At 42.7% G+C, this 142,755-nt stretch overlaps 7 protein-coding genes and 1 long non-coding RNA gene across 10 annotated transcripts in view; 2 read left to right on the forward strand and 6 right to left on the reverse strand.

Annotated features, from left to right (window-relative positions):
- The first annotated feature begins 8,715 nt into the window (after positions 1 to 8,715).
- Positions 8,716 to 22,197, forward strand: cd63 (CD63 molecule). 2 transcript variants are annotated; one of them, XM_066670500.1, is made up of 8 exons: positions 8,716 to 8,884; positions 11,224 to 11,305; positions 17,341 to 17,529; positions 18,360 to 18,434; positions 18,962 to 19,060; positions 20,572 to 20,715; positions 21,288 to 21,371; positions 21,704 to 22,197. In XM_066670500.1, the coding sequence occupies exons 2-8, from the start codon at positions 11,240 to 11,242 to the stop codon at positions 21,767 to 21,769; spliced, it is 723 nt and encodes a 240-aa protein (XP_066526597.1). In that variant the 5' UTR covers positions 8,716 to 8,884; positions 11,224 to 11,239; the 3' UTR covers positions 21,770 to 22,197. The 2 variants fall into 2 exon arrangements, with proteins under 2 accessions (XP_066526597.1, XP_066526596.1); XM_066670499.1 differs by having other exon boundaries at positions 8,717 to 8,888; positions 11,227 to 11,305.
- Positions 22,198 to 22,281: 84 nt separating this feature from the next.
- letmd1 (LETM1 domain containing 1) lies at positions 22,282 to 29,350 on the reverse strand. Its single transcript, XM_066670498.1, has 9 exons — positions 29,203 to 29,350; positions 28,425 to 28,579; positions 27,980 to 28,095; positions 27,668 to 27,750; positions 25,976 to 26,162; positions 25,609 to 25,710; positions 25,352 to 25,504; positions 24,103 to 24,199; positions 22,282 to 23,869 (listed from the first exon to the last, which is right to left on the reverse strand). The coding sequence occupies exons 1-9, from the start codon at positions 29,310 to 29,312 to the stop codon at positions 23,796 to 23,798; spliced, it is 1,077 nt and encodes a 358-aa protein (XP_066526595.1). The 5' UTR covers positions 29,313 to 29,350; the 3' UTR covers positions 22,282 to 23,795.
- Positions 29,351 to 33,077: 3,727 nt separating this feature from the next.
- Positions 33,078 to 38,232, forward strand: zgc:56699 (uncharacterized protein LOC405758 homolog). The gene is made up of 8 exons (XM_066670501.1): positions 33,078 to 33,178; positions 33,400 to 33,500; positions 35,049 to 35,158; positions 36,457 to 36,583; positions 36,686 to 36,769; positions 36,867 to 36,930; positions 37,132 to 37,202; positions 37,804 to 38,232. Coding segments are annotated over exons 1-8 (606 nt in total). The 5' UTR covers positions 33,078 to 33,131; the 3' UTR covers positions 37,806 to 38,232.
- Positions 38,233 to 54,231: 15,999 nt separating this feature from the next.
- On the reverse strand, positions 54,232 to 56,181 carry rprm3 (reprimo, TP53 dependent G2 arrest mediator homolog 3). Its single transcript, XM_066673379.1, has 2 exons — positions 55,744 to 56,181; positions 54,232 to 54,395 (listed from the first exon to the last, which is right to left on the reverse strand). Exon 1 carries the CDS (start codon positions 56,128 to 56,130, stop codon positions 55,882 to 55,884), a length of 249 nt encoding a protein of 82 aa, XP_066529476.1. The 5' UTR covers positions 56,131 to 56,181; the 3' UTR covers positions 54,232 to 54,395; positions 55,744 to 55,881.
- A 24,871-nt stretch (positions 56,182 to 81,052) lies between these two features.
- On the reverse strand, positions 81,053 to 86,638 carry nr4a1 (nuclear receptor subfamily 4, group A, member 1). 2 transcript variants are annotated; one of them, XM_066672251.1, is made up of 7 exons: positions 86,429 to 86,638; positions 83,888 to 84,657; positions 83,651 to 83,780; positions 83,393 to 83,556; positions 83,072 to 83,274; positions 82,784 to 82,962; positions 81,053 to 82,600 (listed from the first exon to the last, which is right to left on the reverse strand). In XM_066672251.1, the coding sequence occupies exons 2-7, from the start codon at positions 84,653 to 84,655 to the stop codon at positions 82,332 to 82,334; spliced, it is 1,713 nt and encodes a 570-aa protein (XP_066528348.1). In that variant the 5' UTR covers positions 84,656 to 84,657; positions 86,429 to 86,638; the 3' UTR covers positions 81,053 to 82,331. The 2 variants fall into 2 exon arrangements, with proteins under 2 accessions (XP_066528348.1, XP_066528349.1); XM_066672252.1 differs by having other exon boundaries at positions 83,888 to 84,566; positions 86,429 to 86,637.
- Positions 86,639 to 92,559: 5,921 nt separating this feature from the next.
- On the reverse strand, positions 92,560 to 97,606 carry LOC136696169 (uncharacterized). The gene is made up of 3 exons (XR_010802581.1): positions 97,507 to 97,606; positions 93,243 to 93,359; positions 92,560 to 92,931 (listed from the first exon to the last, which is right to left on the reverse strand). It is a non-coding gene; the product is annotated as an uncharacterized lncRNA (long non-coding RNA).
- Positions 97,607 to 117,075: 19,469 nt separating this feature from the next.
- tamalin (trafficking regulator and scaffold protein tamalin) lies at positions 117,076 to 135,302 on the reverse strand. Its single transcript, XM_066673389.1, has 8 exons — positions 134,914 to 135,302; positions 130,314 to 130,366; positions 129,157 to 129,211; positions 125,611 to 125,713; positions 122,315 to 122,408; positions 120,141 to 120,207; positions 119,182 to 119,248; positions 117,076 to 118,600 (listed from the first exon to the last, which is right to left on the reverse strand). The coding sequence occupies exons 1-8, from the start codon at positions 135,109 to 135,111 to the stop codon at positions 118,065 to 118,067; spliced, it is 1,173 nt and encodes a 390-aa protein (XP_066529486.1). The 5' UTR covers positions 135,112 to 135,302; the 3' UTR covers positions 117,076 to 118,064.
- Positions 135,303 to 136,810: 1,508 nt separating this feature from the next.
- The window catches only part of dgkaa (diacylglycerol kinase, alpha a), a 13,281-nt gene continuing 7,336 nt past the window's right edge, over positions 136,811 to 142,755 (reverse strand). The window contains exons 9-14 of the mRNA XM_066671800.1: positions 141,340 to 141,404; positions 140,281 to 140,371; positions 139,919 to 140,096; positions 139,606 to 139,723; positions 138,701 to 138,761; positions 136,811 to 137,811 (exon numbers count right to left, since the gene is read on the reverse strand). Coding sequence (XP_066527897.1) covers positions 137,731 to 137,811; positions 138,701 to 138,761; positions 139,606 to 139,723; positions 139,919 to 140,096; positions 140,281 to 140,371; positions 141,340 to 141,404 — 594 coding nt within the window. The 3' untranslated portion in view covers positions 136,811 to 137,730. The remainder of the gene's footprint in view (positions 137,812 to 138,700; positions 138,762 to 139,605; positions 139,724 to 139,918; positions 140,097 to 140,280; positions 140,372 to 141,339; positions 141,405 to 142,755) is intronic.

Raw genomic sequence — 142,755 nt, forward strand, 5'->3', positions numbered from 1 at the left:
GGGTTCGGTTAAACCTTTCTGTATTGCCATTCCCCATAGGGTGATATGGTGAGGTACGTGACTTATCAACCCCCGACAACTTCAGGAGCTCGACAATAAGCTTGCTTTCAAAGCTCGCTCCTTGATCAGAGTGCAAGCGCTGGGGAAAGCCGTAAACGCAAAAGAAATTGTCCCACAGCTTCTTGGCAACCTTTTTGGCAGTCTGGTCCCGACAGGGAAAGGCATGAGCAAGCTTGGTAAAATGGTCCATGACGACCAGAACATCCACTGACCTGTTGTTACAGTCCTCCGCAGACCAAAAGTCCACACACACAAGTTCCAAAGGAGCAGAGGTCTTGATGTTTTCCAGTGGGGCTCTGGCAGAAGGTTCAGGAGTTTTACTGAGGACACATCTTTGACAATTCTTCACATGGTCTCGCACATCTTTCTCCATACCAGACCAGAAGAAGCGCTGACGAGTCAGAGAGAGTGTGCGGGGCTGACCTTGATGACCAGCATGATCATGAACACCGGAAAGTGCATCGGCCTTCAGAGACTCAGGCACGACAAACTGAAACCTCCTGTGCTTGGTTAAAGGGTCCTTTTTGACCCGGTAGAGAATCCCACTCATAAGTGTCAACCTGTCCCACTGCTTCAGGATCCTCAGGGTCGTCTGACTCTCATTATAGCGCTCCCGTCTGGAGGGTCTGCGCTTCCTCTCAACATAATGAGCAACTCTGGAGATTACTGGATCTTTCTGCTGGCATGACTGAAGATCAGTGAGCGACAAAAAGGGCCACATATCCTGACCAGCAGGCTCCAAGGAGGTGAGATGGTCAGCAAGGTAGGCTGCCCGTTGTCTCGAAGCTGTGTCCCACTCTTCGAATGAGGAGAGAAGGGAGGAGACATCCTCCTCAGATAGTGAGCTGTCAACTGCAGCAGAGGTAGAGGGGTCCTCCATTGACTGTGGCTGGCAAGTCAAACGGAAAGTGTCCTGCACTTGTCCGTCACTAATATCCTGAGCCTGTTTTAACAGCTCAGAGTAAGGGACGCACAACAGCCGTCCCTGCAGAGGTTTTACAAAGGGGTCCCTGCTGAGAGCATCTGCCACCACATTCAGACGACCAGGAATGTGTTTGATCTCAAAGCAGTAAGGGGCCAGTTTGGAGACCCACCGCTGCTCACAAGCATCAAGTTTGGGTTTTGTTAGGATGTATGTCAAAGGGTTATTATCAGACCATACAGTGAACCTGTGACCCTTGAGCCAGTGACTGAATTTGTCACAGACAGCCCACTTAAGGGCTAAGAACTCTAGCCTGTGAGCAGGATAATTTGCTTGGCTTCGGGAGAGAGATTTGCTGGCAAAAGCAATTGGCCTTGCTCTGTCCTCACCAGCAGGCACCTGGGACAGGACAGCACCCAGACCATCCAGGGAAGCATCGGTGGAAAGGATGAAAGGCCTGTCAAAATCTGGGTGTGCCAACACCACACTGTGGAGGAGGGCACTTTTGAGAGCCTCAAATGCTTCCTCACAGGCAGGGGTCCAGTCCTGAGGAGACAGCTCCCGAAAGGTACCAGCTCTCCGCCGTCCGGGTGAGCCCTTAACCTTCCTCTTTTGTCCAGCGGTCAGAGCATAAAGCGGCTTTGCAATGGAAGAACAGCCTGGGATGAAATGTTGATAATACAACACCATCCCAAGGAAAGATTTGACTTTCCTCTGAGATGGCGTGAGCCCATCAGAGTCCATGAGGTCCTGTTTTCTGAAGGCTGAGATGACCTTAACTTTCTCCTGGTCAACTGAGACACCACTGCTATCCACCATATGGCCAAGAAATGTTACGGACCTGCGAAGAAAGTGACACTTCTTCTGTGACAGCTTCAGATTGTTTGCTCTGAGCCGCGAAAAGACCATGTCCAGACGTTTCAAAGCCTCCTCCTCAGAAGGGGCAAAGACGAGCAGATCATCAAGGTAGCAGAGGAGACTTGAAAAGTTCAAGTCACCAAAAACACTGATCATCATTCTCATAAAGGATGCCGGACTGTTGCACAGACCCTGGGGGAGCCTGTTGTATTCGTACAGGCCCAAAGGTGTTGTGAAGGCCGTGTACCGTCTGTCAGACTCATGGAGGGGGATGTTGTAAAACCCCGATGTGAGATCCATGGTGCTGAAAAAGGCGTTCCCACCAAGGGCAGCAAGGCAATCAGCCTGGTGGGGCAATGGGTGGGCATCTTTGACTGTTTTGGCATTGAGCCAGCGAAAGTCAGTGCAGATCCTTAAGTCACCTGACTTCTTCCAGACAAGGACCAATGGTGAAGCATATTCACTTACTGACTTACTGATGATGCCTTTTGTTTCCATCTCAGAAAGAACCTCTCTCAGCTTGTGATAATGTGCTGGAGGCACACGACGATAAGGAAGCCGAAAGGGGCGGTCATCGGTGAGGTGAATGCGGTGGACAAAGCCCTTGGCTTCTCCACAGTCCAACTTGTCTTTAGAGAAGACATCCTGGTAAGTAAGTATGACATCGACCAGCTTCTGTGTCCACTCCTCTGACACCTCACATCCCTCCAGATCAATATCTGCCAAACCACATTCCTTAAGCCGTTGAGATGGGTTTGAGGTCCGTTCTGAATTTGTGACAGGTTCAGTAGTCGAATTGGTCTGAGGTCTACAGACACCCTGAGAAATGGGCAGGTCTTCCACAGCAAGACATGGAAAGACATCTGCCACCTTCGCATTGCGCCGCAGTGTCACAGGAGTCTTTGTTGGGTTCAAGATTTTCATTGGTACCCAGCGATCACCCCACATGGGTGTCACTACCCGTCCAACAATTATGTCTCTAGGGGCTGAACGGGAGGAGGTGGGCTCCACGATGACAGTGCTCCCAGGTGATAGATGGGCATTGCTGGGCAACTTCCCCCACACAAGATACTCCTGTTGTGGTGCAAGGGTGATAGACTGCCTTAACTTAACTGTACCAACCTTGTCAGGCATGACAGACCCAGACCAACGGGTCATGCAACACAGCAAATCAAGAAATTGCTTGCACTCAGGATTGGAGGAACTGGAGCATACAAGCTTCCAGTATTTTACATCAGACCTCATCATTTGGATCAAGGGTCTAATAACGTTGCTTCCAATAATCAGCTCATCTCTCTGCCCTGGAACAAGGAACGTAGGGACGGTGAACTTGGAGCCATGAATCTCAATGTCAAGATCATAAATACATTTGGGTTTTGTCATAAGGCCACCACAGCCAACAAGGACCACCTTTTCAGGCACAGGTTTAGGAACAGTGAGGACACCTGCTGCTCTTAGTTTGGACTCCCCTTCTTCACTAAGCGTGCATGACATGCTTCCTGAATCAAGCATCCCTCTCAGAGCACACTGATCACTGACTTTCACTGAAGCATAAAACAGGTCACTTGCTTCTTCTACTCTGTGTGAGCCTACAATGATCACCTTTGTGTCATCTGGGAGAGAGCTACAACAGTTCGCATAAGTTGACTGCAAATCATGTTTGTTGTTGAGGGTGTCTCTGGCATCGCCCATGTTAACCCTCTCATCACATGGGCAGGCTAGTTTAAATCAGCACCGGAGGGAGGAATAGTAGGTCCGGCCCCATGACGGGGGGAACGTGAACACTCAGTCCTAACATGGCCGGGACTGAAGCAGTTATGGCATAACCTATAGAGCCTGCAGTGTGCATGTGTTGAGTGATCCTTTGAACCACAGACTCTACAAGGCTCTGGGAACTGTTTGTTGCCAGGATAGGCAGGCTGGCGTCGGGTAGGCTGGCGGTTGCTTGGTCTCACACTGGCAGTAAGAGAAGCATTGCATAGAGACAGAACCTTGTCAAACATGGTTACAACTTGTTTAAGATCATTTTCAGCAGCTGTTGGAGTTACTGCTACAGGAGGCACATCGTGGACAGCAGGGGGCATAGACAAGCGAGCAGACTGGTTCTGACCCACCACAACATCATCAGAGTCAGACTGACTGCAGACCAGAGCGACTGCAGGTGGAGGGTTACAAGGGGTCTTTGGCTGAATTGCTGCTAGAACAGCCTGAGAATCACAAGGGTGAAAAGAATCAGCCACAGTGCTCTGGCTTAAAGCTGACAACCCCACTGAGGTCTGAGACTGTGAAGCAGTCCTCCTCTTGTTCCTCATATGATGATCTAGGCGCTCCTGAACCTCAGCTGCAGTCCACTGCTCAGGTGGCTTCAGCTGGAAAGACAAGCCAAGAGTGGGATCAGGACAGTGGTTAATAAACATCATGACCACTTCAGCACTCGGGTCCTCCACAGATTTGCCTCGCCTCTGGAGACACTCATCAGCAGCATCAATGGATTTGTTAAGTCGAATCCAGTAATCAAGAGCACTCTCCTGTGCCCGGGGCAGGGTTCCATAAAAGTCTTTCATGGGCAAATTAGAATATGCCAGCTCACTGAAGTTCCTCTTTAATATCTCAAACACTGCTGTGGGTAGATCAGATGTACACAGCTCAGGTCGACTGCGGAGAGATACTTTAACCACATCTCTAGCTCTGCCTGTCAGTCTTGACATAATCAAGTCATACATTTCAGTATACGTCTCACACTTAACCCTCTTCAGGTAAGTTTTCATCATATCTTCCCATTCATGAACAGAAAATGCGTCAGTGTGATCACCCCTGAAATAAGGTGGAGCTCTGGCATCAGATTGTACAACAACCTTAAGCTGTGATGCATCAATGGAAGACTGACACAGTGTAGGCTGAGACTGAACAGTACTAGACTGATAAATGGAATTAAGGCTTGCTGATATGCTGTCCCCTATTTGTTTAGCAAAATTACTAAACAGACTACCAAGGGCCTCAACAGGAATCACCTGGGCAGGCTCAGGATTTGGCTGGGAAATGGGCGTGGAGCTAGCAGTGGGGATCAGAGGTGAGTTGATAAAAGACTGATCAGCTGCATAGTTAGGGACACCAGGGGACACAGGCCCACCCCTACCAAAACACAGTGAAGGCATTTGTTTGCCACTTCCCTCTCCTAAGGTGACACCACGCCCATAACCTGCCATAAACTGAACCTTGAAAGGGTCCCCACTTGACATCATAAATAAAAAAATGGCAGAAGAGGAAAAAAATAAATAAAATAAAATAAAAAAATATATATATATACTTTTAAAGGAAACAACCAGATATGCAGCAAAATGTAAATAAAAACACAAAACCCTTCAAATTTTCAAATCAATATACAGAACCAAAATGTTTATATTTTTCCAATTAGAAGTTCAATAATCACTTTTAAAAAACACATCCCTTATTCACGTTTATCCCCAAAAAGGAAAAAGAGGGTCGTATTGATGGGAATGACCCTTAGAGTGTCTATGGTGACGACACACCTTGACAGCCAGCGGAGGGCGCACGCGGGTCGCGCCGCCACGAAGCCAGCAGTGGGGGGGGAGGAGACGGGGGTGACTGCAGCTACACCCGGAGATCAGACGAGCGCTGATCGGCGATGCAACGGGTCTCACGGCACCAAGTGTAACCGGTGGCTTCTTCTTATTTTCTCTGCGTTGTGTTGGTTAATAATGACCGGACCACCGACGTGTTTTGAAGTGCATCTCCATTTATTGGATGAGAAAACTGACAAAACAATGATCAAAATATCACACTCCGGTTAGCGGTCACTCATTCTAAGCCCCGCTCCCGCCAAATGCCACAGAGAAAAAGGGGGCGGATACAGTGCGCACAGTAATGTACTGAATACTGCAACTGATTATATAAAACATACCTGACAAAACAATGATCAAAATATCACACTCCGGTTAGCGGTCACTCATTCTAAGCCCCTACACAAACCAAACAAAGATATTATTGTTTATTACAGATGGTTTAAAAATTACTCAACTTCCCAAACTTTCACTCACCGCTCCCGCCAAATGCCACAGAGAAAAAGGGGGCGGATGAGCGCGAAACTACACCTTATATAGGGGCTGTCCCCAGAAACCAAACGTAGGGGTACCAAAAAATCAAAAGAAAGGTTCCACACACACTAACTGGAGTTACACAGACACGTCAGGTGAATTACATAAACAAATAAATTTTGTGAAATTATACATAAATAAACATGAAAATAACATATAAAGACAGACTTTAACTGAACACTATTAACAAGGAATTGGCATTGTTACATTTGTGTCTGTTATGAAGAAAAAAAGAAAAAGCAAATACAACTATTTGTATTTTTAATCATATTAATATTATTACAACTATGTGCATAACCTATAAAACTAAAGCCTCTGAGCTATGGATCACAACAGGCCACAAAACAACGCTAGGGTTGTCTTTAAAAGGGAACAAGTGGTCAAAGGAGGGTCAATTATGACATTTTTTCCTACAAATTAGTGGAAAACTAATTGTCTTAAGAATTAAAAATGTTTCACATGATAAACTATATTAAAAATCATTATAATGAGGCTTACTGGCTTGGTTGTATCATATTTTAAACATGGCTGCCCCAAAATATGAGTGACGTAAAGAATGAACTCAGGAACCCAGGACACTGGACCTGTGTGGCATTGAGAATACAGTGAGTGATCACTGGATTAGGAACACCTGCCTTGTATCTACACTCATTGTCCATTGTATCAGCTCATCTGACCAGACAGGATCACTGTAGTTCTACAATTACAGTGTAATCCATCTGTTTCTCTACATACAGTCAAGATTAAGCACCCAGGCATTGACATTTTGTGTCCCTGTTTACCATCAATTATATCATATGACCCAACATTTCCCAATAAATGTTACATCGGTTACTAACCAGTCTCGGTAAAAGTTACACTGCATCCGTGTGAAACAGAATGACTCATGTTTCTCCAGAACTCCCCCTACATTCCTCTCTGAAATCCCCTCCCACCGATACTTCTCCTGTCGAGCCTCCCACCACTACCTCGGTAGACCGAGGGAGACTTTTAAAAAAGCACATTTAAGTGAAGTGAATTCATGATAGCCATTTTGTACTTTATTGGATCCTTGTGTGTGCTTTTGAAATAATCTACTGTCCATTGGCAAAAGTTTGTAGACCTCTGCTAAACCAATGAGTCTTCAGAAACAATAGGTATCAGTAGGAGGTTTTATCCCTGGTTCACTACAGCAGCAGTCTCTCTCAGTATTTCAACAAATTGCTGTAAGTATATGATTGCAATCTGCCACAAGATCATGAACACTAAATAGAATTCCATCCATTGGACCTTTTTATGAATAAGAAATGGGGAATCGTGACCTAAAATTTAGAGTAGCTTTAGATCAAAAGGTCACTGATTTGTCCCTTGGACCTGGGGGCATTGGGATTGAATGAACAGTGCTTTTATTTATCTCATCATCCATGGCTGGATTGCCCTGGAGTGTGTTTGTGTTTGTGTGTGTGTGAGAGAGAGAGAGAGAGAGAGAGAGAGAGAGAGATCTTTGCTCATATATAGCTGGGTTAAATATGAAATCTCAATTTCACAGAGGAGAATAATACAACATCTTTAAAGGAGCACTAGACGAGATTTGATGTTTTAGTTCCTGGGCTCCTCTACAGTTGCGGAGGGTATCTAATTCACTTTTAAAGCACTGTCCTAAAATCAAAGAGTAGGGGGCGTTGGGTGTGGGGATTCCTACCCTTCTCCATAAAGTACAGCCAGGAGTAGCAGCAATAGAGCTTCACATTGATTTATAAGATGTAATTCTAAGGTAAAAATTACTTCTTTAAAGAAGCAATCAACTATTTTCCTCAGTGGTTCTTCTTCATGAGTTGAAATCATTGTACTGACACCTAGTGGCCTGTTGGTTTAGCGGTTTTCTGAAATGTACTATTGTAAACATGATAAATGCCATATATGGTGGACCCACTCTGTGAAGAATAAACTGGTTCACTCAGAGAACATAAAGCTATTGGATCTCATGTGTTAGGTTGCAGGTTGTTTAGTGTGACCAGACGTTCTCTTTTACCCGGACATGTCCTCTTTTTTAGACTTAAAAAAATGTCCGGGCGGAATTTCACAAACGTCCGGCATTTTGTTTTTCTAGAGCTTACATAGAACTTCGAGAAGTTTCGTTCACAAACTAATCCCGCCCTCCCCTACTCCGATTGGTTCGCTTGAGCGAGAAGGGGGCGTGGTGAAGTAGCCTAAAATCTTCTGATTGGACGGTCTGACCGTTATTGGTCGATAACCTTCTCTGTAAACATTTAATTGGTCAGTCTGCACGTCAGTAGTCCTTGTTTACGTCATGTACCTACCCTCATCTCGAGCAGCTATGCCGAAACGTAAATGTAAGTTCTCAGATTAATTAAAAAAGAAACTCCCATGTTCTGTGTAGCAAATAAAGGTGTAAAGGACATAAAAGCACACATAGGTTCAGCTAAGAATACAACACCATCTCAGATCTGTTCACCCTAAGGTTGTAGAACAAAATGTGGAAATCACAATCACTAATCTACCGGAGAAAATAACTGATTGTTACTCTTTGATTATTTTGCCTGTTTGGGGTGGTTGGGCCCCTCAAAATCCTGCATATCATTCATGAGCTAAATAATGTCAGACATGAAATACCAAACTGTAATTTTTTAGGGACACAACGTGGGAAAAACTTAGCCTGCTTCGCAGTTTATAACTAATCACTAAAGCAAACAGTGGGATGACGCCATGATCACATGGCTGGTGAGGTGTGTGTGTGTGTGTGTGTGCTTAAACTGGAGGAGGAGCGGTTTCAGAGAAAGAGGGAGAGGGGTGGAGTGAATCTGAAGACAATACACTTTAACGATCACTGTTTGAGCTGCGGACTTGGACCTGTAAACAGCCTCAGCCTAGAGTTCATCCATTTGTGGCAGTTTTGCGCACATTCAGCTGTTCATACCGGCTAAAAAAAACAGGTAAGGAACCAGCGTTGTTTTGTCGCCCTTTCAGCAGCGAAAAATGATTTTAAATAGTAAATTTAAAATATAAGCAACAAGAGCTGTTTCCGTTATAAAGGACACGGCATAATAACGTTCAGAAGGAATTATAATGTTGTAAAGTAGCCTTTTAATACGCATTTAGACAAGTTTAATCGACAAGGGGTAATTTCTTGTTGGAGTAGGTCTTGTGAACGTTTGAGGGTGGGGGACTCTTAACGGTTATCGTTAATGTTAGCTATCACTAACTGTTCGCTAAAAAAACAAGCCGCGACACAAACAAAAGTGGCGTTATTATCCAAACACGTCGTATCTTCCTCTAAATCAAGGTTTTGATAATATATTAGTCTAACTTCGTTAAGAGGTTATGGAAATTTACAGAGCACTAATTTGGTTTCGTGAACTGTGTGGTGGCATTGTTTTTTCTGGCCAAGTTGAGGAAGCTTTACGAGACTAAACTACAGTTTAACGCCGTAATCCAATATACGAAATTTGTTCTTGTCTTTTGTATGTGTTTTTTTTTTGGTAATACGTTGGTGGTTGTAGGAAATACACACGAAATGTTGTAATGGCAGACGCCCACGGTTTGGGTCTGTTTTTAACATCTGTGTCAGTGGAAAACAGGGGCTTTAGCTACAGATTATCATCATAAAACAACGCCTTTCTAATCCTGACTGTTCTTAAAAACACTTTAAAAAAAAAAAACTATCACTTAAAACACTAGCTCGTATGCTTCTGGAAAGTCCCTTGGAAAACGTGTCCTGTTTTATAAATAGCTAATTGTGGCAGGCATATGGGTTTGATTCAGTAAACACTTTCCACTGTGGTAGAAGTTGAGTGAAAATAAAACGAACTGCAGTGCTCCTGAAATGCCTACTTCGTCATATGAACTATTAGTTTGACTCCAGTCTTCTCTTTTTTGGATCCCGTTGAGAGAGAGAGAGACACAGATGTGAGCAACAGCAACTCAGTAGATACATGTGGTCAACCAACACAACAGATTGAACTTTAGACCTGAAAAGGGAATTAGGAAGTGAGAGACAACAATGAGTAAAAGGTTAGACTCCCTTCCTTAGAAATGGATGTAGATGTAAGATGATGGCATTTCTTTAAGCAGACATGACAATGCTGATTAAACTACTCTGTGTAGGAGTTGATAAATCATCCAACTGTAAAACAGGCTTTCACAGTAAGCTTAGCCTCAAACTTAAGCTTAAAGCTGAGGATTGTCCAAAGGGGAAGGTAATTTATCTGGATAAACTGTGAAATCCTTTGTGGAATAGCCTCCTTGTCATGGCAGTCCAGCCTTTTCCACGAGAAGAAATGAGGTCCATCAGAATTGAACTCATTGAACTTTTTTTACATTAATTTATTTACATTGTTGTTTTTATTAACGTGACGTGTACGTGGCTCTGGTCTTAGGGATAAAGCCAGACATATGCTGTTAGTTCTTACTTGGGGTCACCTTGTGATTACATATTCATAGTTTGATTGTGCTCTGTTATTAATTAACCACAGTCTTTCTAAGTTTGACTTGACCCCATTATATTTTCTATTCTCCTTTTTCTCACTGAGAATTATTTGAGAGCTCTTCATAAATCACTTTAAGCTTTTAATGTAATTGTTAAACAAACATCTTGACTCGTTAACTGTTAATTCAAGTTTCTTTGGTTAAGATACAGAGCACGTTTCTCTTTAAAACTCTAACCTACTTTTCCCAACCAGTCGTGGCTGTGTTGTTGGTCTTATGATCTTTTTCTAATTAACCTAGTATCACCTGGATATTCAGGAAATATTTTTATAACCCTTTGCCAAAGATTATAAATTGCGTAATCAAACAACGACAAACCAAACAACTTTTCAAAGATAAATTGCCAATAAAACGTTGGGGAAAAAAACAAGGAAGTATTTAAAACTTATTCTTACATATACTGTGTGACCAATAGTTCACTTTAAGCTTAATAAATCCATAAAGAAGATAACTTTTATCCATGTGGGATGATGGTCACCTTTCTGATGTTAAACGTTTTTATATTGAATTTGTTTGAGACTTCAGGTAAAATGTGATAAATCACAGTACATTGGCCACAGCCCACAACGCATGAATGTTTATGACCAACTATGTGATTATTTAAAAAGATACACACGTTTTACTGAACAGGGCACAATATCTTACTGAATAAAAGCATGTTTTAAATTGATGGTGTTCCCTGGATCCAAATTTTGAGCAAATCTGGGACAAACCAAAATCCTGATACCTGAAATTAAGACTTTGTAGTAACGAAGGTGTCTAACATGATTTAACGTTTATTTCCAGACTCCAAAACAACATGGCTGTGGAGGGTGGAATGAAATGTGTGAAGTTTCTACTATTTTTCTTCAACTTTATTTTCTGGGTAAGTCTTCAGCTTTGCCGTCTTTTGGCGTGAGTTGTCGCAAGTCACTTCTGACCCAGTACTGGTCATCGATGCATTAAAAATAACCACTTCCTTTGACTTTTCACAGTCATTCACATATTGCATGTCTTTTAGCTTTATTGTGAAAGGCTTTGTCTTGAGCAATTCAATGAACTCCTGATAGTTACGGAAAATGATAGTTGCTCCTGGAGAAGTTCTACAATATGTCTTTCAAGCTGAATATCATGAATGAAAAATTACTCCTCCTTACTGTGATGGTGATAGGGACCACGGTGCATCTAAACTGCTTGTAATAGGTTGAGTAGTTTTTGGTTTAACAGTCCAAAACCACCAGACAATAGTGTTATATATTACCTTTTTATGAAAATATTTTGTTGCCTTTGGCCTCTGAAGCTATGAATGTTACCCAGAATGCTGTCTTTTCTACTCTTTAAAATGAATCCATTGAGTGTGACCTTCTTAAATTGTGTTTGTACACAAATAAAACAAGAATTCCTCTTTCCCCTGATAGAGCTCATGTAAACACTGCAAAATTCACTCATTCCTGATACAGATTAGAGGTGCCCTGTTGTTTTTTCCTGTCTCATTATGTCTGTTTTGCTCTTGGAGTGTTTACACTTTTGGCCTAGTCTCTCAGCAGACTGCCTCACTCTTTCCAGCCTGGCCAAGGCCCAAGTTTCCAGAGAGCACACTCTTACTTGCGAAATGTAGAAATCCTCAGATGACATCATGAATGAGTAAAGTTCACATTTTGCTTGTGATAGCCGTTTGTATGGACTTAAGTCAGCTGACATGCGTAAAACCGCATGCACACACACCCACTTAGGCCCCAACTGCGAAATATCCTGTGGATTATGTGGTCAGATGTTCTTTTTCCGAAGACTCTTGATTCAGTGAACTTTATACTGAATTTGAGGTTCTAACCTTAGTTTATTTGATATGAACCTTTGACAACTTAATGACAAACTTTATATTCACTGCTTGCAATCAGTACAGAGTCACTGATGACCTTATAGTAGGTTTCTGCCGTTATATTTAGTTACTAATAGTGAATAAGAGTTTATTTGTGTGTCTAGCAGTTATCGATTGTGTTAACAATCATACACTTTCTCACTCAAAGTTAAAGGCACGTGAAACCACATTAAAAGACAGTCAGTAACACAGAGGAAGCAGGTAGGTAAGTTATGTTGAGGTGTGATAGAGCAGGAAATGCATCTTTTCTATTGGTGTATAGTATAGCAAGGATCGAGATGGGTACAAAAAATACATATTTCAATTTTGGACACAGACATAATGCGCAAGTAGTGCCACATTTTATATAAAAGAAAAAACAAAACACTTCCATTAGACAGAGTACAGTATTATGTAAAGTTTCAAATAGTGCTGTCAATCTATTTAAACATGGCCCTAATCAAACTCTGTATGAAGCCAGCTATTGGTTGGTGATTAAAAAACAAACAAATTGTGTAGTGTGTAAAACCTCTATTATTAATTATAATTTATTAATTATGCCATTTCGTTCAGAGTACAGTACAATTTCACATGGAGAAGTTTACTAAAAGTGGTAAACGCTAATAAGAACACTTAGTATACTGTGATACAGTAATCCCTCGTTACTTCGCGGTTCATCTTTCGCAGATTCGCTACTTCGCGGGGTTTTTTAAGGGAGCTAATATCTCGGATGTTGAGGGAAATTCTAGGAAACCCGTGAAAGATGAATAGCCAAAATATTTAATTAAATCCAAATAAATATTTCATTTACAAGTGTTTCTTACGTACAGTACATGTATTGTTCATGTCCACATCCGAGTGAAATTTACTGACGCTAAATCACAGCTTAGGAATGACTCTATTAAAGAAACTGGTGGGATATCACATGTAGTTCCAGCTGAAAAACATTATAGAATGACTGTTTAATGCAAAGGGCGGGTTGTTAACAGCACAGGGAAGGTTTTAAAAATCCAAATACTTGTTAAAAAATATGCTTTTGTGATTATGATCTGGTAATTGTCAGATCATGCGCTGCCCAGCTGCCTGTTTTAGTTACAAACAATTATTTCTCCGCTTATTGTTTTAGTTAGTGGTTTTTAAATGTGAGACCACTATGGCATTCTGTTGTTGCCACTTTAAACCAAATATTGTGATCCAATAACTCTTGTATTGCTATGTTAAATGAAACTGTTATGAAACATAACCACAAATCCTAGCATGCTACAGCCTTTATTAGTATTCCTTCCTTCATACTTTTATTGTGGCACCGTTCTGTTTTGAGTTGCTGAGGATGTGGCGAGGGGGGAAAAGCCAGGCATTGAATGTGATCAGAGGAAATGTCTGTCTTTCCTACTGAATGTGCATGGAAGTGTGTGTCCGGTAAACTCGTGACTGAGTTTCCTAAGGTGTGATATAGCGTCATGTGATTTTGTCATGTGAGGATCAACATTTTTCCTCAGGGCTCTGTTTAGTAATAAAGGAAACAAAACAAAACAAAAAAAGCCATAAGGCTTTAACTTGGCGAGAGAAACTCTAATCCTTGCAGCTATTCTGTGAGCCCTGTAAAGTGCAGTGGGCTTTATTCTGAAAGCTCTTCCTCCTCTTTAAGCCCAGCTGTATCTTTCTCCTCTGTCACACCCTTTTTCTCTTGGTTTCCATGCTGGTACCTGCTGTCACTAATTCATCTCAAATATTTACACTGGTGTTGCCTTGTATAAGGGGCTCAGACAAGGACATGAAGAAGTAAATGTAGTGGCACAGACATCATGATCACTTATTTGTCTTCTAGATCAGTAAGGGTGTATTTCTACTGTTGGTAAAATTGTTTTCTGTTCAATGTTTCATTTGATGATGTGATTAGGGATGTTTCCCAGTACCCGTTATAACTGAGTGAAACTGATTAATATCAGATCATATCCAGCCATATTTCCATCCATCATATCCAAGATTTTTCTTATTTACATTTCCAGAAGTCATGCTCAGTGACTTTTTTAACTGGTATATTGTGGAATGCTTACGTAGGCAGGGAATTGAACCCTGGTTGGATGCCCTACACCAATCCAAATTTTTATTATGTTGTTATATTATTAATATAAACAATTTAAATTCTTGTTTTTTTGCATTATAACAAACTGAACAGCACAACCGAATACGAAGTTTGTCTTCTGCTTCTGGTCAAAACATGCTACAACAAAAATAGCATTTATTAAGATGCTTTAACTCTCATACACTTCTTCTTGTAACAGTCAACAGTGCCAGTGTAAGGTGTGTCTGACAGTTCTGTCCACATCCTTTAGGTGGTGTGTATATTTACCTGTTCAGGACAGGAATATAACTCACAACACCTTTGGCAAATAAGTAAGTAGGAAATGCAGTAAGAATGTGGCACTAAGTGGTTCTGGTTTGTGTCTGCTAGAAAAGCTGAATTTAATAAGGGATTGGACTTTGGCAGACGTTGGCCAAAAAGCAAAACTGATATTTAGCTGTTGTAGCTTCTGTATAATCTGTTTCTGCTTTTCTAAATTTGCAGCATTTACCAAAAGCGGAGCAACTCTCAATTCTAATCATGCTATCGATATAGGCAGCTGCTGTGTTACACGTCTTTCCCAAGTACTCTGCACTGATGTCAGCAATAAGGAGGATAGATTACGCAAATATTTATAACATGATCACTCATTGAACTTGGAAAATCATGCATTTATTGAACTTGAAATAAAAGCTTGTATTTTGGCAGTGCCCTAGATGGTAGAGAGCGTCACTGTGGAACAGTATGCAGCGCAATAATAATAATATTTATGTTTTCATAATTGTTGGAAGCCAAACTTATAACTGAATGTAAAATATGATTAACCACCCAGCCCAAGGCAGTGGTGTTAAACGACAGTGGCACTCAATATAAGACACCAGCTTTGCAGTGCAGTAGCACAGTACAGCAGCCTGAGGTAAATACACCATTTTAGCTTTAATTTATTTATTTTGTTCCTTGTAGAAGAGTTGAAGGGACATGATGCAGCATGCACAATCCAGTGAGTTTCAGATGTACATATAAAGTGCACACTGATATTTAGTTTTGCTTTGCCTCAGAAATGAACAACAATGACTCAGTGAACTTAAGCACATGTTTTGAAATGCTAAGTATGGCCTACGCTACCTGAAGCTCTGGACTGTAAGATGGCAGATTTGGTTCTCTGCCAAGATGCGTGTGGAATATGTGTGTGTTTAAGTGTCACAGTCTTTGGTGAAGGCAAATAGGGTGCTGTTTGATAAACAAATGACTGGGCAGTGCACTGTTTTACCACACCAAGCCCTATCCCAGATCCTCTTTACAATTAAAAAGCAACTTGGTTTCTTTTGCTTTCTATTTGTATTTTTAAGAAGTACAAAACAGACAAGACTTCATTCATTAAGTCTTTATTTTACATTTGTATTTGTATATTTGTATTCCCTTAATGATGTAATGATGTAAAAATCAGCAAAGACGCTTAAATGGTTAAACATCTTGGCAAACTATAAATATGAATATGTAAATAGTCCACACCTCTCTCTCTCTCTCTCTCTCTCTCTCTCTCTCTCTCTCTCCACTTACTCCTCCACCACTTGCCTGCAGCTTGTGCTTATTTGGAAAGCTTTACCCCACATTTTGATGCTATTGGTTCCATAGGTTTGTGATGTAATAAACCCTGGCTGTTGGAATTCACCGTCTTTGCTACTCTGTATTTTCAAAGCAGAAATCCTCAGTCATGGTGCTGACTACTTCTCTCATTCCGGATATGTCTTCTAGTGCACAAAGAACGCCACACACAATACTACCCGTGCATGTTAATGTAGAAAGTTTAATTTTAGTTAGATGTCTTTTAAAGGAACACTACGTAATATTTGCACGTTTAAATGACATATTCAAAATAATTGTGAAGCTTCACTGACCTATTAATAGGGAGGCTCTGTCATCTGCTACTTCAGGTTCAGCACTAGGAAACCACCTCCACCACCATTTTTTTACGTTAACCCATAAAAGCCCAGACTCGGTTCACCATAAATCCAAATTAAGAGGAAATGGAACACATTTTTTCACATTTCTTGCCATATAGTATAATTATTTTGGAGTTAAAAACCAAGTGTAACAACCATTTATTTATTTATACTAAACTTTTATTTCAATATTTTGTTCCTGAAATGGGAGCAGAGTGTGTCATATTTAACACAGGGAAGGTGAACCTTTAAAAATGTTGGAATACACCTTGTTAGAAAAAAAAATACTATAAGCATTTCTGTCTTCATGATGCACATCATACTGTAAATAAGGTCAGACGCACACACATTCACAAACTGTCATGTGACTACATCCAGGATGTTCTGTAAATGTCTCGTAATTTAAGGTGAAGAATAAAGCTGTGTAGGGAACTTTGCAGACACTATAGTGTTTGTGACACACATGTCACCATGGGCTCTTATGGGTTAATTGACAGGTAGTCCAGGGGTAAATGAAAAACTTTAACCTGGTGTTACTTTAAGGTAGGATACTGGGGTAAAATTGGATGTTTATGCTCCTATGCCTCTCCCTAGTCATTCATTTTTACAGCAGTGTAGTGAAGTTAATGTGGAGGTGGTACTGTCCTCCAGAAGTTACATAGTGCAGAGTTTTCATGTGCTCTGAGTAGCAATGACAGAGACCCTATTACAGATCAGTGAAGGATCACAAATACTGCCTAGTGTTCCTTTAATTTTGCTATACTATGTGTTTTTCCCTCTAAGGGTGAGTGGGTCAGGAATGACTATTTTTGACAATCCTAATGTATTTGTTTTGAACACTGCTGCTTTTAATGTTCACGTTGCTATAATAAGAACAGTGAACAGTAATAGTTCTGGAGACTGTAAGAGGTTCAATACAAATCCTGTAAATCCTCAGGTGGGATAACGTCAATGAGTGCTTTGAAATTTGATTTGAATTATATTGTAACAACTATAATAAAATAATGCTGTAAAATTATATTCAAACACATTTATCTCTCTTTTTTTAAATAAAGCTATGTGGCTTGGCCCTGATTGTGCTGGGAGTGTTGGTGCAGGTGGCTCTACACAACACGCCGGTGATTAAAGGGGCGTCGGGTTCTGCAGCTCCCCTCGTGCTCATCATCATCGGAGTCGTCATCTTCTTCATCGCCTTCTTTGGCTGCTGTGGAGCCTGGAAGGAGAACTACTGCATGGTCACCATGGTAACCCCGGATACATTAATTTACATGCGCATGTCACATGCAAGCTCTGTCCCTGAATGTATTTTTTTTTTCATAACAACTTTTGCAAGTTTGAACAAGCTGTTACAGAATCTCCTTCAACCCAGTGATTATTCATATTTACTTCAAATTGCAGTTTTATAGACGACTATGCTGCCAATTTGGATTAATTTGTTTCAGCTAGAGCCTGACCATGTTTGAAGCAAGGAAATGTAATCTAGTTAGAGAACTTGTCTGGCACAATACATTCAGTGTTCATGCCTCAATTGAGATGTGTCTGTTTCCCTGAGGGAAATGATCTTTTTAAACAGAAAATATGTACATTTTGACAGGTTTGAAATGACACTGATGACCTTGCCTTTGTTAATGTCCTCTTAATTACGTGTGTGTGTGTGAGAACTGTATCAATCTATCTGTAGTAGAATAAGATAAAACCTTAGCACACACAGATACATTTACATTTTGACTAAGCCATTTATAATATGTTGTAATGTAGATGCACATACAAACAGGTAACAGCTTTGTGGTCCCACACAATCAGTGGGAAGTGAAAAAGCAGCATGCAGGATCTCAACTTACTGGTCTGACCAGAAATGTAGATCCTGTGGTCTCTTTAAAAAGTAAAATATTCCTCTGCACTCAGTGAGTGGTGGTGAACAGTGACTTGCTTTTTTTTGGGTTGGGTGGGTGGGTAGGTGTACTAATGCCTTAGCAAAAAAAAAAAAAAAAGTGTGTGTAGAAGAGAGAAATGTATGGAGGTAAATGTATAAAGATAACTTCAGGTTCCATCTAATCACTCCTTCTTTCCTCAGTTCGCCATCTTGCTCTCACTTGTCATCATCGTTGAAATTGGAACAGCCATTGCTGCTTACGTCCTCAGAGACAAGGTGAGGGGAAAAAACCCGATGAATTCAGTTATATACGTAATTTCTAAATTAGTAAAATATATTAACACAAAACTGCCTATCAGTCTTTTATATTTTAATTAGTTTTGAATTCTACTTGAATAGCTATTTAATTGTTGTTAATTCTTCGACTGTAATTTTCCTGTATTTCTCTGTAAAGCACTTTGAATTGCCATTGTGTGTGAACTATAAATAAACCTGCCTTCCCTTCAGTCTAATTACACTCAGAAATAATTGGGGGGTGGGGGGTGTAATCCTGTTGTAAATTGTAATTTTTCACCCAGGGAACAGATGTATAAATAATGTATGAGTAAAATAAATTCCATGCATTTGAGTAAATTAAGTGATCAGATTAAAATCCATTCCCCAAACCTCAGTTAATCACTAACTTTCATTTTCAGTCTCTCTGCGAGATTAGTTCATTTTCTAATCTTAGTGAAGGTCAGCGAACCCCGACCTCATTATGAAAGTTTTAAAATTAAGATGCCTCTTTATGCATTATCCTTCAGGTGACTCAACTGGTGGATGCTAAACTCCAAGACATGATCACAGACTACAATAACGCATCTACGGGATATAAGGATGCTCTGGACAATATCCAGAAAGAGGTTTGTGTTCTACTGTCTCTTACAGCAAACTCAGATCTGCTCTTACTTTTTGTTTTAATGTGAATTAAGCCTAAATATTATTTTTAGTGTCCCCTCTAAATAGAAAATTAGAATTGTACCTTAAAGGAGCACTAGGTAAGATTTGGGTTGGGTTACAGCACTGTACTGAAATCAACGGGGAGGGGAGTTCCATTCTTCCTTTTTACAGGTCGTTAAAGCATCATCACAATGATTTTGAAGCTGCAATTTTTAAAGTAAAAAAGTATTACATAGCGTTCCTTTAAGATGTCAGTACTTGTGAGGAACTGAAACAAATTCTTTGGTGAATACACAATACACAAGGCTATAAATGGAAAGAAACCATCATCGTCTTTGATGCTTAATCCATTTAAGGGTCACAGTGGAAAGAAAACATTTGGTATAAAATTAACATACTACTGTTTACTAAAATATGTTGATTCTCAACAACAGAGTTTTTACATTTTGACACGTTGTAGGGCTCTGATAACAAAAACTGTCCCAAATGGAGCTGGTGTTCTGTCATAGAGTTACAGTGACCAATGTACAGGGGTTAGACAATGAAACTGAAACACCTGTCATTGTAGTGTGGGAGGTGTCATGGCTAAATTGGAGCAGAGCCTGGTGGACGATCTTCATTAACTCCACATTGCACCAGTAAGACCATGTGCATCCAATGGTTCAAACATTGTGTCCTGAAGGCGGTGCCGTGTATCAGGACGACAATGCACCAATACACACAGCGAGACTGGTGAAAGACTGGTTTGATGAACATGAAAGTGAAGTTGAACATCTCCCATGGCCTGCACAGTCACCAGATCTAAATATTATTGAGCCACTTTGGGGTGTTTTGGAGGATCGAGTCAGGAAACGTTTTCCTCCACCAGCATCACGTAGAGACCTGGCCACTATCCTGCAAGAAGAATGGCTTCAAATCCCTCTGACCACTGTGCAGGACTTGTATATGTCATTCCCAAGACGAACTGACGCTGTATTGGCTGCAAAAGGAGGCCCTACACCATACTAATAAATTACTGTGGTCTAAAACCAGGTGTTTCACTTTCATTGTCCAACCCCTGTAGTTGTACATCACTAGCTACTCCACAGTGTGGTTTATATTGTATGCAACAGTAACATTGAGCAATATTTGTTTTAAAAAAAATGCAAATGTAGATGCTTACTCAAGACCTGTGTGCTTCTCGTTGTCTAGTACCATCTGTCGACATACGCCTCGTTCTTCTAAACATTGAGTCATGTAGACTTAGCCTTATACCCTGGCATTTATGATGTACAAGGCTGCAATTTCCCCATGCATCAATTGGCTTTATTACTTAGGAACTTGGGACATACAGAAGAGAAAAACAAAGAGATACAAGCTTGGGTTGTTTTAGAGTTACTCAGTCCTAATTTTTATAAAGTTAATAAACTCTTACTGAACTTAGGCTCTTCTGTACACATCTGTGCTGAGAGTTTTTGTGTGTGTTTGTGTTTAGAGGCAATGCTGTGGAGCACTAAACTCCACGGACTGGATCAACTACAAACAAGACAAAAAATCTGTCCCAGATTCCTGCTGCAAAAACTTCACACTAAACTGTGGTTCGGGCGCAATGTATAACAGCACCATCATCTACACAGAAGTAAGTTCCACTGCAGAATGGCATCTTTTCCATAAAGCATTAACTGAGAAACGCATGCAAGAAAGACTCCTATGGCTCTTGGTTTAAATGCGTCACGTATCAACGTGTAAAATGACTCCTTATTTACATATGAACAGTTACCATGACTTTTTATTTGCATTCATTACATGTTCTGCATTTACTAGTCTGTGTAGCGTTACATAAACATCGCCTCCTGAATAGATTTCAGTTGAGAAATTAACAGCGGAGCTGCGGTTTGGTCGAGTTTAAGGTTAACAGCACTGTGGTATTTCGAATGTTGGAATAAAGGATTTACAATGTATTCACAGCTAGCTGTTTTACTGTGATAGCCATAACACCTCTTTTTTACATAATTGTTTTTATTGTAAGCTTCATAACTCTGTCAAATTTACAATTACATTTCATCCCCTTCAACCCAAAATGTCCTCCTCGAATGTAGGCTCTGCTGATTATAACAGTAATGAGTAATAATTACTGGTGGCAGTATTGCAGACTTAAAGGTTTACTGTTTGTTGTGTAATAACTGTTTGGCCTCTGTGCTTCTCCTGCAGGGTTGTCAGCCTGCTATTGAGAAATTGCTGAAAGATAACATTCTGTGGGTTGCAGTAGCTGCTCTGGTTATTGCTTTCATTGAGGTATGTCTAGTTCCTCTAATTCAGCACCGTAAAGTATCAGGCAATGGTTTTTATTACAGGTTCTTGCTGCCAATTGTTTACTTTTGTACATTTCCCATGTTTGATACGTTCTGCCTCTTGTTACTAATACACACTAAATGTCCTAAAGTTTGTAGAAAGTAAATGGAGCTGTACATGAGCCTAAGATCATCATGCCCCATGCCAGCCATTAGCGATGATCTCATGGCTGAATGACCATCAAATCCTCACAGAAATGTTCCAGCAACAAAAACATCTAAGTCATCTTGGATTCGGAAGAGCCTTGTTCTCATCTTTCTCATGTTTTCTCTCAGATCCTGGGGCTTGTCTTTGCCTGTTCGCTGATGAAAGGCATCCGCAGTGGCTACGAGGTCATGTGATCACAGGACGAAAACAATCAGCTACACGCTCAAGGCTTAAAGACTCATTATTTTGTAAATGGTAGATTGTTGTTGTTTGTTTAGCTAAAGTAAAGTTTTTATACCTGTCTCACCGTAGACAGAAAACGTGCCTGATAGCCGATAGGGAGCAGCCGGACATCAGTCTATACTTTTAATCATAGAAGCTGAGGAAAAGGGTGGAGGTAAAGGACTGTCACTGTTTTATTCAAGTCTTGTGAATTTGTATTTGATTGGTTCTCTTTGAAACATGTTCTTGTTGACTTTGACTCACACTCCCAGGCCTGTCGTTTAATGAATAGTTGAAACACCACATTTTTTATTTTCAGCTTTAAGAGTTCAAATGCTTAACATATTTTGGAAAGAGAAATTAAAATGGTTTCCCCAACACCAGTGAATACGTCGTCTTTGTGTTTGCTTCTTCGGTTATTTCTTGTTCATTTCACAGGAGCCTTCATTATTACTTTTATACAGAAAAGACAAGGGGCTGAGCAGAAGGTAATGGATGTTTATTTCACATTGTACTGGAATTTTGAATGCGGAAAACAGAGTGCTCTATATTTTAAGTGAAATAAATTCATTACAAGAGTAAAATAAGCATTTCCCAGCCTAGTCTCTATCTGCTGTGTATTAAAACCTTATTTTAGTTGTTCCTGGAATTAGAAAAGGCCCTTTTTGAATGTGAAACAGCTCTTTAAATCTGTTCAAATTAAACGGTAAATTGAGAATTGTCTGTTTCAATAACCATACTTCTGTAAAATGATCACATTGGAGATGGCAGTATTTTTGATCAGAGGGTGCTGATGCTGATACATAAACAAACTGGGCCTGCATTCACTGGCAGGATTATATCAGCTGACAAGGAAATCCAATACATCATGTGTCCCTTTTATATGTTTGTTTTGGGTGCATGTGTTTTTCTGTTAAGTACAAGGAATCAACCATAGGCTTCGGACACAGCAGATAGACGTCAGGTGTGAAAATACTGATGAATTCCTTTAGTAATGTAAAGTAAATGGCAACATACATTTATAGGGACAGTACGGATATTTACACCAGTGTGCAAGGCAAAATATGGTGATTCATCAGTACATAAGACCAAGTAAACAAGCTATAAACAGCTCAGATCCTGCTTTATCCGTAACTTTACCTGTCAGTGCTTCAGTAAACAAATCCCTCATGAGGAAAAAGGCTTTTATCACAACATTAAATTCAAATGTATTTCAGTGAAGACAGGCTTTTAATTCTTATTACAGGGTATAGATCATATATTAAATTATTCACCATCATTTGGACCAGGCTTATAAACATTCATAGAGAGAAGGTTTGTCACAGATCCAATATGGAAGCGCAAGAGCAGATGGACATAGTGAAATTAAAGCCTTGCTACTAGAGAAGTACACTATTTTCAGTGCTCAGCCGAGATGTGATTAAAAATAGAAGCCAAGCCACAACACCACACTACAGAAAGTCCCGTTCTGTGACGACAGGATCATATGTGGAATAACCCAAAACAGAATCTCCCTGTAAACATATCACTAGAAAGGGCCTGTCCGGCATTAACTCATCAACAGTTACATCAGCTTTCAGATGTATATCCATAATCCCATTATGGAGCCACCCCCTCGTTAATAAACGTGGAATGGCTCCAGTTGTTCAATTAACTGGAGCCTAATGGCGAAGGCTAATGGTGTTTTCTTCTGGGCGTGATGCTACTTTCTCCTCTTTCTAATCTCTGTGCTGAAGTAAACCGGCAGGAGCCCCAACCACAAGCCCACCCAAAAATACCCTACTCTAATAATATTACGTCACTTCCTACCAAACCTGGACCACTTCTGCATTACTGTAGCTTCAACAGCTCAGAGTAGAAAGTTGGACTGTGTTGTTTCAGTTCGGTTACTGGCCTGACAGTTTTTCCTCTAATAGTAGTCATCCACTTCCGCATTGTTTTCCCCTTGTTCGGGTTTCTTTTGTGGTTACTCCCTGTCCGTGCGCTCATGGTGGCTGGTCAGCTGAGTGTTGGCTTTGGGAAATTTACTGTCAGTAGTACCATGCTGTGCAAATAGAGGGATGTCTCTGATTCTGGGTGGAGTCAGTTGAGGAAGGAAAAGAGGAAGAATGCCAGTGAGTGGGCATGGCTTACTGCAACTGTCAAGCACTCTAACAATGACTTGGAAAATGTGTGTTGTAATGATGAAGCGGTGTTCTCTGACAAAAGTTTGTAGACAAACTTAAAACCATGCACTGAAAACACTATTTGGAAAATAACTGGTAGAGCAATATTTAATAACAAACCAATGTAATTCTGCCCTCACCTTTGAGATATGTTGAAAACTGCAGCCACTGGGAGAGCCACTGTCGGCACTGAGAAGGGTTCAGAGGCTCTACGTTCAGCCCTCGAATATAACACGCCTGAAAACAGACAAATTATCAAATCAGGGACAGGTATTATTGAAAAATCGTATACACCTGAAGCAGTAAATATACAGGAGAAGGAAAAACTGATTTGATTTATATTTGTATTGTCTGTGGCAGACAGCTCCAGGATCACAAGGTCCTAGGTTCAATCCCTGGCTCAAGTGACGGTGTTTGGTTTGCGCTCCCCGTGTCCGTGTTGGTTTCCTCTGAGTGCTCTAAATTTCATCATCATCCTAAAAATGGCATATTGTTTGGTGGACTGGTTGTGTAAAGTCTGTGGTGTGTGTATGCGTCAATGGGAGAGTGTGAGATGCCACCTGATGGACATGTGGCCTGTCAAGCGTGGGTTCCTGCCTTGTGACTGTATTATTCAGGGTAGGCACTGAAGTAGTTACAGAATGTGAATAAATGAGTGTAATGCTTAAACAACTCCTGGAAGTGTTTTTACTAAGTTTTCTACAAGGAACAAATTAATTTAAAGTATATTTGCAAAGCAAAATACAGTGCCTGTGGTTTGGGTGTGTTGTGTTTTGACTTTAATTTGGACGACACTTCCAGAAACATTAAAAATAATATCCCAGCTTTAATACTGGATCTCACAGAACTATGAGAGTAAAAATACAAAAACAAATAGTCGTTCGTAGGAGTTGGTGTGTTCTCCCCGTGTCTGTGTGGGTTTCCTCTGGGTGACTGTCTGTGAGGAGTGTGGTGTGTTCTCCCTGTGTCTGCGTGGGTTTCCTCCCACAGTCCAAAAAACACACATCGGTAGGTGGATTGGCGACTCAAAAGTGTCCGTAGGTGTGAGTGAGAGTGTGTGTGTGTTGCCCTGTGAAGGACTGGCGCCCCCTCCAGGGTGTTTTCCTGCCTTGCGCCCAATGATTCCAGGTAGGCTCTGGACCCACCCGTGACCCTGAATTGGATAAACGCTTACAGATAATGGATAGATGGATAGTCGTTCATTAATCGTAATCGTGGTAAAATGTACAATTAATTGTGATATTGATTTGCACTCATATCGCCCGGCACTAAAACCCAATATCACTTCAGGGCAGCGACACTAAATACTTGCCTTTTACATTCCTGAGTGTTATAATCCTGTATTTTATTTTAAGTGCATAATTTAAAATATAAGGCAGTGTCTGAGACCTCTCTGAGCTCCAGGTCATTAAGCTGGTGAAGGCCCAGGCGGGCAATGGCGCGGTCCAGATGCATGAGTTCTAAGGCATGGCAAGTCAAGCGCCGTCCCATCCAGAAGGCAGGGAGACGGGGCGTCAGGAAGAGCAATGGACAGAGGTGTCTCTGAAAGCAAACAGGTACAAGCACAGGTCATTGCGTTCTAAAACAAATACATACTTGAAGCTAAAACACAGTAGCAGTACTGGGTCATTATGATATCAACATACCATTTGATCTGTGTATAATCTTTTCATACCAAGTGGAGGGCCAGAGAATAAAGTCCTTACAGCATGAAGATCAGATACAATAGGGTGAGCACCACTCTGCACCTAGAAACACAGGAAAACACTGATTCCTACAGAGAAAATGAACAATAAATGCTATGAAATGTACATCTACATATTATACAATATTATAAATATCGCCCATTTTAAGGCGGGAAACTGCTACAATAAATGACCTCATGATGCCATACTTTACCTTTAACGTTTCTTTATGGGTCCACATCCCAGGTCCTTACTATCATAAATATGTTAATAACACTTTAGTATTGTAGTAGTTTCAAAAATAGCAAGGCATTAGACTGTGACCCACTTTGTTGCAAAGGTTTATAAGTTGGCTCTTCAGGCGGTCATCTTTTACACTGGGCACTGCCCTCTCCAGCCCGCAGAGCACGGCCTGGTGGTGCTGCGCTCTCCGAGTGTGGTAAACTGCCTGAAACTCCACCAGCTGCTGAGGCGTCCAGAAGTGACGAATCAGGAGCTGGCGAGGAAAAAGATACCTGGTAACAAGAGGGGGGAAAGACAGGAGGTGGATTCAGGATGGAGAGGTACATAGGTTAGTGAAGATATCATAGAGAGTAGAGAAATATGGATGAGGAGCCAAGAGAAAAAAAGCCAGAGACAAACATCATGAGCCTAAGGTCACTATGCAAAATAGCTAGCATCAACTAGTACAAAGTCCCTCAGCACTGGACCGTGAAGCAATAGAACTGCATGCTCTGAAGTGAAGAAGCTCCTGGGGTATGGGCCTGGAGTGGTGTTTGTCATCCATACCTCATCATCCAGTATCAGTACCTGCCCTCACAAATGTTAATAAGGAAAGTTTTCATCAAAAACTCCAGTGCTCCAACATCTTATATCGACTGTTTATCTAAAAGCAAAAGCTGGAGCACTAGGCAGACACTGGGAGGACTGAAGAGTGCACTGCATCCCCTACTGGCCGGAGTTGAAATTGTTTTATACTTTTAAACTGAACTCAGTGGAAAGGAATTAAAAAAAACTGTAGCTTATTTGTACTTACATAAACATATTATTATAAACACAGCATACAGTTTATGAGGATCATGAGGTGAAAAGATTAAAGCAAGTACTTTAAACTAACATTCATTCATTCATTATCGGTAACCCTTATCCAGTTCAGGGTCGCGGTGGATCCAGAGCCTACCTGGAATCATTGGGCGCAAGGCGGGAATACACCCTGGAGGGGGCGCCAGTCCTTCACAGGGCAACACAGACACACACACACACTCACACATTCACTCACACTTACGGACACTATTTGAGTCACCAATTCACCTACCAATGTGTTCTTTTGGACTGTGGGAGGAAACTGGAGCACCCGGAGGAAACCCATGCAGACACGGAGAACACACCACACTCCTCACAGACAGTCACCTGGAGGAAACCCACGCAGACACAGGGAGAACACACCACACTCCTCACAGACAGTCACCCGGAGGAAACCCACGCAGACACAGGGAGAACACACCACACTCCTCACAGACAGTCACCCGGAGGAAACCCACGCAGACACAGGGAGAACACACCACACTCTTCACAGACAGTCACCCGGAGGAAACCCACGCAGACACAGGGAGAACACACCACACTCCTCACAGACAGTCACCCGGAGGAAACCCACGCAGACACGGGGAGAACACACCACACTCCTCACAGACAGTCACCCGGAGGAAACCCACGCAGACACGGGGAGAACACACCACACTCCTCACAGACAGTCACCCGGAGGAAACCCACGCAGACACGGGGAGAACACACCACACTCCTCACAGACAGTCACCCGGAGGAAACCCACGCAGACACAGGGAGAACACACCACACTCCTCACAGACAGTCACCCGGAGCGGGACTCGAACCCACAACCTCCAGGTCCCTGGAACTGTGTGGCTGCGACACTACCTGCTGCTAACATGTATTAGTCTTATTTCAGCATGTTAGAGTGGGACAGCACCTTAATTCTCGAACTCAAATATTCAACACTTACATAAGAAAAAAGACTAGGTAGTTGGCAAATGGAGGTATAGAGATGATCACCAGAGGAATGGCTTTGATCACATCTCTGCGTACCTGTCAGACAGAGAGTGATACATTATTATTATTATTATTATTATTTGGATACAGTATTAACACTTATTTTGATGAATAGAATTTTACACATCACTACAGTTTTTTACTTCCAAACTATTAATGATTGGTGCATTTGAAAACCAAGAAATTCTGCTTAGCAAATCATGAAATGTATTAATGGAGGAGTAGTTTGGAAACCAATCATGTATAAGCTGACCAATTGTCTCACCTGTCTGAGCTTCTCCATTTCACGATAAGGCAGCTTCGGGTAATCTATTCTGTTAGTGATCATCCGGGTTCTGATTCTGTGGACTTCTCTGGCGTCCTGAAAGAGAAGTCGAAATCCTGCAACGACATTATTCACGTGCATTTAAAATCTAAATAGGAAGTGTATAGATGCTTCAAAAATTCTTCCACAGGTTCTATGTAATTGTGTGCAACTGGGGGAGTCCTATATAAAAGTGACCTCTGGCATTCACTACCAATAGGGAAAATACGGGTAACATTTTTAGTCTTAATTTATGGGAAATCATCAATTTTTTTAAATTCAAACTTGTTCCTACGCATTTTTTCAGAAGCTCTGGAGTGGTGTTCCTGAGAATCACACACATGCAGAGGACATTAGTGTTACTACACCATCCATGCATGCATAAAAGCATGAAGTCTAAACTTACCTCTCATAAAGGTTTGATACAGAACATAGAAGCGAGGAAATCGGCGCTGGAGGAATCTCTCATACTTCTCATTGGCCCATTTCAGCCTGGATGCAATGCTTCGGCCAATGCCCTGTCTTGCTTGGGAAGGTGAATACTGCCTCACTAAACATAACCTACAGAGAGCAATCAGTTAACATCAGTGCTTAGATCTTACATGACCAGTATATGTTTATGAACTTGTCCCTGTCCCTTCATCACAAAGTGTAAACAGGTTTGGGCTCTCCACATTCACAAAACAGCTCCAGTTCTGATTGGACACACCCAGGTCAAACTTGTACACAGTTCCCTCCTAAAACACCTAAATCACACACTCAAACATTCACAATATTTCACACATCTACATATGTATTTTTCCTATTTATAATTATAAATACACGACCTTTGATTAACAAATTCCAGAATAGACCAAGGATCATAAGCTCAGGCTGATGTTCAAATAGCTCCCTACACCCTACCTTTATGGTGCACTAGTGTAAATGAGGGAATCCCTGCCTCTACACTAAAATAGTGACTGATTTGTCCAATACGGGATTGTAAAGATGTGGCTGAATCCCAGCTGACAGTTCCTCAAACACACTATGCAGTGTTTGGAAGGAGAAGCTACTGAGTTGGATCTGTCTATTGCACTATGTAGGGAGTACGGAGCCATTTGGGACAGATCCTCAGACTCAGGGACAGCTTCAGTTTACATGTTACAAAGTCGAAAGTGTGCCTATGTCCTTGATAAACATTTTACCTTACTTGCGCAGCGGCCAGTCTGTGAGGGTAAAGCCCCGTAGTCGGTCGAATCCCACACAGAACACTCAATGAAACCCTACGGCATATACCCATAAAGGACAGCGCCATTTTGCAAAGGAACTGCAGACAAATCTGAGTGGGCGGGGTCAACACGCGGAATGCAAAGAGGCGTGGTTGTTGTCTCCAAGCCATAGATTTGATTGGATAGCGCTCTTCAATTCTTTTTCAGTGTCAGTCATTTGTTGTACCACTAAACTGCCATGTTAAAAATACTGAGAGGTTTAAATAAATTGTTAACTATTCGTTTTTTCAGTTTAACACACTGTTCGCAGCCCAGTGCTGAATCAATGACTATTAAAAAAACAAACTGATCAAGATGAAATGAAAATACATTCTATAAAATGTGTGTTTCCCAAATTCACTCTCCGCAATCTGCTGCAAACCGCGACCCTGAAATGGAGAAGCGGAGAAGAAAATGAAATAAATCTGCTGCAATGATTTTTTCTTGTGTTTATAAAGTATTAAAATGTGGACCAGTTCTTATTCACTGAAACATATTCAATATCTTACCAAAAATGTTTTTTTTTAATTGTATTAGGGGCGGCACGGTGGTGCAGCAGGTAGTGTCACACATCTCCAGGGGCCTGGAGGTTGTGGGATCGATTCCTGCCCCGGGTTACTGTCTGTGAGGAGTGTGGTGTGTTCTCCCTGTGTCTGCGTGGGTTTCCACCGGGTGACTGTCTGTGAGGAGTGTGATGTGTTCTCCCTGTGTCTGCGTGGGTTTCCTCCGGGTGACTGTCTGTGTGGTGTGTTCTCCCTGTGTCTGTGTTGGTTTCCTCCAGGTGCTCCGGTTTCCTCTCACATTCCAAAAACACACGTTGGTAGGTGGACTGGCAACTCAAAAGTGTGTGTGTGTGTCTGTGTTGCCCTGTGAAGGACTGGCGCCCCCTCCAGGGTGTATTCCCACCTTGCGCCCAATGATTCCAGGTAGGCTCTGGACCCACCGCGACCCTGAACTGGATAAGTGCTTACAGATAATGAATGAATGAATAAATTGTATTATAATTGTTCATTTGTTGTATTTAAAGTACTATTAAATCATGATTTTAACATCGATATGTATTCATGAATTATTTTTATCTCAGTTGGACCAAAAATTAATATTAGTTAATTAATTGATTAATTTATGTATTCATTTAGAGATAGGAACCTTTGTAGCAGAAGCGAAAAAAGCAAGAAGGGTATCTCTACAGGCCGGAGGCAGCTCCAAATGAGCGCGGAAGAACATTTTAAGCACGACTCAATCACGTCGCTGGCTTTGAGATATGTAGTTGGCATAAAGGCTCTGGAGATGACCCAGAGGCTAAAGAACCCTTTTTATTTGTTTTTAAAAACAGGGCTGATATGGAGCTGTTTCTGAAAGCTTGTGTTGATGAGCAGGGTCTCAGGGTCAATGCGATGTCTGTGGTTACGACACGCCCCTCACCCCAGAATTTTTAAGGCATGTAAACTGGACTGTAGCTGGCCCCTCACCTCAATTCTTAATGCACAGATACTAGACTGCAGGGCACCTTATACACCACAGTTCAGACAGTGTGTATAGTTTGATACTTTTAGAAACCTAGGCTGTCTGTTTAACTGTGACGTCCTGCTTTGCGTAAAATGCCCTGCACAAAATAGGTATACTAGTTATTTTCTTTCTTCTAAAAAATTTCCATAACTAATGCAGCTCAGATTGCTCTATTTGAGCATTGTTTGGAAGTTTAAGAGAATGTCAGTGAGTTCTTTGGGACTTGATTATTGTGTATTCTGTAGTACAGCTGTGTGCCTGGTGACCATGTAATAACTGTTCTGTTTTCAGTGTTAATATTGTACCTTGTAAACAGTGAGTACATTATATGGAGTACATTTTCAGCATCATGTGACTTACAGACTTGTTTGTGATTGGCTTAATATGTGAAATTCTTGCAATAAATAAAGAGAATAACCATTTAACTGAGAACCACGTGTACTGAGAATGATAATGTTTGCTTACATATAGGCTACTACTCACTTCCTCACAAAAGACATGACAGTAAATATGGGTTCATCAGCACAGCCCAGTGCTGGGGTGCTATATATTCCTCGCCTGGCGTTAGGTTCATGTTTCTCTACTCCAGAGAATCCAGTTCTATTGTCAGTATTTCTCCACAGGGATTAGAGAGGCAGTGTGTGCACATTTGCACATCTGTGTTAGTAATGGGTGCAACTTAATGTAGAATACATTCATTACAATTTTGTCCTCAAATATTTGTACATATGGTGTATTTCTAAAATAAATTAAACTGAATAAATGAACTATTTAAAAATAGATTGATAGCCCTTCGGGTGGCACGGTGGTGAGGCAGGTAGTGTTGTGTTGCAGTCACACAGTTCCAGGGACCTGGAGGTTGTGGGTTTGAGCCACACTCCATGTGACTGTCTGTGAGGAGTTGGTAGGTGGATTGGCGACTCAGTGTGTGTGTATTTTGTGTGTGTGTGTGTCGACCTGTGAGGGACTGGTGTGTTTCTGCCTTGCACCCAGTGATTCCGGTTAGGCTTCGGCCTGGACCCACCGCGACCCTGAATTGGATAAGCAGTTTCAGACAAGACAGTCCTTTTACAAATTCACATGCACAATAAGAAGGTAATAATAAAGGGAGGCTTTCTGACAGTCTAAGCCAGTGTTATCCAATTATGATCCTATTCTATCTGTTCAAACAAACTGGATTCAACTAATTTTGTGAGTAGGGGGTTCCAGGACCTGGTTCTGATGCCAAATCAAAGGATGTGTGATCATCTGAACGCAAAGAGAATACATAATACTCTACAACAAGGGCATACTTCTATAAAGAATCGTTTAAAACTAGATGAAGTACAGTGAACTTCTCTGAATGTCTGTTTATATTCTTAGTTTTAAGTTGAGCCAAATTTCCTGAAAGATTGCACCACTATCTTGGAATTCATTCATTATCTGTAACCGCGGGTCCAGAGCCTACCTGGAATCATTGGGCGCAAGGCAGGAATACACCCTGGAGGGGGCGCCAGTCCTTCACAGGGCAACACAGACAGACGCCAGACAACGCCAGTCCACCTACCAAAGTGTTTTTGGACTGTGGGAGCACCGGGAGGAAACCCACGCGGACACAGGGAGAACACACCAACTCCTCACAGACAGTCACCCGGAGCGGGAATCGAACCCACAACCTCCAAGCCCCTGGAGCTGTGTGACTGCGACACCTACCTGCTGCGCCACCGTGCCTCTCCTCCCCCTACCCTACAGCTACAGGCAATGACTCTATTGTCATATGACTGAGTGCTCATAGTAGGTTTGCTGAATATTATGATAATTTGCAAATTATTAGCACCATTTCTCCCATGTCCATTAATGGAAAGAAGCTGTTCCAAAACAAATAATTTAGTCCTATAGTTCTGTAATCAAATTAAAATAATGATTGTAAACATGAGAGACCTAATGGATTTCATAAGTTTGCAGTTCACCCCATAATCAGATTACCACAAATATATAATTAAAATACCAGGAGTGATATGTATTTCGTTTTCACTGAAACCTAATATTTTAAACTATAACTAGTAGAGGGTGCCTAGTTCTCTTGGAGAGAAACTATGCCCTTTTTTCAAATCACAAAGGCTGCTTTTCCTACATTCGCCTTCCCACAAAACATAGGTCGCCCACTTGCTGGTTTCCGCCCACTTGCTGCGTACGCCCCTCCCACTTGCTGGCCTCCGGCCTGCAGAGATATGTAGTTGGAAAAAAGCCGCCAAAAGAAACACAGTGGGCGTGTCCTGAGTTGTAGCAAATTATCTGTCGGGTGACAGTTAATATACTGACGATATGTGGGCGGGGTTTATCTACGTGTGGCTCGGAGTGTATATTAGAACCGAAGAATGGCTTCTGTAGTTCAGGCCGCAGAAAGGACGCCAGGAGTTTACACGTAATAATTACAATACAAAACTGTTTACACACGAAATATAGCGTCATACACGTTTACTTTCAACATTTCTTCGACAAACAAACAAATGAAATATCCGTTTGAGCAGCAGCAGGACACTTTTCACGGTTGTGGAGTTGAATTAGAGAAAAAAAAAAAAAACCACGCGCATAGCGTTGACCTTGTATTTCCTGTCCTTCTGAATTTTCCTCTTGTTTTTATAGGTGGCAGCAGAAAATGTCCACCATAGGCTTCGGCACCAGTCTCGGCCCAGTTTCAGTGAACACAACCGGAGAGTCTGTCCGGGGCCAGAACCAAGAACCGGGTAAGAATCCTGAAGGTTTTCTGTTTGTCTAAACTGAGAAGTCCTGGGGAGCTATTCCCCAAAGCAGAGTTTCTTATTTTTAAGTTGAGAATTTAGGCTTCAAATCAAATGTGTTCAATAGGAATAGAGCAGAAAAACGTTCCTCATTCATGGGCTTAAGCCCTGTCTTGTCTCAGTTTCACCAGAAATCTTAACCCAAGTCAAATGGTTCCAACAGGAAAGGAGCTGAAGAACATTCCTTTTAGACAGAACTTAACTCTGGGCTTAAGTTATCTATAGCTAAACTCCTCAATCTAACTTTGTGTAATCCCACCATTTCTCAGTTTAGCCAAATAATCCTCCTATCTACATCACTGGTTCCCAACCCTGATCCTAGAGGCACCATGCTGTGCGTTCCCTTCTACAGCACACCTGGTTCAACTCATCAGCTAATCAAATCCTCAGAGTTGCAGTGGAAGTAATGGGGTTGTTACCAGACAAGGATTTAACATAGCTTTCTGAATTGTAACTTTCAACTGGAAGGAGAATATAGTACAGTACTAGGCTTAATCCCTCTCTGGGAAACAAGTCCACTATATCCAGGAAAGGGTCTGAGATGTAGATAACTTAGGACCATAGTTAAGTCCAGTAGGAAATGACCAGGCGGTAAGAGACATTTCTGTTAAACGTTTCCTCAACGTTTGTGTTTATTGGAGAAAACCTGTTTTGTGGTGTACTGGGTAGAATGTTTTTAGATGTGTTAATTCTGCAGATTGTGTAACAGTCTAGACTAAAAACCAAAGGCAGCCAACAACAAGGGCACAAAGCGAACTCAAAAGGGGAGTAACTGCAGTGGATCTGAGCAAAATGTAGATTTGCTCCAATATATTTGGTTAGGAGGATAAAAATCACTAATTCTGAATAGTGCAGTTTCTCATAAGTCTTTAAGTGTTTGAAGACAAACGTGTGTTGTTTTTCTATGCTTGAGACCCTGAGCATATCTCTGGAGTGTGTCTGAGCAGGCAGGAGGATGAGGACTGGAACAGCATGGTCCTCTATCTGTTCCTAAATTCTGCCCTTGCTGCGAATGTCGCAGATGATAAAACACAACTTTCTTGCCTCAGTGTTGAGCTCCTCCCCCTCTGACAATTCCCTCCAAGTCAAACACTAGGTACAGCAGGCCGTACTGGTCATATAGTAGTCATATTTAATCAGTATTTAGATGTTCTGGTTTAATGATGATATAAAATTTTGTAACCAAAAAAAAAGAAAAGTAATTAACCCCTTGTAATGTCTTTGTTCAGCAGCACTTACACTGGAAGCACTCCCCGACTTACACTGGAGGGAGAATTGACTCTGGTTCCTCTAGTTTATGGGTTTATTGAGACATTTTTACCTCTGATCTGAACTGTATTGGAAATGGCTACTTCCCCCCTCTGACTGCTCTCCAGCTTTGAGTCACCTTGGGTGTTGCTGCGTCTGCATTTTGTTCAAACCGGTGTTTATCACATCAAAATCAGCCTGCACTTTGCTGAAATGAGTCAGGTATTCTGTACGCATTTTTTGCAGTGAAACAGGATGATCCCAGCGATCCCAACAAGCTGCTGCAGTGTCCTTACGATAAAAACCACCAGATCCGGGCCTGTCGCTTCCCGTATCACTTGCTCAAGTGCAGAAAGGTTAGTGCTGCCGCTATGTGGTAAAGTCTGTCAAATATCAACTCTTTATTTCCCTTGTTGAAATCAGTTTGGAAGTGTATTAAAACCTTTAGACATGTCAGTGATATAACCACAGGGGGCAGATGCTTGTGGGGTGTCCTAGAGTGACCGGTCTTTAAGACTTTATTGTGCAACTCCACAAATGGTGAAGTGAATGGGATACGTGCCAGGATAATGTCACATGAAGACCTACCTTAAACCACTGGGACCAAGCAGTGTACACTATGCTGCATTAGACACACCAGATTAACTCATATCTAGTAAAGAGAAGCAGCTCCATGTTGTGCAACATGCCGAACTCGGCTTATGACAAAACATTTAATGATGGACTGTGTTGGTTTAGGCCGTGAGGCAACAGATTTGTCAGTAACGATACTTGAGCAGCACACATGATGAACTTAAATAGACGGCAGCCTCAACAAACCTAAAATAAAACTGTATTAGTAGATTAATAACATCTCACTGGCCATGAATGTGGCTCTATGGGCAGATATGGCGTTGGGCAATTCCACATTTTACAGTGATCACTCGTATTTCATAACACCTCACCAGTTATCTTGCTTTAGCATCACATGCACACACACAACTAGCAGCTGTTTATCTCTCTCTTATTCATGATTAAGCTCTTACATGGTTATAGTTTTCAGACAGGTCTTTCACATCCTGCAGCATTATTTCTTCTTTTTGTTTCTCTCTTAAATCTTTACTACACTAAAACATGGAGGATGGAGTGACATTTTTGGGGACAACCCAGCGTAAAGCAATTCGTGTTTTCATCTAAATTATTAGTGTTTAAATCTCGCCATTTTTCCTTGCTGCAACAAAGTCACAAATCTGGTGGTAAATCTTTTTTTAAATATAAATTAAGTGTATGTCCTACACCAGGGGTGCACAACTCCAGTCCTGGAGGGCCGGTATCCAGCAAACTTTGGTTATACCTCTGCTCACACACACCTGAGTCAACTCCATCTGTTAATTGCCAGGTTTAAGGGGTGTGTTTTAGCAGAGGAATCACCAAACTTTGCTGGATACCGGCCCTCCAGGACTGGAGTTGTGCACCCCTGCCCTACACTCAAAGCTAATTGAATTGACGCTGGTTGTGATACGATAAAATATTTAAAAATATTTCTTGTATTTTAGTAGTTTAACAGACTAAAATGGCCACTAAGTGATTGAAGCAGGTGTCATTTACATCTGATACTGTTGGCTTGGGTGTCCATTTTATTTTATTGTATTTATTAATACTTGTAATCTTTCAGAATCATCCCAAACTAGCGAGTGAACTGAAGACTTGTCCCTTCAATGCAAAACACCTCATGCCCAAACATGAGCTCGCTCACCATATTCAAAACTGCGAAGATAGACGCTCTATCAGTATTGAGGAGGGTAAGACTCGTCCCACTCGTTTTAGAAAGTGTCAGTGTTTGACTGCTACATCTCTGTGTTTATGGGTTTATTTACCTCCATTGGTATCACGCCATTTTGTAGATGGAAACTCTATGATGCAGCGGAAATTTCATGTCCCAGTCAGTACTTGGACAAACCCTGTGAGTGAGGAGGACTGGGATAAAGGTCAGTGTCCCGTGGTCTCACTTGTGATTATTCGATTAAAGGTGATTCACATGCGCTTGGGGGTTTTCAATCGGTCGTGGTGTGTTTTTTGTTGCAGAGGCTGATGACAATGCAGACACATTTGTATGGGGTGTATCCACTAATCGGCTCACCGAAAATAAGTGAGTCGGGTTCTGTGAGAAAACTAGACGATACTTGGTCCAAAATATGATGTTTGTATAGTTCTATAGCAGTTGGTAGACACCGGATATACACCGCATTGGTTTATAGCTGTGTTAATGATTAAGACTGAACTGTGCATGTTTTTCTTTTTGGTAAATATTTGGTGTGTCACAGCTTGGTCTTAATATCTTTCTTCACAGACCTGAACCAACAACCACTATCAGTTTGACCCCAGGGCTTCGCGCGCCTCGAACCCTACCTTGGAAGCTCTGTGAGTTCATAACAATCTTTAATAAGGTTCAAAATATTGTTATTCCAGGCCCTGTCTCACTTAGCAGAAATCTTCATTTCAGCACATTAAAGTTGCAGCATGCAGTTCTACAATTAGGCTCTGTCTGCATGCTTCGTTAGCCGCCCTTTCACTCTTAGGACCCCACAGGACCACCAAAGAATGGTAATATTTGATTGGTGGATCCTTATCAGTGCGCCAGTGGCATGGTTGTAATGTGTTCCACTGGGACGTATGGCTCACACAGCAGTGTCTTAGTGGCCATAGTGTGGTTTAAAAACTCCAACAGCACTGCTGTGACTGATCCACGCAGACCAGCACAATGCACACTATCACCATGCCGCTGTTAAGCTAACATGCTAACTTGCCTTTGGTTCATCGAAAATAAGACTGACGCTGTCAGTGACTGGTCTGTTCAACACTGCTTTGAGACAGGCCTCAGTGTATTTCTGTTCATAAAAGTGCTGCACGTTGAGGTGCACTAGAGGGCAGCACTGGTGTTGATTTGAAGACATCTGCATTTAACATGTGTTTTGGCAAGCGTTTATCATATTATTCATAGCATTCTCTGATCTTTTAACAGGAATCCCACCTCGTCTCTTGGTGAGCTGTGTTCACTCATTGGAAGCGACTGAAGATTTCTTATTAGTAAAGTTTTAATCTCACTTTGCATGCTTGTGACTACACTTCTGTTTTGTAACTGACTTTCTTTTAAATAATGCTGTTTGATGTGAGTATTTGTTCTGTTTTAACTCTTCAAACTCATTTCTAATCCTGACGACTACTTCATTTCCTAATCTTGGTTCTAAGTCTTGAACTGAAACTAAACCAGTGTGGAGCTATTTCCTTCTTTCACTTCCCAATATTTTTGCTCTGTATTATTGAGACAACAGACCAGAGAGAATTAGTTTTTGTGCAAACAGTGCAGACTTTCTGTGGTTTAATGGTGCTTTAAGATCGATTTGCAAAGAAATGCCCTCTGTGTTGGAATCATTTTATTTTATTAAACGGGTAATATTTGATGCTTTGTCTGAGTTTGAATTCAGAATGTAGTGTGATTCATATAAATTTGCACAGAATTACTCATCGATCAGTTTTAATATTATCACCCTCACTTACTATACAGGAGAACTGTGTAGTTCTGCAACTGACTAGTCTATTGGTTGCTCTGCATACTTTTATTAGCACAGTTTCAACCTGTTCTTTAGCAGTCAAAGGTCAGGACCCCCCAAAGGTGGTGTTACTCTGTACTGGTATGAGTGGATCAGACACACAAATACTGCTGGAGTATTTAGCCTCATATAATACCTCTACGATCAGAACCACCTCAGAGCAGGGATAATTTGTGTGGTAGGTCATTTTCAGCGCTGCAGTCATACCTGAAGTGGTTGTGGTGTTAGTTGCGTTGGTATGACTCGGTCAGACAAAGTCTTACCTACTTGGTCCCCCTTGTAGATATCAAGTCAGAGACAGTAGCTCATCTGTTGCGGCACAGTACTCCATCAGTGGTCACAGGATGCCGTTGGCTCGATCCATGACGCAGCTAACGCATCACTAATAAGCTGTATATGGAAATATCAGCTTTGTGGTCTCTCTGTGGGAAGTAGAGCAGCGTGGTTGGTGTTTCTAATAAAATGACCTGTGACCCAAATTTGTGTCTTTTGCTCCCTGCTTGAGGAGAATATTCTTGTCCCTTTCACTGTCGCGCTTTCAGACTTGGGCCATTGCCAGGGAAGGCCTCAGTAAAGCCCACATCACTGTCAATATGAATTGAGCATGAGTTAGTGTGGCACAGCTAGGGGTCAGCCCCCGTCTCCTTGTCTCCTCTGCCTCGTTTAACCCACACGGACAGCTGCCCACACCAGCTGGACCCTGCTGGCCGCTCTAACAACGCGTTTCAGCAAGTGTGTGTGTGTGTGTGTCTTGGCAACATTTGGCATTCTTGAACTCGGTCAGTTGAACCCTCGTTGGAAATCAGTCTTTAAATTTACAGCATATTTACACAAGGTGAATTCTATGAACGTAGATGTTTCTGCTCGTTACAGCAAAGCAGTTTAAAATTTTAAAATACAGTTCTGTATTGTTGCTTTTGATGTGACCAAATAGATTTTAAAAATAAGTAGCGTAGTTCTTTATTGTACCATTTATTGTGGTTTAAGTAACAAACGACACTGTATGCAATGTTTTAAACATTCTCGCCCCACTCTCTGGATCATGAACTGGTTAATTCAGGGACTGCAAATACATAGCTATATATAACAGTTAAATTACTAAAATATTCCACACATTTACAGTGACTCTTGACCACATCAGGCTCTTGGGGTTTCTATTTGAAGAGAAATGTCTTTATCTGCTGCAACATCGTGCCCTGTAGGAAAGCTCCACTGAGCTGGTGTTTTTGTCATTTCAGACCGTTACAGCTTCGCAGCAGGGGCCAGGGATAAACAGCTTAAAACCATGCAAAACTGCTTTATCAAACCTATGACCCATCTACATTTAGATTAGTATCATCTTAGAACCGTAAGATAGGAGGTGTCAGCAGTGCAGAGCCGTGTGGTAAATGTAGGCCCTTGTTTAGATTTTCTGAGGACTGTGAGATTATTCAGATTAGACACAGTGTGACTGTTGTGGCTGTGTATTAATTTTATGCCCAAAATAAACACAACCAGGAATGTTTCGTCAGATCAAAGCTGATGTCTTTGTCAGGTTAGTTTCTGGTCATATCTCATAGTTCATGATCGTCATCATCAAATGTCTTCTGCCTACATCTAACATAAAAGTAAATGTACTAATTGGCAGAGGAGTGTAATTAATAAAAGTATATGTATGTTTTAAATATGGCAGGAAAGTTGAATTCAATTCACTACTTAATGGCAGTTAAGTGACTAACTTTGAAAGCTGTAGTAATCTAACATAAGCTTTAAAGCTAAGGCAGTGTTTAAAAGTCCAGTTGTGTTCCCTAAAGGTACGTTACATTCACCTCTAATTCTGGAGAAGAGAATGTTTCTAATCTTTCTTTAGAGACCTGGGTAAAATAAAAGAACACAGTGTAACTCCTGAGGCCTCATTTATAAAAATGTGCATACAAACAACTGAAAGCAGTTTTCTCTTTATAAATCAGTCTTCTTCGAAACGTGTCCAGGTGAACCAGCCTCATGTCCCTCACCTGTACCTATAAATGTTCAATGCGTATATCATCAGAACATTTTGCTATCTGGGGACTTTAAGGGCATGTAAAAAGATGTTATTTCAAGTGGTTTTAGAGCGTTCCTAATGGTCCAATGCTCTGTTCAAATGAAGTAGTAAACTATAAATCCACAAAAAAATGGAGGCCTTTTTTGGGGGGGATTTTGAAGTTGTAAAAATAGTACCTAGTGTTCTTTAATTGTTTTATTTTCTGTTTGTGTATATTTTTATGGAAGCTTCTGGACCCCACTAATTTCCTCTGGGAATTTTTAAAAATACTATTAAAAGTTAGTAATTCTTTTTGAAACGCCACCATATCTCAGATGATAAAACCTTCTTGGAGAATTGACTCCATGTCCAAGAACTGAGGTTGGTCTGAGGACACAGTGTTAGAGAAGTGTTTTGTAAAGCATTAATTTAAATCACTGATTCTCCTGATTATATATTCTGAACTGCAGGGGTAGAGGAGCTCCTGAAGGTTCTTCAAATCTCAGTGGAGTTCAGGTTGACAGTGGTGTAAGAGCCTGTGGGGGGCTGTTTCCATTGACCTTTCCAAAAAGAATTTCTTAAGTGCTGCTAAACCATGCTTTATTTGCTGGTTATAACACAAGCTTGTTATGCCTAAATGTGTATGGACAGCTCATCCAACAGCTTCTGGGAAGGCTTCACACTTGATGTTTTAAGTAAATAATAAATGTATAAATCTGAGCCTTTGTGTGGCATGTAGTAGGAGCGCTTTAGTGAAAGTCTGGTTGGATGAATGGCACTTTCAAGAAGCCAAATTCCTTTGCAGAAAGCAGTTCAGAGTGTTGCGCATCCCTGTGGCCCATGCTGAGTATTAATGTATCTAAATGAACTCATAAGAAATATGTAGAAACATTTGGATGTATAATGTAAGCTGCCAGATCAAAACCACTAAGCTGAAATGAGCAACATCGATTATCTGGCTATGCCACCTGTCAAGTGCTGGGATATATTAGGCAACAACGAAGGACAACTGGGGAACCAGCGGCAGGCTTGTGGGCGCCCAGGTCTTATTGTTGTCTAAGAGAATAGTGGTCAGGATTGGCATGCAGCCCTACTCAAAGCAGACTGTGATGCACTGCGTTCAGAAACCTTTCCATCAGAGCCAGCCTTTACTTTTTCAGGAGTTATTGCTGAAATATTTTTTACTGTGGGATCAGACCAGACGGCCTAGACTTCCGTCCCTTCATGCATGAATATGTCACCCACTCATATTCACCTGGTCCTTCTTTGAACCACTTTTGCTGAATAATAACCTCCATTTTGGAGCTGCATGGAACAAAACTCTTTGATCCTGTTTCAAGACAATGGCCACGTTCCAGATAGAGCCTAAAAGATAGGCCCCCTCACACATTACTTGCTGGGTATTCAGATAAGTGTGTCCTGTGGCTTTTGACTCCCCCTGTGTGTTTGTAATTTATTTATTTATTTATTTATTGGGGAAACCCACGCAGACAGAGGAAGAACACACCACACTCCTCACAGACAGTCACCCGGAGGAAACCCACACAGACACAGGGAGAACACACCAACTCCTCACAGACAGTCACCCGGTGGAAACCCACACAGACACAGGGAGAACACACCACACTCCTCACAGACAGTCACCCGGAGGAAACCCACGCAGACACAGGGAGAACACACCACACTCCTCACAGATAGTCACCCAGAGGAAACCCACGCAGACACAGGGAGAACGCACCACACTCCTCACAGATAGTCACCCAGAGGAAACCCACGCAGACACAGGGAGAACGCACCACACTCCTCACAGATAGTCACCCAGAGGAAACCCACGCAGACGTATAAAATTTGCTATTTTATATCGTCCAAAGCGGAAATCAATGGCCTTAACAGCTAAAGGTTCCCAGAATGGTGGTCACTTATCTCATGTGCCACCGTTAACCTGCCTCCAACAGCCCTTACAGCTGCGCTAACTTTTCATGGGGGGAAAAGAATGGGAGTCTATTATTGTAATATTCTGCCTGAAGCTCAGGCTGTCTATTCCCATCGCTGTCTCGTTATGCAATATTTTGTCTGTTGTACAAACACTGGGGATGTGCCACAGTGAGGCTGTGCTTCGAATGCCTTTCGCTGTCAATCATGTTTTAGAAGCGGTGGGCCGGACAGAAAAGGAGAAATGGGGGGTGATCTGTCGCTTTCTGTTCCTCGCACATCATTGGAGCCAGGGGACGTCTTGTTCCACTCCTGATGGAGAGGTGCTGCGACTGTTTCTCCCAAATGCACCTAAAAATTCAGGCTCAGGGACAGGAGCCTTCTGTCCGGGCTCATGGGAAAGGAGAGTTGGAGAGTCAGGGGACTGGACGGGGATTAAAAAAAAACACCCAGACATCCCCAAAAGACAGCAAACTCAAAAACAACTGCATTAAGCAGCTTGAGTTAATTAGGGCAAGGATAAATGAATGAGTCCAGTCACTGGACACAGTGGTGCCTCTTGTCCATCGCTGTGGAACCTCACATATGAAAAGTGTGGTAGTGAAGATCCATTAGCCATTGTTCATTGGTGTAACCGCACACTGTTACTGAATGGTATTAAATTACAAATAATATAAATCAACAGGAGCCACTATGTCGATCTTTCTGCTGCCCTTCGGGTCATTGGTCGCTCTAACTGAATAACAAACTAGCTTTCTCTATTATTGATTGTGAAAAAGGGCATGGAAATTGAAGGTGAATCATATTTTGAAGTAAGTTGTTTGTCAGCACAAATTTAACTCAATAAAAATGGCACAATGCTTGTAGCTCTATTTAAATGAAATTTCTGCTTGTTTGCAACAGTCTTCTTCTAAACTGTGGAGAAAAAAAACTCTGAAATCTACAAACGGTCCTCCTCCTGATTACACTCATGCACAGACCTGAGGTCAATGAGGCTGGGAAGGTCTAACTGCCCCCAACACACAAACACACACACACACACAAACACAATTGGGTATTATTTAACTTATCAATAAAGAAGCAGTCACACAGCTCCAGGGACCTGGAGGCTGTGGGTTCGGTTCCCGCTCCGGGTGACTCTGTGAGGAGTGTGGTGTGTTCTCTCTGTGTCTGTGTGGGTTTCCTCCGGGTGACTGTCTGTGAGGAGTGTGGTGTGTTCTCTCTGTGTCTGCGTGGGTTTCCTCCGGGTGACTGTGAGGAGTGTGGTGTGTTCTCCCTGTGTCTATGTGGGTTTCCTCCGGGTGACTGTCTGTGAGGAGTGTGGTGTGTTCTCCCCGTGTCTGCGTGGGTTTCCTCCGGGTGACTGTCTGTGAGGAGTGTGGTGTGTTCTCTCTGTGTCTGCGTGGGTTTCCTCCGGGTGACTGTCTGTGAGGAGTGTGGTGTGTTCTCCCTGTGTCTGCGTGGGTTTCCTCCGGGTGACTGTCTGTGAGGAGTGTGGTGTGTTCTCTCTGTGTCTGCATGGGTTTCCTCCGGGTGACTGTGAGGAGTGTGGTGTGTTCTCCCTGTGTCTGGGTGGGTTTCCTCCGGGTGACTGTCTGTGAGGAGTGTGGTGTGCTCTCTGTGTCTGCGTGGGTTTCCTCCGGGTGACTGTCTGTGAGGAGTGTTCTCCTTGTGTCTGCGTGGGTTTCCTCCGGGTACTCCGGTTTCCTCCCACAGTCCAAAAACACACGTTGGCAGGTGGATTGGAGACTCAGAAGTGTCCATAGGTGTGAATGTGTGTGTGTGTCTGTGTTGCCCTGTGAAGGACTGGCGCCCCCTTCAGGGTGTATTCCTGCCTTGCGCCCAATGATTCCAGGTAGGCTCTGGACCCACCACAACCCTGAACTGGATAAGGGTTACAGATAATGAATGAATGAATGTTAATGACAAATGTATTTCTAGGAGCTGTAAAATGGTGGATTTTGTTCTTTGCTGAATGTGTCTTACACAAACTCATCTGTGTGCACATCAGCGCTTCACAAATGTCATGCATGACTAAGAACTTTTTAAAGAAATGGATCTCACTGTGTTTGTGCTGCTGTGTGAAGTTTTCATGCGATGACAAGTTCACAGAAACGTAACCTCAAGCTGCCTCTCCAAGTAGATTGACCTTAACAAAAAAAAGCTATGATTTATGGGGGAAAAAATCTGCACAGAAGAGTTTCCTTATTCTCAGAAGCTGCTCCTACTTTTCTCCATTTGTAATTCTTGCAGCATGTACTACAGGGGGCCAGAAACCACATTACTGCTAACACCTCTATTACATTTGAGCTAAATTGACTGCATTTGGAGTAAAATAAGGCAACAACAACTGTGATTATTGTGATTTTATCACGTTTATCAGGCACTGAACCATGGCTACTGAAGCATAAATGTCAAAACTCATTCAAAATCTACAGAGAAAAAAAGAAAAATTAATTAACCATCATAAGGACTGGCGCCCCCTCCAGGGTGTATTCCCGCCTTGCGCCCAATGATTCCAGGTAGGCTCTGGACCCACCGCGACCCTGAATTGGATAAGCGGTTACAGATAATGAATGAATGAATGAATTAACCATCATAAGCATTTCTGCTAGCATCCCTAATGCTAATCTATCACAGAATATGACTGATAATGATAATGATATTTGGCTAGCATTTGGTTGTGGCTGTTCCAGCTGCAGTTTAACAGTGAGTGTTTCACACTCTTATTGGTATATGTCTGTTTCTGTTTCCCATTTCTATAATCAAACCGCTCATGTTTACCACCACATGTTTGGTAGGTGGATTGGCTGTATGAATTTGTCCACTGATGTGAGATTCTTCAGGGTGTCAGGCACCTGTTGCCCCTTAATGTGGCCAATAACTGCCTTCTATTGCAAGAAAAGTAAGTTTACTGTCTTGGAAACTGACCAGTCATGAGTCTGCTATTTTCATGTCGGACCAGTACCCAGGCCTTTTCTCAGTTCTTACGTTTTCATGTTCTTCCTGGACGTCCTCTTCCACTGCCTTTCATTCCAATCGTCAACAGCACAAACTGCAAGAGTGGTTCAAGCACCTGGATGTTGTCCTTGCTTTGCCAAAAATAACGAGGATGCATCAATTCATGTCTTGAAAATGAACATTAGCTGAAAACACAGAAGTGTGTACATGCTGGTGCACAGAGAGCCAATCAGAATGGAACATGGCAGTGAGGCCAGATTAGTGCACCGAAAGTTTTAGAGACTCCACCTACTTGTGGGCGGAGGGTCTGTGGCAAAGACGAGTGATGCTCTGTAATGCACTGGACCCATTGGTATTTAGCCCTGCCTTTCTTCCTTTGCCTTCATCACTCAGAATTTTCTGATCTTCTTCCAAGGAGGAGTAGTAAGACTATTCAATATAAATCACTGATGATGACAACCAGTGACTGAATTTCGTTGTTAAACGAGGAACTGAAAAACACATTTTATTTCCAGACTAAGCTAGATATGACTTTGGAAAAGCTGGCTGACCCATTTCATTTTCAGTGTCTTGTGAGCAGATTGACAATGGAGGATGGTGTGATTTAAAGGAAGCAGCTTTGTTTCTGTGAAAGATAAACAGGTGGACGAGTCTTTTTGGGGCCGTGTCCGCTGAGGCGTGTCGGCAGACTCTTGGTTTTGTTTAACATCTGTTAGCACTGCATAAAAATACTGATCACTTATGGGACTTCAAGCTGTCAGATACTGTTGCAATGAGGCAGTTTTATTACCACTGGAAGACTGAGGCTATTTTCTCTTCCATTATAATTATACACATTTACAGTTTACATGTGTAGGGGTGTACATGTTAGTGCACTCTAAATAGAGCCGCCAAAATGATTCTTTTCATTTCCTTAAAACACAGACATTTAATTGTGCACACACAGTTTGTGAAATCTTCGTAGCCGAACATGAATTCACATGGGATGCTGTCTATGAACCTGAGGTCATCATGCTCATTGCCAAGTGTGATCCAGAGGGGTGTAAATCTACATGGCGTTTGGCTATGAAGCAGTATTTTGGTGTTTGTGATCCCATGGTTGGCATCAAATCTGCGATGCTTTATTCCGGCATTTACTATAGAGCCTTCCCAGTAACGATGAAGCTGTTACTGCAGTAGAGTGACAAATTAGATAAATGGTTATTAAATTAATTCATAGTTATAAATAAAGTAGTTCACTATTTAACTGACAAAATTGGTAGTATTTTATAAATATAAACACATTTAGAATTTGACACTTGCAACACACTCCAAACATGTCTGGACACTGGCATGGATACTGCTTACTTTTATTGTACATTCATTCATTTTCTGTAAGCCTTATCCAGTTCAGGGTCGTGGTGGGTTCAGAGACTACCTGGAATCATTGAGCGCAAGGCAGGAATACACCCTGGAGGGGGCGCCAGTCCTTTTACAGGGCAACACGCACACACACCTACGGACACTTTTTAGTCGCCAGTCCACCTACTAATATATGTTTCTGGACTGTGGGAGGATACTGGTGCACCCGGAGGAAACCTACGCGGACACAGGGAGAACACACAACACTCCTCACAGACAGTCACCCGGAGGAAACCCACACAGACACAGGGAGAACGCACCACACTCCTCACAGACAGGCACCCGGAGGAAACCCATGCAGACACAGGGAGAACACACCACACTCCTCACAGACAGTCACCCGGAGGAAACCCACGCAGACACAGGGAGAACACACCACACTCCTCACAGACAGTCACCCGGAGGAAACCCACACAGACACAGGGAGAACACACCACACTACTCACAGACAGTCACCCGGAGGAAACCCAAACAGACACAGGGAGAACACACCACACTCCTCACAGACAGTCACCCGGAGGAAACCCACACAGACACAGGGAGAACACACCACACTCCTCTCAGATAGTCACCCAGAGGAAACCCACGCAGACACAGGCAGAACACACCACACTCCTCACAGTCAGTCACCCGGAGGAAACCCACACAGACACAGGGAGAACACACCACACTCCTCACAGACAGTCACCCGGAGGAAACCCAAACAGACACAGGGAGAACACACCACACTCCTCACAGACAGTCACCCGGAGGAAACCCACACAGACACAGGGAGAACACACCACACTCCTCTCAGATAGTCACCCAGAGGAAACCCACGCAGACACAGGGAGAACGCACCACACTCCTCTCAGGTAGTCACCCGGAGGAAACCCACGCAGACACAGGGAGAACGCACCACACTCCTCACAGACAGTCACCCGGAGGAAACCCACACAGACACAGGGAGAACACACCACACTCCTCTCAGATAGTCACCCGGAGAAAACCCACGCAGACACAGGGAGAACACACCACACTCCTCACAGACAGTCACCCGGAGGAAACCCACGCAGACACAGGGAGAACACACCACACTCCTCACAGACAGTCACCCGGAGGAAACCCACACAGACACAGGGAGAACACACCACACTACTCACAGACAGTCACCCGGAGGAAACCCAAACAGACACAGGGAGAACACACCACACTCCTCACAGACAGTCACCCGGAGGAAACCCACACAGACACAGGGAGAACACACCACACTCCTCTCAGATAGTCACCCAGAGGAAACCCACGCAGACACAGGCAGAACACACCACACTCCTCACAGACAGTCACCCGGAGGAAACCCACACAGACACAGGGAGAACACACCACACTCCTCACAGACAGTCACCCGGAGGAAACCCAAACAGACACAGGGAGAACACACCACACTCCTCACAGACAGTCACCCGGAGGAAACCCACACAGACACAGGGAGAACACACCACACTCCTCTCAGATAGTCACCCAGAGGAAACCCACGCAGACACAGGGAGAACACACCACACTCCTCTCAGATAGTCACCCGGAGGAAACCCACGCAGACACAGGGAGAACGCACCACACTCCTCTCAGGTAGTCACCCGGAGGAAACCCACGCAGACACAGGGAGAACGCACCACACTCCTCACAGACAGTCACCCGGAGGAAACCCACACAGACACAGGGAGAACACACCACACTCCTCTCAGATAGTCACCCGGAGAAAACCCACGCAGACACAGGGAGAACACACCACACTCCTCACAGACAGTCACCCGGAGGAAACCCACGCAGACACAGGGAGAACACACCACACTCCTCACAGACAGTCACCCGGAGGAAACCCACACAGACACAGGGAGAACACACCACACTACTCACAGACAGTCACCCGGAGGAAACCCAAACAGACACAGGGAGAACACACCACACTCCTCACAGACAGTCACCCGGAGGAAACCCACACAGACACAGGGAGAACACACCACACTCCTCTCAGATAGTCACCCAGAGGAAACCCACGCAGACACAGGCAGAACACACCACACTCCTCACAGACAGTCACCCGGAGGAAACCCACACAGACACAGGGAGAACACACCACACTCCTCACAGACAGTCACCCGGAGGAAACCCAAACAGACACAGGGAGAACACACCACACTCCTCACAGACAGTCACCCGGAGGAAACCCACACAGACACAGGGAGAACACACCACACTCCTCTCAGATAGTCACCCAGAGGAAACCCACGCAGACACAGGGAGAACACACCAACTCCTCACAGACAGTCACCCGGAGGAAACCCACGCAGACACAGGGAGAACACACCACACTCCTCACAGACAGTCACCTGGAGGAAACCCACGCAGACACAGGGAGAACACACCACACTCCTCACAGACAGTCACCCGGAGGAAACCCACACAGACACAGGGAGAACACACCACACTCCTCTCAGATAGTCACCCAGAGGAAACCCACGCAGACACAGGCAGAACACACCACACTCCTCACAGACAGTCACCCGGAGGAAACCCACACAGACACAGGGAGAACACACCACACTCCTCACAGACAGTCACCCGGAGGAAACCCAAACAGACACAGGGAGAACACACCACACTCCTCACAGACAGTCACCCGGAGGAAACCCACACAGACACAGGGAGAACACACCACACTCCTCTCAGATAGTCACCCAGAGGAAACCCACGCAGACACAGGGAGAACACACCACACTCCTCTCAGATAGTCACCCGGAGGAAACCCACGCAGACACAGGGAGAACACACCACACTACTCACATACAGTCACCCAGAGGAAACCCACGCAGACACAGGGAGAACACACCAACTCCTAAGCAACTGACACAAACAGTAATTACATGGTTTAATTATTTGAGAATTATGCTAATACAAGACTTCAGCAGTATAAAGACTGAGCAGTATATGGTTGCTTTTGCCTGATATTTGTATCACTTTGACATGACAATTTCTTATGCAGTGTCATCTTAGGGCTCAAAGGTCAAGTTCATTCAATATTCGTGTCCAACCTTATCATAAATGGTCCAGTCTTACCATACATCGCAGTCTTTTTTTCTATTCTATTTCTGACTTTTTATATTCACCTGCTCACAGTGTAATGCTTCAGAACAGTGTCACATGAGTTTTCTGAAACTTCAGAGTGTTCTGAATTTCAGAATCTGGGCCATATATATATATATATATATATATATATATATATATATATATAAGAAACTTATTGATTTATTATGTAAGACGTATTGTTCTGTTTGGACGGGGACGTCCATGTGAGTCTACTTTTAGTTGTAGCTGTCATTGTAGCATTTATGGCTGAGACCTGTGTATATGTGTGGTTTGTTTTTCTTCCACTGACATTTCCCCTGTTGTAGTGCCTTTCTGCTGCACTGTCAGCTCCTAATACCACATCAGTCCTGATCCCCACACTGCTGCCTGACAGCCTCCACCACCGGGACTGACCTTTCTCTCCATCTCTCTGCTCTCTCTCTCTCTCTCTCTCTGTTTCTTTCTTTCTTTAGCGGTAAAGCTGTCGCCGCATCAATCATTCAGTAACGGCTCAGTGGGGAAGGCCCAGGTCGTAGTGGCGCGGTGCTGGACTTCTGGGAGTACTGCCCCTTTCACGTTCCATCTTGATTATTGTTCTATTGTCAAACACACAAAAACACTGGTTTTTTTTTCCCCCTCTTGGAAAAAAAAAAGACATTTCTGTCTCCATTGACATTTGATATTTTTAGACCTAGACTGGATTTACAGAGATATGCAGTGGTTGAATTGAAAAAGGGGGGTGGTGGAGTGGGTGGGTCGAGGGGGGTTGGTGAGTTCAGGGCCAAGATTAAGCAGCTATACTTACTATATGTCCATAAGCTTGTACACACCTGCTCGTCTACATTCTTCTGAAATGAAGGGTCTTGACAGGGAGACATAGTAACAGCTCCTCAATTGGGAAGGCATTACACTAAATGATGGGTCATTGTTGTGAGGTTTTGATCACAACCACTTGAGCAATAGTTAGGTCCCACATTGCTGTTTGATTGATTAGTTTTAGACTACAAACCCCACTCTAACTCATACCGGAGGTGCTGGGTGGTGCTCCTCTTTCCATACGATTCAGTTCCACTGCTCCACAGACCAATGCTGGGGGATTTATACAGTTGGCACTGGGCTTGCTGAAGATAGAAGAATGGAAAAGGTATTTGGTGAAGTTTATCGTTCGTTTGTATTGAGTAATGGCAGGTCTATCAACCACTTCATAGTGACCCTCAAGGTCATGATTCAAACACTGTAGACATCTTCTATCTGATCTATCCAAATCCTCATCAGATTATCCCTTATTCAAAGATGGGATACACTTATACGTTGTACTGTCGTGATGGTGATTATGACAGCTACAGCCATGTTCGTACACGAGGATGGCTATTTATGGTTTATTTAGCCCAGGATTCAGGTCAGTCATATAGCAAGAGCCTCTAATCTCTAATTTAGATTATTGACCTCTGCTCTGCATTAAATACATCTCCAATACCATCTGCTTCAGTCTCTGATTAAAGGCACGTTTCTTTTCTTGTCACATGTTCGACCATTAGTTGCTCAGCCCTGCCTCGAAAGACTGGCATCTGGGATGTCTGAGTTCGGATAAAAGTTTCCAAAATATGTCCAGCAAATATGTAACCACATGTAGTGTGTAACTGAGAGGATAATGGTAAAGTAGTACTGATTATTAGAGGGGATTATGGTATATTAGATAGGGTTCTTCTGTCCAGGGAAGAGCCCCATTTGTGCACTTTATTTTTAAAGAGTGTAAACCAATGGTGAGGGTTTTTTTTAAACACACACTTTATCTACAAAGTTACTTTGTAGCTGGCTGTTTTTTTAACATTTAAAGGAAGATCCAGTGTTGTCATCCGTCACAGAACTGATTACCCACTAAACGTTTAGCCGTTGATTCAACGTTGAAATAACGTAATGACTGCCGTCTAATCAACGTTCTCTTAAGGTTGAAAATGAAAGTTGAAAACACAGACATTGAAAAGACGACTATTAGACGTATTTTGGACGTCCATTGACGTTATTAATTGGTCCCGAAATAAATTACTTGTATAAAACGCGTTTTGGACGTCCACTGACGTTTTCGATTGGTCACCACTTAACTAACTTATTAAGATGGATTTTGGACGTCCATTGACGTTTAAAATATGTCCTTGACAGACAGACTACTTTTAGACCTATTTTGAACGTCCAGGAACGTTCCTTGTTTACTGGGTGTATGTTCATCTCCCTCTTGTTCTACAATAATTTTAGAATAATTCTGAGAGTAATTTGCTTTATTTGTTTATAATTCTACAACAGAACTAAATAAAAGATTAAACTCTGAATGTTAGATGCCAGTGTGTTAAACGTGTTCGATTTTTAAAAATATAATAAAATATAAGTAGAAGTGATGGCAGTGGATGAGAAAAACTTCACACATCAGTTACTTAAAGAAAATTCCAATGTTGTGAAGTGCAGACTGTATTACAATGAGCTCCTGAGCTGAGAGGGCAGGTTCTCTACTGATGCCCTGCGTCCAGTTATTTTGAGAGCAGTGACGATCAGTTACATTTTTTATGTGTATTGAAAAAGTGCTTATTTTTGTTGTCTGTTATATGATTATTATGGATTTAATCCACTTTAAAACCAAATGTGACAATAAATCATGGGAATAATTTGAGTTTAAAAGTGCCCTCTAGTTCTACCCAGAGTTTATGTAAAGACAAAAACAACAATAATCCACCTCTTATGATGATCATTTAAAAACTTACATACTACACTTTTAGATACTACAGGATAGAATAAAAATTCCAGCTGTTTTGCAATTTGTAAATCCATATAAAATCAAGTAAACTAGTGTCCATTTGTGGCCTGGAAGTTTGGACATCTGTTCCTTTTTAATATGCAGATATTATGCAGAGTTTTGATACTGAAATAATCACATTTTTCACTTGAAAAACGACAAATGTTTTGATGTTAAACCTACAGTAAGAGTCTTAATTTTCTGACCCCTCAAATTTAATAAATTGCAAAAGCTGAAATTTTAGTTCTAGCCTCAAAAACAAAGTCATCCATTTTTAATGAGGACATTTAGCTTCTGAAGAAGAGTTGGACCAATCAGAGGCAGCCAAAAATGATGCTGTGAACATAACAACTAAAACTAAATGTCATTGGGATTTTCTTGTATGTTGTCATTATTTTTGGTTATAAAACCTGCTTGAACTTTAATTTATTGAACATGAATACAATATTATTTGTGATCTCAGTATTGATCAGACAAATTACAACAGATTGTTCAGTTCCAGTTGTGAATGTCCTGTGACTCCAAGTTATTTAACTGTACATTCTTAACCCTGGGTGTACATTTTCCTTCATTCAAGGTGGGAATACACCCTGGAGGGGGCGCCAGTCCTTCACAGGGCGAAAAACACACATTCACTCACACCTACAGACACTTTTGAGTCACCAATCCACCTACCAACACGCAGGACCCCGGAGGACACCCACGCAGACACAGGGAGAACACACCACACTCCTCACAGACAGTCACCCGGAGGAAACCCATGCAGACACAGGGAGAACACACCTCACTCTTCACAGACAGTCACCCGGAGGAAACCCACGCAGACACAGGGAGAACACACCACACTCCTCACAGACAGTCACCTGGAGGAAACCCACGCAGACACAGGGAGAACACACCACACTCCTCACAGACAGTCACCCGGAGGAAACCCACGCAGACACAGGGAGAACACACCACACTCCTCACAGACAGTCACCCAGAGGAAACCCACGCAGACACAGGGAGAACACACCACACTCCTCACAGACAGTCACCCGGAGCGAGACTCGAACCATCAACCTCCAGGTCCCTGGAGCTGTGTGACTGTGACACAACCTGCTGCACAATCGTGCCACCTATTTTACATTTAATAATTGTATTTTGTCAGGAATATGTGTGTTGGACAACTGAAAGCCCTGAACCCAATATTGTAATGATTTCCAAGTAATGCAATTATTTGCACATTTATCAGAAATGATATAAAACCCTACTGACACAACAGTGTAAAATGTTATTACATTTGGTCAATGTGGACATGCTCCTGACAGTCTAATAAAGCATTAGATTATCAGTAAAAATGTGCACATATCACATCCTATTTACAGAGATTACATTACTTTATTAATAACATACACAATAAAGAAAAACGTCCAGTCTAATCTTTTCTGGTGCTATACAGGATCTGAGGTTCTTCGTCATAGAGAAGAAATACTTTACATATTTAAAGAGTGTACCGCAATGAACAAAAGAGGCTGGACCCTTTATCTTCAAATAAGACATGCTCTGCTACAAGATGTTTATTAAACAGCATCACTCTTTCTTTAGCATGCATTACAGTGTGAGTCTTGAATCAGGGATGAATAGAAAGTTCAAAACGTTCGTGCTCCTCCACCTCTTCGTCTTCAGAGCTCAGAGCTGAGACAAGTTCAGAATCATCCGCTGCCATCACGATGATCTCCATCTCTTTGAAGTGTCTTCAGTCGTCCATCGGCAGGTTCATTGCACCCTCAGACTTCATCAAGAGGTTACAGCCAAGAAATGGAGGCTCTCTAAACCTTGATTGATATAAAGATTCCAAGCAGTCATCTTTAATGCAGCTTTAACAAATAGTGAAAGGCAATGGTTCTCTACAGAAACGTGAAAAATCATATAAACATTGGAAAATAAAAAAGGCTTTGGCATGGTTAAATCATTCTTCTCTGTGATGGAAACTCAGCTGTGTGTTATAACGAAAACATCTCTGAGACGAGGACTTTGCAGAAGAAGGATTAACCTTTTTAACTTTTAATGGACGTTACAGAGTCACTCTTCTTCTGGAACTGTTTCACTGTGGTCAGAGTCTGAGTTCAGAGCATAGCTGGTATTAACACACCCTGGACAGGGCATCTTACACACTCACTAATCACTCTCTCTCTCTCTCTCTCACACACACTGGCAATTTTGCTCATCCAATCCATTCAGTGGGAGTCAATGCAAAATATTTATTTTATTTGAAGCCATTTTGTGGCACCTGGTTCAGTCGTCATGGAATTATGAGGTGCCCACCTCAAAGATCTCGGTTATGGTTTTACATGCCACTCTTTTTGCTTTCATTTTGATTCATTTTTACACATCATTTGTGATGACAGCATCCCTGCCCTGCACTAACAGACTACCCAGTAAACATTTAGCCATTGATTCAACGTTGAAATAACGTAATGACTGCCGTCTAATCAACGTTCTCTTAAGGTTGAAAATGAAAGTTGAAAAGACGTCCAAACACAGACATTGAAAAGACGACTATTAGACGTATTTTGGACGTCCATTGACGTTATTAATTGGTCCCGAAATAAATTACTTGTATAAAACGCATTTTGGACGTCCACTGACGTTATCGATTGGTCACCATTTAACTAACTTATTAGGATGGAATTTGGACGTCCGTTGACGTTTAAAATATGTCCTTGACGGACAGACTACTGTTAGACCTATTTTGAACGTCCAGGGACGTTCCTTGTTTACTGGGTAGGGTTCAATGCCCAGCTTGGGCAGGAATACCACATTACATTAAAATCTGTCCTTGGTCAAGACTAGCCCACCGCTCTTTGAGAACCGTAAGTCTCTCCGACTCAATTAAAAAACACCTCATTAACAAAACGGTTAATTGATGCAAAAAGAAGAGGGTTTGTTATTTATTATTTATAATAATAGTGGAACTATTTCTGGAGCAAAAGCTAAAGAGCCATTTTCAAAGGTTCTTTAAAGAGCTCTAGGGGATCTCTATCACACTGAAGAATAATTTAACCTTTAATGTGCCTGACTGTTTCTTTGTGGCACATATAATAATAAGTTTTATAGAAAAAAAAATCTATCTTTTATAGTAAAATCTATTTTCAGCATTTTATTAAAAATCTTCACTCTTACTTGAGCATGCATTACTGGAAGAGTCCTGAGACAGGGATGTAGAGACAGTTCAACAGGTCCATGCTTCTCCTCTTCAGAGGTCAGAGAAGTTCTCTCCATTTTTCTAAAAGGTTCTAGAAGGTCCTGATGATGTGGTTCTCAGGCTGCGATCATGATGATCTCCGCCTCTTTGGAGGCTCTTCTGTCGTCCCCCAGTAGGTTCATCATGCTCTCGGACTTGATCAGCAGGTTACAGCCCAGAAAGAAGACGCCAAAGACGACGGTGAGCGAGAGCACGCAGAGCACGGCGATCTGCACCAGGCGCCCGAGGAACAACTCGCGCTCATCCGCCAGCAGCACCCGCGAGCCCGCCATGACCGGAGCCAGAAGCCCGTGGGACGCGTTCATACCGGAATCTACCGGTATCCCCGTGTGGCCCCCAAGAAATAACCAGCTCCCCAAAGCCCGTGCCTAAACGCGCGTCTCCAACTCCTGACTTGGTCTTTACGCGCGCTCTGTGCGTATGACCCCGAGTCCTAGCCGCTGGGTGTGGTGGGGGTCCTTCTGCTGGGGGCTTCAACTCCTTCTGTTGTTAGGGTAAAGGCTGGAGTGGCTCTAATGATGATGGGAAGACGAGCTCGAGTGGAGCGGGGAGGCTGCAGCCAATCAGAGAGCGAGGACATCTCTGGTCAGAAAGCTGCTGGTAGGCTGGGTTGCCGGGTTCATTGTAAGCCTTGGATTGGAGCAGTTTAAAAACGCCTTGATCCAGGATTTGTCTCAAACTCCACCCCCCAGTTCAACCCACCCGACTGTGGAGCAGCTGTACATGAGCCTAAAATAGCCATGCCCTGTGCCAAGCATCAGCTGGAGGGAAATAACCCCCCCCTACCCTTAAGCACTGGTCTGTGAAAGAGTGGAAACTTAAGTTTAATTAGTCATAAACGACCACAGCAGCTGAAGTGGTTATGTGCAGGATTTAATGTTGGGTGTGGGTTGAGCCCTATAAATCTCTAATGGATTGGCTTAGGATGTGTAACATCTTATTCTGTGTATAATTGCAGTTATTTTATAGATATTCAGAATATAATAATTCATTTCTATCCATCTAGAGAAGGGGTGAGATCTGTAGTGTTGCTGGAGGTGTTGTTTTATTTATTACCGCTAGGTGTCAGTGTTGTGTAACTAATAGCAAGTTGAAATCACTGATTTTCACATTAAAAGAAGAAGTCTGTTTCTACATAAGGAACCAAAACCCATTTGTAATTGAAAATGAGGACGTCATAGTCATTTCCTCTTATTGGCCTAAAGAGTTCAAATGATGCGCCATGATGTGAGCTCCTGCTACATCTAATAAGAGAAATATCTGATCTTATAATGATGTAATTATTACAGCACAGGCATTTGTGGACTTACATAACTTAGCGGTTAGTGTTCTTCTCCAAGCACTCTTTGAAACCCAAGGTTATTAATCTTTGAGGTTTTTGTTGAATACTGTAGTTGAATACTGTAGTGTCGCATTCACAAAGCTCTTGGGATCTAGGGTTGATGGTTCGTGCCCCACTCCGGGTGACTGTCTGTGAGGAATGTGGTGTGTTCTCCCTGTGTCTGCGTGGGTTTCCTCCGGGTGACTGTCTGTGAGGAGTGTGGTGTGTTCTCCCTTTGTCTGCGTGGGTTTCCTCCGGGTGACTGTCTGTGAGGAGTGTGGTGTGTTCTCTCTGTGTCTGCGTGGGTTTCCTCCAGGTGACTGTCTGTGAGGAGTGTGGTGTGTTCTCCCTGTGTCTGCGTGGGTTTCCTCCGGGTGACTGTCTGTGAGGAGTGTGGTGTGTTCTCCCTTTGTCTGCGTGGGTTTCCTCCGGGTGACTGTCTGTGAGGAGTGTGGTGTGTTCTCTCTGTGTCTGCGTGGGTTTCCTCCGGGTGACTGTCTGTGAGGAGTGTGGTGTGTTCTCCCTGTGTTTGTGTGGGTTTCCTCCGGGTGACTGTCTGTGAGGAATTGGTGTGTTCTCCCTGTGTCTGCGTGGGTTTCCTCCGGATGACTGTCTGTGAGGAGTGTGGTGTGTTCTCCCTGTGTCCATGTGGGTTTCCTCCGGGTGACTGTCTGTGAGGAGTTGGTGTGTTCTCCCTGTGTCCGCGTGAGTTTCCTCCGGGTGACTGTCTGTGAGGAGTTGGTGTGTTCTCCCTGTGTTTGTGTGGGTTTCCTCCGAGTGCTCCGGTTTCCTCCCACAGTCCAAAAACACACGTTGGTAGGTGGACTGGCGACTCAAAAGTGTCTGTAGGTGTGAGTGTGTGAGTAAATGTGTGTGTTGCCTTGTGAAGAACTGGCGCCCCCTCCAGGGTGTATTCCTGCCTTGCACCCAGTGATTCTAGGTAGGCTCAGGACCCACCGCGACAATCAACAAAAATGGATATGCATGTTTTTGTTGGGACAGTGCAGATATGAAATGTTAGACAACTACCCATTTTTGTCTAATTTACTCATTAACTACCATAGACGTATAAGGAATGAGAAATACAGGGGATCTAAGGGGTTCATTTGTGATAAACAAGACTAAATTAAACAGAAGGCCTGTTCTAAACAACTGCCTGTTTATTAATATTTACAACTTATAATTTTACACAATAAGACCCTATTGCACTATTCCCTGTTTTAGCCCAGAGTCAGCTGGGGGCCTGTGTTAGAAGCTTGTTTGGAGGGGACTGCTGCAGGTGAGAGTGCTGGTGTCAGTTACAGTGCCAAGTGGAGTGATAATCCTGCGGGGCGACAAACCTCGCCAACACACACTCTGTCACATCCAAGTGGCATTATTGATTTCATGTGAGGAGCAGCTATTTTTAAACTCAAAGCGAATGTCGGAGGAGTTCCAGTGACAGTTCCCACCCACCCACAGTGCACCATTTATCAGCTTTAAATCACAACCCCAAGAACATAGTGTATGGGACATGATATTATACACCAGAGCTATACTGTGTGTGTGTGTGAGTGTGAGAGAGAGAGACAGAACGTGCGTGCATTCATTTGACTATTTCCACAGTAACAGTAAGATATGGGATCACTACGATTCATGTTTTGAATTGATAGTATAGATGCACCCTAAAGAACCTGTTGTTTTACACACACTTTCATTTGCATACTATATTAACAGCAGGATTTTCTGGCAGGGCTGTGAAATATTGGGTTGCAATTATATAAGTGCAGGAGTTAATTGAGGTACATGTGCATTATTGCATATTCTTCTATTATCATATATTTTTATTATTACACATTGTGTATTTGTCTCAGCACAATTCAGATTCAGAACTCTGATTCTAGTCCTGAACTCTGATGAAACCCTAGCAGCCCAAGTCTTTTCAGAGTTCTCCCCGATCCTGCATTGTCCTCATACAGTCGCTATGCTGTCCATAAATCCTTAATCTCACTTCCAAAGTTAGAAGAGCATGAAGTGATGAGATCGTTCTAGAACAGTGTGAATGTGTAAAAACGTTCTACAGCTGTGCTACTGGAAGGCAATCTTCTAGAACAGCGTACATTTGAGAGGAAAGTCTAGAAAACTGTGGGAATGGAGGAGATTGTTCCATTTAGACTAGTCTAAATAGAAGAGAACATTCTAGAACAGTGGGACTGGAGGGTAATATTTTAGAGCATTCTAGATTATAGTGAATTATACCACCCAGTAAACATTTAGCTGTTGATTCAACGTTGAAATAACGTAATGACTGCCGTCTAATCAACGTTCTCTTAAGGTTGAAAATGAAAGTTGAAAAGACGTCCAAACACAGACATTGAAAAGACGACTATTAGACGTGTTTTGGACGTCCACTGACGTTATCGATTGGTCACCACTTAACTAACTTATTAAGATGGATTTTGGACGTCCATTGACGTTTAAAATATCTCCTTGATGGACAGACTACTTTTAGACCTATTTTGAACGTCCAGGGACGTTGTTTACTGGGCAGTGACTGGAGGAGAACAGTGTGAATGAACCAAGGTTGTCTAGAACAGTGGGGATGGAGAAGAGCACTCTAGAACCGACGTCTACAAATCCAGATTTTATATCAAGGTTCCAGGCCATGATTTTAAAATGTCTAGCTTGGGTGCAGCTATAGCTGCAACAGCTAATGTACTTTAAAGGCCCGGTGGTAGTGTCAAATCAACAGGCGATGGAGCATGGAGCCAAGATCCAGTATTTAAAGACCTCAATTCCAGAATCCTCTCAGTGACCGCCCACTCGTCATTGTTTTGGGGGAACTCTGGGTCAATGTGCTATGACCATTACATTGTGGATGTCCCCTTAACGACACCCTTAACGAGGTCAGTTGACTAGTCAATGCTCCCGTTACATTGTTGGCGACTAGTGATTGATTCCTTCCGCACAACATGTTTTCCAGAATCTACTGTGTATTTTCAAGACCCACATGTTCAGCAAGAGGAGGGTTCACAGGCCTTTAGCGACCCCTCAGTGAGATGAACGTCATCTCCAAATTTTTCAGCCACTGAAGGAAGAATTCTCTGATTCTTGTTGCAGTTCCTCAGCTCAAGGCTCCTTCTGTTGTGTGTTGAGCTAATGTCCGGAGCTGGACTATGTTTCTTTATCATCCACTCTGCTCTCTGTGTGAATGCTGTGATTGTTTGTGTGAGAGTTAAAGGGGAACCACAGTCAGTGATCATAATAGCTGAAGTGCTTTGGTTCATCAGAGGGGAAGAGCTTTCAGTTCTTTAGCAGAAGGACTATGAAATGTCCTTATTGTGTTAGCTCTACCTCTGCTTACACTGGGTTAGCAATGCCCATATTAGGGCATCTGGCTCTGAGCTGGATGCCAGCTTATAAACACATGGTACTATGGTGATATATTTTATAGATATTTATCATGTGAATGTTGAATAATAAACTTTTTTTATGTCCCTTGTAGCAGTGCTGCCGTTCTAGACAGAGATGTCCATTTGTGCACACAAAGTTTGTGTAATATTCATAATAAAGCAAGAACATAAACAGGAAGTTCTGAAGCAGCCTGGTACCGCTATGTTGCTTTGAAATCTGGTAGCTGCTACTTAAAAGGGTGATGATTCTCAAAGACCTGGGAGTGCAGCTTTTAGCGACAAGGCCACACTACACGGTCATAGGATATTCTCTGTGCTATTAGCGAATATGCGATTTGACTAGGTGACATATGACTAGGTAGTTTGTGCCTAAAAACAGATAGTAATTTGGCTTGATGTCTTTGTCATGAGTTGCGATGCCCTGCAGCCAAAGCCATCAAGATGGGGGCGATAAACAGGTATTTGCATACACATCTTACATGTGCGGGACCTGATGACAAGTTGGCAGGACTAATTAGAGTGGTCTTTGATTTCATCTCCACATCACAAGCATGCGCTTCAGGTTTTAGAAATATGAAATTACATAGAGATATGTAAGATATCAAATTAGTGTAAGAATGTAGTGCACAGTATAAAGTGTATAATAGATGATATTAGAATGTAGTGCAGGAACACGTAGGAATGTCACAGGGGAGGTATGTAGAGGGAGGTTTAGAAATACACTTGTCATACATAGTCTGCAGCGCAAGAAACGGTTTCTGTTCACAGGCTGTTAGACTTGTGAACAACTCCATCAGCACACTGCCACTTTCTGCATTCTGAGTGGTTGAACTCTGGCCTACACTCTACACACACCATTACAGAAATATTCTCGCTATATTTACACACTTGCATTGGTTTACTTCTTTTAATTACACTTATCTCTGCTGTCATACTACTGTTTACAATAGCACAGTACATTAATGACCAATACGGCACATGTATATTTACTCCCAGGCTCTTTGTACAATACCACAGCGATGTAACGGTACTAATCTATACACTATGTCCATAATTTCTTTGTGTGTTAGTGGAGTGTAGTGGAGGTTGTGTGTTAGTGGAGTGTAGTGAAGGTTGTGTGTTAGTGGAGTGTAGTGTAGTGGAGGTTGTGTGTTAGTGGAGCGTAGTGGAGCTTGTGTGTTAGTGGAGCGTAGTGGAGGTTGTGTGTTAGTGGAGTGTAGTGGAGGTTGTGTGTTAGTGGAGTGTAGTGTAGTGGAGGTTGTGTGTTAGTGGAGCGTAGTGGAGCTTGTGTGTTAGTGGAGCGTAGTGGAGGTTGTGTGTTAGTGGAGTGTAGTGGAGCTTGTGTGTTAGTGGAGTGTAGTGTAGTGGAGGTTGTGTGTTAGTGGAGTGTAGTGTAGTGGAGGTTGTGTGTTAGTGGAGTGTAGTGGAGGTTGTGTGTTAGTGGAGCGTAGTGGAGGTTGTGTATTAGTGGAGCGTAGTGGAGGTTGTGTGTTAGTGGAGTGTAGTGGAGGTTGTGTGTTAGTGGAGTGTAGTGAAGGTTGTGTGTTAGTGGAGCGTAGTGGAGGTTGTGTGTTAGTGGAGTGTAGTGGAGGTTGTGTGTTAGTGGAGTGTAGTGGAGGTTGTGTGTTAGTGGAGTGTAGTGGAGGTTGTGTGTTAGTGGAGCGTAGTGGAGGTTGTGTGTTAATGGAGCGTAGTGGAGGTTGTGTGTTAGTAGAGCGTAGTGGAGGTTGTGTGTTAGTGGAGCGTAGGGGAGGTTGTGTGTTAGTGGAGCGTAGTGGAGGTTGTGTGTTAGTGGAGTGTAGTGGAGGTTGTGTGTTAGTGGAGTGTAGTGAAGGTTGTGTGTTAGTGGAGCGTAGTGGAGGTTGTGTGTTAGTGGAGTGTAGTGGAGGTTGTGTGTTAGTGGAGTGTAGTGGAGGTTGTGTGTTAGTGGAGTGTAGTGGAGGTTGTGTGTTAGTGGAGCGTAGTGGAGGTTGTGTGTTAATGGAGCGTAGTGGAGGTTGTGTGTTAGTAGAGCGTAGTGGAGGTTGTGTGTTAGTGGAGCATAGGGGAGGTTGTGTGTTAGTGGAGCGTAGTGGAGGTTGTGTGTTAGTGGAGCGTAGAGGAGGGTGTGTGTTAGTGGAGTGTATTGGAGGTTGTGTGTTAGTGGAGTGTAGTGGAGGTTGTGTGTTAGTGGAGCGTAGTGGAGGTTGTGTGTTAGTGGAGCGTAGTGGAGGTTGTGTGTTAGTGGAGTGTAGTGGAGGTTGTGTGTTAGTGGAGTGTAGTGTAGTGGAGGTTGTGTGTTAGTGGAGTGTAGTGGAGGTTGTGTGTTAGTGGAGTGTAGTGGAGGTTGTGTGTTAGTGGAGCGTAGTGGAGGTTGTGTGTTAGTGGAGCGTAGTGGAGGTTGTGTGTTAGTGGAGTGTAGTGGAGGTTGTGTGTTAGTGGAGTGTAGTGAAGGTTGTGTGTTAGTGGAGCGTAGTGGAGGTTGTGTGTTAGTGGAGTGTAGTGGAGGTTGTGTGTTAGTGGAGTGTAGTGGAGGTTGTGTGTTAGTGGAGTGTAGTGGAGGTTGTGTGTTAGTGGAGCGTAGTGGAGGTTGTGTGTTAATGGAGCGTAGTGGAGGTTGTGTGTTAGTAGAGCGTAGTGGAGGTTGTGTTTTAGTGGAGCGTAGGGGAGGTTGTGTGTTAGTGGAGCGTAGTGGAGGTTGTGTGTTAGTGGAGCGTAGTGGAGGGTGTGTGTTAGTGGAGTGTATTGGAGGTTGTGTGTTAGTGGAGTGTAGTGGAGGTTTGGTGTTAGTGGAGCGTAGTGGAGGTTGTGTGTTAGTGGAGCGTAGTGGAGGTTGTGTGTTAGTGGAGTGTAGTGGAGGTTGTGTGTTAGTGGAGTGTAGTGGAGCTTGTGTGTTAGTGGAGTGTAGTGGAGGTTGTGTGTTAGTGGAGTGTAGTGGAGCTTGTGTGTTAGTGGAGTGTAGTGGAGTTTGTGTGTTAGTGGAGTGTAGTGGAGTTTGTGTGTTAGTGGAGTGTAGTGGAGGTTGTGTGTTAGTGGAGTGTAGTGGAGGTTGTGTGTTAGTGGAGCGTAGTGGAGGTTGTGTGTTAGTGGAGCGTAGTGAAGGTTGTGTGTTAGTGAAGCGTAGTGGAGGTTGTGTGTTAGTGGAGTGTAGTGGAGCTTCTGTGTTAGTGGAGCGTAGTGGAGCTTGTGAGTTAGTAGAGCGTAGTGGAGGTTGTGTGTTCGTGGAGTGTAGTGGAGGTTGTGTGTTAGTGGAGTGTAGTGTAGTGGAGCTTGTGTGTTAGTGGAGTGTAGTGGAGGTTGTGTGTTAGTGGAGTGTAGTGTAGTGGAGGTTGTGTGTTAGTGGAGTGTAGTGTAGTGGAGCTTGTGTGTAAGTGGAGTGTAGTGGAGCTTGTGTGTTAGTGGAGTGTAGTGTAGTGGAGGTCGTGTGTTAGTGGAGTGTAGTGTAGTGGAGCTTGTGTGTTAGTGGAGTGTAGTGGAGGTTGTGTGTTAGTGGAGTGTAGTGTAGTGGAGCTTGTGTGTTAGTGGAGTGTAGTGGAGCTTGTGTGTTAGTGGAGTGGAGTGTAGTGGAGCTTCTGTGTTAGTGGAGCGTAGTGGAGCTTGTGTGTTAGTAGAGCGTAGTGGAGGTTGTGTGTTAGTGGAGTGTAGTGGAGGTTGTGTGTTAGTGGAGTGTAGTGGAGGTTGTGTGTCAGTGGAGTGTAGTGGAGGTTGTGTGTTAGTGGAGTGGAGTGTAGTGGAGCTTGTGTGTTAGTGGAGTGTAGTGGAGGTTGTGTGTTAGTGGAGTGTAGTGGAGGTTGTGTGTTAGTGGAGTGGAGTGTAGTGGAGCTTGTGTGTTAGTGTAGTGTAGTGGAGCTTGTGTGTTAGTGGAGTGTAGTGGAGCTTGTGTGTTGTGGAGTGGAGTGTAGTGGAGCTTGTGTGTTAGTAGAGCGTAGTGGAGGTTGTGTGTTAGTGGAGTGTAGTGGAGGTTGTGTGTTATTGGAGTGTAGTGGAGGTTGTGTGTTAGTGGAGTGTAGTGTAGTGGAGCTTGTGTGTTAGTGGAGTGTAGTGGAGCTTGTGTGTTAGTGCAGTGTAGTGGAGGTTGTGTGTTAGTGGAGTGTAGTGTAGTGGAGGTTCTGTGTTAGTGGAGTGTAGTGTAGTGGAGGTTGTGTGTTAGTGGAGTGGAGTGGAGGTTGTGTGTTAGTGGAGCGTAGTGGAGGTTGTGTGTTAATGGAGCGTAGTGGAGGTTGTGTGTTAGTAGAGCGTAGTGGAGGTTGTGTTTTAGTGGAGCGTAGGGGAGGTTGTGTGTTAGTGGAGCGTAGTGGAGGTTGTGTGTTAGTGGAGCGTAGTGGAGGGTGTGTGTTAGTGGAGTGTATTGGAGGTTGTGTGTTAGTGGAGTGTAGTGGAGGTTTGGTGTTAGTGGAGCGTAGTGGAGGTTGTGTGTTAGTGGAGCGTAGTGGAGGTTGTGTGTTAGTGGAGTGTAGTGGAGGTTGTGTGTTAGTGGAGTGTAGTGGAGCTTGTGTGTTAGTGGAGTGTAGTGGAGGTTGTGTGTTAGTGGAGTGTAGTGGAGCTTGTGTGTTAGTGGAGTGTAGTGGAGTTTGTGTGTTAGTGGAGTGTAGTGGAGTTTGTGTGTTAGTGGAGTGTAGTGGAGGTTGTGTGTTAGTGGAGTGTAGTGGAGGTTGTGTGTTAGTGGAGCGTAGTGGAGGTTGTGTGTTAGTGGAGCGTAGTGAAGGTTGTGTGTTAGTGAAGCGTAGTGGAGGTTGTGTGTTAGTGGAGTGTAGTGGAGCTTCTGTGTTAGTGGAGCGTAGTGGAGCTTGTGAGTTAGTAGAGCGTAGTGGAGGTTGTGTGTTCGTGGAGTGTAGTGGAGGTTGTGTGTTAGTGGAGTGTAGTGTAGTGGAGCTTGTGTGTTAGTGGAGTGTAGTGGAGGTTGTGTGTTAGTGGAGTGTAGTGTAGTGGAGGTTGTGTGTTAGTGGAGTGTAGTGTAGTGGAGCTTGTGTGTAAGTGGAGTGTAGTGGAGCTTGTGTGTTAGTGGAGTGTAGTGTAGTGGAGGTCGTGTGTTAGTGGAGTGTAGTGTAGTGGAGCTTGTGTGTTAGTGGAGTGTAGTGGAGGTTGTGTGTTAGTGGAGTGTAGTGTAGTGGAGCTTGTGTGTTAGTGGAGTGTAGTGGAGCTTGTGTGTTAGTGGAGTGGAGTGTAGTGGAGCTTCTGTGTTAGTGGAGCGTAGTGGAGCTTGTGTGTTAGTAGAGCGTAGTGGAGGTTGTGTGTTAGTGGAGTGTAGTGGAGGTTGTGTGTTAGTGGAGTGTAGTGGAGGTTGTGTGTCAGTGGAGTGTAGTGGAGCTTGTGTGTTAGTGGAGTGTAGTGTAGTGGAGGTTGTGTGTTAGTGGAGTGGAGTGTAGTGGAGCTTGTGTGTTAGTGGAGTGTAGTGGAGGTTGTGTGTTAGTGGAGTGTAGTGGAGGTTGTGTGTTAGTGGAGTGTAGTGTAGTGGAGCTTGTGTGTTAGTGGAGTGTAGTGGAGGTTGTGTGTTAGTGTAGTGTAGTGGAGCTTGTGTGTTAGTGGAGTGTAGTGGAGCTTGTGTGTTGTGGAGTGGAGTGTAGTGGAGCTTGTGTGTTAGTAGAGCGTAGTGGAGGTTGTGTGTTAGTGGAGTGTAGTGGAGGTTGTGTGTTATTGGAGTGTAGTGGAGGTTGTGTGTTAGTGGAGTGTAGTGTAGTGGAGCTTGTGTGTTAGTGGAGTGTAGTGGAGCTTGTGTGTTAGTGCAGTGTAGTGGAGGTTGTGTGTTAGTGGAGTGTAGTGTAGTGGAGGTTGTGTGTTAGTGGAGTGTAGTGTAGTGGAGGTTGTGTGTTAGTGGAGTGGAGTGTAGTGGAGGTTGTGTGTTAGTGGAGTGGAGTGTAGTGGAGGTTGTGTGTTAGTGGAGTGTAGTGGAGGTTGTGTGTTAGTGGAGTGTAGTGGAGGTTGTGTGTTAGTGGAGTGTAGTGTAGTGGAGCTTGTGTGTTAGTGGAGTGTAGTGGAGCTTGTGTGTTAGTGGAGCGTAGTGGAGGTTGTATGTTATTGGAGCGTAGTGGAGCTTGTGTGTTAGTGGAGCGTAGTGGAGCTTGTGTGTTAGTGGAGCGTAGTGGAGCTTGTGTGTTAGTGGAGCGTAGTGGAGGTTGTGTGTTAGTGGAGCGTAGTGGAGCTTGTGTGTTAGTGGAGCGTAGTGGAGGTTGTTTGTTAGTGGAGCGTTAGTGAAGCTTGTGTGTTAGTGGAGTGTAGTGGAGCTTGCGTGTTAGTCGAGTGTAGTGGAGCTTGTGTGTTAGTAGAGCGTAGTGGAGCTTGTGTGTTAGTGGAGCGTAGTGGAGGTTGTGTGTTAGTGTAATGTAGTGGAGGTTGTGTGTTAGTGGAGCGTAGTGGAGCTTGTGTGTTAGTGGAGCGTAGTGGAGGTTGTTTGTTAGTGGAGCGTTAGTGAAGCTTGTGTGTTAGTGGAGTGTAGTGGAGCTTGTGTGTTAGTCGAGTGTAGTGGAGGTTGTGTGTTAGTGGAGCGTAGTGGAGCTTGTGTGTTAGTGGAGCGTAGTGGAGGTTGTTTGTTAGTGGAGCGTAGTGGAGGTTGTGTGTTAGTGGAGTGTAGTGTAGTGGAGCTTGTGTGTTAGTGGAGTGTAGTGGAGCTTGTGTGTTAGTGGAGTGTAGTGGAGGTTGTGTGTTAGTGGAGCGTAGTGGAGGTTGTGTGTTAGTGGAGCGTAGTGGAGGTTGTGTGTTAGTGGAGTGTAGTGGAGGTTGTGTGTTAGTGGAGTGTAGTGAAGGTTGTGTGTTAGTGGAGCGTAGTGGAGGTTGTGTGTTAGTGGAGTGTAGTGGAGGTTGTGTGTTAGTGGAGTGTAGTGGAGGTTGTGTGTTAGTGGAGTGTAGTGGAGGTTGTGTGTTAGTGGAGCGTAGTGGAGGTTGTGTGTTAATGGAGCGTAGTGGAGGTTGTGTGTTAGTAGAGCGTAGTGGAGGTTGTGTTTTAGTGGAGCGTAGGGGAGGTTGTGTGTTAGTGGAGCGTAGTGGAGGTTGTGTGTTAGTGGAGCGTAGTGGAGGGTGTGTGTTAGTGGAGTGTATTGGAGGTTGTGTGTTAGTGGAGTGTAGTGGAGGTTTGGTGTTAGTGGAGCGTAGTGGAGGTTGTGTGTTAGTGGAGCGTAGTGGAGGTTGTGTGTTAGTGGAGTGTAGTGGAGGTTGTGTGTTAGTGGAGTGTAGTGGAGCTTGTGTGTTAGTGGAGTGTAGTGGAGGTTGTGTGTTAGTGGAGTGTAGTGGAGCTTGTGTGTTAGTGGAGTGTAGTGGAGTTTGTGTGTTAGTGGAGTGTAGTGGAGTTTGTGTGTTAGTGGAGTGTAGTGGAGGTTGTGTGTTAGTGGAGTGTAGTGGAGGTTGTGTGTTAGTGGAGCGTAGTGGAGGTTGTGTGTTAGTGGAGCGTAGTGAAGGTTGTGTGTTAGTGAAGCGTAGTGGAGGTTGTGTGTTAGTGGAGTGTAGTGGAGCTTCTGTGTTAGTGGAGCGTAGTGGAGCTTGTGAGTTAGTAGAGCGTAGTGGAGGTTGTGTGTTCGTGGAGTGTAGTGGAGGTTGTGTGTTAGTGGAGTGTAGTGTAGTGGAGCTTGTGTGTTAGTGGAGTGTAGTGGAGGTTGTGTGTTAGTGGAGTGTAGTGTAGTGGAGGTTGTGTGTTAGTGGAGTGTAGTGTAGTGGAGCTTGTGTGTAAGTGGAGTGTAGTGGAGCTTGTGTGTTAGTGGAGTGTAGTGTAGTGGAGGTCGTGTGTTAGTGGAGTGTAGTGTAGTGGAGCTTGTGTGTTAGTGGAGTGTAGTGGAGGTTGTGTGTTAGTGGAGTGTAGTGTAGTGGAGCTTGTGTGTTAGTGGAGTGTAGTGGAGCTTGTGTGTTAGTGGAGTGGAGTGTAGTGGAGCTTCTGTGTTAGTGGAGCGTAGTGGAGCTTGTGTGTTAGTAGAGCGTAGTGGAGGTTGTGTGTTAGTGGAGTGTAGTGGAGGTTGTGTGTTAGTGGAGTGTAGTGGAGGTTGTGTGTCAGTGGAGTGTAGTGGAGGTTGTGTGTTAGTGGAGTGGAGTGTAGTGGAGCTTGTGTGTTAGTGGAGTGTAGTGGAGGTTGTGTGTTAGTGGAGTGTAGTGGAGGTTGTGTGTTAGTGGAGTGGAGTGTAGTGGAGCTTGTGTGTTAGTGTAGTGTAGTGGAGCTTGTGTGTTAGTGGAGTGTAGTGGAGCTTGTGTGTTGTGGAGTGGAGTGTAGTGGAGCTTGTGTGTTAGTAGAGCGTAGTGGAGGTTGTGTGTTAGTGGAGTGTAGTGGAGGTTGTGTGTTATTGGAGTGTAGTGGAGGTTGTGTGTTAGTGGAGTGTAGTGTAGTGGAGCTTGTGTGTTAGTGGAGTGTAGTGGAGCTTGTGTGTTAGTGCAGTGTAGTGGAGGTTGTGTGTTAGTGGAGTGTAGTGTAGTGGAGGTTCTGTGTTAGTGGAGTGTAGTGTAGTGGAGGTTGTGTGTTAGTGGAGTGGAGTGGAGGTTGTGTGTTAGTGGAGCGTAGTGGAGGTTGTGTGTTAATGGAGCGTAGTGGAGGTTGTGTGTTAGTAGAGCGTAGTGGAGGTTGTGTTTTAGTGGAGCGTAGGGGAGGTTGTGTGTTAGTGGAGCGTAGTGGAGGTTGTGTGTTAGTGGAGCGTAGTGGAGGGTGTGTGTTAGTGGAGTGTATTGGAGGTTGTGTGTTAGTGGAGTGTAGTGGAGGTTTGGTGTTAGTGGAGCGTAGTGGAGGTTGTGTGTTAGTGGAGCGTAGTGGAGGTTGTGTGTTAGTGGAGTGTAGTGGAGGTTGTGTGTTAGTGGAGTGTAGTGGAGCTTGTGTGTTAGTGGAGTGTAGTGGAGGTTGTGTGTTAGTGGAGTGTAGTGGAGCTTGTGTGTTAGTGGAGTGTAGTGGAGTTTGTGTGTTAGTGGAGTGTAGTGGAGTTTGTGTGTTAGTGGAGTGTAGTGGAGGTTGTGTGTTAGTGGAGTGTAGTGGAGGTTGTGTGTTAGTGGAGCGTAGTGGAGGTTGTGTGTTAGTGGAGCGTAGTGAAGGTTGTGTGTTAGTGAAGCGTAGTGGAGGTTGTGTGTTAGTGGAGTGTAGTGGAGCTTCTGTGTTAGTGGAGCGTAGTGGAGCTTGTGAGTTAGTAGAGCGTAGTGGAGGTTGTGTGTTCGTGGAGTGTAGTGGAGGTTGTGTGTTAGTGGAGTGTAGTGTAGTGGAGCTTGTGTGTTAGTGGAGTGTAGTGGAGGTTGTGTGTTAGTGGAGTGTAGTGTAGTGGAGGTTGTGTGTTAGTGGAGTGTAGTGTAGTGGAGCTTGTGTGTAAGTGGAGTGTAGTGGAGCTTGTGTGTTAGTGGAGTGTAGTGTAGTGGAGGTCGTGTGTTAGTGGAGTGTAGTGTAGTGGAGCTTGTGTGTTAGTGGAGTGTAGTGGAGGTTGTGTGTTAGTGGAGTGTAGTGTAGTGGAGCTTGTGTGTTAGTGGAGTGTAGTGGAGCTTGTGTGTTAGTGGAGTGGAGTGTAGTGGAGCTTCTGTGTTAGTGGAGCGTAGTGGAGCTTGTGTGTTAGTAGAGCGTAGTGGAGGTTGTGTGTTAGTGGAGTGTAGTGGAGGTTGTGTGTTAGTGGAGTGTAGTGGAGGTTGTGTGTCAGTGGAGTGTAGTGGAGGTTGTGTGTTAGTGGAGTGGAGTGTAGTGGAGCTTGTGTGTTAGTGGAGTGTAGTGGAGGTTGTGTGTTAGTGGAGTGTAGTGGAGGTTGTGTGTTAGTGGAGTGGAGTGTAGTGGAGCTTGTGTGTTAGTGTAGTGTAGTGGAGCTTGTGTGTTAGTGGAGTGTAGTGGAGCTTGTGTGTTGTGGAGTGGAGTGTAGTGGAGCTTGTGTGTTAGTAGAGCGTAGTGGAGGTTGTGTGTTAGTGGAGTGTAGTGGAGGTTGTGTGTTATTGGAGTGTAGTGGAGGTTGTGTGTTAGTGGAGTGTAGTGTAGTGGAGCTTGTGTGTTAGTGGAGTGTAGTGGAGCTTGTGTGTTAGTGCAGTGTAGTGGAGGTTGTGTGTTAGTGGAGTGTAGTGTAGTGGAGGTTCTGTGTTAGTGGAGTGTAGTGTAGTGGAGGTTGTGTGTTAGTGGAGTGGAGTGGAGGTTGTGTGTTAGTGGAGCGTAGTGGAGGTTGTGTGTTAATGGAGCGTAGTGGAGGTTGTGTGTTAGTAGAGCGTAGTGGAGGTTGTGTTTTAGTGGAGCGTAGGGGAGGTTGTGTGTTAGTGGAGCGTAGTGGAGGTTGTGTGTTAGTGGAGCGTAGTGGAGGGTGTGTGTTAGTGGAGTGTATTGGAGGTTGTGTGTTAGTGGAGTGTAGTGGAGGTTTGGTGTTAGTGGAGCGTAGTGGAGGTTGTGTGTTAGTGGAGCGTAGTGGAGGTTGTGTGTTAGTGGAGTGTAGTGGAGGTTGTGTGTTAGTGGAGTGTAGTGGAGCTTGTGTGTTAGTGGAGTGTAGTGGAGGTTGTGTGTTAGTGGAGTGTAGTGGAGCTTGTGTGTTAGTGGAGTGTAGTGGAGTTTGTGTGTTAGTGGAGTGTAGTGGAGTTTGTGTGTTAGTGGAGTGTAGTGGAGGTTGTGTGTTAGTGGAGTGTAGTGGAGGTTGTGTGTTAGTGGAGCGTAGTGGAGGTTGTGTGTTAGTGGAGCGTAGTGAAGGTTGTGTGTTAGTGAAGCGTAGTGGAGGTTGTGTGTTAGTGGAGTGTAGTGGAGCTTCTGTGTTAGTGGAGCGTAGTGGAGCTTGTGAGTTAGTAGAGCGTAGTGGAGGTTGTGTGTTCGTGGAGTGTAGTGGAGGTTGTGTGTTAGTGGAGTGTAGTGTAGTGGAGCTTGTGTGTTAGTGGAGTGTAGTGGAGGTTGTGTGTTAGTGGAGTGTAGTGTAGTGGAGGTTGTGTGTTAGTGGAGTGTAGTGTAGTGGAGCTTGTGTGTAAGTGGAGTGTAGTGGAGCTTGTGTGTTAGTGGAGTGTAGTGTAGTGGAGGTCGTGTGTTAGTGGAGTGTAGTGTAGTGGAGCTTGTGTGTTAGTGGAGTGTAGTGGAGGTTGTGTGTTAGTGGAGTGTAGTGTAGTGGAGCTTGTGTGTTAGTGGAGTGTAGTGGAGCTTGTGTGTTAGTGGAGTGGAGTGTAGTGGAGCTTCTGTGTTAGTGGAGCGTAGTGGAGCTTGTGTGTTAGTAGAGCGTAGTGGAGGTTGTGTGTTAGTGGAGTGTAGTGGAGGTTGTGTGTTAGTGGAGTGTAGTGGAGGTTGTGTGTCAGTGGAGTGTAGTGGAGCTTGTGTGTTAGTGGAGTGTAGTGTAGTGGAGGTTGTGTGTTAGTGGAGTGGAGTGTAGTGGAGCTTGTGTGTTAGTGGAGTGTAGTGGAGGTTGTGTGTTAGTGGAGTGTAGTGGAGGTTGTGTGTTAGTGGAGTGTAGTGTAGTGGAGCTTGTGTGTTAGTGGAGTGTAGTGGAGCTTGTGTGTTGTGGAGTGGAGTGTAGTGGAGCTTGTGTGTTAGTAGAGCGTAGTGGAGGTTGTGTGTTAGTGGAGTGTAGTGGAGGTTGTGTGTTATTGGAGTGTAGTGGAGGTTGTGTGTTAGTGGAGTGTAGTGTAGTGGAGCTTGTGTGTTAGTGGAGTGTAGTGGAGCTTGTGTGTTAGTGCAGTGTAGTGGAGGTTGTGTGTTAGTGGAGTGTAGTGTAGTGGAGCTTGTGTGTAAGTGGAGTGTAGTGGAGCTTGTGTGTTAGTGGAGTGTAGTGTAGTGGAGGTCTTGTGTTAGTGGAGTGTAGTGTAGTGGAGCTTGTGTGTTAGTGGAGTGTAGTGGAGGTTGTGTGTTAGTGGAGTGTAGTGTAGTGGAGCTTGTGTGTTAGTGGAGTGTAGTGGAGCTTGTGTGTTAGTGGAGTGGAGTGTAGTGGAGCTTCTGTGTTAGTGGAGCGTAGTGGAGCTTGTGTGTTAGTAGAGCGTAGTGGAGGTTGTGTGTTAGTGGAGTGTAGTGGAGGTTGTGTGTTAGTGGAGTGTAGTGGAGGTTGTGTGTCAGTGGAGTGTAGTGGAGCTTGTGTGTTAGTGGAGTGTAGTGTAGTGGAGGTTGTGTGTTAGTGGAGTGGAGTGTAGTGGAGCTTGTGTGTTAGTGGAGTGTAGTGGAGGTTGTGTGTTAGTGGAGTGTAGTGGAGGTTGTGTGTTAGTGGAGTGTAGTGTAGTGGAGCTTGTGTGTTAGTGGAGTGTAGTGGAGGTTGTGTGTTAGTGTAGTGTAGTGGAGCTTGTGTGTTAGTGGAGTGTAGTGGAGCTTGTGTGTTGTGGAGTGGAGTGTAGTGGAGCTTGTGTGTTAGTAGAGCGTAGTGGAGGTTGTGTGTTAGTGGAGTGTAGTGGAGGTTGTGTGTTATTGGAGTGTAGTGGAGGTTGTGTGTTAGTGGAGTGTAGTGTAGTGGAGCTTGTGTGTTAGTGGAGTGTAGTGGAGCTTGTGTGTTAGTGCAGTGTAGTGGAGGTTGTGTGTTAGTGGAGTGTAGTGTAGTGGAGGTTGTGTGTTAGTGGAGTGTAGTGTAGTGGAGGTTGTGTGTTAGTGGAGTGTAGTGGAGGTTGTGTGTTAGTGGAGTGTAGTGTAGTGGAGCTTGTGTGTTAGTGGAGTGTAGTGGAGCTTGTGTGTTAGTGGAGCGTAGTGGAGGTTGTATGTTATTGGAGCGTAGTGGAGCTTGTGTGTTAGTGGAGCGTAGTGGAGCTTGTGTGTTAGTGGAGCGTAGTGGAGCTTGTGTGTTAGTGGAGCGTAGTGGAGGTTGTGTGTTAGTGGAGCGTAGTGGAGCTTGTGTGTTAGTGGAGCGTAGTGGAGGTTGTTTGTTAGTGGAGCGTTAGTGAAGCTTGTGTGTTAGTGGAGTGTAGTGGAGCTTGCGTGTTAGTCGAGTGTAGTGGAGCTTGTGTGTTAGTAGAGCGTAGTGGAGCTTGTGTGTTAGTGGAGCGTAGTGGAGGTTGTGTGTTAGTGTAATGTAGTGGAGGTTGTGTGTTAGTGGAGCGTAGTGGAGCTTGTGTGTTAGTGGAGCGTAGTGGAGGTTGTTTGTTAGTGGAGCGTTAGTGAAGCTTGTGTGTTAGTGGAGTGTAGTGGAGCTTGTGTGTTAGTCGAGTGTAGTGGAGGTTGTGTGTTAGTGGAGCGTAGTGGAACTTGTGTGTTAGTGGAGCGTAGTGGAGGTTGTTTGTTAGTGGAGCGTAGTGGAGGTTGTGTGTTAGTGGAGTGTAGTGTAGTGGAGCTTGTGTGTTAGTGGAGTGTAGTGGAGCTTGTGTGTTAGTGGAGTGGAGTGTAGTGGAGCTTCTGTGTTAGTGGAGCGTAGTGGAGCTTGTGTGTTAGTGGAGCGTAGTGGAGGTTGTGTGTTAGTGGAGTGTAGTGGAGGTTGTGTGTCAGTGGAGTGGAGTGTAGTGGAGGTTGTGTGTCAGTGGAGTGTAGTGTAGTGGAGGTTGTGTGTCAGTGGAGTGTAGTGGAGCTTGTGTGTTAGTGGAGTGTAGTGTAGGTTGTGTGTTAGTGGAGTGTAGTGGAGGTTGTGTGTTAGTGGAGTGTAGTGTAGTGGAGCTTGTGTGTTAGTGGAGTGTAGTGGAGCTTGTGTGTTAGTGGAGCGTAGTGGAGGTTGTATGTTATTGGAGCGTAGTGGAGCTTGTGTGTTAGTGGAGCGTAGTGGAGCTTGTGTGTTAGTGGAGCGTAGTGGAGCTTGTGTGTTAGTGGAGCGTAGTGGAGGTTGTGTGTTAGTGGAGCGTAGTGGAGCTTGTGTGTTAGTGGAGCGTAGTGGAGGTTGTTTGTTAGTGGAGCGTTAGTGAAGCTTGTGTGTTAGTGGAGTGGAGTGTAGTGGAGCTTCTGTGTTAGTGGAGCGTAGTGGAGCTTGTGTGTTAGTGGAGCGTAGTGGAGGTTGTGTGTCAGTGGAGTGGAGTGTAGTGGAGGTTGTGTGTCAGTGGAGTGTAGTGTAGTGGAGGTTGTGTGTTAGTGGAGTGTAGTGGAGCTTGTGTGTTAGTGGAGTGTAGTGTAGTGGAGGTTGTGTGTTACTGGAGTGTAGTGTAGTGGAGCTTGTGTGTTAGTGGAGCGTAGTGGAGCTTGTGTGTTAGTGGAGCGTAGTGGAGGTTGTGTGTTAGTGGAGCGTAGTGGAGCTTGTGTGTTAGTGGAGTGTAGTGGAGGTTGTGTGTTAGTGGAGTGTAGTGTAGTGGAGCTTGTGTGTTAGTGGAGTGTAGTGTAGCTTGTGTGTTGTGGAGTGGAGTGTAGTGGAGCTTGTGTGTTAGTAGAGCGTAGTGGAGGTTGTGTGTTAGTGGAGTGTAGTGGAGGTTGTGTGTTAGTGGAGTGTAGTGGAGGTTGTGTGTTAGTGGAGTGTAGTGTAGTGGAGCTTGTGTGTTAGTGGAGTGTAGTGGAGCTTGTGTGTTAGTGCAGTGTAGTGGAGGTTGTGTGTTAGTGGAGTGTAGTGTAGTGGAGCTTGTGTGTTAGTGGATTGTAGTGGAGGTTGTGTGTTAGTGGAGTGGAGTGTAGTGGAGTTTGTGTGTTAGTGGAGTGGAGTGTAGTGGAGCTTGTGTGTTAGTGGAGTGTAGTGGAGGTTGTGTGTTAGTGGAGTGTAGTGTAGTGGAGCTTGTGTGTTAGTGGAGTGTAGTGGAGCTTGTGTGTTAGTGTAGTGTAGTGGAGCTTGTGTGTTAGTGGAGTGTAGTGGAGGTTGTGTGTTAGTGGAGCGTAGTGGAGCTTGTGTGTTAGTGGAGCGTAGTGGAGGTTGTTTGTTAGTGGAGCGTTAGTGAAGCTTGTGTGTTAGTGGAGTGTAGTGGAGCTTGTGTGTTAATGAAGTGTAGTGTAGTGGAGCTTGTGTGTTAGTGGAGTGTAGTGGAGGTTGTGTGTTAGTGGAGTGTAGTGGAGGTTGTTTGTTAGTGGAGTGTAGTGAAGGTTGTGTGTTAGTGGAGTGTAGTGGAGCTTGTGTGTTAATGAAGTGTAGTGTAGTGGAGGTTGTGTGTTAGTGGAGTGTAGTGGAGGTTGTGTGTTAGTGGAGTGTAGTGTAGTGGAGCTTGTGTGTTAGTGGAGTGTAGTGGAGCTTGTGTGTTAGTGCAGTGTAGTGTAGTGGAGCTTGTGTGTTAGTGGAGCGTAATAAAGTACATAGTTTTCATGTTCAAGCTGAACAAGTTTTCCTGTTTTTTTTAGCCACTCAATAAGGTTCTGAAGAAGCAACTCCACAACAATACAGAAAATTCCTTTCACTTTTGCAACAGCCAAAAGCCTTGGAGGTGTGGTTCTCCGGCTCCACTGTCAGGCCCTGTCCACATGAATCTGGACATTATTAAATGCATAATATAATGCATTAACATCTGCAGCTTTGTAATCTTCTATTCTACGTTACAGGGTGTCTTTTAGTTTGAAAGGTAGAAGCGACATGTTCCAAATCTCCAAATGAGCAGAAAAAGTCTGTAAATGTGTCAGAATGTAACTGGTGCACAGGGTAATGTGGAATTTATATCACAAATTATGTTTAATCTACTGTGCCTTATAAAGGTTTAATAAAAAGATTTCAATCGTGTGGATTTTTTTAAATTACTTAAGCCCTGATATTGAGAACGACGATATTTTTGAGCAAGCAGAAGGAAAAACAGTTTTCAAAAGTATCCGGATACATGTGGACAGGGCCTCAGTGTCTGGGTGAACTAGCGGTGTAGCCAGGAACCAACTGCAGGCCCAGAGCCAAGACTTGTGGCCCTGCAACCTGAACCCTGCTGTCACTCTCTTTTATTATCCCAGAATTCTCATCCTTCCATGTCCCCAAGACTGATTGTGTGAGGTGGCCTGCAGGGTTGGGGGTTGGGGGGGCATCAGAGGCTTTGACTGTAATTTTAGCCCTTTTCAGAAGGCAAATCCTCCATATTTCTTGCATGTTCTCTGCATGGTTTTGAACAAATGCCCGCTGAGCACAGAGCAGGCCAGTCATGGACACCACAGGTATTTTTGTACATTGCGTTCACATAATAGCTGTAATCGGAGTGATAGTGACTTTATCCAGTTACTCCTTCTGGATGAGCTCTGGTATTTTTTTTTTTTTCATTAGAGAGCTGACATGTCCTTCAGATGCTCTTATTAGGTTGCCATACCAGACAGAATATTTCATAACAGATCACCACGTTCGGCCATCTGAGTTCATAATGTCCTGTAAGACAATGACAAATGTGGCAGTTTTCTAAAAATGGCGTCAACGCAGACATTCAGCACAGGATTCTCGTTCGTTTGCACTGAATCTGTTTTCACTCTTTGGCAGTGAATAGTCAGCAAGTTCAATCTTTGTTGTTAGTGCTTTGCAAAGCTATGCAAAGTGCTGTAGTATGTACTTATACATCTTTAAAAATAAAGCGTAGACACTGATTTAAAAGCTCTAAACTGCAAATGCAAATCAATAGTATTTACAGTTTTTGACCCTTTATTTGTACATGCAGCACAACCATGAAATCTATTACTCAACTCTGATTTATTTATTTATTGATGTGTCACTAAGACCTGGGCCTTGAATGGCAGCTGTCTTGAAATAATTTCTAGTGTTGAATCTTCTTAATAAAGGTGGATAAACATAGACCATTTCCTGTCAGGGTGCCACTCTGTTGCTTTATGAAAGGAGCAGATCATGTTGCCGAACCACAATGATGAGCTATAAATACCCAACATAGGATTTCCTCTGTCACTACCCATCTGTCCCTTCAAGCCTTGTACAAATACAGAGGGTGGAAACTCTCACTGATTCATATTCACAAAAGACAACAGCTCAAAGCCAAAGTGCTGAAAAGTCTCACGTTTACACACATCAGACTGGCACTGGAAGCTATTGCCATCGTGAATAATGTTGTATTCGTTTATGGAGTTTGTCCATCCAACTTGGGCGGCACGGTGGGTTAGTGGTTAGCACGTTCGCCTCTCAGTGCTGGGATCTTGGGCTCAAGTCCCATCTGGGTGGAGTTTACATGTTCTCCCTGTGTCTGTGTGGGTTTCCTACGGGTGACTGTCTGTGAGGAGTGTGGTGTGTTCTTCCTGTGTCTGTGTGGGTTTCCTCTGGGTGACTGTCTGTGAGGAGTGTGGTGTGTTCTCTCTGTGTCTGCATGGGTTTCCTCCGGGTGACTGTCTGTGAGGAGTGTGGTGTGTTCTCCCTGTGTCTGTGTGGGTTTCCTCTGGGTGACTGTCTGTGAGGAGTGTGGTGTGTTCTCTCTGTGTCTGCGTGGGTTTCCTCCGGGTGACTGTCTGTGAGGAGTGTGGTGTGTTCTCTCTGTGTCTGCGTGGGTTTCCTCCGGGTGACTGTCTGTGAGGAGTGTGGTGTGTTCTCCCTGTGTCCGCGTGGGTTTCCTCCGGGTGACTGTCTGTGAGGAGTGTGGTGTGTTCTCCCTGTGTCTGCGTGGGTTTCCTCTGGGTGACTGTCTGTGAGGAGTTGATGTGTTCTCCCTGTGTCCGCGTGGGTTTCCTCCGGGTGACTGTCGGTGAGGAGTGTGGTGTGTTCTCCCTGTGTCCGCGTGGGTTTCCTCCGGGTGACTGTCTGTGAGGAGTGTGGTGTGTTCTCCCTTTGTCCGCGTGGGTTTCCTCCGGGTGACTGTCTGTGAGGAGTGTGGTGTGTTCTCCCTTTGTCCGCGTGGGTTTCCTCCGGGTGACTGTCTGTGAGGAGTGTGGTGTGTTCTCCCTGTGTCTGTGTGGGTTTCCTCCGGGTGACTGTCTGTGAGGAGTGTGGTGTGTTCTCCCTGTGTCTGTGTGGGTTTCCTCCGGGTGACTGTCTGTGAGGAATGTGGCGTGTTCTCTCTGTGTCTGCGTGGGTTTCCTCCGGGTGACTGTGATATATATTATATATTATAATTAAATAATATAATATATATTAAAAAATATATATACATGATGCAAAACAGGTGGCAATAACAGGTATGAAATATATGCAATGTTTTGTGACCTCCTGCATGACATTGAGGGGTGCTCCCTGAACCCCATGGCCGTTGCTGAATGCATACAGTGAAGGCTGCAGTTCCTTTATAGATGACATTCACCACATGCACAGTGTGGTGTCATTGGTGCAAATTACAGTGCCCCAAAATTAGGCCACATGTTCCTGAGGGGATATGTGACACCCAAGCAGGATGGTGTGACTGGGTCAGTCTCTGGCAGGAGCTGCTGGTTTCAAACTTGTGTGAGTTTGTTTAAGTGAAAAGGCCAGCAAGTTGCTAAATTACATGGACTGAAACCTGAACGTGTCACCGCAGGCACCGCAGGTCCGTGGATCGTCGGTTCACCCTCATTTAGAGCTGTGTGACATGCCTGTAGCACCCCAATGCCTCAAAGTCAAATCATGTCCTACAAGCTTGTGATGAAATCAGCTGGTGAAACCTGATAAGAGGAGTGTTCCTCACATACAAACACACCATGGGGGGGAAGGGATAGGCTGCTACAAGCCTCAGATCGTCCTCTAAACAACTGAAGTGTTGCACAAACAGGCTTTTTACATTTAATCAGCTTCCACATTGTTGTTATGTCAGAGAAAAGTCATTATATGACTCACGGGAAACACGGGAAAACAAGACAGCTCTCACTCTCAGAATCTTTACACTGTGCTAGATCACACCAACAGTAATTAGTGAAATCAGCTAATTTAAGGTGCACCCTGGGGTTTCATGCAGAGCTAATTATCAAACACCAGTCCCTGCCCTATGTCGCTGAATGCAGACAAATCCTCAGAGAAATACTCAACATCTAGTGTAAAGCCTCCCAGAGGAATAGGAATTATTACTGCAGCAAAAAGTACATTATATCAATATCTATGTGAAGCATGTTCAGTGACAGACTGCCACAGCTGAGTTGTGATGAAGAGTACTGTTTGAGATCTTTTCTTCCCAGTGCAAGATTCTACAACGAGGCTCTCCTTACTGCAGGGACACTGCTGATCTCCCCTTATCTGTTATTTTATTTGTTTTTATTGACAGTTTTACTACCTCAAAACTCTACTAGTCAAATCATATCACTGCTGTCCAATAAAATAATTAATTCATTCATTATCTGTAACCCTTATCCAATTCAGGGTCGCGGTGGGTCCAGAGCCTACCTGGAATCATTGGGCGCAAGGCGGGAATACACCCTGGAGGGGGCGCCAGTCCTTCACAGGGCAACACACACACACTCACACCTACGGACACATTTGAGTCGCCAATCCACCTACCAACGTGTGTTTTTGGACTGTGGGAGGAAACCAGAGCACCCGGAGGAAACCCACGCAGACACAGGGAGAACACACCACACTCCTCACAGACAGTCACCCAGAGGAAACCCACGCAGACAAAGGGAGAACACACCACACTTCTCACAGACAGTCACCTGGAGGAAACCCACACAGACACAGGGAGAACACACCACACTCCTCACAGACAGTCACCTGGAGGAAACCCACACAGACACAGGGAGAACACACCACACTTCTCACAGACAGTCACCCAGAGGAAACCCACGCAGACACAGGGAGAACACACCACACTCTTCACAGACAGTCACCCGGAGGAAACCCACGCAGACACATGGAGAACACACCACACTCCTCACCGACAGTCACCCGGAGGAAACCCACGCAGACACAGGGAGAACACACCACACTCTTCACAGACAGTCACCCGGAGGAAACCCACGCAGACACATGGAGAACACACCACACTCCTCACCGACAGTCACCCGGAGGAAACCCACGCAGACACAGGGAGAACACACCACACTCCTCACAGACAGTCACCCAGAGGAAACCCACGCAGACACAGAGAGAACACACCACACTCCTCACAGACAGTCACCCGGAGGAAACCCACACAAACACAGGGAGAACACACCACACTCCTCACAGACAGTCACCCGGAGCGGGAATTGAACCCACAACCTCCAGGCCCCTGGAGCTGCGTGACTGTGACACTACCTGCTGCGCCACCGTGCCGCCCTTGATATAAATAAAGTATACTGAAATATTTCAAATGTATTTACAAATCATATAATTGTTATTTTATATTGCTATATATATGTGTATTGATATTAGATTATTGTCCAGCCCTGTTTTTATGTATATAGACTCTTCTTAGGGTTAATATTATTTTTGTAACCCTCACCCTATTTATACTTAACAATGTATTAAAGTCTACTACTTGTGCAGTTGTATAGGACTGTGACTCTGCAGTTTCCTTCAGGATCTTATCAATGTCAGTAACTTAAATGTTGTCCATGAACCAGGTGCGATGTAGAGTAAACGTAACATGAATAAACGTGGACATAAAGACAATAAAACCCCAAAGCTGAAAGGTCTCGCATTATCTTAAACACAATGATGAAGTCCACAGGAAAGTACCAGTATCCTCGCAACCTATCCTCTGTTTGATTATGGGCGTCTTCTGGACTGAATGTATGGCCTCACTACGTGAAAAAACGATCCCTTCGCTGGGATAAAAGTGTCATGCTCTGAAAAGGCAGACTGCTCTTTGGACACATTGTCTTTCTAACAAAAGAAAGCAGAAGTAACTGGATAAAGTCAATATCCCTCACTGTATGTGGGGAAGCACATGCGAAAATATATGGCACCAGTCACAATTGTTTGGGTTTTACTTTTATTTGAGCAAAAGTTTTTTGCGGTTTTCTACTGGCTCACTTGTGGTGTTTTTTTCCAAACCCAGAGAACACATGACCATTTGAGTGTTTGGTTTTTATTTTATTTTGTGGGTGGGGTAAAAAGTTTGAAATGCATAGAACTGATTTTATATTCACTTTATGTATAATGATGAACAACATTAGACTTTAGAGATAAAACATAGCTAAGAATATAAAAATTATCAAAAAACACCATAATGCCCAAGCTTTTTCTCTTCAAAAGACAAAATATATAGAAACTCTAGCCTTCTCTGTACATACAGTACATACAAATATGTATAATCTAACGTCAGGCTGGCAATCAGAAACAAATACGTTTGTCTGTGACAATGTTCAGGCTTCTTATACGAGGCTGCACTGAGTGCTTGTAAAGTAGCTGCACTGGGTCATTCACCTGATGCCATCAGATGTTATGTGATAGAAATGTAACATCACGGTTTAAACCTATTCCAATCCTGCATTTTAAATGTAAAAATACACTGACCTTAAAAATATATAGAAGGAGCATTCAGGGAAGAATACCAAGTGCCTTATTCTGCCATAAGGACAACAAATCCCTGAAAACGGATGCTTTATTAAGCAAATGGGAGGATGAGGAGTCCTTGATCTTCTCTCTCTCTCCACATGGCACTTCTGGGATTTGAATTCTCTGTCCCATAAGAACGTACAACACTCGAATTCAACTCGTGTCTGCACCTCAGTGCAATATTTTGACAAAGCATTGTTTTGACTGAAGTATAGTTAAGGCTTTTGTTTTGTAATTTTGTATATGTCCAAGTAAACAACGTTTGTTTGGTCCATGGCCTCTCTAGCTACTCATAAAGCCACAGGTGTGTTTTTAAGCACCGTTGATTTAGAAATATATGCTCATATAAATGGAATACACTAAGCTGTAATACTGTTTAAGCATGAAATTATGGGTCTGATTCCTCCTCTGTACAAGCTGCTCATCATATCTATCATACACAGGGACCGTGTCATCCTAACAAAATGTCAATGATTGGCGCAGTAAATAAAGTAAAACAAAGCACATTTCCTGAATTATTAGGGGAACATTTGCAGTGCTGCTTCTGCTGCAAGTCTGTCCGTAATTTCACTCTTTAAATGTGTCGGATATTCTTCTTGTGAGAAAATGGCTGGGATACACCCTCATCGTTCATTAAATTAACTCCAGGACAGGTGAGAATAGCAGGCCCTTCCATCCTTCAACATGTGCTCCCAATGTATAGCTTTACGTTTTGTTCATATTTAGACTACGTCCTTCATCAAACTGTCAGCTCAGCTGTCTTTGTAACACTCCAGCCATTTTCAGAAAGGCAAAGTATCCATGAAGATCTTGTCTACAATGGGAGGAGGTGGGACAAGGTCTTCTAGTTTAAGGTAGAAGATCCTCTGAAGGCCTTGTGTGCACAGTGTTCTGAGCTCGGGCAGTTTTCCCAGTAGACGTGACAGATAGTTGGGCCGGGCTGCTTCTGGGGCACTTCTGGGGCACTCTGGGGCAACATGTTCTTTCAGACATGGGATTAGACAGTTCTGGAAGTCCTCCACACGTTTGGGTTCTTTGAGTCCGTGGCGGTCTGAAGACAAGGAAGTGATACGTTAATATCTCATTTTAGCGATATTTCTCAAATGGACCAGCATTAAATTCTCACATGTTCTTAACACCTACTGACACCAATATGATTCCCATAGTATCGTGTAAGTTAGAGAAAGGTCAAACTGGAAGATACTAGACCTGAAGTAGGAAGTGTGACACCCACCTGTTATGATGACCAGCGTTTGGAGACAGGAGAATGAAGCCACGTCAAGGTTCATACGATGTAAACTCTGGGAGAACTCCATGATGGAATCGATCCAGTCACCAAACCCCCGCACACACTGCATGCGATGAAGAACGACCCCATTGCAGAAGATCAGCTCATCCTTCTCAGGGTTTGATCTGAAACGAGAGCAAAGAAGGAAATCTATTACAACCAGGGAAACGTTAAACTCCACGTCTGATTGTTTCCTTCCATAATAAATAACGATGATCAAAAATTAGACTGCACCTATAAGCCAACCGTAATATGAAGAGCTCTACGAAGGCTGATTCAAAGAGCAAGTCTTGGTCCTCCTTACAGAAGGCAGTGAATGCTGGGATACTCTCCGCCCACTTTCTGATCACACTCATAGACCCTGTCAGCAGGTCATAAAACTGCTGGATGTCATTAGCGTCCTCCTTTTCAGACAGGCTCACCATGGTTTCCTGATACTGAACAGAATGCACCAAAACGTAATCAGCAACAGGTTGAAACTAAGTTCATTCTGTGATCGATGTGATCTATAAAACAGGCTGTTCTAATATAGACTCTGTGTGTACATGGGCTCACCTTTGAATAGTCTAGTTTTCCGATAGGTGGGTTTGAATCCACATGAGCTGACACAAGAGAGGCAATGATGTTCATAGGAGATGAGACGGATGCTGTTTCTTGGACTGGTTTCGGTTTAGAGGGCAGACGACCTCTTCTACCCTTCAGGCTGTCTGTTCTCACAACTGGAACACACAGATAAGTTCTGTTTAATCATGCAATTCAATCATTAAATGATCTTGTTGCAATTCTGTTATTGAAATTGATATATATACATACCTTCTTTCACCATGCCTACGGCCAGGCACTTCTGAAAGCGGCAGAACTGACACCTGTTTCGCCGCCGTTTGTCCACTGGACAGTCTTTATTGGTTAGACACACGTACTTGGCATTTTTCTGTACTGTGCGCTACAAAAACACAAAAAGGGGATAGTATTAAAACAGTGTTGCTTGAATTTGTGGATACAGAATGAGCCCAGATGTGCCCAAGGTTTGATTAAAGGCTCTGTACTCACCTTAAAAAATCCCTTGCAACCCTCACAGGTGCGGACTCCGTAGTGCTGGCAGGATGCGTTGTCCCCGCACACCGCACAACACCCTTCATTCCCTGTTGGGCTTTTGGTTTTGGGAGACACCTGACTGTCCAACAGTGTGGAGCTATCCTTGCTGCTGTGATCCAGGCTGAGGGGGCTGAAGCTCTGTTGTGGGCTCGGAGAGAAGGGGTCTTGATCAGGCATCTGGTGCTGCAGCTGCCCCAGAGGAGACATGTCGTTCCCTGTGACGGGGCCAAAAGTAAAGAACGAAGGTGCCTGGTGGAGGGGAGTCTTGTCTGAGCCCCAGCAGCCTGGATCAGGAGAGCAAGGTCCGAAAGCTCCATCCCAGGCGGCGGCAGCAGCAGGCTGGTAACCAGGAGTTGATGGGGAAGGGGCTGAGGTCGGACTACCGAAACAGTTTGAGCCACTCGAGGTGTGCAACGTGTCATCCATATAACTCAGGGTAAAAGTTCCAGGGTAGCAGCTGTAGACTGGTATGTCGTCCAGCTTGTAGGCGTCTTGTACCGAAGCGGCGGCAGCAGCGGCGATCTGACAGGAGTAGGAATCGAACTCGCATCCATAGCCTCCGACCAGTGAGGTGATGCTCGGCAGGGAAGGAGTGGAAAGCTGCTCTCTCTGATCACTCATGTCCATGGCCAACCTGGAGGTGAAGTCAGGGTTCAGAAAGTCTGAGTTGAAGAAGGTGCTCTCATAGGACTGGGCTCCATGTTGACTTTGAACACAGGTCATTTCTGTGGAGCAGAACCACAAAAGCTATTTTATAGCATTTAAAGGTTTTGTTAGACCTGCTCCATCCTAACGCTCGCTTTAAAGCGTCTGACGTTTTGGGTCAAGAAAATAGCTCGGGAAACTATTCAAATGTTTTAACGTTAAATACACTGAGGAGTTTCTAAACAGATAGAATCGTCAATGAGAGAGATGAGCCCCATCTTCCAGTTAAGAGTCGGAGAGCCATTTCTGAGAAAGCCTGGAAAGCAGACCTCTAGGGCGAGGACTATTTATACCACATTTGTTGGTCTACATAACTTCACATGTACGAGAGACTAGAGCTGACTCTCAGATGTGCCCCAGCGGAAAGGACATTAGTAAGATCAATGTTCCTTCACACCCACAACCAGGCTGAACGTCTCTAAAGTGAGTTTATTTAAATCTCGGTTTTATTCTCTTTGCATTCCAGCGTAATATACTCATTTAAAAAAGTCAGCAGCAAATATTTTGAAATACCACATGTTAAAGAAAGTTCTGAAGATTTTTTTTTTCTTTCACACCCCTCTGCACCCCGAGGATGGTGAAGGACATACACTAATTTCCTGTAATCACTTCTGTCAGCTTTTATTTCCACCGTGATAACTGTCAGTTAAACATCTCGCTCACGGAAAGTAGCAAAACAGCGCCCTCTATCGAGGAGCATCTGGCTGTTGCAAGTGTGACAAGACGTTCACTCTCAAGCTTAAGGTCTTTGGCTAACAGAACAAGGTACAAAAGCCTACTCCTGCAAAAGACATTAGGAACTAAACAGGAATTATTAAAAATGTCATTTCCTGAAGAATACACCTGAACAAATGTAAAACATTCATTCAACGTTGAATCCATTGCTTAAAAACCTCGCACACCAAGTATTTAAAGAATGGGCTGGTCTTGAATGAGACACGTTAAAGCAGAGCCAGTCAGACCGGGCATCGTTTCCAAACGTAAGTCTCAAACGGCATCGTAGCAGTGACAAAAGCAGCCGGTGTCACTCTACAATGCGAGCTCGAGCGAGAGACCGCGCGCTTGCCCTGCCCACCTGTTGCAGCGCCGCGCGCTTGGAGCTCGAGACGAACTTCAAGCTCGTTTTTAAAGCTCTCAGCTCCAAAAAAATATGTAGCTCTCTTCTCCTACGCGTTAATAACAGGCGAATTATTAAAACCCAGTCGTTTAAAGCGATAATAATTCTGCTCCAGGAGTTCTAGCCAAGACTGGTGCTTATTTGAAGAGGTACGATACAAAATATTGTACACATGTAAGGCAAGGCAAGGCAAGGCAAGTTTATTTATAGAGCACCTTTCATACAGAAGCAATTCAAAGTGCTTTACAGAAAAAGAAATTACATTAAAGTTACAATGTAGTTTGACGTAATGAGTTATTGAATTGTGTTGACGAATGAGGACGGGCAAAGCATTTTTATTTCTATAATTTGAGTGTGTTTAAGTTATTCATCCAATCACTGCACTGATTGTTTGGGTTAGACAACGTGTATAATGAAATAACAAATAGGTTCTGTATAAAGCCCTTTATTTCAGACCAAGAGAACCAGTCTCAGAAGCTGCATGGATGAGCATTTTTTCAATTTTACAAAGCAATTTATTAATTCTTTATTAATTCTGACTCCTCCTGTTTCTACACGAGTCAACGCTTCGTGACTGACACTGCAATTATACCGTGTTTAATGATGTACCAGAGCATCACAGCCTGTAAAATAGTCCAAACATAATAAGGCGGTATAACAACCCAGTCTCTTACCTGACTGTTATAATGTCCGTGGGTCACCATCTATCAGAGTGTGGCGTCCTCGCTCGCGCCCGATGCGTCTCCCTCACGTTTCAGCGCGCTCCTTTTCTTTTCTCTCTCTGTGTCTCACTTTTCCTTTTTTTTACTATATACCCTTGCTGTAGTTTTGCCGTGACGTCTGAGGGGAGGGAACTCTCAGAGAATCTTTCCTCTTCGCCAACCAATCGCGGGAGTCTGCGTCACGCGGGGGTGACGCACGCTCGGGATTCCATTGACGCAACAAAATGTAAAAAAGAAAAAAAGAGAAGGAGAGAGAAAGAGAGAGAGAGAGTGAGAGAGAGAGAGAGAGAAAAAAAAACAAAGACAACCCGAGCGCCAGAGACTCTAAATTTAGAGTTTTGGTTTAAAAATAGTTTAAATCTAAAGGGGAAGACGGGGTTTAAGGATGTGATGATGAATATGAAGTGATGAGGAAACACTGCTGAGAACTGGTAAAATCCCCATCAGTGCTTTAAAGAGTTCACCAACTTGGGACAGACGCTTTGTCATCATACAATTGAAAACATCTCCTCTATGCAAATATGGCCTTATCCGAAATCTATCTAAAAACAATAAAACGTAGTATTTAAATGTGCCATTTATTTGGCACATTTCAGGTTTATAATTGTGAATTGAAATGTGCAGAAGTGTGCTTTCTCTGGAGGATGTGTAAACCGAGAAGGTGTGTGACAAACACACCTACACGTTCACCAATGACCGTACCCGGAGCCTACGGGCTCCTACAAGTTTAGACTGAATTATAAAAACCTGTCCCGAACTCACGCTGCACACGTACCAAAGATCAATGTGCATTGAAATATTAAGAAAAGGCGGTGTTACTGTTTGTTTGTTGGAGTTGACTGTGAGAGGCACTTTGCGTTGGTTGGTGGAGGGCTTTTCTTCACAATTTAATATTTCCAGCTTAATTTTTCCACATATTTTCAACACAGGAGTGCTTTGAATTATGTGAAATTTTCATGAAGGCCAGACCAATAGATACACACCAAAATTGCTTGAGTAAAATCTCTGTAAACTGATTGGCATTAGAAGTAAAGCAGGGTTTTACCCTCAGGTTTGGGTCTATGTGATTACAAATGTGACAACAAATTATTAATTGGCAAGTTACGATGTATTGGTTACTTGTTAATTTCTTTGAATTCTGTGCTTCCTGAATGACATGCTTGTGGGAATGGGTCGCCCAGCTCTAGTGGAAACACTGGTGCGTCTAAAGAGGAAGTGAGCTGTCTGCTTGCATCATCTCACTGTGGCTCAGTGTGCTGTAAACCTCAGCTTTCCTTACAGCGTGATCGCTTTAAATATGTGGTATGGCCCACTTATTCTGAAAACAACTCTGTATTTATAAGGCTTTCCCTGTGAAATAGAATTCTTTTCAACATGAAAAAGTCACTAATTTGGCTGCCCTAAAACAAACAAACCAATAAATAAATGTTTACTTACCTACAATATTCTATTGCACAGTAGGCTACAAGCTGAAAGATAATAAAAAACAAATTATCAAACAAATATAAAAACAAGTGATCTCAAATAATTACTTTAAGCTCAGGTAGGGTCCAGACCCACAGAAACACTTAACTGGATAAGCAGTTACAGACATTGAATGAATGAATGAATTCCTTCACATGGCAACACACATTCACTCACACACTCACACCTACAGACACTTTTGAGTCACCAATCCACCTACCAACGTGTGTTTTTTGACTGTGAGAGGAAACCGCAGCACCCGGAGGAAACCCATGCGGACACAGAGAGAACACACCAAACTCCTCGCAGACAGTCACCCGGAGGAAACCCACGCGGACACAGAGAGAACACACCAAACTCCTCGCAGACAGTCACCCGGAGGAAACCCACGCAGACACAGGGAGAACACACCACGCTCCTCACAGACAGTCACCCGGAGGAAACCAACGCGGACACAGGGAAAACACACCAAACTCCTCACAGACAGTCACCCGGAGGAAACCCACGCAGACACAAAGAGAACACACCACACTCCTCACTGACAGTCACCCGGAGGAAACCAACGCGGACACAGGGAAAACACACCAAACTCCTCACAGACAGTCACCCGGAGGAAACCAACGCGGACACAGGGAGAACACACCACACTCCTCACAGTGAATGAATGAATGAATTTATTTATTTTTATAGATGTATTTTTCTGAGAGGTATGATCTGGATGGCAGCCTGTTGTTCTAAACCTGTTTATATCCTTTAGCATTAACAGTGCCTTCACAGATGTGCATGTGCACTAATGCTCCACCACACCACAGATAATCACAGATGCTGGCTTTTGACCTTTGCATTATTAACAAGATGGATGGTCCCTCTCCTCTTTAGCCTGGAGGAAGCGCCATCCATTATTTCCAAGACAAATTTAGTGTCACTGCAGCGCTCATCACACCTGTCTGTGGGTGTCCTGACCATTGAAAAACAGGGTGAAAGGGTGAAACAATGTATGCAGAGAAACAGATGGATTACACTCTGTAATTGTAAAACTACAGAGTGCTCCTGTCTGGTCAGTGGAGCTGAGGGAATGGACCATGAGTGTGGAAACAAAAAGGTGGTCATACTGTTTTGGTAGATCTGTGTAAGTCAGTTATGACCCACAGCAGTGTTACCCAATGCTTGTATAGAAATGAGAATTTTCTTATCTGTTGTGCGTTTCCTTTCCAAACATGTTTATCATATGCATCAGCACACTGTCTGTTAGGTGCTGCAAGAAAGCAATTTCTCTTCACAGGCCTCAAAACAGTGCTGCCTTCTTTGGTTTAGGATTCCCACACAGCCGGCCCACTCTTCCTGTGACGGGACTTTCTCTCTCAAACATACTGTCTTTGTGGTACATCCACAGATTGGATTTCCATATGATAACAAGTGACTCACATGTAGCTCAACATTTTCACACTCATGTTTAATATTGTGAAAGTTTGGCACACATCTGACATGACAATTTGACACTGAACTGAGTATGGCTATGTCTGATGGCCTTGATAAATCTACATTTTCATCAGTGTGTTGCTTTCCATGAAGAGTACAATACATGGACTAGCACGTATTATCACTGTACATTAAAAAGAGAAAAACACATCCATCTAAAATTGGAAACTTCACAGGTGAAAGCAATTTTGTTTTTAATATTTATGCATGTTAATGTAAAGAGGTGCTATTCCATGTCGTTATGTTGTATTCGCATTGAAACATGTACATTTTTCACAATGTAAAAACAGCAAAAAAGTAGATGTTTTCGTTTAGAGTGAGATATTTATTGCCATTTCTTTGACACAAAAAAAAAAACACTAAAAAATGTACATTCTAGAAATGTGTAATTCTCCATGTACTCTCAGTGGAAAGCAATGTACTGTATTTTGAGTCATTTTCTCTGTGTATGTATAGTAAAATTTGAAAGCTAGACTATGGATAGATAGCAGACATCGCCCTCAGTTTCCATCCTTTCTATATTTCTTGTGTCAGAGAACAGCTGAAGTGATCCTCGCCCTCCTTTTCCACCGCAGACTTTCTCTTCAGTTGTAGATCCCCCTCCTTCGTCTCCTTCCACTCTCTCTCTCTCTCTCTCTCTCTCTCTCTCTCTCTCTCTCTCTCTGATGAAGATCTACTCTTCTACGCTCTCTTGTCTTCTCTTCCTCTTCTCCGCACCTTGTGGTTTGAGACAGTTTTTTTTTCTCCGAGGCATTCGAACGTCGTGCTGACGTAGAAGGAATCCCTCAAACTGGGGAAGCCCGGCAGATTACAACGAAAAGTCTAGCCGAGTTCCGATTTATTAATGTCCTTAGCCGGCATCTAATTCACTTTAACAAGAAAGTGTAGGCAAGTGTGGGCATTAGTAACCATTCATCCAATAACAAGTAGCTACATTTAAAAACAACTGGAAGGCGACGTAACGGCTCATATGATCAGTAAGGTCTCCAAAACGGACTTTTTTCCTGAAAGGATAGGAATTGTATTCTCCCACCCAAAACATCCCAGAATAACAAAGGGAAAGATACGTTGGTTGTGTGGAACAAATTCGCTTTTCTACAATGAATGTCATTTTAAACGTTCAAACGGTGACACACTCTGGAATTAGAGGTTTGTTTGACCAACCACTCGATGTATGACCTGACCTCTGCATTGAACTCCTCTGTGGCAGCATCATCGACGCCCGCAAAGCTTTTCGGGTATAGATTCCTTCAGCCATGTTCCCAGGACCGAGCCCTCCTCAGCGATTAGACCACTGCCCCATTAGCAACGTTAGCCAGCTGCTTCTAATCCTAGCAGTTGTCATGTTATTGTCATATAAATATACTTCGAATAGTACATATTGTGACTGTAATTCAAATAAACTATTTTTAAAATCGCTAAAACAGTATATGTTTTCAGTTTATTAAGAGGATTATCCATTAATTTACCTCAGAAAAATAAAAATAGAGCCATTTACCGTTACATCGGTCTCGCGCTGATCCGTTAAAACTGGAATTTTAAAAATGGCGCTGTTGCAGAGTGAGGTGAAACAGTAATTCCGCTCATTATTCGTGTAATATTAATTTCTAGACATAAGTTCTGCGTTAAAAAAAACTGAAATGTAAAATAAAATCAGTGTTATGGTGTGAAATTGTTCATTGTCAGGGTGAAACCCCTCGGGGTGGTGAAAGTGAAACAAAACGTTCAGCCATAACATTAGATAAAATGACCTAGTTTATACACCCATTGCGGGGCGGCACGGTGGAACATCAGGTAGTGTCGCCGGTTCAAGTCCCTCTCCGGGTGACTGTCTGTGAGGAGTTTCCTCAGGGTGCTCCGGTTTCCTCCCACGGTCAAAAAACACACGTTTGGTAGGTGGATTGACTGCTCAAAAGTGTCCGTAGGTGTGAGTGTATGAGTGTGTGTGTGTGTGTGTGTGAACTGGGTAAGTGGTTACAGATAATGAATGAATGCACCCATTGTGATTCCCCTGTTGCTCTGCATGCTTGCGCCTTTCACCAATCATCAAGGAGCAAACTATATTTTGGTGGTGGATAAACCTCAGGACTACACTGACACTGATGTGTTGGTGGCGAGTTAGAGAGTGTTACACTGGTGTATATTTTTAAACACTAATATGTCACTGCTGGACACAAAATAATAATGTCCTTTCATGTGTTTTTTAAAGCCTTTAAAGTTGGCTTACTGTAAAGGGCCCATGGGCTTACAGTGTGGACCCACAAGATAGGAACGTCTAATACAGTGGACAGTGAGCGGGCATCGTTTTTGAAACTCTAGCAAACCTCATTCATATGTGGTAACTGTTGGCTGGATATTATGGTTGGGTGGGCTCAGTCCAGCAGTGACCCTAAAAGTATCAGCAGCACTGCTGTGTCTGATCCACTCATACCAGCACAACACACCATCACTTTATCAGTGCCAATGCCATGCTGAGAACGATTCACCATCCAAATAATACATGCTCTGTGAGGGTAATGACCACTAAATGGCAGTGAAATGGGACCAAGAAAGTATTGAAAGTAAACAGTTTGACTACAGTCTGTAATTGTAGAGCTACAAAGTGCACCAATATGGTCAGCAGAATTGACCTTCTGCTGAATAAGTTCTGCAGTAACATGTGGATTAGTCACACTCAAAAAACAATTGAGGGTTTACCTATAATACTTTAGTCTTTTCACACTGAGTAGGTTGACCAGGACAGATCTAGTAGTAAATTCTGCAAATATACTTGTGGCAGATGTGGCAGTCTAAGACAGAGCCATGTTTAAAAGAACATTTATAGCTTCAAAATCATTGAGATGCTTCACTGACCTCTTACAGGGAGAATAGAGACTCTGCTATTGCCATTCTGGGCTCAGCACTGCAGAAACCTCACTATGTAACTTTTTGGGGGTAGTTAGCAATGAGTGTGCAAATATGATGAATGGTGTATGTATTTATGGCCAATTTTATTAATATTAAACAATGCAATTGTCATTGTCCAACAAAAACACGTGCTGACAAAATGGCAACTTTATAAGAGAAAGCAAACAAATACTTTATGTTCAATGTAAATTAATTAAACACGTTTTATTCAGAATCATTATGGACTACTGGTATTGAACCCACTATCTCAAGAATTTCACAAAAGATGAGATAATACAGATACATGTCCTCTGTACAATGGCAATTTAGTGCAAAGGCAACCAGTGTTATACCAAGATCTCTGATTCCACCCTTATTTTTAAGGGGGAAAGATTATTTCTCTTGCTTTCACTAGCCTCAGTGAAAGTTCAAATGCAGAAACACGATTAGAGATGACTATCTTAATCAAGGCCTTCAAGAATAAGCCACAGATGGCAAAATGTGACTGTGGGTCAGTAGCCTTGTACGCTGTGTCCCATGAGGCATCACTGCAGGGCTTTCCAGAGCTAGGACATTCCTCCAACGGCTTTAAGGCACGGCACGGTCTTATCCTGTTTCACTTGCTGCTGCAAGGGAGAGGGAAAAAGCAAACAGTAAATAGATAGCAGGACATATTTAAATATAGCCTGCATATATTTTAAGAGAGCACCAAGTTCTGCACTTCCACTCCCTGTTCTTCTCAAGAATGCACCACCAAGTGAGCCTAGCCACACTGTGGGCAAAGGTCCATGCATGAGGACTTATGAAAGCATTTCAATATAGAGATCACAAGATGAATTTTTTTTTTTTGTGAAAAATAGAGCTTTTGGGAAGCTTGACACCAGGAACTGGAACATGGTGAAGCTGGAGCTGGACAGAGGCCATCAGAGAGACAGACCTAAAATCATAGCACAGGGTTTCGAATGTCCTTCCTCTGCCCTTGACAAGATACTTCACTCCCAATCTGCCCCTAGGGGTGATCCAACATGGCCGCCATGTCTCTCCTTCCCTCCACCTAAAACAAGAAAGAGAAGTGCTCACTAGGCAAATATTAAAAAGAAGAGGCCTTTCATATTTCTGATAATATGATTATACATGGGATAGACATATATTTATTTTATTACTTTGATTACAGTCATTGTCCATTTTGTCCCCATTTGCCCAAACAGGTACCCATTATAGATTGCTCATTTTGTTAGCCCTATTTCAACCTGTGCTTCAGTGGCCAGGACCTCTAGACACAGAAGCCCTGAAGAGCACAATGAAAATAAGTTTAAAGTAGGTTCCAGAGAAGTTCCACATTATTATTTATTTTCTTCATGTCATACACAACAAAACATTTGAAAACTATATCTAGAATCGATTGTACAATTTTAGCTATAAAAAGCACACAATTTTTTTCCCAAATATGTTTTTATAGCTAACACAGCTGTTATACCAGTTTTGAACAACAGGTGTTGGCAGATATGTATTTTTGGCAGTGGTGGACAAAGTACACAAACCATGTATTGAGTTAAAGTACAGATACCCAAGACAAAATATTACTCCTTAATTGTACATCTCTATTTGTCCTTAATTGTCTTAATTGTAGATCTCCATTTGAGTAAAAGTAAAAAGTTTTTACCTTCAAATGTACTTAGAAAGTAAAAATACCATGACGTATTATGGCTCCAATGTCCAAATTTAATTTTTTGTAACAAGACTCATGCTTAACACATTGTAGGTGAAAAGACTCTAGTGCCATTCTTGGTTCCCCAGTCTTTTAATAGAATGTCATTAAATTTGTGATTTGTTGACACTGGACACAGCAGAAATGACCAAAGATTAAATACAGTGAATGATGTATATCAACAATTATATACACTCAAGGTGCTGCCCCGCCAAACCAACAGAGGTCACTGTCTTCTGACTATTAAGCCCAATTTATGCTTCTGTGTTGAACCTATGTCGTAGGCAGCGCGGCCTGGTGCGCAGCTCTCCAGAAACAACTGTGAATGGTCTGCAGTCAGACGAACATGGTTCAAGTTGCTCAAGTCAAAAAGTACAGAAATATTTAATCCTCTACACTACACCTCCTAAATAGTGCACTTTAAAGATTCGCAAATCTAAAAAGCACTACACCCATGCATTGTTTACTACATAGGGTTGAAGATATTTGAAATTCAGCCCTAGTGGTTTGGCGGTGTAATTGCAGAGTGATGCAGACGCCAACGCACAAGTATAAACTTTCAAAATGGCATAGGACACTTGTGCAGACTACGTGTACTATCCTGTACTATACTGCGTGTACTATCCTATGTGAACTATCCTGTAGCTCTGCACTGAGTCAATGCAAAAGCATAAATGGTGTTCTCTTCTTCATTTAGGAACACTAAAGACTTTAAACCAAAACACACGGCAAATTTAAAAGTAAAAAGTAATATATTTGACGTTGAAATGTAGTGAGGTAAAAGTAAATAGTCACCCAAAATGGAAATACTTGAGTAAAGTACAGATACTTGAAAAAATACTTAAGTACAGTAACGAATAACATTTTCATAGTTACTGTCCACCACCTATTTTTCACAACCCTTTAGAGTTTAATTTAAACAAACGAATAAAACAATTGAGGAGCTAGATGCTAAAAATTAGCATGCCTCTCCACCATTGTCCACGAGGGCGCAAGGCAGGAACACACCCTGGAGGGAGTGCCTTCACAGGGCGACACACACTCACAGTCACACCTAGGGGCACATTTGAGTAGCTAATCCACCAACGTGTGGAGATCACACCAAACTTCTAACCGTCACCCTATTTATATATAAATAATAAATATCCTGTAGCTCTATGATGGCCTATTAGCTCGTATTTTGCCCCTTGGCAGTCTATTGAGTTGGACTGCTCCATTGTGGTCAAATCTGAAAGGAAATCAACAAATCATGCCATTTGACAAGGGCCACAGTATTAGTTTTTTAGTAGTTAGTTATTCTTATGAGACATAAAGAGCAGGTTAATGACGTCCTGACTGGCACTGATGAAGCGTTCGTTATAGCTTTAGTTTTATGTGTTCATATAATTACATATTATACATACTGTATATCACAAAATGCAGCGAGGAGTGTCTGGGGTTTCTGCGCACACGCGCCCTCTGCTGGTAGTATTTGTTGTTAATGCATCTACACTACATTCTCAAATGTTTGTAGATACTCCTTATAACTACTTTAAGATGCACACACTGTGGACATACTTGCTCACAATGTCACCAGGCCCAAGACTTTTGGCTGGATAATAAAGCCTCCAGCATTGGGCTAAGGTACACGATAAATGTATTATGAATGAGATTGGTATTTGTCATCTACTAATAATCATTCACTATCTGTACCTAACATAACTTAGGTTTGTGTGGCTGAAACCAACATATCTTTAAGCAACACTACGCGATCTAGATTACACCGCACAATCTAGACCCTTGCCAGAAGAGGGTACTGCAGCAAAACAGAACTGATTCATTAGTACCCTTAGTAAAAACATATCTGTCAGATGAACAGACGAATAAACCTTTGACCATTGTGCATAATTGCTTGCATTATAAAATGTATCATAAAATATACTCTGCTTGAATTGAAACACTCTAAAACCTGTGAATTTCTACTTAAGCCCTTCTTACATGAGCTGTATAGATAATTTCCACTTCCTTTAGCTGCTGGAATTAATTGACATTGGATAACTCAGGATTTGTGATCCAGCTTGCCTAAACAGTCAGGACAGATGTTTACTACTGTGGCAGGTTCCTATCTGTTTATTCATACCACACTTATTTGTGTGATGACAATGTTTAGGTGATGCTGTTTGCTATGCTAAATGTTAGCATTTTATTGATTGCTAGCCAGTTGTTTCCTCAGTGTATTGCTAGATCCTCTCATTATTTAGGGAGTATTCATTTTCATGCTTTCATATTTTTTATATTGCTCCATAATGTTGATTTAAATTGAATTAGTGCCAATTAGAAATGTAAAAATACATGGTATTGCTCTGGAGCACTTGTGACCAGCTGGTAGCACAGGGCTAACATATTAGCTTGAGACTGAAACAACGGATCTGTGGAAATCAGTTAATACTCATATAATAGCAATTAAAGAGTAATAAATATATCCTGTTTCACATTTGTACATTTTACACACACATCAACAGGTTAAAGATTCATTACTTTTTTAAGTTAATATTAAAAAAAATCTTTTTAGCATTTCAATAATAATTTTTATACACATATACCACGACCCTGAACTGGATAAGTGGTTGCAGACAATGAATGAATGAATGAATGAATGTGGATATATAGTATCTTAGGAAAGCTAGTGGCCCGAGGTTATAGAAGGGTCAGTGAAGTGTGCTTGTCTGTACTTGTGTTACAGTGTTACAGGTAGTTCCAGCTACAGCTTACAGTTACAGTTACAGCTGAGGGTGCATAAGGTCAAATGCCTGAATTGTGTGAATCTGTGAAAACTGAATGCTCAAGGTTTCAGGTTACTCTTTCAAAAGTGCTAATTTAGGCCATGCACTCCCCCCACCGTCACCCTGGACATTAGGGTCTCCTACTGGGAGCTAAGACAGCTGTAAATGTGCAAAACATATATACAAGGTACACAGATAGGCCCTACCTTTCTTAAGCCTAAACATTTTAGCTTATGCTTCATTTTCAGCAGCATTTATATATATTTTAGAGCTGTCATACCATAATTTTAAGAATTTTATTTATCAAAATGTGTCTAATATGAGAAAAATTATTGCATTATATATAATAACATGATACATATTTTAGATTTTCATAATACACTGTTAGATTAAAAATCACAGACTTAAGGAAGCCCTATTTATATGTGTTTTTGTGACACACAATGTTTTAAAAATACTTTATTGGTCTTTATAAATGATTCCTTGTTTATATTTTTCCTGTAAAATATAGAAACCATGGTTTGGTATTGCTAATTTCTGCTAGTAAGAGTTAGCACTGTTTCCTCTCACATGAGACCACTAGAGGGCGCTCTTTAACTATATGATATACACTCAGGTCACTTTTCAGTTTGTCACCGATTAAATTTCAGCTTCTGCTTTTCTCTTTTACATTAAAAATATCTCACTGAACTAAATGTATTTCAGAGGAAGTTAGATAAAAGATCAAGTACCTGCTTGCCTATGTTTCCACTGTGAGAAGACAGCTCTTCACTGTGGGTCTGAAAGGACGTGGAGGGTCACTGCACTGATCCACCACCCTAAGTGGTAGTCCCGAGCAGTGTGAAATGGTGGTAAGAAAGTATGCTGAGCATACAGTCAGTAATTATAGAACTACAAAGTGCTCCTGTATGGTCAGTGGAGCTGCTGAACTGGACAGTGAGTGTAGATAGGTGTTCCTAATCCAGTGATCATTCACTGTAATACTGTACACACTTAACAGCGATATTACATTTAGTTGTTGACTGTTCTTAACTGGAAGTTGAATAACTGAAGTATGATTTTGATTTTTAAAAAGTACCCTAGATTAAATATTGTTATCACATGTTGTGAGCATGTCCGTGTATCAGAGCACTGTTGTTTTCACAAAGGCCCTGGTGTGTGTGGCTTACACTGAGAGATTTGTCCCTCATTGTTGAGGGGTTCTGAGAAAGCTCTCATTGAATGCGCCCACTCTGACATTCTCTTGCCTTGTAAACTGCCCACTCTTACTGGATGACACACACACACACACACACACACACACATTTTAACTTTGCACTTCTTCTTTACCCCAGTTCTACTTTGGCAGACCCAAACTTGTCAAGAATAAATATTTCCATTCTATAAAAACATATAAACTGGCTTTCATTATGTTAGCCGTTATGTAAGCATGTTTTTTCCAGCAGCGTGACCCAATTTATCTGTTGCATGTATGCATTAATGAATGCAGTCTGTGAGTCAACTGAAGAAAATATTATGAAAATTCCACAACTCTCAGCCAACAACGCGTCCATGTGTCCTGCAGGTGACGATGCGTTTCTCCACCGAAGAAAGATGCACCCGATCAAATGTGTGCATCATACTTTTCTATATCAGGAACACACCTATATAACAATACATTGCTCAGAGTATTACAGAGTCCTCAGTGGCTCAATATAAGAGCAGCATTTAGTGTCTGTGTGAGTGTGTGTGTAGGGTGGAGACCTTCTGTCCACATTCCCTGAGCTGTTCAGGAAGCAGCTCAGGAAAAGTGGTGGCAATGAGAACTGAAAGGAGCTCATCCACAGCCGTGTGTGTGTGAGTGTGAGTGAGTGCACGGTCTCATAACTCTCCAAGCCTGGGACAATTGCCATCTAATGCTGGCCCTAGCAAGAAATTTTCCTTTTGGCTTTTTTCATCCATACACACACAAAAAACACACACGCACAGGCCTCAGATCAGCCGAGACGTATCTCACTACGTGCAGCGTGTCAGACTTTCATCTGTGTATTTCAGGTATTTATATTTCAGGGCTTTAATAGGGGAACAGTTATTTACAGTCTAAGAATGGGTGGATTGATAGTGAAGTGTCCATAATTACACCACATTTCTAGAAACAAAAGCATCCTTAGAAACTGATATCTAGTTTTCTATTCTTAAACTAGCACTTTAAACTAGTGTTTATAGCTACTCCATGTTACAGGATGGTTGCATGGTTATAACTAACTTACACAATAACTTTGTACATGTGTAATTTGAATGTGTACATAACATTTATAACTTAGAAAAAGTGTAAAATAGTGTTACAGCGATTTAAAACCGAACTTGATTAGAATATATACATTAGTATTATCCATGTATTTAGCAAAATAAAGATCACAAACACACGCTTTAAATGAACGATTCTATGACTGGAGCTTATAGAGATATGCAGCTCTTTCTGCTTTTTTCTAAACTCAGACTTTTCCATATGTGGAAGATCGATATGATCTTGAGGTCATAAGTCGAACTGAACTGACGGAATTTTTCACTGAGAACAGATTTCGAGATAATCTCTAGACTCGGTTTGGTTCCTTTCACAGACACAAACACTATTAGTGCAGGTGTATTCTGTTTGAGAGAAAACTGTGGTGTGTCTTTTGTTCATGGTAATCTTCCCTAACAAAGTTTATATTACAAGTATAACACGACCTGATGACCAGGGTTCGAGTCCCGCTCCGGGTGACTGTCTGTGAGGAGTTGGTGTGTTCTCCCTGTGTCTGTGTGGGTTTCCTCCGGGTGACTGTGAGGAGTGTGGTGTGTTCTCCCTGTGTCTGCGTGGGTTTCCTCCGGGTGACTGTCTGTGAGGAGTGTGGTGTGTTCTACCTGTGTCTGCGTGGGTTTCCTCCGGGTGACTGTCTGTGAGGAGTGTGGTGTGTTCTCCCTGTGTCTGTGTGGGTTTCCTCCGGGTGACTGTCTGTGAGGAGTGTGGTGTGTTCTCCCTGTGTCTGCGTGGATTTCCTCCGGGTGACTGTCTGTGAGGAGTGTGGTGTGTTCTCCCTGTGTCTGCGTGGGTTTCCTCCGGGTGCTCCGGTTTCCTCCCACGGTTCAAAAACACACGTTGGCAGATGGATTGGTGACTCAAAAGTGTCCGTAGGTGTGAGTGTGTGAGTGAATGTGTGTGTGTGTGTATGTTGCCCTGTGAAGGACTGGCGCCCCCTCCAGGGTGTATTCCCGCCTTGCGCCCAATGATTCCAGGTAGGCTCTGGACCCACCGCGACCCTGAACTGGATAAGGATTACAGATAATGAATGAATGTTGGTTAGACAGCTGTAAACAGAAGTCTGTTTGATTGGTCCTTGCCTATATCTGAAGGAACATTTGGTAAGAGGCCACTGCTTAGTTTACAATCCTTGTTAAAGGCTGCAGTAAGAACATCTAGAGGGCACTAGTGAGTACCCCTCTGATTACCACTGTGAGAACTGTTGCATGTGGACATTAGGACCGTGACTGTGTTATAAGGGACAGGGCTCATATACTGAGAAGACAGGGTTCAAAACCCAGAGAAAACAGAACAAGGACCGAAAGCAGAATCAAAAAAGTAAACAAGCCTCAAAATAAAGAACAGGGCTCAGACTTCAAAAAGGAGTGACGTGAAACACAGTGATATAAATAGGCAGTACATAGTCCACAATTAGCTGCAGAAATTACCTCATGAACACATACTGACTTGTAGGCAGTTGCATAAAACATAACACTGAGACTGGAGTCTCTGAATCAGCTGCACATGAGTTTATTTTTAACATACCCAATGCCAAGTCTCAGCCAGAAAGGTCTAAAGCCCCACAGGCTTGTGTAACTGGGTATTGGTTATTAGGCAACGTAATGCACCTATCTAAGGGTCTGTATGTGTGTGTGTGTGTTTGTGTTTGTGTGTGTGTGTGTAACTGTGTGCGTGCGAGGTGACACTGCCGTGCATGTGTCACTGAGCTCATCAGCAGCACAGACATGGGGTTTTGAAGCGAATGGAAAAAACTGGCAGCCGACAGGCAGCTAACCGCATCACTTCCTCTCTCTTTCCACATAGCCCACCCCCTCCAGAGCGTCAGTCCTACATCGGTCCTTCTCCTCCTCCAATGGAGCTTTCAGTATCGTCATCAATATCTCACCTTAAGTCTCGCACGCATAAATAACAGCTCCTTAAAATATCCCTTGCTTTGATCCGTGGGAGTTTTTGGCTCACCATTACACTCACAGATGTGATATGACTGAATCATTTTAGGCACAGTTCTCGTTCTTGGTTGCCCATTCTCATAAGCGAATTACCTCTCAGGAGGTGTGGACTTTTCAGGTAGTTTTCTTTTTAATGAGCACAGTTATGTACAACCAGAAGTGTGAAAGAGTGTTTCTGACAGAGCTACTAAAAACAAGGAAGGAGTAGCTCAGAGAGTTTAAAATCCTGGTGAAATATTGCAACTTTAATGCAGTTAAAACATAGTTCTGACATTTGCATATATTGGTTATTTATCACTTTAAACTAGCACTAGGGCGGCACGGTGGAGCAGCAGGTAGGTGTCGCAGTTACACAGCTCCTGGGATCTGGAGGTTGTGGGTTTGATTCCCACTCCGGGTGACTGTCTGTGAGGAGTGTGGTGTGTTCTCCCTGTGTCTGCGTGGGTTTCCTCCGTGTGACTGTCTGTGAGGAGTGTGGTGTGTTCTCCCTGTGTCTGCGTGGGTTTCCTCCGTGTGACTGTCTGTGAGGAGTGTGGTGTGTTCTCTCTGTGTCTGCGTGGGTTTCCTCCGGGTGACTGTCTGTGAGGAGTGTGGTGTGTTCTCTCTGTGTCTGTGTGGGTTTCCTATGGGTGACTGTCTGTGAGGAGTGTGGTGTGTTCTCCCTGTGTCTGCGTGGGTTTCCTCCGGGTGACTGTCTGTGAGGAGTGTGGTGTGTTCTCCCTGTTACTGCGTGGGTTTCCTCCGGGTGACTGTCTGTGAGGAGTGTGGTGTGTTCTCTCTGTGTCTGCGTGGGTTTCCTCCGGGTGACTGTCTGTGAGGAGTGTGGTGTGTTCTCTCTGTGTCTGTGTGGGTTTCCTCCGAGTGACTGTCTGTGAGGAGTGTGGTGTGTTCTCTCTGTGTCTGCGTGGGTTTCCTCCGGGTGCTCCGGTTTCCTCCAACAGTCAAAAACACACGTTGTTCGGTGGATTGGCGACTCAAAAGTGTCCATCTGTATTGCCCTGTGAAGGACTGGCGGCCCCTCCAGGGTGTATTCCTGCCTTGCGCCCAATGATTCCAGGTAGGTTCTAGACCCACCGCGACCCTGAACTGGATAAGGGTTACAGATAATGAATGAATGTACTAGCAGTAGGCAGTACTTACTTTAAAATTGCAGCTTTTTAAACCATTGTGTTGCTCTATTGACCTGAAATAGGGAAATAGAGCCTCTGCCATTACTACTACGGGCTCCACACTGCAGAAACTGCATTATGTATATTTCTGAATAGGGTAGGAAACCAATCCCCCATCCCTCTAACTTTATTTAAAAAAACAAAAGTGCTGTAAAAATGAATTTCACTCTGCAACTCTAGGGTGAGCTCAGGAGCGAAAATACAGATTTGACTTTGTGTTTGTTTAATGTTCCTCCTAATACTTTACCCATTGGGAGTCGCTGGGGAACACCTACCTCGGGTTTCAAAAATACCATACAGATGTCAACACCAAATTTAATTATGTAAGAATGCTTTAAATGTCCCAGTACTCTCATAAATTAAATAACTGCTGTATAACAAGCCCTGGGATGTAATAAACCTGGGAATAGAAGGGGTTAAACATTTAATATTGCTCCCTGTGGTCCATTGGTGGCTCTGCGGTTTAATGTTCACCGTAATGCCGTAATTCATATTTACACATTACAGAATTACACTGGCTGTTTTTCTTGAGGAAGAATAAGAAGAAAAGATAAAGAATAATGATAAAAAAACACCTACATTGATCCCATTAGGGAAATTACTTCTCTGCATTTAACCCATCCACGAGGGTCAATGAACACTACCAACCGCCTCGGTGCCTGGGGAGCAGTTTGGAGAGTTCTTTGGAGTGTTCTTTCAAGGACGGGAAGCTCAATTTCGGCCTACATCATAAAATGTGTCGGTTTATTTATACGTAAATTCTACCCTCCGTTCCTTTTCAAGAAAATTATCTGTGACCCTGTCGTACCAACAAGGCGTCTTTTCCAGGGACTTGACTAGTGTCCTCTCAATGGCCAGCAGAGCTAGGCTTAAACGGCCTTGGCCCATGTGAAGTGTGTCCGCCTGTGAGTGCTTTGTGACGGTGGAGGGGCTCAGCAGCACCCGCTGGACAGAAACTGCGATAGAAGTCAGAAAGAGTGATAGAAGTCAGTCTCCAAACACAAGCAGCTACAAAAAACCCACCAGAAATAGAAGCTCGATTTGTCGCTAGTCGTTTTTAACAAAGAAAATGCCGCTAAGAGTATTAAGAAAGTCTCCGGTTCAACTCAGAACAGAATGAAAATGTAATGCTCCCACGGATCTTTACACCAAAGGATCGCTGATTCGCTCATTTTGCTGTCAATCAAAAAGGGATTCAGCCTCACACAGATCAACACTGTTTAAATCACTGTGAAGCTGTGGGAATGATTGAGAGGAAAGCCGCGTCTTTACCAGTGATAAGAAGCTGATTCTAAACAAAAGTTGAGCGTGTTGTAGTGAATATTTATTCAATGACGTACACACAACAGTATATATTTGATCACTTATTTTTTGACATTTTAGGGGAAGCTGAGCTTCCCTTGCAGTCTTAGAGCAATCGGCTCTGGAACCTGCAACCCTTTGGCCTTAAGCTTGCTTCTCTAATCTTAGAGCCAGGGCTGCCCTCACTGTTTCTATATTGTGCCTGATTTAAAAAGCAGTTTGGGCTGAAACACACCTTATAGCAACAGTGTGGATGGATGGAGCTAAAATACTTTGTGTTACCGTGGTGGTTTTTATGACATCACAAAAATAGTTAAATCAGAATAAGCTTAGCATCTCGGAATAAAAGGAAGACAAAAATGAATTTGTCACAACACGGGCCCTTTACAGACCAGAAAATCAGAGCTGGACATGAGGACAGTAATGGTACAGTAATGGTACAGTCCCTGATTGTGTTAAAGTGAGAGTGTAATGCAATCGCTGGCAGCTGGGGTTGATGAGGATGATCTACAACAACAAAAATTTTCACAGCTGGACCCCGTAGAATTCCAAGCACAGGAAACTCAGCCAAAGCACTGTACAGTATCTTGGAGCACCGCTTCCCTGACCTTTTCTTCCCAAATCTCGGAATGGCGAGATACTTCTTCTGGAAAGGCTTGATGAGTCAACATCCTGAGCTCTGAAAAACACACAATGTTATCCAGCATCACAGAGGGGACCTAGAGGGCCAACACACACACACACAGAGTTCCAAGCCTGGCTGGACAGAATGTTCTACTTTCACTTGATGGTTTGGAAAACACCTGACACACCACCAGGAAAATACGACACCTTAAAACAACCAACACTCGGTTCCACACATAAGCGTGAAATTCACTGGAAGATATTGTTGACGCATTCCACACTGAACAACTTTCTGTGTAACTTCTGTATAAATTCGAATTGTCTGAGTAATTCTTAACTTACTTCCAAATTTAAATCACAGAGCAGAATATAATCCTGGACCTGCTGATGGAACTTAGACATCTAATGTTTTAAAGAGATTGTAGATCATTGCAGATGAAGACGACAGTGAACAGATGCATACTCTTCGTAATGTAAAGTACATTCTGACAGCTCTAAATTACTGTTTAACGTGTAATTATTCTTTCCTTTAAAGCTCTATAACCAGCTCGTCCTGATCAGAGTCACTGTGGTTCTGGAGCTTACTTTTAACTATTGGAAGCAAGGGATGAACACAGACAGGACAGGGCTCCAATCCATCACCAGGTCTCTTACACTCACACAGTCACAAACTCCTCTGAATGATCAGCCTATTCTGCTCAGCCAATCCAACTACCAACATGGGTTATTGGGATTGTGGGAGGATACTGGAGCACCTGGAGGACACCCACACATATACAGGGAGAGCATGCCAAACACAGATGAGATGACATTCACACTTTCTATAACTATAAGAGATATGAGACTTGACTTGGACTTGTAGAAAATGACTTGTGAACAATGTACATGTTTTAGTCAAGAGATTTCAAATCAATCCCATTCTCGTTGATTGCTGTCTGTGAGGAGTGTGGTGTGTTCTCCCTGTGTCTGTGTGGGTTTCCTCCGGGTGACTGTCTGTGAGGAGTTGGTGTGTTCTCCCTGTGTCTGTGTGGGTTTCCTCCGGGTGACTGTCTGTGAGGAGTGTGGTGTGTTCTCCCTGTGTCCGCGTGGGTTTCCTCCAGGTGACTGTCTGTGAGGAGTGTGGTGTGTTCTTCTCGTGTCCGTGTGGGTTTCCTCCAGGTGACTGTCTGTGAGGAGTGTGGTGTGTTCTCCCTGTGTCTGCATGGGTTTCCTCCGGGTGCTCCGGTTTCCTCCCACAGTCCAAAAACACACGTTGGTAGGTGGGTTGGCGACTCAAAAGTGTCCGCAGGTGTGAGTGTATGAGTGAATGTGTGTGTGTTGCCCTGTGAAGGACTGGCGCCCCCTCCAGGGTGTATTCCCCCCTTGCGCCCAATGATTCCAGGTAGGCTCTGGACCCACCGTGACCCTGAACTGAATAAGCGCTTACAGACAATGAATGAATGAATTTCAAATCAACATTTTTTCACAATATGAAGGGCTGCTAGATTGGGATAGAATTTGGATAGAAGTGTGTATATAGTTTTGTACGAGCTGAAACAGAGTAGGTGCATACTGTGTAATTCAACAGTTTATAATACAGCCCACGTTTAGTGTACATTCTCTGTACTTACTGTGTATTGTTCTTGATACTTACAGTGTAACTTAAGAATATGAATAAATGAACAACATAAGAATCAGTACATAGCAGTTTCAGCTTGCACTAAGATTCATGTACAGAGAGTAACAACTGGGGACTTAAAGTGTACCACTTGATTTCTCAGAAATATATATATACACAAAAACACATGCACACATTTATATATAAAACACGGAAACAAAAGTTATATTGTAAGTTCCCAGTTGTTCTACACAAATCTAAGTATAATTATCACTGTAAGTATCAGATAAGTACACTCTAAAGTTTCAGTGTAAAACACGGGCTGTATTATAAGTGTTACCTATTTTTAATTCATTCAAATGTGCTCATCTGTGTGCATTGTAGCTCAGCAGTGCCCTCCCTCTTTAAGCATCCTGTGTGAGAAGTGAGAGAGAGAAAGTCAGCCTGCTTGACGACAGTCACTTCCTGATCCTCTTGGACCATAAAACATAAAACATCATAATGAACACATTTCTATCTTCTAGGTAACGCTAATGCAGGCAGAAACCTCAACAATACACACACTTACACACACTTACACACATACACACTTTTCCGGACGACAGGAAAGAGTGTTATTACATAACACAGAGTGGTGGTCACTATGACTTTGTATCCTGGAAACAGAATTCAAACACTTACTGGTGAACAGTGGAATCTTTTCGACAGATGTCCACAAATTAGAAAATATCAAGAAACAAACATAAGCCACAGAATGGGAAGTACAATCAGGGGATAATGGCTGACAGATGGTTTCCAATTATAGCATGACGTCTCTGCTGATAATCCTTTATCGGGATTCATGTCTGGCAGCAAACATCATAAACTGGCAAAAAAAAAAAAAAGAGGAACCAACTCTCCAACTGAAACTGAGGGCGGAAGGCCGCTTAGATTAGCCTCCTGTTCAAATGGTGCACAACTGCACAACTGTCTCTGGTTTCAAACCCGGGAACTGTGTATGGGTGGGTGTGTGTGTGTCTGTGTAGGGGTCATTTTCATGCCTTGCAAAACTTGATATTCATTGACTAACTGTGACTAGACTTTCTGTTTGGGCTGTTAATGTCAAAGCTAATATAAAAACCCTTTATTGTATTAATTTATGCTGGTGCTGATAGGGTTAAATGAGACATAGATTTTTGAGGCTTGGAAAAGGCACGCCATGTTGTATTTGGATCTTGTCGACAGACGTTAATATATATTTTTACTTGTAGTTTTACAGTGACTCCTTCAGTAATAAAACAATGGTAGTAGTGTTACATTTCTAAACTGATTGAAAGACATTAATCATATTACACAACCAGTGAAATAAAACTGCCAGAAGGCTTTATTTTTCCTCAAACAACTGGTCCACACGTCGTAATTTAAAGCATAATTATTTGATCTCACTCTCAGTTCTTGACAACTTTAGTGGTTAATTTGAAGCATTAGGTTTCAGTTAAGCTCCTGATGTCATGACCAATGAAAAAGTTCTGTGTATCTACTTAGATTCCACGTTAAAAGGAACCAATTCCTATAACCAAATTTTTCCCAACCAAAACTTCCCAAATAAAAAAGTTAACAGTAAAATCTATTGCGTCAAAAGTGGAAACCGAAGTCTTATTGTTATTGTTAAGTCATATCATGCTGTAAGTCATGTTACTGTTAAGTCATATCGTTTGTTGAGGATAAGGAACCTTATTGGTTTTAAGGGAGGAAATATTTCATATCTGATATGTCCTTTGACATACTATTCCTAATATGACCTTAAGTGATTAGTCAGCAGGTGGGGGCTTGATCCCACTCTTTAATACGAGTTTGAGCCCAGCATCTGTCTGTTCTGCTCATGAAATTAACCAGCAGCCATCAGCAGCAGTAAAGTCAGCCTGGTCCTTCAAAAGACAGCAGAACACTTCTGTCCTGGAATAGGCATGTGTGTATTGAAAGGAGGGGTTTATGTGTGTGTTTGTGTGTGTGTGTGTGTATGGATTTAGCTCATTCTAGGACCAAACAATAATACCAGAAAATGTAAAAATTTGAAAAACTGTCTTGAAATTGTCTGATTGTCATTCATTCATTATCTGTAAGCGCTTATCCAGTTCAGGGTCTCGGTGGGTCCAGGGCCTACCTGTCAATCAACACAGACACACACACACATTCACTCACACTTTTGAGTCGCCAATTCACCTACCAACCTGGAGGAAACCCACACAGACACAGGGAGAACACACCACACTCCTCACAGACAGTTACCCAGAGGAAACCCACGCAGACACAGGGAGAACACTCCACACTCCTCACAGACAGTCACCCGGAGGAAACCCACGCAGACACAGGGAGAACACACCACACTCCTCACAGACAGTCACCTGGAGGAAACCCACGCAGACACAGGGAGAACACGCCACACTCCTCACAGACAGTCACCAGGAGGAAACCCATGCAGACACAGGGAGAACACAGCGGGGCGGGAGCGGGTATCGAATCCACAACCTACAGGCCCTTGGAGCTGTGTGACTGCGACACAACCTGCTGCACCACCGTGCCGCCCTTGTCTGATTGTCTATTACTTTAATATTTGCCTAAATCTACAGCTCCTCCACCTCCAATATTCCTTCAGTATGCTTCTCACATTAAGGCCTGCCATTAGGGCATATATTCCATTGATCTAAGTACAGCAGATCTTTTTTTTTTTCCTTTTTCTAAGCTAAACATCATTTCAGATTCACTACTTTAGAACTGTCTTCTCACCGTGGAAGGACACAGCTCAAGATTGTGAATGGAAGAACTACAATGGATAACTACCCACTCAGCACTTCTAATCAGTGAGTTTGGGTGTTTAAGGTGAAGGGTTGCACATACCATCTGACTCAAGGGTTAAATTTCTCACACTTGAATAATCTACTTAGAAAACTCTGGCATATTAGATGTGACACACTAAATCAGCTTTAAATTTGCCTAAGATCACCATGTCCAATGCCAAGTGTGAACCAAGGTCACCATGTCCAGAGCCAGGTGTGGGCCAATGTCACCATAACCCAATGCCGAGTGTGAATCTCTGTCGTGATTGTGTACCTTTGGTATGTGTTAGTATGCTGTGTGTGATCCAGAATTATGTGTCCAATATGAATACCTGATGTGGCTGAATGCAATCAATTCTTTACAGCAGTGTTCCAGTGTTTAGTACAATGTCTTCCTCAAAGTTGAAGCAGTTACAGCAACACATTTACGTGGAAATGATGCGTACATTGAATGTAGCTGTCAACGTGGAAAAGGAAAAATTACAGAGGCCTTTCAAAGCAGCCTGACTACCATCTGCACACTGACAAACAGAAGTGACCCACCTGTGACTGAAGGACACTGTTTACTCACCTGCTGCAGTAGGAATTACAAATGATACAGTGCCTTAATAGAACAAATACGGTTCCATTGACTTACTAAGGCATAATTACCCAAGGTGTGTTTGTGTGAGTATTAAGCCCTCAAAAATGTTTGCTTTTCTATATTGAATATCACATTCAAGGATGGTAGGAAAACCCCTGAAGCCTTCCCCCTTTTCCGAATGTAACATTGTATTTACCCTAACCACTACTAAAAGTAGTGCAGATTCATTTTAAGATCCTGGCAAACCTTCGTTAACTCTGGTACTCTTAGGTTGAACATAACAGCCTTGACTTTGATGGCAAAAGTGCTTTTGGCCATGGATCAAACACTTTATTCTAAAGCTCATAAAGCCCTGAAATGTCAATAATGGAATTACAGTAGCTGTGTTCCCACCAAACCACCGGCTGTGAGCCTTAAATGAACTACAAACCAGTATTTAGAGAGGTTATTAGAGTTGTGACTGATTTAAAGCGCTTAATATATCAACTGTATTACTAGTATTAATAGTATTAATATTGCTAATGCAGTCACTATAAATACATAACACATAGTATTAAAATACATTCATTCATTCATTCATTATCTGTAACCCTTATCCAATTCAGGGTCGCGGTGGGTCCAGAGCCTACCTGGAATCATTGGGCGCAAGGCAGGAATACACCCTGGAGGGGGCGCAAGTGCTTTACAGGGCAATACACACACTCACACATTCACTCACACGTACGGACACTTTTGAGTCGCCAATCCACCTACCAACATGTGTTTTTGGACTGTGGGAGGAAACCGGAGCACCCGGAGGAAACCCACGCAGACACGGGGAGAACACACCACACTCCTCACAGACAGTCACCCGGAGGAAACCCACGCAGACACAGGGAGAACACACCACACTCCTCACAGACAGTCACCCGGAGGAAACCCACGCGGACACGGGGAGAACACACCAAATCCTCACAGACAGTCACCCGGAGGAAACCCACACAGACACAGGGAGAACACACCACACTCCTCACAGACAGTCACCCGGAGCGGGAATCGAACCCACAACCTCCAGGTCCCTGGAGCTGTGTGACTGCGACACCCACCTGCTGCGCCACCGTGCCGCATTTGTTCATTTTACATTTTAATGTATTTTTTTTAATACATTTTAATTTTATTATTACTACCAACATTTTCACTACACTTTTTGCCAATATTACTACTATTACTACTACTATGACTGCTACTATTAGCAGCCATGTGCTTGAGGTTAGCAAAGTGTGCTTGTGACTGGAAAGTCCCTGTCTCAATACCCTCAGAAAATTGTAGATGGGAGAGTGAAGGAAAAGTGCTGTCTCATCCCTCAACGTCCACAGCTGACGTCCCTTGAGCAAGGCCCTTAATGAATTTATTCGGTTGTATTGTACTGTGCTGTGTTTTTCCCCGTGAATGCCCCTTAAAGTCCAACCAACAAATGTTTCTGTATCTGGAAAGAAAAGTTGGCATATGCTTTGTCTTTTTTTAACTAATAAACACCAACATTGTGATGCACTTCCTGCCCAATCTCTCCACCACATCCTTTCTGCACATGTGGGCTGCATATCTGTATCCTCTCTGTCTTTCTCTTTCTCTCTCACTTCACTTTCTCTCGCCTTTTTTTTTCTTCCTCACTCTGCCTCACCAACACACTCTCTCTCTCTCTCTCTCTCTCTCTCTCTCTCTCTCTCTCTCTCTCTCTCTCTCTCTCTCTCTGCCGACCTCTGAGTGGTGCCACATACTTAAACAAAGCAGACCCTCGACAATGTGAAATGAAACGCTCCAATTACTTTTTCCAGTCTGGATACCGCTGTGAGGATTTTCTTCATTTTATTTTCTGTCTTGGGTTTTCAAATGCCTCTATTATTTCATGTGCAATTGTTGAAGAATAGTCAGTTTGTCATGACAAGGGATATGTGTGCTGCTGAATATCATCCTATAACATTAAGAAATCCCAAACGCTAACCCGAATATTGTAGTTGGTAAACACTAATCTTGGGCCTTTAATTCTTAAAAGCTGAGAACGAAGTCATCCACAATTAGCTCAGAGGTAAAACCGATACAAGAAAGACTGAGGTCAGTAGGTCATGTTTAGTCCCAGTACAGAGTCCTTTCTCGTTTAACCATGACCACCCACAAGATCAATTTGCATGAGATTTGTTTGTCCGTTACTGGACATAGACAAGTTCATTCAGTACAACACAACACCAGATATAGCGTTATAAACCCTCAGCACTGTGCCATTAAAAGCCTAGCATTATTTATTAAAGGAAAAGAACAATTTTCAGATTAGATACTCCCTAATCCTGCTATCTAACAATACATGTTGCAAAAGAATTTGTCTATTAATCGTACAGTAACTTACATTACAATAATTGTTTTCTATTGTTGGATATTCATTCATTCATTCAGACACAGGGAGAACACACCAACTCCTCACAGACAGTCACCCGGAGTGGGAATCGAACCCACAACCTCCAGGTCCCTGTAGCTGTGTGACTGTGACACCACCGTGCTGCCCTTATTGTTGAATATGTTTCATAATAATAACAACAATCTTCTAATGTTGGAGTCTGGATAACCTTTCAAAATTAAAATATTTCTTCACATCCGTGATATTAAAAGGAATGTCTACAATTGTGGGCAATCGCAATTCTCTCTCTTTGTTTATATTTCGAAGCTAAGCATTTTTTATGGTGGAATGGTGTGTCTGAGGGGGAAATCCAACTGCTGTTTGTACGTGGCTGAAGTAAAGCCTGTCTGTTTTAATTCACTGTTTGAATTACCACAGAAACACATTTGTAACTGGAGTAACTGGTTTGTAGCATTTTCAGTAATGCACTTAGCCGTTTACTGAGCTTGGAGACATTTCCACCTTAAGTGGAAACAGCAATAAAACCATCCATATTACCCACCTATGGAGCAGGTATAGAGCAATATCCTCATTTAGGTTCATGCTTTCAATGTTTGGGGTTCTCTCCGTTGTCTAGATATACTCCAGATGCCTCAGCCATGAGCAGAGAGAGAGAGACTAGCCTACCAGACAGAGCCAGTTTGTCTTTTCACTCATTTACAGACACTGGGGCTTCATAAACACATCAGTCTGGTTTCTATCATGCAGACAGACTAGAGAGCAGCCAACGATGAGGAAACATCTTGTGAATCTTATAAAATGTGTAGCCTATAAGGCTACAAATTGTTTATTAATATTATTGTTTCTTATCTATATTTCTGACCGCTCATTTCATATAGGCTAGCATACATGCTAACGGACTTAGCATTTACATCCTCATCATAGCCTAGCATTCATAAAATAATCATTTATTAAAGATTATGTCAACATACATTTCTTAAAAACATTGGAAACTGTATCAGAACATTTATACCAAAGGTTATCTTGACTACCATTACACGCTGTTGGTCACCAGGGGGCCAATGAAAATAAAAAAATGTTTTGTGATAGAGGAAAATGCCCCCTCAAAAATAATTCACTACTTCCTTATATATATTTTTTGAAGCATCATAGTTAGCAACAGTTTATAACAAAACACCCAGTGCCTAGCAACCCTAAATACACGGGTAGTGACAGAGACTTAAATAAAGGAGACTTATAACCGATGAAAAAAGGAATGTGATAGCTTTGAATGCAATAGTGTTTACAGGGGAGGTTCCACAAAAGCCAATCGGATCGCTGGAAAAGGTGCATGACTGCCCTTGTCCTCCATCACTTGGGAAGTTCACACATGAGCAGTAGTCAGGGCACATAAATAACCCCACCTTTTTATACTTCTTTTTAATTTATTAATTTATCTTAGCCTTTTGAACAACTTTTACATTAAATTTATGCAACATTATTTAAACATACCCTGGCTTTTAACTTTGGGTGTCACTCCCCATTCAGAGAGAAATGCAAGCTTGTAAAAGCAGAAATAAATCCTTGGTGGTGTAACCAAGATGGCCACTGAGTGGACAGACATTCCCGATTTTCAGATCAAACTGAACAGTCTGAGCTAACTCCTGTATGAGGTTGTATGCTATGACTGCTACACGTTATATTGTGTAGCCTTATAGTAAAGAAAGACAAAATGGAGCAGATACTGTAGCGCATACTCTCATTGATGTTGAAGTTGGACTAGTTCATACAACTTCCCATTTCTACTGTACTTCTTCCTTCCTTTGAAAACTGTGATGTGGGTTGTGTTTTAGGTTCGTATCAAGTAAAGCAAGTAAAAACACCCACAGTTTCTCACTTTATGCGAGGGCTCTGTTCTGTGTCATTCATTCTGCTCTGTGTGCAGTGTTCTTTGCCTCATGTCTTAACACTAATCGTGAAAGAAACCTCAAGGCTGGTCTCAAGTCTGTGTCAAAATCTTGTGTCCAAAAGAGGAAGGGTTGAGAGGGGTGTTGCAATAGAGCTGCTGCAATGTTTGCATGTATAGCTGTTTGTCTGTTTAAACAATGATATCCATTCCTATAGATTCCTGTTGATTTATTGCCCTGTTAATCCAAATAACTCTAGAGATTAAACCGCCACAAGTTGTTTACAAGACAATGACTGGAAAGTAGCCTATAGACATTCTGGAAAAATAGCCCTGATTTATTCAACAAAAAAATTTGAGAAGGAATTGTTAATAGACGTTTAGAGAGAGCTCCTGCACATTTGACATGTCCATACTCTGCCAATAAGTGTTCTTTCTTCACCACCATTCATTCATTCATTGATTCATTGTCTGTTACCGCTTATCGAGTCGGGAGCCTACCCGGAATCACTGGGCGCAAGGCAGGAACGCAAATCAGTTTGTGACAAGAGCTGTGTTCAGTTACAAAAACAATAAGTAAACAACACTTAATGTTACTATATATAATAGTCTACATATATATATAAAGGAAATTGCAGCATTATCGTACTATAAATATTTCACTGCAGAAGACGTCCAGACAGAAAAAAAAGGTGGAGTTACAGTATGGATATAAAAGTAGGATTTATATGAACTATGAATATGACAAACGTAAGAGCAGCTTTAGAAGGTATTACACTAAGAAACATAAAATGAAGGAAGCTGTACCATAGTGACACCATGACGTCAAAGCTGCTGTTGCGAGCTAAAAAAGAGATCTGCATTTAATCTGAACATGCTACTGTTTGGAGAACTGAGAGCAACATCTCTGTAACAACAGCAACAATGCTGAGGAACTGAGAGCACACACATCCCTCACATTTGTAAACTGATCACAAACACATGAATATCAATCAGTCTGGCTAATTTTCAGTGGAAGCAGAATTGTTGGGATTCTATGACAAACATCTTATTTTCTCTTTTCTCAAACAGAATTTACATTTATTTAAACTCTGGGGTTTAAAGTTAAGGGTCAGCTTTCTGAATAAGCATGAAGCTGTCTAATGACGCCAGTAAGGATATCATATAGCCTAATTATGAACTCATAAAATACTGACTATTAAAAAAATGAAAATATAATCAGGCATCCTTACAACTATGTGTTGTGTCCATTAAACATTGATTCAGGGGAATCTGTTGACTTCTAGTATTTGTTAGCAGAGTTAGCTTCAAAGCTAGCTAAGCAATATGTTGACACCTAGCATGTCTTGGCTGATAAACTACATCTGAAGTAAAAACCACTGCTTCTACATTTTTGCCGCTCCAGTTAGCATTAGCATTAGTCTTGCACCATACCACAACAAGTTGTTAATGCCCATGTCCTTCTGTGATTTCTTAAAATGTATGTACAAATACACAGTCAAAACAGAGTCATGGAGATGGCCCGTGCCTTTAGCTACACAGCTTTTTTCGTAATGTTTGACCATACTCTTTCCAATCTTACAAAGAGGAAGTGGTCAGCAGCCATACAATGCCTCAATTAAAGACACCATGTTAACAAAATATAATTTACTGTAAGATGTACACAACAAAGTCCTAGTAAGTTGAAGTACACATGCTAAAGTCATAATTAGGAACACACTCTTGGACTGAGAGTGTTTGTGAGAAAACAGGAGGAAGCTAGAGGATCAATGAAGCTTCGAATTCTGTAATGACGTCGGCCAAATCCCTCCTGGCTGGACTTCCTCCTCATGCTGGCAGTTACTGTGACCCAAGGACAAAGGCCTTTGTGCGCAGTGGACAGAAAAAGGCACCACAGGCCTGATTTCCTCTTGATCCTTTTGTACTAGCTCACTCGGTATGTGAAACTTCAAGTTTTATCGGCTGTTGGTGCTGATCTATGCACTGAATGGTCATCACATGATTATTTTTGTTCTGTTTGCTGATGCTGACAACTATTTCAGTAACCATTAGCCCAGCGAAAATACTAATCATGCACAAACGCATAGTAATAAGAATTAGTAGCAGTAACACCTCTCCCATACACACACACACACACACACACTAGCTGTGCTAATTACCTTGCGTCGATTGTCTGCCTATTGTCCATCTTTTACATCTCTTTTCATACTCTCTTTTTAAAGCTACAGGCCCCTCGTTATGCATTCAGGCCATTAGCACCCCAGCTCAGTCCACTCTTAAAAGACCACAGTGTAATCTTTACTTACATCAGCTGACCATTCACCCAAACTGTCTCCACCACTCAGTGAAAACAATAGAGATGGAATCAGAGAACTCAGAGACTGCGAAGACAGTCACCAAGGCCACTGGTGGCCAAAGATTGGTAGTGGTTACTTACATTAGGTACGTAAAGTCTTTCAACCTCTATGTTGCCAGTTTATTTGTTACAAAAATATATAATCATCTGGGTCTTATCTGTGAAATTAATTTTAAACCAAATTCTCTTTGTAAATCTACTGTAATACAATGTCTCGGGAATCAGAGCAGCATTATAACCGTAATAATTCTCATTATGTAGATTTCACAGCCATCCTTTAGACATCAAGTTCTTTCAAAGACAGAGCATTTCTCATTAGACCACTTTGAATGACACGAAAAATACGAAAACCAAAAAATCATCAATAAATAGAAGAGTAGCAACCTTTACCTCACACTTTACATCCTATATTCTCAAGGTGTGCCACTTGCTTTGAGGCCTCTACATTTAAGCCAGGCTCATTCAGGAGCTTGAAGAATGCTGTACGCTAAAATGCTGATTCTTTGGAGAACTCAGTACTGGAGACGTTTAAGGACCTGCTACCTCACCATGCCCCCACCCCCAAATTTCTAGCCTCACAATTCATCGAGTCATTTTCTTGCTAGCATAACGTCACTAACACGAGTGTGGATCTGAACTGCTTTGCCTGTGGTCGTCCAAACAGTCTCTGAATGCAGTGGGCACCAGTTGTGGTTGGACACAATGCCTGAACGAAGTCGATCCAAAGAGGACGGTGATGGGAGGGGGGTGATTAGGTGACCTCTGAGGTCAGGCATGAACCTGAGGTGAAAGCCCTTCTGATGAAACCCTCTGGATCCTCTCAAAGCACCAGGGGAACGTGGTATTGTGCGTTTGTGGAGGCCAAGGGTTCAGCTGTGGCCTACAGGAGGAGAATAGAGGAGGAATTCAGGGGTCAGTCTTTTGGCTGCACATTCCTCCGCATATTCACAACAACCATTCAGTGAACACTTGCTAAAAAGGCCCTCCACTGAAGGGACTGCTGAACTCCCAAACAAGAATGTAATCAGCTGCATTATCTCCTCTCTCACACACACACACACACACACACACCAACCCTGAAGGTAATTAGATGTTTTTTTGGGTGAATGAAGGTTATGAAAGCACAAAAAGGGCAGCATTGTTTTGGACACTTCAGCCTTTATAGTAATGGTGTGTGAGGAATATTTAGAAGAATATTTTCAGCACAATAAAAGCTTTGATATAGTGGTGTGTTGTTTGAAGTATTCTATGTGAAACCAAGAACAGCACCAATGGCAACTCGCTACACAACGGAGAGAGAGTGAAGGTTCTCCATTGGCAGGAAAGGTTGAGGACAGGCAAGTAGACATCACACTTTTATTTGAGATTTTTTGCATGGCTTTCCATCTTCAAACGTAGAAAAGACACTGATGTATACATGCATTTGCCAAAAAAGAGGCAATTATAAAAATGTCCTTTATCACTAAATGGTCTGCTTAAGTCAAAATCGTTACAAAATACAACAGAAAATCCTTCACTTTTTTAAATTTTTGCAAAAATAAAAAAATAAAACAAAAAATAAATAAATAAATTAAAAACACACTGTAGAAACAAATTATGTACAAATATTCACCGACTGAACACGAGTGCAGAGCTTATGTTGGGAACAGTTTCAGAATTGCTAGTTCGACAGTGTGGAAAATGGGCAGACACATTTAGACAGTTGTGTTGGGAATTCCTTGTGGTTATTAAACAGAGAGCGAGGACCATTCGCCTCCACTTTGGTCTTAGAATGTTTGTGCGTCAGGACGTCTGCAAGCCTGTAATTTGCATAATTACTTCAGAATTTGGGAAAACTACACTCAGATAGTGTCAAATAAGAAGGGGCTGTGCCACAGAAGAAACATTTTTGGTTTCTTATGGTCAAAAGAATTTGCTGTACAGCTGAAGTAAACAATCAGTTTCAATTGCATAGCATTTCCATTACCCCCCCAAGACATGCGGGAAATTCACTAACGATAATGAATCACTGCAATGATACAATGTCACACTGAAGCACTGCCAGGGTTTTCCAAAAGTATCCCGAATCTTCAAAAGGGGCAACAACTGTTCTTATGGTGGAGCGTCCATTTGACCTGCATTTGGATCTGCTGAAAGGCCGCATTCTTTGGGTCGTCTTGGTGTCCATTTTGGTCTTTCCGAGCTGTCAGAAGGCATGTGATTGTTTGGTGTTTGAGCACACGTTCCTGCTATTTAGCTTTGCAGTCTGGCTGCATGTCCCAGTCTTTCAAATGGAATTTTCCTGCTGTTTAACCTTGCAGTCTTTGGCTGCACGTCTGAGTATATAACCCTGAGGCGTTTACAGTTTGCTCTCTTCCTCCTCCAGAGGTCGGTTGAGGCCGGGGATGTACTTTAAAAGCCTCCGCCTGAGGCTTTTCTGTTTGGGCTTCCTCTGAAGCGAGCTGAAAGCACCGCATTGCTGTTTCTCTCCTCCAGGTGCTGAGGAAGACGACGACGTGGAAGGTCCCCTCAGGTAGCTGCGAGTGCTGGCGCTGCGGGTCAACGAGGATTTGGCCGAGGCGAACAGTTCGCTGGCCGGTCGGATTAACCGCTGGCGTCCCATTTTCGGCCGTTCCTCAGAGCTCTCTCCGGGGGTGCTGGTGGAGTCGAGGGTGTCTTTGCTGCTGGAGCAATTGTCACCCTGGTAGAAGCAGGTTTGGTAGAGTGGGTCGTCGTCTCCTGTGGCGGAGCTCAGGTGGCTGGTGCTGCTGGTGGCGCTGCCAGTGCCTGTGCAGCGGAGGGCACGCATCACCCCGGGACTCGGGGTTCCCAGACTGCCGTATATACCGGCCGACTCCAGAGACTCGTACACCGCCGCGTCATTCATGACTATACCTGGAAGGAGAGGGAGTGCCGTTAGACAAACTCTTAATAAATAAATGTGCTCTAACAAAACATTAAACAGCCAGGATCAGCACAGATTATCCGCAGTAACAACACTCTCTAACACTTCACACATTCGTTCGCTGCAGCTTATGTTCTATATATGGATTGTGATGATGTTTCAACAATAAAATGTGTTCCATTATGTTGGCCCTTGGAGCCTTGAACATAAACAGTCGAGTGTGTTATTGCAGCATTCGAACCTCGGTGCATAAGATTAAAGGATTCGTTTGAATCAGTGCAGTGGTGGAAACAAACATACAGCTGCTAAGCAGAAGTCTACAAATGTAATCCACATGTTCGTATAATTAACTGCTTTGACACGTCACTTGCACAAACTCAGAGTGAAGTGTATAGAAGGACCCTGAACACACTGCGGAAAACAAATGCACCACAACAGCCTTAATAAAGACCCCTGCTATACACAAACCTGAAGGGCCTTATATAGACCACACACTAATGCAACATGCTGTTTAATAATGACTCACACACAGTGAGATAAATGCTGAGAAAAAAAACCCCACAAGCCTCACCGTGAACAAGCCTCTGCTCCTGCACCATCAGTGACCTGTACTCATCCCACTTCTCATGCAATGTTTGCTGAAAAACAACAGAAACAGGGAATGTTACACAGCGTTGGCCATTTTGTGTCACAGCTAATGATGTAAATGAAACCAGCCTTGTTCTTAGATGAGAAAGCAGAAGTGGCTAGAAAGCGTTTGCTTGTGAATTTGATGAAGTTATACGATTAAAAGTTATTCCAATCTGTTCTTTAAAGAGTTTACTAACTAGTAAATATTCTAATTTGCCCCATTCTTCCCCCCCAACACCAGACAGTGCTCATCAAACAACTCTTTACCAGATTCACACCAGAGACATTCATTCACACCCATCTATTGATAGGTAACTGTCTGGCTTCATTTCAAATACGTTATTCCTAACAATTAGGGCTCATTTTTATCATTAAATTATAAATTCACGTGAAATTTAAAAAAATAAAAAATGCTTAACATTTGTGCAACGTGCCGAAGCAATATTTTCTTTCCCTTCCACGCTCTGTGGTCTAGACTTGTGCTTAAGCAACAGCTCTGCAGAGAACAGGGCCCTGACTTAAACGTGTTAGAGGCCACTTCTGCTTTAGCTGCTTCTCCAGTAGGTCTGATCTGGTGGGAGGAATGTGCGGTTGAGTGCTGGTTCTGCTCAAATGTGCTCCTTCAGCTGTGTGCTGGTATGCCGGGGGGGGGGGGGGGGGGGATTAGGAAGGGCACAGACACGGCAACAGGTGGGGCCTGAATAGGTGGGTGGGGCTGGTGTAACACACCAGAGTTTAGAACTGTGTGTGTGTGTGTGTGTTTAAGGCTCACAGAGCTCTTATTGTAGATTTGTAATTGGTTCAGGACACACTTGAGCAACGTGTAAAAAGGATGGGGGATGTTGGTGTTTTCTTCTGAAACTGTGGATGTAAAGTTGCGTTTTCTAGCGAGGTGCTTACCTTCAAATACTGTAGGCGTGCTTCAAGTTCAGCTTTTCGTATAGAATCACTGTATACAGTTTCTAATCTGTAAATGAAAGAAGGCAAATAATCAGTCGACTGTGACAGACCGTTTCCTCACTTTCATTTCATTTACTTTACCCACCCATAAAGCTGCAACAAACCTACGAAGGCCGTATTATACGTTTTGCTTTTGTTTCTTTATGTGTGGGCTGCCATAATACAGTCTCTGTGCTGTTTAATACTGTTTCTGAACCTTTAGGTTGTGAATATGTAAATGAGCCCTGTCATGTGTAATGTGTTTTAACCAATAAAGAGTCCAGGCTTTAACACTCCTTATATCTACAGGGAGAACACACCACACTCCTCACAGACAGTCACCCGGAGGAAACCCACGCAGACACAGGGAGAACACACCACACTCCTCACAGACAGTCACCCGGAGGAAACCCACGCAGACACAGGGAGAACACACCACACTCCTCACAGACAGTCACCCGGAGGAAACCCACGCAGACACAGGGAGAACACACCACCCTTCCTCACAGACAGTCACCCGGAGGAAACCCACGCAGACACAGAGAGAACACACCACACCCCTCACAGACAGTCACCCGGAGGAAACCCACGCAGACACAGGGAGAACACACCACACTCCTCACAGAGAGTCACCCGGAGGAAACCCACGTAGACACAGGGAGAACACACCACACTCCTCACAGACAGCCACCCGGAGGAAACCCACGCAGACACAGGGAGAACACACCACACTCCTCACAAACAGTCACCCGGAGGAAACCCACGCAGACACAGGGAAAACACACCACACTCCTCATAGACAGTCACCCGGAGGAAACCCACACAGACACAGGGAGAACACACCACACTCCTCACAGACAGTCACCTGGAGGAAACCCACACAGACACAGAGAGAACACACCACACTCCTCACAGACAGTCACCCGGAGGAAACCCACGCAGACACAGGGAGAACACACCACACTCCTCACAGACAGTCACCTGGAGGAAACCCACACGGACACAGGGAGAACACACCACACTCCTCACAGACAGTGACCAAGAGGAAACCCACGCAGACACAGGGAGAACACACCACACTCCTCACAGGCAGTCACCCGGAGGAAACCCACGCAGACACAGGGAGAACACACCACACTCCTCACAGACAGTCACCCGGAGCAGAACTTGACTGCACCACCGTGCTGCCCTTAAAATAGTTTTTATGCCAACCGAGCAGGGAGAAGGCAGTGTATGCTTTCTCTGAGACATCTGAAACAGGCCTGAAACTGCCTCTTTTGGAGGTATCACTAATGCAACATCACAGAACAGTTCAACAACCTGGAGGAGAGAGCCTTTAAACACCTCAGATAACCTCAGAGAGAGAGGCATCATCAGATGTTAAACCTACAATCTCCTGATTATAGACCAACCACTTTAATATTTGACGACCAAGCCTCAAGATCGAACTTTTGAATTAGCTTTTTAACTTTAGATCTTGAGTCATCTGTCCACTGGCTTCTATAAACGTCTGCTCAAACTGATACGCTTTTTTATTAGTGCAAGGAAATTACTTGTGTCTGTGGTATTCCACAATATGATTCAGATTCAACAGAACAGAAGTTTCACAGCCCGATATAAACCTCGCCTTTCACACGAGACCCCAGACAACAAACACGTCTGGATGGGAGCTCAACGATTTACAAGACCCAGCTCCCCACATGTATCCGATTTCAAGAAAAGTTTGCAACTTCGGCGACACGGATATGAAGGGGGGGATTTTAGTTTTATTAGGCTGATAACTTTCTCATTTACAGCTCCACTTTGTGGCCCGAACACTGAGGCAAATTGTGCTAAAGGCCGTGAAGAGAGGAAAGCCATGCCCCTCTCTCTGTGTTCATGTGGTTCAAATAACAGCCCCCTCCTTCAGTTCAGAAATGGAGGTTCGTTTACGCAAGCCTTTTATCTTTTATTAACCGAGAGAGCGCGAGAATGTGGTTCTAATCAAGCCTTAACCAAGCTAATTCTCTATGCTGATAAAAAAGGAAAAGACCAAAGCGCTCGGGCTGAGTAATTTGGAGTGAATCAGCACAGGAAGCAGACGTCATGTGATAAAACACTTTGGATGTGCACATAGAAAACAGCGTGATGTTGACCTTATGGTGTTGCCCGATGACCTGATGAGCTGGACGATGTCCTTGTGGCGAAAACCTTCAACGGATGTTTCATTTACACTGGCGATGGTGTCTCCTGTGAAAAAGCAAAGAGAATACAGGTTCAATCCTGCTGCCGTTAGCATGTTGTTAGCATTGTTAGCTACTTAACTATATTAGCAATCATTTGAGAAATCAAAATCTGATTGTTCCTGCTTTGTTTGAGAGGGAAGGATGGCCAACTCTTTATACGCTGCTTGTCAAAGTGGGTCGCGTTGGCTGATGTAAGGTGTAGAAGTTATTGTTCTCCTCCAAATGTGGTGAGCTGTCAAATGCTAGACTTCCCCTCTATGCTTGGTAGCTTGGCGTGCAAAAGGAAATACCGGGCTAAATGATACTTCGTGCTAGATGTGCTTCGTGATAAACAAACCGAGAACATTTCAGAAGCTGATCTAATCTAGAGAGCCATCACCAGAGCTCTGTTTCTTACTGTAAGAGTGATGAGTATGCACCAACATTATTCATACTGGCAACTAATAACTGGAGAAGAAGCACTTTATTATTATTTTTGGTGACACACTAACAATCCACTTTAAAGCTGTGATACTTCATGTGTGTGTGTGTGTGGCCTTAATTCTGACTCATGGCATGCAGCACCTGACACAAGAAGGTTTTCCTGTTTTCTTGAGTTTTTTTTTTTTGCCATGGTCCATACAAGAAGCTGTTTTTACAGCACTTTTGATCCTGGCTCAGTTTGAGTTTTCCACAAAAACACTCAGAGCCTCTGGAGTGCTTTTCATTTTGGATAATGAGACAGTGTCATTTTTTTCCCCTTTACAAATCTGTTGGCCTCTTGTGCATGACGTAATGCATCTGCGAAAAAAGAGGCCAATGGAGACAATGGAGAAAAGCATGCAGAGAATGTGGGAAGTGAAACTGACAGACACAGACACACAGCTGATCTGAGATCAGTTGTGTAGGGGTCTTATTAATTGTGTTGGGCAGTGGGGGGGGGGCACAAAGTGTACTAGGAACAATACGAGACGAGGAATGACACATGAAGTCGGCACATATTACATTTCCTTCCTGTAGCACCAGCTGATTATTATTGCAAATATGTTTTATATTATAAGCTTTTTTAGCTCCTAGGCTTTAGGAGTCATTGGAGGTTACTGTGGAAAAAGCCTCTTATGTCACACTAAATATCTTTGACAAATACAGAAAACCCTGTGTTTTTTTTAAAGAACCCATGGAAGCAGCACAATGTTCAGCGCTAATCTTTAAAAGATTAAAATAGGACTGATGTGTGTGTGAATGTGGAGGGACTCAGTTCACGCCTGAAAGCTTTCCAGTGTTACAGCAGCACTGAGGAAAGTCCTAAGCTCCGAGGGCTGATCCTCAAAGAGCACAGACGGCTTTGTTGACTGAAAAACAGGTAGACAGAGAGGTGCTGTTTGCGTTTCTCTAACAGTGAGCAGACATTCATCTGTCTCTGTGTTGACACGGTGAAGTGACAGCAGGCCCTCGGGCCACAAAACAAGCCAAGATGGGTGGGAGCAGACACTCAGCTTGAGAAGATAGAGCACAGCACTGCTTTTAATAGCTGGTGATTTCCCACAAGGAACACAGCCAAACCTGACATCAAATGTACCATCCTGTGTGTCACTATCAGGATAACATTTTGTAAGTGGGTAAGTTAAAGTAATTAATTTAGTTCCTTTTGAACTGTTAAAGAAATATCTTGCGATCAAATTTTAAATAAAATAAAAAGTTTATATCTATGCAAAATATACAACACTTCTCAGGTAGAGTTTTGAATAATAATATTTTACAATATTACTTAAGATTTTAAAACCTTGATATTGTAGTGTCTTGGCTCAAAATAACGCTTAATAAATGATTAATCATGATCATATTGGGCCAATAGTTCATTATTATTTCATTCAGCTACTTCCTGACCTTGGAATCATTGTGCAATTCTTAACAGAAGCTGAGATGGCAGAACGAGTTTGGGCATTTAGCGAACAGCAAAACTGCACTGTTGTAGTCTAAAGGACAGAGGTGCACTGGATTCGTAAGAAGACAAACAGAGAGCATCACTGAAATGGAACGCAGTTCTCTTGACTTAATATTTGTTGGATGCCACAATTGTAATTGAGATTAAAATGTGATTAATCGTCTATTTAATTTAATAAATTAATTATACTATTTAATAAAAAATATTAGTAACAAGTAAATACAGTGGAATTTGAGTTCCTAACTTGTGTTTATTGATAGTTATTTCTTACTAATTGAAGGAATAAGGTTTAAAAGACCGTTGGTCCCCCCCCCCCCAACGGTGTTGGGAAACTCTAATAGGCGTCTTGCCTGTGACGTAGATGGTGGACAACAACTCTAGAAGCTGCACTTAATTTAAAGTAAAATGAGGAAAAGGTGTGTTGTTTTTGGCTGCAATCATTCAATGTACAGTGGGACATCTGTGAACAAATGGCCCAAAGATCCCAAAATATCCAGAAAATGGACTACATTTGTCAACTTTAAACGGGCACTTTGGAAAGGACCCTCCGCTCACTCCGTTATCTGTAGCTCATTTCACTGGCGCTTTTCCAACAATATGGGCATGTAAGGACACCAACGAAAGGTGTTCAAGAGCCTCTGTAACATGGAGGTAAACAGGGTAAGGACACTCACTTCGCCTGTTTTAGTTGGTGTTAGTTAACGTTAGCTTGACTCGCTAAACTCGGTGGCTCAGATTATACTCGGCTACGTAGCTGCATTACGGAGGTTTATAGTGTCGGATGAATTCGAGTTCGACTTCGATCACATTTACAAGAATAACGGTACCTCTACATTTGAGTTTAGCTTATTGCTAGGCTATCGTCATGAATAATGTTGGTTATTTAGCTAGATACTGTCATAACAGTCAGTCATAACGGTGTTTTACCGCGGCGTTGTTCAGCTGTGGTCCACCAGTGACGTCACGGTCGCGTTCAAGAATTTCCGTAGCGAGCTCGGGTTTTTCCGTCAATTTAATAAAATTGTCCGTTTTAAAGGAAATTAAGCTGCTATTTTCATTTTAATTCATACTTATATCTGTCAGTAACTAAAATAATGTCAAATATTCATGGAGGTTCATTAAGTAGTGCTTAGCCTTTAAGTGTTAAAATTACAAGAGGAAATGGTTATTTTCTCGACTTACGCTGCAGCTTTGAGTTTCTTATTTTAGCCTGAGTGTCAAATGGCAGTTTAGAGAGACAGTCTAACCAAACAGAGTGTTAAAGCATTTTACACACACTTACCAACTTTAAGGCCCGCTAGCTTGGCTGGACTGTCCTCGTGGACCTTGCAGACAAAAGTACACATTTCCATGGATTTCTCGTCCTGGTGGTGAAGCCCGTATGTCTGCAAGAAACAAACAGATAAATAAGTAAACAGGATAAAATGTAAGTTTGAAACACATGTGGAGGGTGTTGACTGTTTAAAATGTACACAGAGATGAGGTACATACACAGTGAGTCACAACAGTCAATACGTTCATTTTGTAGAAAGATGAAACTATCACGAGTAGCCTCTACGTATACAGACCAACCTACACACTACATTACCATTCAGATACTTCCCCTCATACGGATAAATACAGATTTGAAAATCAATGGTGTTTCATTGGTAACAAAAACGTTTTCCTGGTTTAAACCATTTACTTGACAAGGACCTGTCTATTTTCAAATATAATTTTATATTAATGCTCTTTATATTAAATGCTCTTCTCAGTAGTACAGTATAAATGTTGCTATCGTAAAAACAGACATTCTACACCACAGTGTCTGAAGGCTGAATATTTGTGTGTTGGGGTAGCTTTTTGAGACAGTACTTCAAGTTAAGATGTGAATTATTTGACTGGATCTGCTCTGGAATGAATGTTTGGCTTCATTTCCCATGCTTAAACTATTCACCCTTCAGAGTTTGTGCAACTGTTTTAACAGTCTGCAGTAGGGGAGGGACCTCAGGCTAATGGTCACATGTAAAACATCCTCATTTTAACAGGTCAGACTGAAATTAGCCCTTGGGAACTTGGAGGTTTTTTTTTCCTGTTATTGTGGCATGAGGCAGAACAGGTCAATCTACAGTAGCCTGACAAAGATTTGCTGTTAAGTAACTAATGCTAATGCTAATGCTAGTTTTGTCTCTTTGTTAGTTGTCTCTTGGGGAGTTAAAGCTTGTCCTTTCACAATGTACAGACAAAACTGGCTAGCGTTATTATTAGCTACGCAACACAGTTCTTTTCTATTATCAAAGACAGCAGAAATGTTATGTCATGAAGTAGAAGGAGTCTCAAAAAACACTATTTGGAGCACATAAAAGCAGTCTTAAGGAAATGTGTGTTGACTTAGGCATAATTAGATAGATTTGCTGTTAGCATAAAAATGCTAAGTAGCAACCAAAACACCTAGGCTAATCAGCTAGGGGGAAACTTTGGCAATATTTAATAAAAACATTTGTTTTGACCCTTATCCAAGAAGCTTCACAATCTGAACCCTGCACACTCAGGAAGAGAGTGAACCTGCAGAGATAAAACTATTACAGCAGGAAGCAGAGCTCCATCAGATTACTGGGAAAGCTTCCCCATGCAAAACATCAGTAATACTTCCCTGTATTCTTCCTGTGTTGGTAGGGGAGTGTGCAACATACATTTTCACGTAGGACACTGGAGTTAAACCGACTGTTAGACTTATTTGCTTACTGGCAGGTCTGGTATCGGTGATACTTTGCTTGAGCAAAACTACATTCAAATGAGCACTGCATCTTTTAAAGGCGATAGGCTCAGACATCCAGCCAAGTGACACGGTCCTGGTGGGCCACTGCCCTGCACATTTTAGAGGTTTGTCTGCTCCTAACGCAACTGATGTAACAAATGGGGTAATTAACAACCCCTTCCTACACTGAAGTCAGTGTAACGGAGCAGTGAGAAAACTACAAAGTGCAGGACAGAGGCCCTATTAGGACCAGGACGTACAACCACTGCCTTAGATATAGTCCTCAGTACAGCTGACATTCACATAATGGCAGATCATGGCTGACAGTGTTGAACTTTGTGTTTAGGCCAGTTCTTGGAAGCTTGAAACCTACACTCGTAAACACCAGGTTATATCCTTGTACACAGTTATAGCATCCAGTCTTTTCAGACACACTACAGTAAACATATATATATTTAGGGGTTGTCAATGTATGAGTTCACAGTATGAATAATATACACTTCCTACACTTAACCCAAATAAAAGGTTGGAGGTTAACACATGTTGGAGATGAGTGTGTCTTGAAACTAAGTCACAAAAATTCTGATGTTGTTCCTCCTCTCACGCACACTCTCAAATAAAAGCACCTTGTGAGTCAGAAATTAAAGCATCCTCGATAACAATCAAACCAACACGAAATACCAACATTAAAAGACACAACTTCCTGTCTTAATGAGAGTGTTACGGTGGCTGATGCAAGATCTTGGATATAACCTGGACGTCCTATCGAATAAAGATGTGTAAAATGTGGCGATTATTGATTGAACGCAGCATGAAACTTGACGCAGGATTTAAAGCACTTCCAAATGTTTGGAATCCTCCACTTCCTTCACTTCCCGTGCACTCCCATCCTTTCCACAGGCCTAAGTCTCAGAAGTGCTGCTGCATCACCAGATGCAAAATACCATGGTGTTTTTCACAGACTGTTAAATACGCCTCAACGTTTGTTGTAAAAGTGTTATATTTAATAATGGTGATAGCATTTAGATTTAATTTTGCATCCTAGCCTATTTTCAAATGTAATAAACACATTATTGGAGTATTATTTGAATTATCTGTATCCTCGTATATTCTACATATTCTTCCAGATGTGTAACAAGTGTTTGTACCTTAAATGTGTTTAAAACTAAGTGTGAATTGTCCCCAAATAAGAAAAACAAGACAAAATATGTTATAATAGTTGTGAGGTTAGGGATTTTACAGCTTTTCCAGCCATTTACAGCCATCTCCAGTTCTCGGTAGAAGACACTGAAGATCATCCTAAATATGGAGTTCATTTCAGACTCTGTTACTATGCGGAGATTTCGCTGATGTCACATCCTGAAGCAGAAGGCCAGGGAGGAAAGGAGGGTCTGCTATTCTACAATAGCCTGGGTCATCCAACACTAAATATAAACCAGCCATTTTAAATCAGACGCATAACCAGTGTATTACGACCTTTGGAGCTAAAACTTTTTAACACTGGTCAGTGTCTCATTTAATATACATTTAAAATAATGCTGTCACTGATCTAGTGCGCTCTAGTTGATGTACGATTCACCCATAAACTAGGGCTAACATCACAAGCCCTGACAAAGTGAGCACTGTTACACCAGTACAGTGAGAACGGCAGGGAGGCATGTTTGCCAAGGACAGGAGGTTAGCAATGTCCTCCAGCAGGAAAAATAAGTGGAGTTCTTCTATTTATCAGAACCGCAGAGGAGCTTCAAAACAAATACCATAGCTCCGGCTGCAGACTGTGGGCAGATTCCTATAAAAAGCATCGCTTTACTCAAAAAAAACTCTTGTGATGTGCTTTACAATCCAACTGCATTCAGTTGATGGACCAAAAAGCTATAAAATCCTGTTAAAGACAACACAATACCACCTGATTACATGCGGGTTTGGCTTTATTCTAAATTTAATGGTGTCACTCGAACACTCAACCCCACTGCCTTTCTCTAGGCGCGAAATTAATTTATTTTTTAAGCTTTTTCCAACACAACGGCTTCCACAGACGACCCCACTTTCATCAGCTGTCTGAATAAATCTGTTCAGAGGGAATCCTCTTACCTGAATCTCAAAGCCAAAGTTTTCGTCCTCTTTCTTCTCCAAGACCACCACCTTCCTGTACGAATGTGAAGAGAAAGAACATTGAAACATAATAAACAAACACACGTGGGTCTTATCCTGATTAAAGCCTACTTCCTTACACAGAATATAAAGATCAAGCCAACATCTGACACTAGCATTTGGCTAGTACTCAAGTAGTGATCACTGACACGTGACGTAACGTGACCTGCGGCAAACTACCACACCTTACTGTAGACTAATAGACATGACTATAAAGGAATTTTGTTTATTTGTGTTCCATGTTTGGCATATTACTGTCATCTATTTATAGCCAAGCGGTGATCCAAGTTCGGTGTCATAAAAAAAATATGACGTCCCAATATTGCCATGACATAAAAGTCCGGGTCAGTGCCGTGAAACACAAAAAGGAAGGTTTGATTTAGAAAAATACGACGCTGTTTTAACAGAACAATCCTGGGCGTGCCGTTATGAAAGTCCGGCTCACTTCATCAAAACATGTTTCCAGGTTCTTAGAGGTTCAAACAGCTGCCGTGAGGATGTTGACCTTGCAGCTCGTGAGGTCAGGAGCTCAGAGTTTGGTTTTCACTGGTATTCAGCGGATTGTTACAGAAACCAAGTATTGCGAAGATCTCAGAAAAAGCAACGCCCTTTTTCCATTAGAACTGGTTAGTGTTATTTTGAGGAAGTATTCGATGGTAGATTATTGCTGTTGTAGCAAATCCATGTGAAGAAATATGTCTAACTTTAATATTTGGAAATGAAATCAAATTAAAATAATGAATATACTGTCAGTACACGGATTACAAACACGGTATGTTCACTATTCAAGTCTCAAGACAGAAAATAGTCCAGAAAAATATTAAATGTTTAAATTGCAGTTAAAAATCACATATATATTTCTCCAAAGCTTTCCTCCTAAAACTGAATAAATTTCCTACTTCATGGTGTTGAACAGGGAGGGGGATTCTGCAATGACTATAAAAGGGTCAGGTGATTCTTACGACAGTTGTATGATGGAATACTTTGTGACTGTGGAAACGTGTATATTTCAGGGAACTCTGACACATCCTTACACTGGACCTCAGTAAAACCACACAAACTCAAACTGAAAAAGTGGAGGGAACCTGTGGTCTTACCTCTCAGGCTCTGGAGGCTGTGTGAGGGGCTTCCACTTCTGTAGCCCACCATTCTGTGTGTGAGAGAGAGAGAGAGTGGGAGGGAGAGAGAGAGAGAGAGAGAGAGAAGAGAGAGGGAAGAGAGAGAGAGAGAAGATAGAGGGAAAAGAGAGAGAGAGAAGAGAGAGGGAAGAGAGAGAGAGAGGGAAGAGAGAGAGAGAGAGAGAAGAGAGGGAAGAGAGAGAGAGGGGGGAGAGAGAGAGGGAAGAGAGAGAGAGGGGGGGAGAGAGAGAGAGGGAAGAGAGAGGAGAGAGAGAGGAGAGAGAGAGAGAGAGAGAGAGGGGAGAGAGAGAGAGAGAAAGAGAGGGAAGGAGAGAGAGAAAGAGAGAGAGAAAGAGAGAGAGAAAGAGGAGAGAGAGACATTAGTTGCCTATAATACTTCATGTGAAAGAGTCTTGTCTTCTTAAACCTGCTGTGGGGGCGGTAGGTTTCAGAAGAGAATATAGAATGTTTCACCTTCACAGTAAAAGTTTTATTTGTGTGTGTGTGTGTGTGTGTGTGTGTGTGTGTGTGTGTTTGTGCACTTGTTTTGGTAGCAAAGGTGAGCTTCAACTGATGACACAGCAAACAAAACCTGAAATGCGTGTCTGTCCACTCGTGCCGTCCCCATCGTCAGTTTTGTCGTGTTCCTGGTGATATCCGACCAATCTGTGAGTTTCAGGCTCATAAACGTTTTTAAACGTTCTGCTAGACCCTCGTCTGCTCTAACCCCTGGACTTCATCAATCCATCAATCTAATGTACACTTGGGTTTGCACACACAGAGCTGAGTGTAGGCAAACACAAGCCTGGAGCAGCCGCTGTTTCCTCACAATACCTTCATTGATGTAAAAGCCAAATCTATGCGAGACCCCACCCGATCTGCACTGGCTAAAGGAGCTGGAAACCCAGCCGGCGTTATGTCTGTTTTGACTGAAGTCAATTCACCCCTGTTCTACCTCAATGGCCCGGAGTGTTGTTCCAGTGAAAGTGCACTTTGTACCAGAAACCTTTACTAGGCCCTTCAGGGCTAGTAAAACGTCGCCTTTCTTTATTTCCCTTACACGTCCACAATCGTCCCGGGGTCTCTTCAATGACTTCATTTATTTCTAAGTACCCTCGAGGCTCCCTTGGGGGTTGTTGTATAGGGGGCTGAATTCGTTAGACGTACAATACCCTGTTGTGGCCCAGAAGCTGGGTTTGGGTGTAGGAGGAGGTATACAGCAAGCCCTTCATAACCTACTGTCCAGCAGCTGGACACTCAGTGTGCTGCTACCATACGCATCTATATTTTGCTAGCAGTATCAGCCTAAAGTGCCTCACTTCATCAAATAGCAGTAACACACACCCACAACTCAAAACTGCAAAAGACCCCCAAAAAAGTAGTTCCAGCAGCTTTGAGTTATACAACCAGAATAATTAAAGAGGGCTATAGTTAAAAATGTGATGTTTAACGGATATAGAGTTGCCAGCGTCTCTTACGTTATTCAGTTTTCTGTATCAGGAATATACTATATATACATACTCATTCATTCATTATCTGTAACCCTTATCCAATTCAGGGTCGCGGTGGGTCCAGAGCCTACCTGGAATCATTGGGTGCAATGTGGGAATACACCCTGGAGGGGGCGCCAGTCCTTCACAGGGCAACACACACACACACACATTCACACCTACGGACACTTTTGAGTCGCCAATCCACCTACCAACGTGTGTTTTTGGACTGTGTGTGGTGTGAATTCACATGTGGGCTCACTCAGACATGATCCGGACTTTGTACTAGGGTGCTGGCAGAATGGTTTGGAAATTAGCTCCTCTATCCAATATCCTGTTGGTTACATAGTCTGCCTCAGAGGAGCCAAATTATATCATTTCCAGTCCACGAAACTCATGTGTTCATTTTTTGGCTCTTTCCTTTTCTCAAAGATGGCTTCCTCACAGCTCCACTTTCAGACCCAAGGCGCCGAGTTGTCTTCTAACAGTGGATGGATGGACACGTGTGGTACTTGACTTTGTCTTATCACTCAGCGATGAAAGCTTGAGGTGCCTTTTAACTGATAAGGACAGTTTAGTTGCTCTACCAGGTCCCACGTGCTCTTTTGGAGCCATTATCTCTGTATCTTTTATCAATTTTTTTTAAAAGCCTATGATTTTTCGCTTAATTTCTTGTAATGATGCTTCTTCTTTACTCTGTTGTGAAAAATGGCTTCACTGGAAGTGACCTAAACGAAGGCGGTCTGTCACTCTCCCCCAGTGCAGTGCACAGACACACGATGCTTACTATCTTTTGATCTATTATCCACAACAGTGGTTGCGTTACAATGAGGGTGAGACTCTAAGAAGATGCTCTTTTCTGTCCATCGCCGACCTGGTTTTGTCCTTTTTATCTCATGGATTTAGGCCTTTCCATTGGTCACACTTGTCCAAGATCACTCAAGGCAATAAGGCGTTGTAAATTTAAGGGATTAAGGAAGTTGCTTGAGTCCTCCAAACAAAAAGAAAGGTGCCTTCAAGCCTCAGACACTGATCCTGCCGTTGAACTGGCCGAGCTGACCCTTGTGGTCAGCAGGATGACGAAGCAGACCCTTGTGATGACGCAAGAAACCCACTGTACTGGACAGTAGAGCTTCCACAAAGGGGGGTGGTGGGGGGGCAGTCTCCAGTAGCCACACAGGGGGTCCATTGTAAACTGAGGAGCTGCAGACTCCACAGACCACTGATGGTGGCACCGACCACTTTCAGTGCGTCAAATGAGCTCAGGGTCAGAGCTTTTGGCCAAGAGCACAGCGTGTGGGTGGTCCAGACACCATAACTCCATCAGTGACCATGAAACGTCCTTCAAGACGTGTAGACCCAAGAGGACCATGTGAGTAACGCACCATGTGCTGCAACAGCGCAGGGGAAATTACAGCAACTTTACCCTGAACACACAGGCTAGAGATGAATGGCTCCCGTGAGTAAAACCCGAGGATCTTAGTCAGGCTCGGTTCAAATACACAGATGAGCCATAACAATAAAACCACCTCCTTGTTTTTATATTCACTGTCCATTCTTTTAGCTCCACCCACCACTTAGGGGCACTCTGTTGCTCTTCATATGTTGTTAGCCCCCTTTCACTGTGTTCTTCAGTGGTCAGGACCACCACACGGCAGGTATGATTTGGGTGGTGGTGTGTTAGTGTGTGTTGTGCTGGTACGAGTGGATCAGACACAGCAGTGCTGCTGGAGTTTTTAAACAGTCACTGGATGGTCAAATATTTTATTTGTCTAGCATTTTTCTGTCCAGCAGTGTCTGTGAGGTGAACAGTTGGATCAGACACAGCAGCGCTCCTAGAGTTTCTCACCTCAGAGACACTGCTGGACTGAGAAAAACGCCTGACAACCACCACGTCATTGTACGTGTAGCACTGAGAAAGTTCAAACACACAAACCATACCTTCTATGTGGAGGTCCTGAGAATTAAAAAAAAGGGTGTAACGAAAGTATGCAGAACGTATTACAATTAAAACTGTAATTGTAGAACTACAAAGTGCACAAATACGCAAGGAGGAAGTTTTAAAATGTTGGCAGATTGGTGTGTAAACATTAATCAGAGGGCGGGGTCTGCTAACGTATGCAAACAGAGCACCAGGTGTCCCACGCGCTGTTTATGAGCCAACTTGTAAAATCTTTATAACCGCGTGCATTTTCTTTCAAAGCCACATCAACAAGTGAATGCGCGCGCGCTGCTGTTTCTAATTAGATCTTATCAATCAACAAATCCGCACGCGCATTGCCCACAGGCGCTGAGTCTTGTAGACGTGTCTGATCTACGGCGCCGCGGACCGGTCACCAGACCCGCTCTCAGATCAGAATCCTACAACAGTCTAACTGGACACTTTCAGTAGAGAAATAATGCAAACACCGTCAAGCAATTTAACTGTTTTACAACAACAAATATGGAATGCTTTATCGTGCACGAGCGTACATAGCGCAAAATCGATAGAAAATGAGTCTTTTTTCCAATATCATCATCAATTTTGCTGCTTAATCTATTTTAGGGTGGCAGTTTGTTTCGAAATGTTGTATAAAAATATTCAACATTTTTTTTTACAGAAACTTATTTTATTTGGTGTATTTTTTTCTTAATAATACATCATCTAAAATGTTGTTTTCGTTTTGGACCAGCACTAGTGTCAAACAGAGTGGACAGTGAGTGGACACTGTTTAAAAACTCCAACAGCAACTGCTGTGTCTGATCCACTCGTACTAAAACTACACACACTCCGATAACACGACAACCACGTCAGTGTCACTACAGCACTGAGAATGACCCGCTCTGTGGTGGTCCTGACTGTTGAAGAACGGGCTGAAAACGGGCAAACAAAGTATGCAGAGCAACATATAGGCTACAATCTGTAATCGCAGAACTACAAAGTGCTCTTGTATGGTCAGTGGAGCTGAAAAAGTTGTCAGAGAGTGAAGAAAAATGGGGTTCACGGGACGTCAGTTTTTTGTTTTTAATAATTAAGAGAGAGAGCCCCAATCCCCACTGAGCACCGAGCAGCGGGAGAGATGCGGAGGTATCTGTGAGAGAGTGTGTACCTTGTTGAAGTTCCTGGGCAGTGTCCCTCCGCTGTAGGCCAGTGTTTTGTAGTTGTAGATGAGTGATGGGGCTGAGGACCGCTGTGTGCTCCGGCAGCTGTCTGACTGCGAGGAGCTGAAGTAGATCTCCCCGCTCCCCTGGGACTGAGGCTCGCTCGAGTTCAGCTTCTTCACCCTCCGCAGAGTCATGTTCTTCATGATCCAGAGACTGGGGATACTCCGAGTAAACACCTCACACACTCCTCCCTTCAAAAACTCTCTCTCTCTCTCCTCAGCTTCAACCGCTCTCTGTGTCTCGGCTCTTCTTCTTTTCTTTCTACAAACCCTTCCAACTTCTCTTTCTCTCTCACACGTACACAACTAAGTCTCTCTCTCTCTCTCTAACACGCGCACACACAATTTCTGTTACTCTCGAACTAAGGATGAGTGCCATGTGGAGGGGTTGGGCTTGTGGAAGGCGTGGCTTACCAGCAGGACGATCTGATTGGACACTTGTGGCGCGTCAATGTTTGTATTTTCTTTTGTTTTCACTAAACGACTCGCATTGAGTACTTACCAAAGTTAAAAGAAAAGAACTAAAAAATAAACTTAATTTCAAAAGGAATTTATAAAATTACTACATTACAAGGATTTATTTGCTCTTTTTACACTTTAAAGAGGGTGTGTTCTGTAGTAAAGTGAAGATCCTCTGGTGGTGAATGATTCTTTATATTTGGTTCTGATTTGGTTCTTTACAGCACCAAAAAGGGTTCTGTTACAAGCTTGACATCTTAACAATAGCAGTATCTTTTGGTGGTATATAATTATTTTGCTTATAGCCCACAAAAGAAGCCTGGGAAAGCCCTCAATGTAAAGTGTGGGGCTTTCAGGTTGAAACCAAGCAGATTTAGGGTCTGTCTTTATAAAGACTGTAATAATTAATGTAAAACACAGTAGCAATATGCAGCAGTAATTAAATGACATGCTGCAGTCATTCAAATATTCAGCTTATTGTGATATGAATTTGTATAATATCAGATCTTGTAGCCTATATAGTGGAGGTCAGAAGGAAACACTTCCGGTTTTCATTTAGCATTTTTATGTTGTATTTTAGACCCAAAACGTCTATAGATGGGTGCTGCAGGAGTCCACAAAGCAGGATTTAAGTTAAATAACTTCAGCCCAGAACTGAGGAGAGCCCAAGTGCAGGGGCTCTCGACTGTTTTCCTGTTAGACATGATTCGTGGCTTAGTTTACTAAACTGTTGTGTGGTTTTAGATTCTTCTGTCCACATCTACTCTCTCTACAGCAAGTAAACAAACATGACCAGACGCGGTTGAACCTGTGTCTACTCAAACTAATCGCGCCATCTAGTGGACAACGGATGTTTAACACGCTTTTCTCACGGAAGAGGAACGCCATCGATTTAATACAATTCTTCCATAATTCCACAGTTGAGCTGGAGTGGTTTGTTGTGACGTGAATAATTACAGAGAAGGTTAGATTCATTATTTTAATTGGATTATAAATAACTAATGTATTATTTAATATCCATATTGACCAGTCACTCCACCAGTGACTTCAGTTTTAAATTTGACACATTCGTCATGGCTAAAAGACATGGAAAATCAGAAAATATTTGTGTTAAACTGAATCTAACCCTCTTTATTTAAAGGATATAAAATAAAAAAAAATAGGCCCTGCAGTCTCCTGCATTAACCCTAACTTTTTGTGTTGAACTTTGAACTCTTGACCTCTAGCCTTTGTTTCACTTCCACTGTGAACAGCCTTAACCCACTTCTTCAGACTAAAGCATTTAACACCAAACCACTCTGAATATCTCTGTTTACAAATGAACCATTTCATTAAGAAATGCTTTTGAACACATCATTGAAACAAGTGAAGTGTTAGTTACACATTTTTTACAATATTTATTCAGTCATTTTTACAGACAAAATCCAAAGGGACTTCTATATTCTCAGGAGCTACATACATTTCAAAAGCTAGAGAAAAGTGTGTCGATATGAACTGCCAAATCCTGTCAACACTGAAGAGATATGTATGGCATGGTTTGTTTTTTTTAATTACAATCTACTGGTGTGAAGAGCGCTACTTCTTTTTCTACAGCTGTCTGTGTTTATCTGTAAAGTCTCTACTGAGTTCTCAGGAACATAAATTATATACTCATTAGCATTCAATACATACATTCAAGCTGTTAAACCATACTAAATGGCTTAGTACCATGGGCTGAAAAATGTATCGCTAACATTAAGCAAAACGCTTTAATGATCAATTAGAACTGTCAATGTTTAAATATTACCACACATTTCAGGTGTAAACACAAATAAGATAAAATAAAATACTGGCTGTGTCGGACATGTCCCCAGACTGAGCCACTGGAGCCTAATCTATCACAGCCGGTTGAACCTTGATGTTAATGTTTAGTATTAGCTATAGCCACAGAAGATGTAGGTCACTGCTTCGGATTTAGAAAACAATAGCTGTGTTCTTACAGTACAGACAAAGCAGACCAGATGGAAGTAAACATTTCTGGGCTAAGTCTGCACATGGAGAACACACTCACTGGAGAAACGGTCTTGTTATGGCACAGGGGAGCTCAAGTAAAACTAACACAGCATTCCTGATGCACCGCTGAGGTAAATGTACGACAGGGTTGCATATGCAGTGAAGTCTCCGCTGAAGAGGACTGTCCCTTTCCGATATACACACATTTCTGGCCTGCAAAAACGCACTGGGTTCAATGTCTGTGTAAGCAAGCTGATAAAAAAGACCACGCGAAGGCAGGGATCCATGGATTGGCTGAGGCAGATGTAGGCACTACTTGAGATTGAAGAAGCCAGAGGATTTGGCTTGAGGAGCCATCAGCATACTGGCCTGGTTCTTATGAGTGATATGAATCTGAGGACGAGAAAAAGAATGTGAGTCATCACAGCAGATCCCAAGCAGCGCTTCTCCATCCCACACTGTCCACCTCCTCTCCTCAGAAGAAGAAATGACATATTCGCTTGAACATTAAAATTGTACATCGTTAGCACTGTGAGTTTATTGACACAACTCTTGACGGAACCCTAGGTGTTATTATTATTACCTTATTACTGGCTCAGCACAGCAGAAACTGCACTTTGTAACTGTGGGAGGAGGTTAGGAGAACATCTCCCCTCTCCCTTGACACCATATCTTTACTCATTGTTCCTTTAAGATTATAATTTGACCAAAAGAACATATAACACTCAACAATTCCAGTTCCACTGAAGTGTATTCCAACTCTTGTAATGTTTTGGAGATACCAGGTTTTGTCTTGAGAGTGATATTAATTATTATACATGGCACTAGCTTGGCATACGAACTTTATCACCCCTGAATATTTGGTTATATTCGTTATACAGCAAATTTAATCACACACATGTTTCAATTTCTCATCTCAGTTTTGCACTGGAAGCTAATGTAGCTAACAAGTAGTCTTTATAATGCCTTAGTGACTACATATTTGCTTAAATGTAGTATGTATGAATCTGTCTCAAATACTCAATGATGCTTTAAAGTCATAGAGTCTCAAAGACCAAAAATACTAATACTAGTCTAATTAGATTACTCAACAACACTCGGTTTAAGAGAAGTATGTGTGGGTTAGGCATCCTGAAGAAATGAGCTTTCATTACTAGCTGTAATAACCTCATAGTGCAGCTTTGAAAACACTCATTCCCCAACTGAGAAGTGCCATTAAAGAAATGTAAAGGATATATTCGTAATCTTCATATTACACTGAGATGTGGTAATGAGCACGTACTGTACACGGTGGCTGCATCCACGGTTCTCCATCAATCTGCATGGGAAGGGGTTTCTTTGTCCTAAAATACAAAATTCAACAATTAATATCTGAATTTCTTGTAAGTGTTATTACACTTTTGCTGTGTTGATTCTCTATTTTATTTTTCTAGGTGTCAGCACTGGACTTTGAGCTCTGACTGTGCCTGAGCTCTGACTGTGCCTGAGCTCTGACCGTGCCTGAGCTCTGGGGTATTTTAGTCTCTATTCTTATTAATTACTAATTCGAATGTAAATATAAGGTTATATCTTATTTAAAGGCAAAAAAAGGGTAAACAGAGGTAGGTATCGCAGATCTACTGCAATCTACTGCATGAATACTGCAGATTAGTTAAAGAACTGTTATAAAGGTCCATTTAAATTACTATGAAGTTATGCAAATGAACATACAACAGAGGTGTGAACAACTCTGAACATGCCACAACATGCTTTAACCACATATTGACACTTTGCATCCAGTATATCACCAGTTTCACACCAAAGCACTGTACCTCCATTTCTGTTAGTTCTGTCAGCATATGCTCTGCTCTATAAACTGTGTTAATTCCAATATGAAAAGACCAAACAGAAATGGCTCCTAACATCTTTCCATTAACTTCCATTAAAACTTAAGGTATTACTCCCTTTGAAACATACCACACCCTGGCGTTAAGAGGTTTTGTCACAGCAGCAGACTATGGAGTGCTTTCCCAGACAGGGATTAGTGCTTAGTGCTGGACTACACAGTATTTTGAATTGTGATGCTCCATTGAACAGGACTAAGCTTAATCCCTCTCTGGGAAACTAGCCCTGTATGAAATATGTACAGACTAATAGCTGCAGAATGGCTAGACAGACGTTTGTAAGTGTGTGCGTTTCATGACTAACCTAATGGTGATCTGAGATGTTTTGGCCAGTCGGACAGCACTCTTTAGACCAGTGTAGATCTGACCCATCTCTATAGCTCCCTCCAGACCCACCACCTCCAGACGCTTATCACTCAGATCTACATTAGTGAATAATGAGATCTGCTCATCACAAATATTCAGCTCAACTCTGATTATAGGAAACGTAATAAACATGTTTGTCTTTTACATATCTCACATTTCTATACTGTTAATATATTTTGTGCTTTTATAAATATCATATAGTTTATTATTGTTCAACAGTCTGGCTCAGGACAAACTGATATAATTCCCACCTTGAGGGCTGACTTTTAAGACTTCAGGGTCTACTATCACCTCGGGCAGATCCTGGTTAGATCGTTCACTCTTCTTGGCTTCACCCCACAGGTTTGAGCCCCCGTGCATACTGGGAATGTTCAGAACAGCGATGCCCTCCAGTGAGAGGTTACTGAGGTCCAGCTGAACACCACAACACTTGACAAGAAAAAAAAAAAAAAACAGGCACACAACACCAGAAACATGTAATAAATATCTGTCCAGGGCTTTTAATCATTGTCTTTTCAGGAAATAACAATATAAATATAAAAACATATGTATGTGCATTTTCCACAATGAACAGTTTGAGGTTTTAGGGTATTTTCAAAACCACAAATCTCACCTCGATGGTGAGGCACTCTCTAAGTTTTTTGCAAGAAGCTGAGATTGTCTCTGAGGTGGCAAACTCAAAGTACCACAGCTTGTTCTTCATTCTGTAGACATTAAGAGACATTTAAATATGAGAAGAAGCCATTAACACAATGTATTGTCACATTGGGCACTTCACACTGTAAATGTTTTCAGTGTTTACATGTACAGAGCTGAGCAGGATGGACAAGACTGGAGAAAATGAAAAAACAAAACAACATATACACAATATATAGGTATATTAAGAATATATATATATACTGTTAACACAATTTTATTTTTATATCAAGCTAACTAATACAACCCTGTTTTTAAATACCATCCTATTATCCATCCATTCATTCATTATCTGTGACCCTTATCCAGTTCAGGGTCGCGGTGGGTCCAGAGCCTACCTGGAATTATTGGGCGCAAGGCGGGAATACACCCTGGAGGGGGCGCCAGTCCTTCACAGGGCAACACACACACACACATTCACTCACACACTCACACCTACTGACACCATTCTATTTTTTTTTTTTAAATATATATGGACTTTTAATTTATCCATAATATATATGGAATAATTCCAATCACAACATCATCCCCCACATCAGTGTAAAAAAACGTCTCTCACGTAAACATTATCATGAAGTAAATAATATTCTAGTGAACTTTATCATACTGTAAACACATTCCAGGCTTTTTTGACTGCTGCTTGTCAATAACACCTTTAGAGGGCAGCAGTGTGTAATGTTAGTAGAGTAATCTCATTTCAATCATCTACAATCTCTTAAACATAACAAAGGCACGTCAAGATCTGTGGCTTTTTCTGCTCTCCCATGGTTTATAGCTTTAAAGTTGGTTTATAATCATTAAAGCAGCTTTTTCATTAACACAAAACGCTATATTAGACACCCGATGCAGAGAGAGATGACACGCTTTATTCTCTTTTGTGAAACACGGAGAGCACAGCTCTAACCTCGTGTACTGTGATCAGATCCGCTGAGTACCACTTAGTGTACTTCATCCTGGAATAAAATCAGCTGCTCACCTGCTGTTGAATTTCTGAGGATGTTTTTCTCTCATAGTGTGAAACCTGTGAGCGATGGATGCATCCTGTGAACCAGAAGTGAGATAGACATCATTTATATTTCTCTTGAATATACAAACACTGAGCTGAGACTTGAGCTTGCACCCTGCTCTCCACATTAGCACAACAAACAATATCTAACCCACCATTACAGCTTAGCAATATCATAGGAGAGCGTCAGTAACTGTCTTTCTCTCATGGGAATCAGGCTCAGGTCTCAGCTGTACACCTCAGGAAGAATCTCTCAGGGCAGAATATGCAGCAGAAGGGTTAGAAAATCATAAGCCATTTAGCAAACCGTTACGAAAATATATTTGTTCAGAGGGGAACGTAGAGGCCTATGCTAAATGTATACATATAATCTATTTGTGTACCGTGGAGTTAAGTGTACAGATACGTGTATAATTCAAAGATTCTCATGCTCTTTTGTCATTTTATTGATCTGTTGTTTAGTATTAAATTTGACAACTGTGATTTTATTAAAAAAAACATTTGCTAACATCACAATCACCAGCTTTAAATCATTCAAACCAAACTCACGCATACTTTTGGGTACAATGTTATCCCCAAGAACAGCACAACCCAATGCACATGCACAATTCTACTCACTTCATATTTTTACATTTTTTAATTGAATAACTGTGATTTTTAATACTATGCTAATACTATACTAATAGCTACCAAAAAAGAGTGAGAGAATATTGGACATTTGAAGTACATGTAAATCAATACAGTAAACAAGGTCTGATTAAAGCGTATTTGTACACAAAATAACTCAGTAATTCCCGTTTACTGAATATGACTATGAGGAGTGAATATATTTGAGGAATTATTGTTGATTACTAGCAGATAGTGTCTACTATAGTGTAGTAAATAGTGATTTACACTATTTACACTAAGCTTATAGAATTGAACTGGACCTAAAGAAAGAGTATACTTTAGAAAAGGCTAAAAATGCTAACAATGCTGATTTACACTATTTACACTAAGCTTATAGAATTAAACCGGACCTAAAGGAAGAGTATACTTTAGACAAGGCTAAAAATGCTAACACTGCTGATTTACCCTATTTACACTAAGCTAATAGAATTGAACTGGACCTAAAGAAAGAGTATACCTTAGAAAATGCTAAAAATGCTAACAATGCTGATTTACACTATTTACACTAAGCTAATAGAATTAAACTGGACCTAAAGAAAGAGTATACTTTAGAAAAGGCTAACAATGCTGATTTACACTTTTTACACTAAGCTTATAGATTTGAACCGGACCTAAAGTAAGTGTATACTTTAGAAAATGCTAACAATGCTAAAAATAGTGGTGCATCTCATTCTCAAACAGCACTTGTTTTGTGTTTATTTAATATGACAATACAAA

Source organism: Hoplias malabaricus, chromosome 5 (genome assembly GCF_029633855.1).
Source record: "Hoplias malabaricus isolate fHopMal1 chromosome 5, fHopMal1.hap1, whole genome shotgun sequence".
Classification (NCBI taxonomy): domain Eukaryota; kingdom Metazoa; phylum Chordata; class Actinopteri; order Characiformes; family Erythrinidae; genus Hoplias; species Hoplias malabaricus.

Coding starts and splice junctions, on each gene's coding strand:
- cd63 (XM_066670500.1), top strand. CDS start 11,240: ATGGCTGTGGAGGGTGGAATGAAATGTGTGAAGTTTCTACTATTTTTC. Junction 17,530..18,359: donor ACTACTGCATGGTCACCATG/GTAACCCCGGAT, acceptor TTCTTTCCTCAG/TTCGCCATCTTGCTCTCACT. Junction 20,716..21,287: donor GCACCATCATCTACACAGAA/GTAAGTTCCACT, acceptor CTTCTCCTGCAG/GGTTGTCAGCCTGCTATTGA.
- letmd1 (XM_066670498.1), bottom strand. CDS start 29,312: ATGGCGCTGTCCTTTATGGGTATATGCCGTAGGGTTTCATTGAGTGTT. Junction 24,200..25,351: donor ATGACCTGGAGCTCAGAGAG/GTCTCAGACACT, acceptor GTCTGTTTTCAG/GCGTGTTATATTCGAGGGCT. Junction 23,870..24,102: donor GTTTTCAACATATCTCAAAG/GTGAGGGCAGAA, acceptor GACTCCACCCAG/AATCAGAGACATCCCTCTAT.
- zgc:56699 (XM_066670501.1), top strand. CDS start 33,132: ATGGCTTCTGTAGTTCAGGCCGCAGAAAGGACGCCAGGAGTTTACAC. Junction 35,159..36,456: donor ACTTGCTCAAGTGCAGAAAG/GTTAGTGCTGCC, acceptor GTAATCTTTCAG/AATCATCCCAAACTAGCGAG. Junction 36,770..36,866: donor TGAGGAGGACTGGGATAAAG/GTCAGTGTCCCG, acceptor TTTTTGTTGCAG/AGGCTGATGACAATGCAGAC.
- rprm3 (XM_066673379.1), bottom strand. CDS start 56,130: ATGAACGCGTCCCACGGGCTTCTGGCTCCGGTCATGGCGGGCTCGCGG.
- nr4a1 (XM_066672251.1), bottom strand. CDS start 84,655: ATGACCTGTGTTCAAAGTCAACATGGAGCCCAGTCCTATGAGAGCACC. Junction 83,781..83,887: donor GTTGCAAGGGATTTTTTAAG/GTGAGTACAGAG, acceptor GTGTTTTTGTAG/CGCACAGTACAGAAAAATGC. Junction 83,557..83,650: donor CGTAGGCATGGTGAAAGAAG/GTATGTATATAT, acceptor TGTGTGTTCCAG/TTGTGAGAACAGACAGCCTG.
- tamalin (XM_066673389.1), bottom strand. CDS start 135,111: ATGAAGAACATGACTCTGCGGAGGGTGAAGAAGCTGAACTCGAGCGAG. Junction 120,208..122,314: donor TCATCGGGCAACACCATAAG/GTCAACATCACG, acceptor TTTCATTTACAG/ATTAGAAACTGTATACAGTG. Junction 119,249..120,140: donor CACGCCTACAGTATTTGAAG/GTAAGCACCTCG, acceptor GTTGTTTTTCAG/CAAACATTGCATGAGAAGTG.